Source organism: Sturnira hondurensis, unplaced genomic scaffold, assembly GCF_014824575.4.
Source record: "Sturnira hondurensis isolate 20B ecotype Veracruz unplaced genomic scaffold, ASM1482457v3 Scaffold0004136, whole genome shotgun sequence".
Taxonomy (NCBI): Eukaryota; Metazoa; Chordata; class Mammalia; order Chiroptera; family Phyllostomidae; genus Sturnira; species Sturnira hondurensis.
The window spans coordinates 28,775,336-28,916,923 of NW_028076767.1; the positions used below are offsets into that span (position 1 = coordinate 28,775,336).

Genomic DNA, 141,588 nt, shown 5'->3' on the forward strand with positions numbered 1-141,588 from the left:
CCCTGGCTTCTCTCTGGGGCTCAGATCCTGGCCCCCTAGCAGCCAGCCTCCTCCAGTGGAGGAGGGGGAGCCCTGGGGTACTGCGCTCCCTCACCCTGTAGCCCCAGCCCTGAGCTGGGGGCTCCCTTCTCTGCTCTGTGGCGAGGGGCTGCAATCAGTGCTTCTCAGCCCGGGGCTAATTACTCAGTTCTGGGGAGGTGAGTTCGGCTGGGCTAGGCAGGTTCAGGCTGGCTTGCTCAGTGGGGCACTGGCCTAACACGCTTCCTCTTCCTTTCTGGGTCTGGGTTTCCCTGGCTACACGTAGGCGTGGATGAAGCAGTAGGTCTTTCACTCTGAGATGCAAGGGAAAGAGCCTGGCAGCGGATCTCAAAGAAAGCTAGGGTTTCTGCGGAGCCCCTGACCAGAGCGGTGAGCTCGGCCCAGCTGTCTGGTTTCACACCTGGCCGCGCTCTGAGCTGCTAGGGACAACTCGCACTTCTTCATTCACTAAATGGGGTTAAGGTTCAAGTGCTTAACATGATGGTTTCAAGGATTCCACGGGGCACTTGGAAGAACAGCTCCTGACACACTGTACATGCTCAATAAGTGGCCCCAGTGGCTAGGGAGCGGTTGGCTCGCCTTACCTCTTAATTCTCAGAACAGCTCAGTGAGGGAGGTGTTGTGACAGATGAGGAAACGGAGGCCCGGAGAGGAGGAGGAGCCCCTTGCTTTGTGGAGCTGGCATGCGTTCATTCTTAGCATTTACTGACTCACCATGCTCTGAGCCTACTGCTGAGACAGACAGACAGACAGACAGACAGCTCTCGCCCTTGGGGCTCGTGTTCCGGCAACAGGAATTTCCCCCTCCCTGGCTCTGTCTGGGAGGGGCCCCTCCCCACCCACTTATAGTAGCAAAGAGGAAATAAGAAGTCTCCTAATTAATGGATATCCTTGGGGTTTGGGTGCCTAATGATCCCCCTTCTCCTCATAAACATCTCATGTACATTTCTTTCATAATTACACCAAAAGCTATTTAACTATCTAATTTAATTTCTCTGCGAAAATAAATAGCTAACGTGGCCCTAGGTACTGGCATAAATACTTCATGCAGAACTGTTAGAATCACCACTTACACAGGCCTGACTGGTCGCAAAATACACTTAGTAAGTGCACATTTATTGAATGTGTGGGTGTCCCCCCCTCGGAAGAGGCGAGGGTTCTGCTGACTCAGCGGGGGGGAGCAGAAGTGTTGGGGGCCACAGTGGCAGTAGTGTGAGAAGGAGGGGGAGCCGAGGGAAAATATGCTGGGTGGTTCATTACCCTTCTTTGTACATCCATAACTTTTTATTAAACAAATATGCAAATGCTGTCTAACCCGCTGCCTCCGCCTAAGTCTACCTTGGGGACATTCATCTTTGGCTAAGCCCGTCGGGAGGAGACCTGTTGGCAAGATGGGCCAGGGCCAGGTTGGCCTCTCCTCTCTTGCCCCCTCATTTTGTCGGGCTCCCTGGTCCCCAGGGCCTCGCATCAGAACTCTGACTTGCTTACCTGACTGCTTTCCCCGCTCCCAGGGCCAAGCACCAGGCACACCCTCTCCTGTTCTGACTCTGTCTCCTTCTCCAGCCTCATTTTCTATCCTTCTTCCTCTTGGCTACTATGCCTCAGCTGTCCTGACCTCCAACCAAACCTGCCCTACCTCAGGACCTTTGCACTAGCTGTTTCTCGGCTTGGAATGTTCCCTTGGCCAGCTCTTGTCATTCAGGTTCAAGGTCAATGTGGCTACTGTGGTCACTTTTGCTTTTATGCTACTCTGCTTAATTATATTTTTTCATAGCACCAATCACTTCAATAGTTTCCTTTTACATTTATTAGTTTTATGTTTATTCCCTCCCCCCCACTAGAATGTGACTTCCAAGAGAGAACAGCCTTGTGTTACTCATTACTGTATCTCCAGACCCTAGAACAGCATGCAAAGTCAGCCTTTGCTGGATGTACGTAACCCGAATGAATTTAAAAAACAAAAAGGAAGGGCCTCTTGGCTCCTCCCTGTGTCCCCAGCCACCTGCCTCTATTTTCCACACCATTCAGGACAGCCTTTTAAAAACACAAATCTCATCTTGGACAACCTTCCATGGCCCCGTAGTTCTTGGGAATAATATGCAAGTTCCTTTACCTGCCCTTTTCAGACACGGCCTCTGTTTACCCCTCCATCTCCTGCTCCACCCGCTCAGCTCTCTTCCCCCCAGGCACACACTAGCCTTCACAGGAAGCACCAGTCTTCCACGTGAGCCCTGGCAAAGATGGTTCCAGCTACCAAGTTCTCTTCCACAACCCCACTGCTTGGCCAACTCCACCTTGTCATTTCCTGGAGGAGGCATCGCCTCCTCCAGGAAGGCTTCCTGCTTACTCTGCTGAACCTCCCTGTGCTGATGCACCTTTTACCTCACTTTTTTATTTTTCTCCTCTCTCTTTGGCTGGAGAGCTTCAGAAGGGCAGGGATGGTCTTTTATGTCTCGTCATTCAGGCTACAATTACGGAGCTGGGATACTAACCAGATTCCAGATTAAGGACATGGATTCTGGAGCCAGGCTTTCTGGCTTCATCCTCCACTGTTTACAGGCTGAGCTAGATCCCCGCTATGACGGCCCCTGCGCAGCGATGGTGTCCGCTGTTCCCGCCTTCGTGCGGTGCTTTCCTCTCGAGGATGGGCTGGACCTAGTGGCTTGCCTCTCACATTGGGTTGGCCAAAAGGTTTGTCTAGTTTTTTCCATAGACTAAAAGACACATTTTTCATTTTCACCAATAATTTCATTGGTTTTGATAGTCTGAATATGTCGGCTGGCTCCCTCGTGGCATGACATTTATTGTTCTCAGTTAAAGCCTCCGTTTGATCACCGTCAACTCCAACTGGTCTACCCGACTGTGGACTTCGGCCAGGGAGAAACCTCCAGCACAACTTTGCAAACTGCTCTGGGCACGTTCCATCAGTCCCAGAACCTTCTCCATACACTGCACAAATCTTTTTGTGTATTTCAGTTGTATTGTTACCGTTCTTGAAATAGTAAAGCATACTATGCAGAAGATGTTGCTTATTCTCTCCATCTTCGTTATTAAAATGGCTGCACGAAAATTCACCAATTTTGGTAAGTTTTTTTTAGTTTTCTAAATGCATGCCAATATGACAGCTGTCACAATACAATGTAACAAAATTGTTTTGAATGAAGTTAAAGACAACTAAGTGCTACTAGAGCCATCTTACGGAGGGGAAAAAAAACAAACAAACTTTTTGGCCAACCCTATAGATACAATACAGCAGGAGTGACGGGATGCCATTTCTGAGAGTAGTTATGCCAAGACAGAGGCATCTGTCATGGGCACCCCCTCTTGCTTGCTGTCTCAGAGGGAAGCTGGCTGTCACGCTGTGGCCTGCCCTGTGAGGGGTCCACATGGAACAAACTGTGACTTTCAGCCCCAAGCAGTGAGGACCTGGAGCACCAGGCTAAGCTGTGCCTGGCTTCCTGACTTAAGGAAACGGGAGCTAATAAGAGTTTATTGTTTTAAGCTGCTAAACTTGGGGCTAATTTGTTACACAGTGGTAGAAAAACCAAACACTGACTGGGTGATCATGGGCGAGCAATTTGTCCTTTCTGTGCCTCAGTTTCTATATCTGAAAATGGGGATAATTATTACATCTATCTTGCCCTGGCTGGTGTGGCTCAGCTGGTTGGAGTGTCGTCCCATAAACCAAAAGGTTGTGGGTTTGATTCCTGGTCAGGGCACATGACTTGGTTGTGGGTTCAGTCCACGGTTGGGGTGCTTAGGAGAGGCGACTAATTGATGTTTCTCTCCCTCTTTCTCTCCAGCCCTTCCCCTCTCTCTAAAATCAATAAGCATGTCCTCAGGTTGAAAGATGTCAGGATGCAAAAATAATTACACCTATCTTGTAGGGTTGTTTTGGGGATAAATACGTTAGTATGTAGAACAGTGCCTGGCATATAGTAAGTGCTGCGTAACTGTATCTATTATCGTGTTCTCGGCACCATGGGGATGCTTAACAGGCATCGAAGTGAAGTGCACATGGTAAGAATAATAGTTATTATTTATTGCTCTCTGAGTATGAAGTTCAGCTTCTCGCTGATCTGAAGTTCAGCTTAGGATCCCTCCAAATCCTACCAGCTTCAGGGCTTCGGTGCTGGCCACTGTGTTCAGCCCTCCACGTCTCGTCTCATTCTCCTAACACCACTGTGAGGTAGGGACGGGTTTTTTTAACAAATGTGGAGACCTGGGTTCAGAGAAGTTAAGTAACTTTCCCAAGAGCACACAGCAAGAACTGGATTAAACTGGGATCTGAACCCAGGAGTGCGCGGCTCCTGGTTTAGCTTATTTGCAGCCCTCAGTGCCTCCCTGGACCCGGCATGAAGCAGGATGTGGGTACGTGGTCCCTGAATAATTGCCCACCCGCCTGGATGGATATGCCTCTGCCCACACTCTCATTTTTCAGGTGAAAAACAACAACAACAACAACAACAACAAAAACTCACCCCTGCCAAGGGACTTTGGAGAGCAGTGCCTAACCCGGAGGACTGACTCACAAATCGGAGCCCAAGGCATCTGCCCAGTGGCCCTGCTCCGTGGCTGGCTTTAGTAGAGGAGGAGGAGGCAGCGGAAGCCAGCAGGGAGAGCTGCCCATTAGCCCTAATTAGCAGCCGGTCTGGAAAAGAGCTTGGGCTGAAATTAAGATGCTGTCAGTGGGTCCCAGCTGGGTCGTAGCAGAATGGCAGCTGCAACATTTTCAGAGCCTGAATTTGAAACACGCATTTGGGAGCCCATCTCTGCCTGACTCCACTTGGAACCCATGGCCCCTGGGAGGCGAGCAGACCATCTTCCAGCGACGCAATGATCACGGAGACCCCCCGCATACATCAGGGCTCTTGCAAAGTCCCTGCACCTTGGCAAACCCATGGGCCCTTCCTCCCTCCCTCAGTCTCGGGAGATGACCCTCTACATCCAATTTTGCAGAGGAAGAGGCAGGCTCCTTGACAGTTTCAGTGGCATGCCTAAGAATGCACAGTTAGGAAGTGGCAGAGTCCCAGGGCGGGGGCACTATTGAGCCAGTGACCTGGGCTGGAGCCTGAGGGTTTGAGAGGTCCAGAAAGATGCTGATTAGGGCTCGGGTTAGGGGAGACACCAGGAGGACAGGGGACAGTGCCTGGCTCCAAGTCACCATCTTATCCTCTCCTCCCACCCCCTGGGCTAAACAGAGATTCCAGTGCCCCCCCCCCTTTGTGGGAATAGACAAATTATGCAAAGTAGTAGAGGTGGGCTGGTTTGGGGGGAAGAGCAGGAAAATCAAGACTCAGGGAGGATCCAACCTGCCTCCAAATCTCCACTTCCTATTTTAAGGCACTAAGAATAAATCAGGATTGAAAGCCAAACTTAAAAAAAAATCGCGAAAACCCTAAAGCTGCCTTCTGAGAAATCAATGGCTGTGATTTGCGCAGCAGATGTGCTGTGGGGGAAGCCCGGCAAACAGGCAGACATCGGGCTGGGCCGCGTGGCGGGAGACGGGCCCAGAGGTGCCTGGGACCAGCGGTGCCCTGCCCTGAGTTGTCAGTGTCGTTCTTTATAATAATAAGTACTGTGCTGAGGGCTTGTTCTGTAATAAGTATTGAGTGCTTTGTAGAGATCAACTCTTTAATCCTTGCGATTAACTTCACAGGGATGGGCATAGATCAGTCCTTGTTGGTTTTTTTTTTTAATTTTAAGATTTTATTTATTTATTTTAGAGAGGGGAGGGAGGGAGAAGGAGAGGGAGAGAAACATCAATGTGTGACTGCCTCTCATGTGCCCCCTACCAGGAACCTACCACACCACAACCGACTGGTAATCGAACTGGCGACCCCTTAGCTTGGAGGCCAGCGCTCTATCCATTGAGCCACACCAGCCTGGTGCTAGTGAGCCTTAATAAGTATCTCTCGCATACTTAGTAATCTTCCTTTGAAAATGGTACAAGACTCAGGCTGAAGCCTTCAGCAGGCAAGGTTATCAGAACGTGCATTAATACATTTTTTCTTTTCTTTTTAAAAAAGATTTTATTTATTTATTTTTAGAGAGAGGGGTAGGGAGGGAGAAAGAGAAGCACTGATGTACAAGAGATGGCTCAATCTCCCCTAACCGGGGACCTGGCCCCTGACCTGGTCTGAAGCCCAGGCATGTGGCCTGACTGGGAATTGAGCCAGCGACCTGTTGGTTTGCATGAAATGCTCAATTCACTGCGCCCCACCAGTTAGGGCTACATTTTCTTTTTCCTGAGTGTGTTTCTACTCATGTCACCATCTATGTCCAGTGTTACCGTTTTTCCATTTAACGTGCCAATGTAAGTTTTGCTTTCAAAGTAGAATTAAGTATAAAGATGGGATTATCGGAAGAAAAATGTTCAGTAAATAATAGTCCAGGTTGTACTTGGGCACAGCAGGAGTCACAAATATGGTATTTAAATGGCTGACACTGGGAAAACCTGGGTTGGTTCAATAATATTTCTAGCCCTGAAGTCCCAAGGTTGTGTGATTGAAGAGCAGAATCACCTTAAACGAGGGTAGGGCTGCCATGCATGGTGGTGCAGGCTGGCCACGGCACGTGGTTGTCTGGCTCTCACCTGGAGGAAAACATCAGTTTTTAAAATGTTTTATTTTTAGAGAGAGGGGAAAGGAGGGAGAAAGAGATGGAGAGAAACATCAATGTGTGGTTGCCCCTCACGCGGCTCCCACTGGGGACCTGGTCTGCAACCCAGGCATGTGCCCTGACTGGGAATCGAACCAGCGACCCCTTGGTTCGCAGGCCTGTGCTCAGTCCACTGAGCTACACCATTTTTTTTTTAATCCTCACCTGAGGACAGTTTTTCATTACGTTGAGAGAGAGAGAAACATAGAGGAGAGACAGAAGCACTGATAGGTTGCCTCTCATCGGCGCCCAGGTCAGGGATCAAACCCGCAATCCAGCTCTGTGCCCTGATGGAGAATTGAACCTGCAACCTCTGTTACAGGATGACGCTCCAACCAACTGAGACACACAGGCCAGTGCGAAGGCCTCACTCTTTGTAACCCATTTGAAGGTGTGCTATGGGCGGGCAAGCTCCCCACATGTGTCCCAACGCCTTTTCCTGCTGACTTAAGATATAAATTCCGTGGGGCTGGGGCATCTTGGAGACAGCCAGGTGACTGGCAGAGGTCAGAGGTTAGACACTGTCGAGAGGGAGGATACTCCAGTTGCCATGTCAACATTCCAGGCTGCACTGAAGCTCTTCTCATCCCAAGCTGCTGTGTGGCAATGCTGACTGTGGTGGCTTTGGGTGACCTGGGTTTGGAGGTGGCCAACTGCCATCCGTGGGAGCCAGGCCCTGGAGTCAGATCGGCCTGGGTTTGGGTGCTGATTCTGCCACATCCCCACAATGTGACGTTAGGTAACGTCCCTTACCTCTCTGAGCCTCTGTTTCCCCGACCATAAAGAGGGGCTCTTCCCTGACGGACCTGACTCCCGGGTTGTGCTGAGGGCGAAGACGAGGTGGTTCAGGGGAGCGAGTAGCACACAGCTGGTGTGGAATGAATGGCAGGCAGACGGAGCACTCCCTGTGTCCTGGGCGGCCCTCTGGGAGGTAGGGGGGTCCGCTCTGCCAGAGGTCATGGCTGGGTCTGCAGACAGCTGACTCCCATAGCCCGTGCCCTTCTACCTTGGCCGGCCCACCCTGCTGCTGAGCTGAGTGGATGGCAGCTGGCTCCCCAAATGGCAGGCAGCTACTGACAGTTTTATGGGCAGATCACAGGGAATGAGCTTTCCCTCCAGGACCTGGGGACATTCTAGAAAATTGTATTTGTGTAGGAGAGTGGGAGTGGAAAAGCGGGGCCAGGAGGAGAGAGGCGCTCCCTGACTCTGCCCACCTCCAGCCCTGGCCCCATCTCCACTTCGCAGGAGAGAATCAGGTGGAGTCATCAGGCCCATGGGGGGGGGGGCGGGGGGGGGCCCAGAGCTGCAGGGAGGGGCCAGCTGACAGGCTTCTCTTGTTTCTCAGGATGATTACATTGTGCCGGACTCGGGACTTGGAGGCTGATTGCCTGGGATTACGAATGGCACAAACTGTGCCTCCAAAGTCATCCTTTCTTCCTTCCATATATTCATCATGCATGTACACACCCGCCCACCCATCCATCCATCCGTCCACCCACTTGCTCATCTACCCAACAGATAGTTACGGGCGCTCTCCTCAGCCAGGCACTGGGTAAAGACCTGACCGTAGGGTGGTAGGCTGGTGTATCCTTCTCATGAACGTTGGCCCAGTTATTCATCTACTCACAAGAAGTTTCCTGAGCTCCTTTTAAGTACCAGGCCCCATGGCTAGTGGGGATACAGTGATGACTGAAAAGGACACAGTCCCTGTGCTCACTGGGTGTCAATAAGGGTGCTGGCCCAGGGCACTGGGAGAGGACCCTGAGGCTATCCTGAGAATGTGGTGACGGACCTGCAAGGGCAGTGGGGATGAGCACGGGTGGTGGCCCCCAACTGATCATTGATGAGTACGGCTGCTGTCCTCAGGGTGCTGGTGCTAAGCATTGATGTGCTACCAGGGACATCAGTAATGGGCAGTGTAGGTGCTCCCAGGGCATGAAGGGTGGGCACAGGCGCTGAACAGCAGTGTTCAGCAGTGTTCAGCAGTGTTCGATGGCACCAGTGATGGTCACTGGGAGGGACTATTCTTTGCTTTTGCTGAAGATCTTAGTTCACTCTCCCCACTCAGTCTTCCTTTTCCCAATCAATTCAAACTCCTGCAGGCAGACAGATCCCGGGACACCCCTGCAGCCCAGAACACAATGTGGTGGAGGCTGTCCTGCCCACGGCCCCCCAACAGGGCTGGCTCCCCAGATGGAGGCCAATGGATCCCCTTGTCCAGGATTCTCTCTGTGGCTAGAATGTCATTTTCCACAAAACGCCTTCTTTTCTTTTTTCTTTTTCTCTGCAATTACTGGGAATTGAGAGAAAGAGAGACAGTTGATTGCCACCCTGAGAAACTCAGAAATCATTTAGAGTAGAATAACCTAGTCAGAATAACCTAATTTTCTTTTGCCTTTTGGGAAGTTGGACTCCCAGGTATTTAAGGAGATTAATTAGCTCATCAGAGAACCACTCGGTCTTCCTACTTCTATCACTTTTTGGATGAGCTGGGACCATGTCATTCCCACGCTGCTTTCAAAATATCTGTTTCCCTGTTTTTCCCACCATACTGCCTAGTTCAGATAAGCAAGGATCTCTAAGGGGCTCCTCTCTGGAGAATGGGTGGGCACATCTCTGGCTGCCATTAGTTTGCCTGGTTGGCTGTGTCGCCGAGATCCCAGTCTGGGCACAACCTCGGAGAGGGCCGGGCCACCCGGAGCAAGTCTCTCCCATCCAAGCCCAGGCTCTCTGCAGCTGTCACATAGGAAGGGTCCAGCCACTCCATTTGTCAAAAAGCAGGGGCTCCCAGAGGCTTTTCTGCGAGGCTTGCACGTTGATTCTGCAGATGTCGTCTTGCCCATCCACTCTGAGCTCCCAGGTGCAGCTCAGGCCTCCTCCTCCCTTCCAGGAAGCCGTCCCAGACTGTGCCATCATTCTGGGAACATTGGTTCTGCTCAGAGAGGCGGAGAGAAAGGAAGCCAGAGAGAGGAAGGGGAGGAGAAGGGAAAGAAGAGAAAGTCAAAGCCAGTGGGAGGCCTGGGGAGCGGCTTCAGCATCTGCCTGACTCCACCACACACCTTACAAGTTCACCACATGCAGGTGGGAAAAGGGCAGGTTCTGGAGCCAGACTGACTTGCGTTCAAATCTCAGCTTCAGCCTGTCCTGGCTGTGTGACCTTGGGCAAGTCACTTCACCTCTCTGAGCTTCGGGTCTCTCATCATTCAAATGGACCTGATAACCGTTCCTACCTCATAAAGTTGTTACCATTGCAAGTGAGGTCATGTATGCCACGTGCTTAAGACAGGGCCTGGTGCTTGGTAGGTGATCTGGTAGCAGGTGGCTATTGCCTGGGCCCAGACTTGATGAGGGGACTCCCGGCAGATCCTCTGTGAAGACTTGCTGTGTGGTCGGAACTTTGGGCCTTGGAGACTTCCGTTCCTCCTCCCCGTCTCCTGTGCCCAGGTAGATGCCACTCGGCAGCTAGTGCCCGGGGTCTCTGGGAGGAGGGGCCGGAGAGCTCAGCTCTAGTGGGGCTGGGCTGGGAGGCAGCTCCTTTTCAGAGCATTGCAGGCCCTCGCTGCCTTCTCTCTGCCATTTCTCTCCTCTTCCAGGAAAAAGTTTGAAGTTGAATGGGTCCCGAGGTGGAATATTTTCCAAATGTCAGTGCAATCTGCGGTACATTACAGCTAAACGCGATCATCTCGGTGCCAGGCTCTGAATGTCAGCGCACCGGCCATGATAGAGCTACAGGCAGGAGGTTGACAGGTGGGGCCTCGGCACTCCCTCTTCTGGGAGATCGCCCTAGCTGTCGAGGGAACGGGGCCATCTCTGGGTTCAGCAGGAGGGGTCCGTGGGCCTCTGTGGGGACGCACGGTGGGCCAGTGAGGGGTCCTGTGTGTTTTGTGTGTGCACTTGCTCACAGGGGTGCACCTGCTCTCAGGTTTCTGTGCCTGTAACCTCCTCATTGTCACAGTGTGCAGGTGTGCATCCCTCAGACACTCTGGAAGGGCACTCACTGAGCACAGGCTGAGATCTGTGTGTGGCAGGGTATGTGTCCTCCATCTCCACATGTCTGTGTGCTCACACACTTTGGTGGAACTCATGGAATGATGTGCATGCATTCGCAGTAACTGTGAGACTATGCACATCTGTGTAGGTACCGTGCCTTGTGTACTGTGTTCCTGTGCCTCTGAGTGTGGTTGTGTGCACACGTGCAATTGTGTGGGTTCTGTGTACATGTGATTGTGTGTGCATGTGCAGTCTCAGGACTTGAGCACGTGCATGTGTGTCTGTGTGTCTAGGTTTGTACGTCCCATCTCAACTACAAAAGTGGAAGAGGACACCAGAGTGGGAAGGTGGGGCTCTGCTTCGCTGCTCCCCTGGTGGGGAGGTTTTGATGGCTGCCTGTTCTGTGGAGCCTGTGATTGGCTGGGCGGGATGGGGATTAAATTGCCTCTAATTACCAGGGAGAGAATGGTGAGCTGTGAGGCCAGGGGGATGGTGTGCGCCTGCCAGGATCTGCCAACCACAACAGGATTGGAAGGCCCTGGGTCTGCAGAGGGCCCCTGTGCGTCCATCCCGGTGTGTGAGCACGTGAGTGCTTGTGCCCCGTGTTTTGTGTCTCTGTGTTGAGCGATAGGGGCCTATGGCAACGCACAGGAGTAGGTCTGCATCTCGTGTGGCGGTGGGATTATAGGTGTGTCTCTGTGTGCCCACTGACATGGTGGTCTTGGGGCCTGTGTGGGTGTGCCAGCATGTGCCTGTGCATCTGGGGGATGTGTGTGAGTTGCGGTCTGTGTCCGTGTGTGTCTCCATGGCTGTGAGCATGTGTGTGCATTCATGTGTCTTTGTGTGTGTGCCTTCCTGTATATGGCTGAGTCGCTGGGTTTTTCTCTGAATAAAGTGTGTGTGTGTTGTGTGTTTGTGAGGTTAACGGTGAGGGTCTGAGCGAATCAGTGGGCATGGAGGAGAAGGAAGAGAGGAAACTATGCCCATCCTCACCCCATCCCAACTGGGGACATGGGTCCCAAGGCCTTCTCCCTCAGATGTATAAGCTCCCACCCAAGGGTGGGAGGACTCATACCGCCCCAGTAAGGGAGTCCGGCGAGGGGTCTGTGGTGACAGCTGGTGCTGGGATGGAAACGGGGGATGTTATAGGCTGAACTGTCTCCTCCTGAACTTCATGCTGAAGCCTGAACCTGCAATACTTCAGAATGAGACCTTATCTGGAGATAGGGTTGTTGAGAATGTCAGCAGTTAAAATGAGGGCATACTGGAGTTGGGTGGGCCCCTAATCCACTGTGACTGGGTCCTAGACTGAGGAAATTTGGACAGAGAGACTGACAAACAGAGGGAAGACAGCCATCGACAAGTGAAAAGAGAGGTCTGGAGCAATCCTTCTCTCGCAGCCCCCAAAAGGAGCCAGCCCGTGGATGCCTGACTTTCAGAATTCTAGTCTCCGGGACCGCGAGCTAATAAATTTTCATTGCTCAAACCACCCAGCTCCTGGGGCTTCGTTACAGCAGTCCAAGCACCTGGCGCAGTGAGCAGGAGTGTTAGGATACTTCCAGCTCCTCCTGCTCTCAGAAGGCCCATTTCACGGATGCTTGGGCTGCGATCGGCAGGCTGCCTCGTGTTCGCTGTGAGGGGATTGGGGGGGCAGCGCAGCCAATCCGGCCCCTCTCCCGTCCCTGTATCCTCCTGGCAAGCCTGGGCTTTGTCACCATTTCGGGAATAAGCACATTTTCTCCAGTTTTTTTCCTCTCCCCATCTGACTGTGTTCTGCATACAGCGGGTGCCCACTAAAAGTCTCGGTGAAGGTCCCCAGGCTTGCAGCCTCTTCCTGGGCTTGGAGTGCGGAAGAGGACTCACCCCCACCCCTCCTTCTCCACTGCCAAGTCCCCGCCTCCATGACCTGACAGGTGTCACTTCCTTTGCTCTTACTCTGTGCAGGCTCTGAGTGACAAGCTAGTCTGGGTCACTTTGCCCGGCAAACAACCCCACTGAGGTAGGTACTATTTTTAGCCCCATTTTCAAAAGGGAAACTGAATCACAGGGAGGAGAAATAAGTGGTCTATGATCACACCTCGACATTCTTGAAAGTTAGATCAGGAAGAAACGTCAAGGATCAGTGAGGTTGACCCCCTCACCGGGCCCCATTGCACGGCTGCCGCAATGGAGGTCCCAGGGACTCTTTCCCTCCACCTGCTGCTGAAGCTTCCTCAGCCTTCATCCTTGACTCTCTGATCCCACCATTTTACCCCCATCCTCTGGCACCCCTTGCCCTTATGACTCTATCTACCCTGTTGATGCGGGTGACCAGCAAAGACTTTTTGGCCCCTAGTCCTGAATGTCCACATCTTGGGCACGTGGCTGGCAGGCCTCTCCAACTCACCATGGCCCAAATCAAACTGACTTCCCATGATCCCAGATTTGAGGTGTCTCCTGTTTCCTGGCTCATTACCAGCTTCACCGTCCTTGTCACTCAAGTCTGCAAGCCTTTGACATTCTCTACCTGCCATCTTCATATCCAGTCACTTGCTGACTCTTGCTAGGGCTTCCTCTTAAATATTTCTCAAATCCACTGTTGCTGGCCCGGGTTAAGCCTAACATCTCTCTCTCTGAGATCCCTGTGTCAGTTTCTCATATGAGTTTAGAATTAGGCATGACTGCTTGGGGTAGAAAACCAACATAACAGTAATTTCAACTGTTGGAAGTTTATTTCACTCTCCTGTAAACCAAGTGTGCATGTGGGCAGTTCAGGGCTGATGAGTTGGCTCCATGAGATTGAAAGGAACCACGTCTCTTTCCAGTTCAATGTTTGACCATCCATATGGGTACAGCCTTTGTCCTCATGGTCCAAGGTGGCTGCTTGAGCTCCAGCCGTCTCAGCTGTGTTCAACCAGCAGAAAGGAGAAAGGAGCAGGAAAAGAATCAAAAGGCATGGGCCAATGGTCTTTTAAGGAAGTGTCCAAGAAGCTGCCACATGATAATTCTGCTTAGATTGTATTGGATGGGACTTCATTCAAGTAGTATATAGTTGTGGTAGAGGTTGGAAGTGTGGTCTTTGTAATAGATGGTCATGTGCTCTGCTAAAATTTGGGGGTTTTCTGGTTACAAAAGAGGGTGAGAATCTGAACTACTTATCTCTTTGCTGGTGTCTCTCCCTCCTCTCACTCTCTAATCTACCCTAAGCGCAGCAGCTAGCGTGATCTTTCTAAAATGCAAATCCATACAGAAAGTTGCCAGATGTGACAAGGAAAAATACAGGATTCCCAGTTAAATGTGCATTTCAGATAAATAATGACTATGTATTTCAGTATAAGTATGTCTGGGCAATATTTAGGAGATACTAATGCTAAAACAATCATTCGTTATTTATCTGAAATTCAGATTTAACTGGGCCTGCTGTATTTTATCTGTCAGCCCTATTCACATACCTTCCACAGTTCCTTATTTCCTTGGGAAAAGGTCCAAGTTCTTTGGAAGGGTTTACTGGGCCCTTGAGAGCCTGTCTCCCAACTGACCCGTCCAGGGCCCGTGTTTCCTGGACAGGCCCTGCACTGCTACTGTGTCCTCGAGCCTTCAAGCCTTTGCTTAAGTTGTTCCAGCACCCTGCCATGCCCCTGTCTGTCTGGAAAGCCCCACGCCGTCAGGAGGGACTGTGGCCTCCGTATTCCTGTGACATGGTAGAGCGAGAGATCATCTGATGAATGAAATGACAAGTCCCAGGCTGCACAGCAAACAAGGGGCAAGGGTGGCATGGCCACTTGGACTCCTGACTCCCTCCTCAGTGCTCGCTACACCTGGGCGAGCTCGCATGGTCCCGCGCTGGGATCTGTCTCCCGGGGCTTCCTTCTCCACAGCCTGCGTCTGAGCGCGGTGTACCCAGCACACAGAGGGTTAAACCAGCCTTGGAGCGGGGAGCTGGAGCCCATGGAGTCCTTCCTGACAATAAAGCTAATGAATCTTCCTTGCCATTTTCTCTTGCACAATAACATTTAATCATCATTTGCACAGCAAATAAGAAGTTTGCAGCAGATGCAATTTTGCGTGAGTGGCGATTTCTGCGTGTGGGCACGATTCCTGCTGTCCCCAGCACACCTGACAGTCTGGGGCTGGGAGGGACTGCACCCTGGGGGCTGTGTGTGCGCCCCTGTGTTGGAGCTCTGACCGCGCACACACGTGGGAGATGAGCTTCAGGGGCACGTGTCTGTTGGAGTGCACGCTTGTGTGTGGAGTGAGGCACGTGTGACATGGCTGTGGGTGAACCATGGGGGGCCTGCCCGAAGATGCGTGTGGACAGAGGTGGTGAGGTATGGAAGTGGACGTACACACACAGATGGGCAGATGCATGGGATGTATGTCATTCATGTGTGTGCCAGATCTGAGTGCTTGTTGGAGATGCCTGCTTGTTCAGATCCTTCTAAGTCAGCATGTCTATTATGTCCAGACAGACCTCGCATGTGCTCACTGGTCAAAAACATCTATGGGCATCATGGACCTGAAATCAGAGTCTGTCACTGACTGTTCCTGAGGCTATACACGATTTCCTGGGCGTGCATGAGTATATGTGTGTGTTACAGATGTGTGCGTGGAGCTGTGAGTTCATGTGCACAAGCACATCTGAGTGGACACACACACATGTAGTGTGTGCCTGTTTGGGAGTGTCTGGAACATACATATACTCATAAGTGTGTGCCTGGATGGAGAATATGTTGGCTCATGGAAACATATTGGTGGACCCACAGGCACATGCATGTAAGAGAGCACGCCTGTGGAAGGCATGTGTATGCTTTGTGTACGAGTGAGAGCTGCCTCTGGTACAGGTGTGGTGCACAGGCATCATCTGTAGGCCTGCAGCGATGTGCCTGGGTGCACGGCCATGGACATGCCTGTGTCTGTGCCGCGCACGAGGCCGGAACGTGTCTGAGGGAACACGTGGGCATGCACTGAAGCGTGGCCCCTCTCGCCTCCCAGCAAGGGCTGACAGGGTTACATTTTCCAAAGGCTCAGCGGCCAGTTTCAGAGCCGGCCGAGAGCGCTTGCTGGCAGGAGGTGAGTGGCGCTGCTGATTCCTGACCTGGGGGTGGGCCGCAGTGACGGCTGGCTGATGGATGCAGGCCCTTGGCCGCCCCCTGTGACCGCAGCGGCTCTCTCAGCTGCGTGCAGCAGGAAGTGGGGGTCAGCTCTTGACCCGTGTGCTCCACACTGGCTGCCTACCCCCCTGCTGCAAGCCCACAGCCACGTGCAGACACACACATGTGGGGACATAGCAGACACGCAGACCCAGGCTCGGACGGGGGCCTGGGCCCCACCTCCCCCTTGCCCCTCAGCTCTGCCATCTGTCGGGAGTGCCTCCCTGTCTCACCAACTCAACTGCTTCTCTTTCCCCCCCACACTTGCGCAGAAACTCCACCCAGGAGCCGAGAGGTCCTGGTCCCGTGCTGCCTCATGCGGGCTGTCCTGGCCCTCACAAACCTGAGGCCAGTGAGGGAGTCCTCCTCATCTGTGAGCACCAGGTCCCTCGCTCACAAAATAGGGCTAGTGGTCTGCCCGCTTAAAGCAAACAAGGCAGCGTATACAAGGCACTAACCACAGTAAACACCAAGCCTACTCTCCACGGAGTTACCTACAGAGTGATAACTATGCGCGGTGCTTACCGCGCAGCGCCTGGCACCCAGCAAGTCCCGTGCCAGTGTGCTGTCCCCACCGTCACCTTACACGTTACCTTCACGCCATTGTCGTTAGCATCGCTGGTTCTAAACTTTTGGCCAATTTTACATTAATTCTTGCTCATGACCCTGAGTATTCTTTTATCCCGTGATGACGGTGATGGAAGTTTTTTCTTTTCATCGTCCCAGACACCTTGTAAGGAGGGCAGACACAGTTCAGTGGGAGGATCTGTGTCCTTGGAGCTCCTTGGTGGAGTTCAGTGTGTCCGGTGAGAACCGGGAGCAAGGGTGGCCATGCTTTTTGCATAGACTTGGCTCTTGAGGGGGAATTTGATGGGAACCAGCCAGACAGATGGCCAAAGGCTCTGCCTCCACAGACCCTCCTCTGGGACCCCAAACCATCAGGAAAGTAGACAGAGCTCTCAAAGTGCTTGGCATCAGTGGACAACTTGTGGAACCCAGTGAAGGGGTTGGTCTCACCGGATTTCACTGCCGGTTGGTGAGGGCGCAGCGGAGCCAGCCCCTGCAGGAGCTGGAAGGAAAGGGGTCAGAGGAAGCGATATCTTGCCCCCCAGGCCCTACTGTGGAATTAGCAGAAGACCTGGAGAGCCTTGAGGACTCCCACAGGCTGTGGGATATGGCAGTGAGTGGAGGAACAAGCTTTTGCAGGACACAGTGACACTGGCCGGACACACGCTCAGGCCACGTGTTCAGTGCTTACCGTGGGCCAGACACCGTGTGTGCTGCTGATGGTGTAGGTTCGCGGGGGGGGGGGGGGCGGAGCGCTCTGGTTAAATCTTGGCATCTCCACTTATTAGCTGTTCAATCTTGGGCAAGGTATTTAATCTCTGTGTGCCTCAGTTTCCTCACCTTTAAAATGAAGGTCCCCTCACTTGACTGGTGAAGGATTAAATGAGTACCTCGTGCGAAGTGCTTACGGGCACTGCCTGGCACACGGGAAATGCCCAGTAAGTGTCAGCGGTTATGACTGCACTTGATCCTCATCACAGCCCCACGGAGGTGTTCTGAATGCACGCGTTTTCATGGGTAAGGAGGCAAAGACAGAGAGAGGGTCCACAGCCGCTTGTCTAAAGCCCACAGCTGGTAAATGGAAGGGCCAGAGGCCCAGACGATGAATCTGGATGAACAATGTTCCCTGTTTCTGGCAAGATCTTTAATCCAGTGTGGCCTTGAGGTCATTGCCCGTGTTGGGATTTGGACAAGGTGTTCAAGTGTTCTGTGGCTCCACATTCATACGTCCCTCTGGATGCGGAACCTGCCTGTAGCCTCCTTTTTGGCATGGTCAGGATCTTTCAAGGAACAGGCATGTGTGGGAGGAACAGACTTGGAATCGGGGGTCCCAGCTTTGTCCCAGCTCTGCCCCATGGGTGCCAGTCGCTTTACTTCTGCAGGTCTCGATTTCTCCCTCTACAACGATCGTAACCACCCTCCACCTTGTGGCTGGGATTCTGTATGTGAGGGCTGGGCACACACGGGTGGGACAGGGAATCCTGTATCACGCTCCCAGTCCCCGAGTTGCCATACCCCCCACTTGTGGCGTGAGCTACGGGAACCGTGAGTTAAAGGTCCTACATGGGGTGAGGTCCTAATAACCCCCGACTTGAAGCTACCACACAAACCTCACGCCCCTACCATGAGCCCTCTGAGGACTTTACGAGACATGTTAAACTTGAACGAAGCACCAATTTTTTCTTGGCTTGGCCTTCCCAGCCTCACATCTCACCGTTCCTCCACCCAGTGACCCAGCCCCTGGAATTAATTGCCCACTGATCCTGAAGCCACCACATTCTTCTCGCCTGTCAGCCACCCCCAGCCTATGTGGACACGCTGCTCTCTGCTTGGCATGCTTTTGCTTGCTCGGCCATCTCATTCATCTCACACTCATTCTCTGAGATCCAGTTGGGGCCACCTCCTCTGGGAAGCACTCCAGGAACTATTTACTCTTTCTTCAGTGTTTCCAGGACCTTGTTCTGTTAATTCTGCTACTGCTCTTACCAGATGCACTATTATTGGCTACTTCTGCCTGCCGCCTCCTCACCCCGCCCAGGTGGGCCTCGAGTTACTGGAAGGCAGGAATGACTTCTGATCTATGTGACTTGGGTGGGTTACTACTTTCCGAGCCTCAGTTTCCTCGCCTGGGAACTGGGGCTGACAACATTTAATTCAGAGGAAATAATACAGGCAAGGCGCCGAGGACATAATGACGGTCTCTGGATCTGTCACAGTGCACCCAAGCAAATGTGGAGGGAATGAATGGATGTTGCCTGGAAGGTTGAAAAATAAGGCTCATGAGTACTTAGTGATCACTTTCAAGGTGTCAAGAAGGCACTGAGATTAGAGCTTAACATTCATGGTCTCCTTTGAGCCTCCCCACAATTCCTTATGGGAGGACTGTCATCAGCCTCATCCTACAGATGGAGAAACTGAGGCTGCAGTAGCCGAGGGCCTTGATGGAGGATCCCCAGCTAGCAGGAGCTGGGATTCACTGCACATCAATGTGGAAAGAATGAATCATTCGGGCGTGGGGTGGGGAGACAAATAACCTATAGCTTATAATCAAATGGTTTTAGGGTTGGAGGCTTAGAAATGATTAAGCTCCTGGGGCTCTTAACTTGGGGTCCCTGAGTGGGGAGGCTGATGGGTTCCAGGACCAGACAGATGGGGTCCTCACGGCGCTCAGTGGCTTCACGTCTCCCCATTTTCTGCCAACCCTCCCACCTGACCCAAGTCCTGGGGTATCCAGCTTGTCTCTCTCGGCGCTCCTGCCACGTGTCTTATCCCAGTGTTGCCGGAGACTCCAGAAGGCTCCGCGGTCCCTGGGAACGTCCCTAGTCCTCGGTCAGGGCAGGAGCAGGGCTGGCAGTTGAGGCCATTTCTTTGTCCCTTGGAAACGTTGGGGAAAGGGTGGGGGCAAGGGGTCAAGGCAGAGTTTAGACCTGGGGGGCACACACAAGCCTTCCAATAATGACAAAGGAAGTAATAGTATCAAAGGCTAACATTTATTGAACACCTACTATGTGCCAGGCACTGTCTTAACCCCTTGAACTGTGAACCCTTTTTATCCTCACAACTCTTCCAGGTAGTTTCTGTTATTACCTTCATTTGACAGCTGAGGAAACTGAGGTCCACAGAAGTGAGGTCACTGACCGGGTGTCCTTGGACAGGTCACAGCCACCTCTGTGGGTGGCTTTCTCCATCTGTTATCTGGAGATAACAGATGGGCCCCACCCCATGGTTTCTGTGAGGACTAAGATTGTCTCTCTACTGTATCCCAGCACACAGTAGGCGCTTAGTAAATGAACAGCGCTTCTCCCCTTTTAACTCTGCTGAGGAAACTCTGGGGTGGGACATCGCAGCGCCCCCCCGCAGGGTTTTCCCCTTCTCCACCCAGCAACGACACCAAATTTCCCTTTCTAACCCCCGATCCACGCAGTACCTGGTCTCGCTGCTGTTTTAATGACGTTGGTCATCATTCCTGCACCTCTGGGTGGAAAGCTGCACCCCCGCCTTGGGGAGCTTTGGGGAGTTCTCCCCAGCAACTCCCCCTCCCTTCGGGTTGCCCTGGGAAGGTAGGAGGGTTGGGGAAGAGGATGAGCAGGGGAGCTTCTTCGTCCTTGGGCCCAGTAGGGTCTTGAATGGGGCGAGCGGCCTTCCCGCCGGCAGAGCGTGGGGCTAGGAGGCCTGCGCCTCGTCGTCTGCGCGGTGGCCGGCGTAGAGCGCGGCCAGGGGCCGGAAGCGCGGGCCCCAGCTGCTGAGATAAGCGAAATCCTGCTCGGAGCACGAGGAACCGCTGTGCAGCGAGCTGAGCGAGGCAGCCGGCGAGTCCGCGCCCTCGAAGGCGTAGGTCTGGAAGGCGTCATAGGGCGGCACCGACAGGTCCCTGTCCGCCAACGCCACCTTGCGGCTGATGAAGTCCCTGAACACAGAGAAGTCAGGCTCGGGGCTCGATGGGCCCTGGGGGAGCGGGTGGCGTTCGGAGGGCAGGCGGGACGGCGTGGGGCTGCCCACACCCCCGCCGGGGCCTCCGCCGCCGCCCCCTTCACCCCCCTTGAGCTCGCCAAAGTCGTAGAGGCTCCGCAAGGCTGACATGTCATAGGCCTCGGTGTCCTGCTCGCCACCACCTTCGTCGTTGTATTTGATGACATTGTCCCGCATGTCCTCATCCTCGTCGGAGCTCAGGTGGCTCTTGTGGTGACGCCTGAGGGTGAGGATCAGCAGCACCAGCACTGCGAGGGGGAGATAATGGCGCAAGTGAGGGCCAAGCATACCCTGTCCCCCCAACTCCAGGAGCAGTGGAGCCCACCCAGCCTAAAATGGCTATCTGGAGGTAGTGAGCTCTCCACCTTGGAAGGTGTGCAAATTGGGGCCAGATCATCACCGTCAGTGGGGGCGCAAAGGGCAGTGTTCAGAGATTTCATGGGTGGTGAGGGCTGAACCCAGTCTCTGAGGTCTTCATCCTTACCCTGATAAAGAGGTAGACCCCTGAGCCCTGTAGGTACTGGGAGCTTGAAGGGAGCAGCTGAGGGCTGGAGGAGTGAGATATGACCCTGACATTCTCGCCACCCTCCCCTCCTCTGGCCACCCCAGCAGGAGTTCTTCTGGAAGAGCTCCAGGCCAGGATCAGCGCCATCCCCTCCCAGCGCCCTTGGGGAGGGGTTCCTCTGTCTACCAGCCTGGCTCTCAAACCCCTGTCGCTGGACCAGCTGCATGAAGCATCTCCTGGGAACTTGTCAGAAATGTGAATTCTCAGGTCCCATCCCACAGGTTGGAGGGCCACTGGTCCATCACACCTCAGACCCTGCTGTGTGAACATGCTGGTCCCCTCCGCCCCGTAGCACACACTCTCCACTACCCTCAAGGACCTGGGGAGTGGTCCCCAGCTTGGCGCCTGGTGTGCGGTAAGCATGGGAAGCATGCTGAATGGAGAGTCGGACGGAAGCCTGGGAGAGCGCAAGGATGAGTGAATGAATGAATCATCCCTTCTTGGCGCTCTTCCCTTGCCTTCCAGCACGCCACATTCTCTGCCTCCTCCCACCTCCCCGATCACTGGTTCACCTACGCAGGCTTCTCCTCTTCTTTCCAGTCCTTAACATCAGACGTCCCAGGTCTCAGTCCTTGAACCTTCATCCACTATTCCTCGCCTGGTGCTCTCCTTCATTCTCATAGCTTTGAGCTCCATGTAGAGGCTGACAGCTCCCCTATAGCATCCTTCAGCCTGGACGTCTCCCCTGAAATCTAGATTGTTCATGCACTTTCCTATTCAACAAGTCCTCTGGGTTGACCAAGAGGGTCTCATGTTCATCATGTCCAAATTGGAGCTAATAATCTTTCCCCCTTACCACCCCCGAGTCTGCTCCATCTCAGCTACGGCAACCCCGACTTGCCAAGTACTCAGGACTTTTAGTCTCTTTCGTCCACTGATGAGTCTAGGGCCTAGAACAGCTTAGTGAAAAGGGGGGACTCACTGGATAGATAAATAAGGAACTGATGAATGAAGGGGAGAAATAAGTGGATAGGTGGGCGGATGAATGGGCAGATGTGTTGGGTACTATGCCAGCTGGGTGCTGTGCCAGGCCCTGGATCCTTCCGGCAGGGCCAGTGGCCAGAGCCAGCTGCTGGGACCACGGGGCAGGGTGCTGGCTCTCAGCCTAACAAGGTGGCTCACGACAGGGAAGGGGTGGGGGCCAGGGTTAGGTCCAGAGGGAGGAAAGGTGTCAGGAGAGAAGTGGGGGAGATGGATGAATGGCTTTGGGAGCTGGAGGTAGGGCGCTGCGGAGGGGATGCCCGTGAGAGCAGATGGTAGGGAGCGCAGGCGGTAGGCGACAGATGTGCCAGGCCTGATCAGCGATTCCGCCCATCACCTTTCGCGCACTGATGTGCACTTTCTTCGTTTGTGGGCAATTAGGCAGAAATTTGTTTGCACTGCCTCGGAAAATGAAACCGCTGTAAAGTGCACCCTCTGGAAAAAGGGTTTCTGAGCCTCGGGCTGGGAGGGAGAAAGGAGGGGCAGGGCCTCCCAGCAGGGAGGAGTCTGCCCAGGGCCTCTGCAGGTCCCTGGGGGGCTGGGCAGTGACAGGCAATGAGGGCGGGGGTGCTAACATCTCCCAGGGAACCGAGTGAAGCCAGTACTGGGACATGGCCCTCCTCTGAGTCCCTCTAGTTCTGGCTGTTCGGTGAAGTCTAGTAGTCGAGACCAAGATAAAGCCCGTGTGCCACCAGGGTGAGGGGTGGCATTACGGCCACTTGAATTCAGTTTTGCTCCTGGAACCTGACTTCTTCACTGGGAACACGTTGGGGGGTTAATTGGCTGCTGGTGGACCCCACATTCTTAAGATTTTGCCCCAGCTGCTTCGAGGATCTGCCCCCTGTGTAGACTCAGCAGGCAAGGTAGAGCAGGGAACCCAGGGTGTGAGGACCGGATTTCGGGTCCTTCTGCAAGCCGCTTGGCCTCTCCGAGCCTCAGCTTCCCCATCTGAAGAATGGGGACGGCACACCTGGCTGAGGTTGTGAGGTTGACAAGAGCCCTTTACAAGTCCAATGTGGAGGATGAGACAGGACGATAGGCATGGGAGAATTTTTAAAAATATGCCTAGTTTTAAAAAATTAGGGAGTCCGGGCTCTGCAAGGGGTGGGGCAGCATGACTTCGTCTCAAGTGGGGGTTGGCATTGTCTGGAGTTGGTGGGGGTTGGCATTGTCTGGGGTTACTTAGGAGACTCTGCATGGGACCTGCACGTTAGGGCTGGGAGATCATTCAGGCCAGCCCTTCCTTGTACGGGGAGGGACACTGAGGCCCCGTGCAGACTGCGAGGGAAGGAAATCTAGGGCCTTGGGATGGGGGCCAATCAAGGAGGGGCTGGCTCTCAGTGGACTCACCAACCAGAATGAGGACACAGACCAAGAGGGCGATGAGGGCGCCAGGGCTGAGGGAGGCGGCCATGACAAAGGCCGTGGTGTTGCAGGACTGGATGGCCCCGGAGCTGTCGCAGCCGCAGATGCGGATGGTCAGGGTGCCCGTGCTGCTCAGCGTGGGCGGCCCGCTGTCCACCACCAGGATGGGCAGGAAGAACACGTCCTGCTCCTGCCGGTTGAAGCCCAGGTGCTGTGTGTGCACCGCCGCTGTGTTGTCTGCTCCAGAGAAAGGGAGGGGCGTGTGATTTGGGTCCGGGGCCCCCTTCCCCTGTCCCAGCCACCTCCTGTGTCCACCTTGGGATTTGCATCCCTGTGCCCCAAACCACAGCCTCCCAGCTGACCTGTTCCCGGATCTCCCAAAACTCAGCTGCTGTCTCCGGCTTCTGCCAACGGCTGCCTGATTCTAGCCACGCAGCCCACAATTCTGTCCGTGGCTGTCCCAGGATATTCCCTGCTGTCTCAAGATTCTATTTTCTTATTCAAGCTCTTCTGTGGTTCCATCCCCAGCTGGGCCAAGGTCCTGTCCCTGGCTATGTCTTTTTCTTTTTCTATTTGTTTCGACAACCTCTTTTCGTTGCAGATTCCACCCCAGCTGCCTAGTGCATCCGACCCCGGGGACCGGTGGCCCTTAGATCGAGGCCTGCTGAGCCTCCATAAGTCCTGGGTCATCAGAGAAGACTGGGGACGCTGGCCCAGCACCTGCCTTTGGCCGAAGAAGCTTTTCACCAGGAGTCTGAAAGACTAAGCCTGGAGGGCTGGGGCATGGCCCCTGGGCCCTGACGAGGGGACCCCATCACGCCCAGGTTTCCTCACCCACCTCTTTCCTTTTTAAAAACACATGTGGCCAGAAAGCGTGGTGAACTAACACCCACACTCATCGTCCGGCTGTAGCCTGTGGTTAGGATGCCAGGTAAGACTCGGGGGCTGGGTGTCTGATCTTGGAACAAGGGCTTATGCGGCAAGTGGTGCCCACTTGCCCTGGCCTTGCTGCCTCCTCTGTGCCTCTCTTGTATGGGTCGGGCCATCCCTGAGCCCCGATTGTTTTGATGGCTACCAACATGGTAGCAGAGAAGTACTCAGGGCCCAGCCAGCCCCTGTGCCCACCCTTCATAGCCAACTGCACAAGATGGGGCCCTGCCTTCCGGAGCCCTTCTCCCTGCCCTTGAGGTCTTGCAGCTGGTCTCGCTGACCTCTGAACTGGGCAGCCGGGGACCCTTTCTCAGCTTTGTGGTGCCAGTTAATCCAGCCTCTTCTCTGCAGCCCCCAGTTCAGGGCCCTAGTCCTGGCCTTCCCCCAAAAGGGCACACTGCAAGCAAAAGAGCCCTGGGAGAGCTGTCTGTGACCCTGAGCACATCTAGGAAGTGGATGAGAGGCCCAGTGAAAACACCATCGGTCACGGGTGGAAGCTCACGTGAGAAATGCACGAGGGTTCATAATGTCATTCTATCCACTTTGACACCCATTTGCAAATTCCCATAAAAACATTAAAAATAATGCCAAGTCGACAATTTACTAGCTTGGGAAACTCAGCTTCTCTGGACATCAGTTTCCTAATCTGTAACTGAGGAAAATAGAATCACGTAGGTGTGAGGATTAAATGGTAAAATTCATGCATAACCCTCAGAATAGTTCTCCCAGCACATAAAAATTCACAGTAAGTGCCGCTTGTTCTTTTTTGCACGCCCCGCGCCGATGTCCCGGCGCTGCACCGCACACCCGCCCGCTCTCCAGCTAGGCTGCTCTGTCCTTAACTCACGGAGTTCCTGCTATCAAGAACACCTTTTCCACTTCCTTGCCTGGGCAAATTCCTCATCTGTCACGCTCTAGCTAAATGTCACCTCCTTTCTGTGGCCTCCTTTCTCCATTTCCCCGAGAAGGGAGGATTTATGGCTCCCTTCTCCCTGCTCTATGCGGGTGTCACGCACACTTCTGTCCCAGCTCTTGTCACACTGCGTTGCGTTAGCGTGAGCCTGTCTCTTCCCTGACAAGGAGCCAGACCTGAGGAACGATGCTTGAATGAACCACACCTTTGGGGGCAACTCATGTGGTCCTTGGTTGGCTCCTCGAGCTCTGGCTTGAACTCCAGCCCTCCCGGCAAAGGCTGAGTCAACCCCAGCTGTGAAAACATCCGCCTTCCCCTGGGGAAGAAAGAAGGCTCAAGAGCGAGACAGGGAAAAGAAGGAATGGCATGGGACTCCTTTGCATGTACCGCATGCTTTCTATGCACCAAGGACTGTGTGGATCCCTTAAACATACAGTCATGCTTCAGCCTCACAACCAAGAGTTGTGACGTTATCCCTGCTTTATATATGTGGAAGTTGGTGACTTACGTGAATTTGTTCAGTGAATTGTTGGCATAGCTACCTTTTCCATCCACCCCAAATCATCCATTCATCTATCCATCTACCCATCCACCCATCCATCCTCTAGCCACCCACCTACATCCATCCATCCATCATCACCCAATACATCTTTATTGAGTAGCTACTACAAGGGAGGGACCCCCGAACCCCAGGATTTATTTATAAAAGATTATGTATTTATTCTTACATTGTTTAAACTTCAGTCACCTTCAAAGTACTCTCCATTTGATGCAAAACATCTATCAAGACTTTTTCCACCGCTCAAAACGGTTTTGAACTCATTGGTTTTGATGCCTTTTAGCGCTTCTGCCGGTTTTGTTTCACCTCTTCCAGGAGGGCAAAAACAATTCCCTTTGAGGACTTTTTCATCCAAAGAAACAAAAGAACATTGCTCGGGCTGAGGTTGGGTGAATAGGGAGGGTGGGGCATGGAGGTCATGCTGTTTTTGGTCAAAAACTGCTGAACACTCAGCGTGGTGTAGGTAGATGCACTTATAAATCACCCACCAAGACATGGGCAAATGTGTTGAATCTTCGGAAAAAAAATTCACTGAAGCAGAACGCAGCCTCTCACAACAATGCCAGCTGGTATACTGTTCTTAGAACACTCACCTAGCAGGGGGAAGCCTGTAGTACTAGGGGGCCTACCCTCCAGGAGATAATTCTGTTTTTCTGGGGTCCCCCCTCATATGTGCTAGGCACTGTGTTAGTCACTGGGGGGAAAACAATGAGAGCCAAACCAATAATGCTGGATCTGAGTTTATATTCTAATATGAGAGACGAGCATTAACAAATAGCCCCCAACTTTAGCTTGTAATTTCAAGCCATGGTGGGGGCTAAAGAGGGAAAGTATAGGAAGAGCACCTAACAGAGGACACTACCCGGTCTGGGAGGTCAGGGGATCTTCTTGGAAGATCCTGGAAGCAGCAATATTATTGCTGAGCTCCGAATAAAGAGTTAAAGGAGAGGAAAGAGCCCACGCACAGGCTCTGAGGTTGGACACATTACACTCAGGGAGCCAAAAGCACTTCTTTGTGGCTGGAGGGATGCGGGCGATGGCCAAAGTGAGTCAAGATGACGCTGGAGGGGGCGTCAGGGGCCCATCAGGGAAAGTATTAGAGGGCACGGTAAGGACTTGGAGCATTTACTTAAAAGCAATGGGAGGCCACGGATCGGTGGGTTTTAAGCAAAGAAGTGGCCTAGTGACATGGCATTTCTTCACCGGTCAGCGGGTGCTAACTGAGCACCCTCTACGTGTCAGGACTATTCCAGCCCCTGAGGACACAGTGATGAATGAGACAGACACAGTCCCTGCCCTTGCTGCGCGTATGTTCCAGACAAAGGGAGCTTCTCGTGCAAAATACCAGAGTGGGTGCAGAAGCCTGGCTGGGAAGCTACTGTGTGTTTTAGGTGTGAAATAATAGTGGTAGAGGAGGGACAGAGAATTAGACTTGAAAAAATGAGTGTCTAGATCAGGCTCAGCCTCAAATTTCCAAGCAAGCACAGAGGAGAGGAACGTTTGTTCCCAGGGTTCCGTCTTTGGCCAGGCAGCCATATGTTTGGAGAGCGTTGGTCCCCTCCACTCCTTCGCCCTGCAAGAGGGAATCCCTGGGCGTCACCCCTGAACCCGTCCCCTGGGCTGCCCTCCCGGGCAGTGTTCAGTGTCAGTGGGGCACGGCCATTGGCCAGCCCAGACCCTTCTGCCACCTTCTGGGCGGGATCTGCGCCCAGCGCCGCACACTTCCATCTGGCCCGGCACACATCAGTGTCAATCCCTGGCTGCAAAAGCAATATTTATAAATCACATTTCTAAACTGGCTACACATTTGTGTAAAGAAACAGATGGGTTGGGCTAGCCGTTTGTCTCCGCAGATGGGGGCTACATGGTGAGGAGGAAGGGCTTGGCACACCTTGGGTGGGGCTTGGGGACAGGGGGAGGAGACCTTTCGTGGCTGCTGCCACCCTTGCTCCCAGGGCTCATACTCTGTGGGCCCACCAGATGGAGGCTCTGGTGGCCTCTGGGCGAAGAGAGGCATCTGGGGCTGAAGCTCAGGCCCCTTGGGTGGAAACGATTCATGCATTTGGAAAGGTCAAGCCAGGGCTATTTTTGTCTCTGGAGGTCAGCTCCAGATACCACTGTACAGTGGAATAATGAGATGGCCAGGCTATCCTGGTTGTTAAAATATTGAAATACTCCCCAAAAGATTTGAAGAGCCACAACTCTGAGCCCTTCCCAAGTCCTTCCCTGCTGCCTCAGCCTTTCCCCCAGGCACCCCTACCTTTAGTGACATAGTCAGGCCCCTAAGAGGTGAAAGCCTGGCCCGGCAGGGGCTCTAGGGTCCTGCTCTGGGTTATTTAAGGTCAGTGTCCTTTGTGAGGTGCACTGGGTGCTAAACATTTTTAATACGACTGGAACTACAGATGGGTCTGGCTTAGGCCACTGAGGTCTCTCTCCCTTTGGAGGGAAGGGGTGTAAAGGTGTTGGGGTGATCCCAGACCTATACAGGGTCAGGACATCTCCTGGTCCTGTCACTCTCTAACCATGCAGGTGGCATGCGCCCACCTTGGGAATTGGCACTTGCTGTTTCGTCCACCTGCATCATTCTCTGTCCAGCCACCTGCATGGCTTGCTTCCTCATTTCCTTCAAATCCCTACCCACTACTGATCCCTCAGGGGGCCTTCTCAGGCCATTGTATTTACATCAGCTTCTACTCTTACCCAGCTTTACTGTCCCTTGTTTTGTTAATATATTTTATTGAACACCTACTATGGGCCAGGCATTGCTGGAGGCACCTGGGGTCTAGCACTGATTAAAACAAAGCCCAGGCCCTGTGGTTGTCACATTATTCCTCCCACCCCCATGGCCACTCACAGTCCCCAACATATTATTTATCGGATTCCTTTCTCCTCACTAGAATGTAAACTTCAGAGGGGAGGGATTTTATCTTGTTTGCTGCTGTATTTTCAGGGCCTAGAACAGTGCCTGACACAACTGCTGAAGTGAGGAAACAAGACAGCTAGCTGGGTAGCCCCCATCTCCCTGGGGCCCCCTAGCGACCTAGGTGGCAGGTGTTTTCAGCCCCATTTTACAGATAGTGAACACTGAGGCTTGGAGATGTGCTAACCTTCCCAGCGTTGTATTACAGGCACCCACTGAGCCTGGACAGGGACCCAGGTCCCTCACCCCCAGTCCATTGACCACCCCATGCCCCCAGGCTATTCCTCAAAGGTTCAAACTTCAAGCTCTTTTGGAGCTTGCTGGGACACATGTCACAATGAGATCAGCTAGGATGGGTGGGGCCGCATCCTTTCAAGGTCAGAAGNTCATTCTCTGTCCAGCCACCTGCATGGCTTGCTTCCTCATTTCCTTCAAATCCCTACCCACTACTGATCCCTCAGGGGGCCTTCTCAGGCCATTGTATTTACATCAGCTTCTACTCTTACCCAGCTTTACTGTCCCTTGTTTTGTTAATATATTTTATTGAACACCTACTATGGGCCAGGCATTGCTGGAGGCACCTGGGGTCTAGCACTGATTAAAACAAAGCCCAGGCCCTGTGGTTGTCACATTATTCCTCCCACCCCCATGGCCACTCACGGTCCCCAACATATTATTTATCGGATTCCTTTCTCCTCACTAGAATGTAAACTTCAGAGGGGAGGGATTTTATCTTGTTTGCTGCTGTATTTTCAGGGCCTAGAACAGTGCCTGGCACAACTGCTGAAGTGAGGAAACAATACAGTTAGCTGGGTAGCCCCCCCAGGCTATCCTGGTTGTTAAAATATTGAAATACTCCCCAAAAGATATCCTGGGGATATCCTGGGGCCCCCTAGCGACCTAGGTGGCAGGTGTTTTGAGCTCCATTTTACAGATGGTGAACACTGAGGCTTGGAGATGTGCTAACCTTCCCAGTGTTGTATTACAGGCACCCACTGAGCCTGGACGGGGACCCAGGTCCCTCACCCCTAGTCCACTGACCACCCCATGCCCCCAGGCTATTCCTCAAAGGTTCAAGTTCTTTCGGAGCTTGCTGGGCCACAATGAGATCAGCTTAGGATGGGTGGGGCTGCATCCTTTCAAGGTCAGAAGTACCCTGGACCTGAAACAGGCATGGGTGTGAATCCCAGCCTCACCACTGACTTCCTAAAGGCTGCTGGGTGGGTCCTTTATCCTGTTATTTCATCACCTGGAAAATTGGGGGTGGGGTAGAAAACCACACCCCAGGGTGGCCCTGAGGATGCAAAGAGCAACTGAGATAAAGCATCTTTTCAACTGAAGGGTGGAGGGTGTGCAAATGGCTTATTTCAACCCTCGCTTAGATCAGGGGGTTCTTTCTGCCCTGGCACCCGGCCCACCCAATCCTCAGGGACTGCCCCTCCGTATCCTTCTACCCTTCCCTACCCAGTGAGGTGCCCCACAATGCCCCCTGTGCCGTTCTTCAGAGTTCTCCAAGCTGGGTAACTGTTCCAGCTTGGCCTGGACTCTCTGAGAGATTTCAGACCCAACACTAGCTCTCGGGGTGTCTCGGTCTCTCCAGCAATGTTGCGGGAAGAGGAAGGCAGTTAGGCTGGCTCCCCACTCCATGCACCCTAGGATTTGGGGGCCCAGAGGTAACTCACCTTGAATGTCGAGCAGAGAGAAATGAGGGTTGCTGGGAGCTTCAGGCACCAGGCGGAAATAGAAGCGGTGCCCACCCTGGGGCTCGTCTCTGTCCACCACACTGATGGTCTGGATGAGCTGAAGGGTAAGGAGGGGGCAGGGGCGGATGTGAGGCCTGAGAGGAGCCCCTGGCCAGTCCTGGCAGCTCAACCGGTCCCCAGCCCCTGGGTGATACCTGGCCTGGCTTGGCGTCCTCGCACACAGCTGCCTCATAGGGTGTGGCCAGCTCTGGGGGATTGTCGTTCACATCCAGGATTCGGATCCTTAGGGACGCCCGGGACAGCTGGGCGTGATTGTCTGCGACAAGATCACAGGAGGAGGCTGAGAGGCATCAAATGTGAGACCCAGAGAACTGCTCGCCTGCTGCTGGACGAGATCAGGCAGCGTGGTCACGCTGAGACATGTGCGGGTTTGTTCAGCTGACCAGGACTGAGGACAGCTGGCACACATGGGTCACCGTCACCACCACTGCCACTCCGCCCACTGCTATCACCATCCCAGTGTTAGATGATCGCCATAGCCATGACCATGACCGTCACCGTCGCCATCACCACCCCCGCCATCAGCACGGGCACCACTGGCATCGTCACCACCACAATCACCAGTACCACCGTCGCCATCACCAACACCATCACCATCTCCACCATTACCACTGCCATTGTCACTGTTTCCCCAGGAAACCACTACCACCACCACCAGCATTAGCATTGCCCCCTCTGCCGCCATAACTGTCTGTTGCCATCATTGCCCTTCTTGCTAGGACCACCCACAACGCCGTCACTGTACCCGTTCCCTTCGCTATGCGATTGTCACCATCATAGTCACGGCCACCACCACCGCCTTCATCATTGTTACCATCCGCACAGACTTGACGACCGGCACGATCACGCCCTCACCCCACCACTGTCGCCCGCCGTGTCATGTCGCCGCCCCCACTCCCCCAGCCAACAGCAGCATCGCTGTGGCCAGCTCCACCCATCACCACAGAGTGCTGAGCACGCACCTGGGGCGGTCACGCCCATCCTTTCGGGCATCCTGGGAGGATCGGGTACAATTTATATCCCCATATTGCAGAAGAGAAATGAAAACACGGAAAAGGTGAAAGACTGGGTCAGCTGGCAACTGGACTCCCAAATTTCTGCTCTCTCAAGACGTGATCCTGAGAGGGCGGGACAAGTCCGCTGGGTCCTGGCCTGGGTCCCTCAGCCAAACCACGAAGTCCCCGCTCCTCCGGCTGGATGTGTTTGGGGTCAAGGCCCCTGCTGTACAACATTACTCCCCGGTCCTCAGTATTGTGGGACATGGCACAAGCAAAGGTTCGAATTCACTTGTTGCACAAACGAATGAAGCCAGGAAGGATTTGGATGGAATCCCAGGCGGGGCTCTGTCTCTGACCCAGTGTCTGATCTTGGGGAAGCCCTTTCCCTCTCTGACGTCAGCTTCCTCACCTGGAAAATGGACGGAGCGTAGTGACTGAGATCTACAACCCTGCAACCAAGTGGCTCTGGTCCCAGCCCCTCGCTCTCAGCTGCGTGACCCACGCCAAGTCCCTTGTCTTCTCTCTGCCTCCGTTTTCTCACCAGCGAAGGGCGCAGCAGTGATGGACAGGTGAAGACGCCAGACTGAGATAGTACCCGGAAAGCCCTTGAAACGGTGTATACGACACACAGCAAGTGCTACAGAAGGATTTGCTGAATAAATAAACACTCTCCAAGAAGCTGTTCAGCAGTGACATCAAGTGACGAGGATGTTGGGACACCTTACCTCAGCCTCTCCTCTCTGAGCAACTCCTAGACGGCAGGCCCTTTCTAGCTGTACCCCCAGACCCTCCGAGAGAGACTGCCCCCTCCTCAGCAGTGGTTCTCTGGCTGCGTCTCTGGCCTGGCTGGCAGGCAGCTATTCTGGGGGTGACCTGGGAGCTTCCAGGCAGCCAGGAGTCCGTGAGGTTTGGGGCAGGGGGAGTGGGACTGGTCGGCTGCCTCCTCCTCTGAACATAAGGCATCAGCTGCTTGTCAATTGATGGACAGGAGCCGAGACTGGGAGGCAGATGCAGCTGCCTCCTGGGGCATCCAGGAAAGGAGCAGCGGGTGGGGGGGAGTCTTCAATTAACGCAGACCCGACCCCTCTCTGGAGCTCCCCTTAGCCAGGGGCACCTTATCTTCCCAGCTCACCCAGATCTGCCGCCTCAGCGATTAGAGGGGCTTTCCCGGGGCTGGGGGCGGGGGGGCGGAGATGGGAGTCGTGGCTGGGAATGCTGGGTGAGCTGTTATTTTTAAGAGCGTGGTGCTGGAAGAACAACCAACCGACAGACAGACAGACAGAGAGACAGACAGTGGGTGCTTCCTGGTGGTGGGGAGGGCGAGGCCCGCTGCCAGAGACAGGCACCTCTCTCCTCGCTGAGGCAGAGGGAGGGTCGGGGGCAGCCAGGGCCCAAATGCCCTTCCTGGGGAACCCCCTGCAGTGGGGCGATGCAGGGACCAGACGAAGAGGCGAGTGCTGTGGGCAGGCAGCAAGGAGACCGCAGGACAAGTTCCTCCCTCAGCGGGCAGCCACCCTGCTGCGGGGCTGGGACCGCAGCTGGAGAGATCCCCATCCTTAGCACCATTTCTTTGGGTTCTGCTGGGCATCTCCTACCTCTTCTTCTAAAAACATAATTCTCGCTTTACTGGGAAACGTTTGTCAGAGAACACGGTCTGAGTTTAAGGTGAACCCAATGTGTGACGATTTGATCCACGTATACATTGTGAAATGTTTACACAATACGGGGAGTTAACACACCCTTCATCCCACTCAATTACCATCTTGTGGTTCTGCCTTCTTGGACATGCCTCAGGTCACCTGTTGGGAAAGCCCTGAGCCCCTGCAGTGAGTAAGGGTCTCAGATCTTAGAGTGGGGGCAGCTGAGGAAGCCCAAAGAGGTGAGCCTCTACACTGCCACAGCCGCCACCTGCAAAGCTTATCCCAGGGACCCCTGAACCGGGGGCTGGCCCGGACCCCTCCGAGCTTGTGGGCCAGCCCAAGTCAGGATCCAGTGGCCTTGATGTGGCAGCGGTCCCCAGCCTCGCTGCATATTGCAGTCCTCTGGGAAGCCTTGGAAACTCACGGTGCCCAAGGCCTGGTCACTGATTTCCCCCCCACAGCTCCAGGAATCAATGCCCTGGGCGAGCGGCAGGTGGGGGAGTCCAACCCGATGTCTCACCTCTGACCAACTTCCGCCACACCCATCCTGATCAAGGGTAGCATCATTTGTAAGGCCTGTTCATCATAATCCACACTTTTACCACCTTAAAAGTTCCTGGTATGAAACAAGAAATCCATCCATTAAGTAATCTTCAGCTCTGTGAAGGACTTCCCAATTTATAACAAACTTGCTGATCTGTGACCTCGTTTCGTCCATCAAACAACCCGTGAAGGAGGTCTCGTTAAACCCATCACACAGATGAGAACACTGAGGCCCAGAGAGGCGCAGGACTGTGGCCAGAGCTCCAGGCAAGTCAACGGCGGAGCCAAGCTGTGTTCTAGGTTTCCTAACTCCAAGTCTAGTGCTCGGTCTGGCTGCCTGCGTATTTGTTCATCCTGCAGCCGCTACTGCTGGGACCCAGGCCCACGATGACTTCACTCAGTGCCCAGCAGCAGGTGCTCTCTCCAGGGGCCAGATCCCCGGTGATGGTTCCAGCCCCCACCCCCATCGGCATCTCAGTTCAGCTGACTGACATGCAAATTAGTTTAATTATTTCTTCTTCTAAAATAAATTATATTTTGCGGTAGCTGCAATATGTTGTGTCAGGCAAAATTACATTCAATATTTTTAAACTAATTGATGCAGCCTTGAGGAAGGCTGATTGACAGGCCAGAGCCGAGCAGGCCCGTAGCCTTAGCGATTCCTAAATTAAAATTAAACATGCTTCGGCCTGGTGCTTCTTCCCTGTGCTGGCTCACCGTTAATCTGGGAGGTGGCAGGTGATGCCCTGGGGGGCTGGGGGGCTGAGGGGCTGAGCAGTTCAGTGGGTGCCCCAGGAAGAGACCAGAATTGGGGCAGAGAATGGCTACGCAGTGTGGGTGGGTCTCTTCCACTTTGGGCCCCAGAGTTCCTTATGCATAACAGATGGAGGATCGGACTGAGCCATTTGGAGCGGAGACTTCTGGTTTCTACTGACAATTATGGATTGAGAACCTTCTCTGTACCAAGGACACAACAGTGAACAAGACCCACATGGTCTCTCAGTCTAGCGTCAGACAGTCGTCACTGCAGACTATGAAACAGGTGAGAGGGAGAAGTCCGGGGGCTGTGAGAGCATGGAGCAGGGGGCCCCACCCTGGTGGGGGGCAGGGGTGTTTTCTCCGGAGTAAATGACCTTGAAGCTGAGATCCAACTAGGCTGTGACACCCACTGTTAAACCAATCAGGTGAAGGGAATGGGAGGGAGGGTGCCCCAGGGAGTGGAAACAGCACGTGCAAAGGCCCTGTGGTGGAGGAGGTTATAGGTAATGGTTCTGGATGCTTCCCAAGAAAGAACCCACCCCCCTGGCAGTTGCTCACCTAGTATCTGAACCAAACTGACCTTGAAGGGCCGGGGGCCTCTGGGGAGGGAAGAAGAGATGGGACCTGGCCTGGCGACTTTGCTGGAGCACTCCCAGGAATGTGCTCCTTCCCAGAAGAACCCAAGCAAAGAGCGACCGAGCAGCCGCCATGGTCTAGGGCCTGTGCTTCTCATTGCATCCTGCCAACAATTGTGCCAGTAGAGACTGGCATTTCTGCTGTTTTCCTGACGAGAAGACCAGCTCAGAGAGGGAAAGAACTTGCTCAAAGTCTCATAAGGAACAATCCACGGAGTCAGGATCTGAACCTGGGCCTGGCTCCAAAGGGGGCGTTTACCACCTTCAGCCGTAAGAGCCCCACTTGCCTTCCAGGACCCACACATGTGTCCCTGCCTCCTCCTGGAAGCTCTCCTTGACTGCCCCTGTCCTGGGCAGAGTGTAAGTCCAGTCTTACATGCCCACGAGGCCCCAGTGGGATCTTCCGGTCACCACCTCCCTGGCCTTCAACCTTCTCTCTCTGTAGCTCTGCTCCTAGTTCGCCCCTTTTTCTCCTTCAGTTCATTGCTCAGATGTCTTCTCAGAGAGACCTGTCCCGATGACCGAATTTAAATGTGCCCCTCGCCCCCACACTAGACACTCTTCCCTGCTGTACTTGCTCATCACCCACCTCCCCGGCCAGAAGGTCAGCAGAACTTTTGCCTATTTTGTTTACTGCTGTATTGCCAGCCCCCACGGGCCTGGCACACAGTAGGGGGTTCATAAAGATGGAAAGGACAGATGTCCTAGTCCCTGACCACACTGGGATGCTGGGGAGGTGACAGGGAGAGGGACCAAGATCTTGGATGGATTAACTCTGAGGGGTTGTGTCCCCTTTGGGGTCCCCTCTGTCGAGGATGCAGTCTGCCTGTGTGACCCTGCTCCTGCCCCTCTCTCTGGACACAGGTTTGCTCACCAGTGAAGCAAATGGAGTTGGATTTGAAAGTTCTCCTTGGCTGTCAGAGAAAGAGAAGCCAAGAGAGAAAGAGAGATGTGAGGCTGCGAGGGTGGGGGTGGGGAAGTGGGGAGAGGGAGGGAGGGGGCGGCTCCAAGGTACCTCCTTCTAGCTCACTTGCTGGGGTGGGGGTAGGAGGGAGCCCCGACCCTCTTCTCCATCATCTCCCTCCCCCCTCCTTCTCCCAAAGGAATTAAACTGCCTGGGAACACCAGGCTCTGATTAGAGCTGGCCAGCTGGGCAGGAAGATTTATCATCCCAATTACCAGCCGACCAAGACAAGCAGGCAGGACGCCGAGGGGGGGGGCTGGGTGAGCAGGTGGGGGTGCTCCAGGGGAGGGGGTGTCACGAGTGGACTCCTTGCACTCCCTGTCCTGTCCCCACTCACGTCCAGTGGAAGCAAGAGGTTCAGGTGCCCTTCTCTGTCTCTTGGGGACTTTAATTATGTTTGGTTTCCCCAAGGAGATCGGAGGCTTTGACCTTGTTGTGGGGGCAGTTTTGTCCTCGAAAGGATGGGGGAGGATGTCTGGGTGAAGTGGGGCCCTGGAATCTGGGGTGTGGGGGAAGGTTGTCCACCCTAGGGCTGAGCTGTTCCTCATGTTCTGGCTGTCCCAGGGAGAGTCTATGGGTATCACATAAGCTCTGTTCCTCTTGCCATCTGCTAGGCCGGTGATGTGGCAGAGGACCCCGGAAGTTACCCAGTCCAAGAGGAGCCCAGGCCTGATTTACACACCTCTGGTGACGGGGAGCTCACTGCCTCCCAGAGTGGCCCTTCCATGCAGCGCTGTGACAAACCCGTCTCCCACACTCAGCCTCCCTTGCGCTTCTTTCACTTGCCTTGGCCCGGCCCGGCCCACCCAACACCCGTCTAAGCGTGGGTCTCCCTGGCAGCCTCCCATATGTTCTCGGGCTCTAGGTTCACCTCCACGGACAGGAGTGAATGGTGAGGACCGCACATCTGCCTATGTCACTCTTCCGCTCATAGACCTGCACTGGTCTCCAGGACACGGCCAGCTGCTCACCGGACAGCCAGCGAGCTTCTGCATGCTTCCCTTCTTGCCTGCCCCAGCCGTCCTCCAGCCCCAGCCTCTGGCCACGCCCCGTCTGTCCGTCCTCAGAATGGGCAGTGGACGGCCCAGGCCTCCAGGCCTTTGCACCCAGGGACCTTTCTGTTGGGAGTCTCCAAACCCCCTTTCTGCTCAGAATGGCTTCTTCTGCTTCAGAGACCCAGCGCAGGTGGCCCCTGCTCTGGGAGAGCTTTCCTGCTTCTCCCCCTCTGGCTGCTCCTCCCAGGGGCCCGCTGCCCCCCTTCCTTCCACTCACTGTTGGCTTGTCCATCCCCTGCCCGCCTGTGGGCTCCCAAGGCCAGGGGCCCTGTCACCACCAGACCTCAGTGCCCAGCCCAGGCTGGGTACAGGGACAGGGACCCTCAGAAAACACTGGCTGAAGGTAGGCATGGGTGGGGGGTTGTCCCTGGCAGAAAAAGTACTTTGTACCCCTCAAACCCACTGCAAGCCCTCACCCTTTCCCCGGTCCTTCCTAAGGAACAGCAGACTAGGAATCAGGAAACCACCTCATTAGTGGATTTGGGCAAGTTGCTTCCCTTCCCTGGGCTCAGTCTCCCAGCTATGAAACGGGGTGGGGGTGGGGAGGCTGGAGGGTATCATCTCCACTGTCCCCTCTCCCTTCAGACTCGCTGCCCACGCATTGTCCCTACTGTGCGTCAGGAACAGCGCTGGCACCTTATGTGCGTGATTTCTAATGCACACGACGGGAGATGTTTCATACAAGGTGCTCGGCAGGATGGAAAGCATTTAACGTGATGTCTGGCGTACTGGAAGCTCCAAATAAATAGAAACTGCCATCAGCAATACTTATTATTCTTACTGCCATCCGGGGCGGCACCACTCTATAGATGATTAAGCAAAGGCAACATGAGGGGCCAGACTTGCCCCGACTCAGAGAGCCGGAACCAGGCAGCTGGAACCGCAGCCTGTCCACCGTGTGCCCTCCGTCCTGTCTGGTGGGCGAGCACGTGAAACCGTTCACTCGGTAAATACACGTGCCTCCTGTGTGCCTGGCCCGGTGTGAATGCCCTCACGGAAGATGTAGTTTCCCGGGGAAGAGAGACTTACTGAATATCCCCACAAATACATACCGAAGTTATAAAATACGCTCCGTGGAATGAAGGGAAAATCAGGGTGTGGGAAGAGGTGGCTCAGCCTGGGGTGACTCAGGTGGGGAAGCTTTTGGCTAATCCGGTTCAGGCTTGGCCTTTTGGGGCATGGATACCACCCCCCCAGACCAGCCTGCCCACCCTGGAGGAGGGAGCGGAGGCAGCCCCTGGCACCCCCAACCCCAGCGCGGTCCCCCCACCCCCGGTCTCCCTGAAGACTGTCCCTTACAACTGCCCTTTCTGCCGCAGGCTTCAGACACAAATTGTACTTTAAATTCAATATCGGTCATTAATATTTCATGATTACAAAACGTTAAAGATAATGTCAGGGAAGGAGCGTCTGGACCGGCTGGACGGAGCGGGGGGACGGCATACTAAGTGGTGTGGGAGCCATGAGGCAATCTGCGGTGACAGGCAGTGCCCTGCCTAAGCACGGCAGTCTCCTCGGGACCCGCACGGCCTCGCCACTGCGTATAAATATCTTCCCTCTGGTTCTTGTCACTGTGTGTTTGCTACACCTGGAGCAAGAGCAGGCAGGGCTGTGGTGACCCCCTGGGTATCCCCTGCTCTGCAGGAGTCAACGGGATGCTTCAGCCGAGGGTGCAGGAGGGTGGACCCACCGGCTTTGCACTTGAGGCTCAGGCTGACTGCGGGGAGGTGGGAGGTGGAGGGTGGAGCCCTGGCCCTGCATGGACTTGCTCTGTGACCCCGGGGCCCCCGCTGTTCCCCCTTGAATCTCTGTTTCCTCATCTGTAGCACAGATATGGGTAATGATGTTGTCCTCGTCTCTCGGAGTGGGTGGGGAGCCGGAACGTGCGCATTCTTCGTGACACGGCTCGGTGCCCGGCTCCGAGGAATTAGGAGTGGAGGGGCATCAGGGGGCAGCGGGGCTCTGGAGTCGGACAGGCTGGGGATGGACACTTGGACAACTGACTTCGCCTCTCTGAGTCTCAGCTTCCTCACCCACTCGGTGGGGACAACAAGAGTGGGCACATCTTCGGTGGGGAGATTCGGTGAGCACATTACCATAAAGTGCCTGGCACGGAGTTGGCGCTGAAGTTAAGTGCAGGGTCAAGACCAACAGACACCAGGAACTGAGCACTTACTAAGTTCTAGGCTAAGTTCTTCCCAGGCACGTTCCTATTACACGCAGAATCCTCTCGCCAGCACCGAGAAGTGGGAGCCATTTATTTTCTCATTGATTAACATCCCAGCGAGAGCTGGTTGGGGTCCGTGGATGCAGCTCAGAGGCAGGGGGCGTCTCTAGCCCAGTGAGTGGCCTTCCTCTTCCCCAAGGCCACTTGTTGGGTGGGTGGGGCAGGGGTGGGGCTCAGAGCGGCGAGTACCAGGAAAAGGACGCCCCCAAGCAGGGCAGACCCAAACCCCAGCTCTGCCAGTGCACATCCTCGGGCAGGTCCCCTAACTCTCTGAGTCTTGACTTTTCCCAACAGTAAAATGGGTGCTGGTCTGCTACTGAATATGATTTCGTAAAAGTATGTGCTAGAAAGCGACTAGCCCAGACGACGTATTAAGTAAACACTGTACAGTGTTTGTCGGGGAGAGGCCCCCGTGTTCTTTACCCTGTGAAACGGTGGCATTGCAGACTTTGTATGCTGCTCCAGCCGCTTCCTGAAAGAGACCCACTGGGCAGAAGTGCAATGCTGAACCTGAGAAAGGATGCTGGCGGAGGACGTGAGGCCACGCAACAGGCTGCTAGAGGGGATCACGTATCTGTGGGGAGGGAGAGGAGCCATCCCTCCCCGCCTGCCCCGGGAGCGGGTTCAGGGAGGCAAGGACAGGGAGAGCTCTTCCCTGGTCCAGCCACTTCCTCTCCAGCCACCTTTGTTATCTCCCTTTCATGCGGTGGCAGAGTGGATTCAAAGGCTTGGGAGCAGCAGGCACTGAGGTTTGAGGCCGCTTTGTATTTTCTTTTAAACTGAAGTTGAAAGAGACAAGGAACTTCAGCTTAGGGACTTCCTCGGCCCCAGCCCCGGGATGGGCTGGTGGGGCCCGCAAAGTGGAAGGGCGAGGTGGGGTGGGGCTGTGGAGGAGAAGGAAGGCCGGCCGGCAGGATGGCTCCCAGGGGCAGGAGAGGCTCGGGGGCCTAGGTGGGCAGAAGGGAGTTTGAAAATCGCCCGCCTGAGGCTCAGAGACAGAGTGTTCCTACTGGATGCTCTGCGGACTCTGTGAGCTTGAGGGTGGCCAGGGTGTGCGAGCTTGGAGAGCAGGTTCGGCTGCCCTGCCGTGGCGGTTCCCCAGGAGGCTGGAGCTGCCCTCTTCCCTGCCCTGGCGCTCCGGGGGTCCCTGTGCTCTCTGCTTGTCCCTCTACAGCCTTACTTATCTGCACCCCATGTCTCAGGCCTCGCCCTCTTACTCTCCCAGTTCACATTTCTCCCCAGCTGCACCAAAATGTGTGGCACACACGTGTGCACACACACGCTCGTCACTCTTCCAGAAACTCAGGCCAGGCACTTGGAGTCCTCCTGGACCCCTCTGCACGACGTCATCCGGTCAGCAGGACCTGCCGGCTCTCTCTCTCCTCACCTGCCCCTCAAAGCCCACTTCTCCCTCCACCCTGGCTGCTGCGCTGAGCCAGGCCACGCCCCATCCCCCCAGCACCATCCTTGGGCTATTGGCTGAGCCCCTGCCCAGTATACTGTCAGGCATCCTCCCTCCTCCGCTCAACCCCCACCCTAGCAGGCGACTTCCACCTCATTTGGAGTAAAGGCCCAAGACCCTACATGGCTGACTGTGCTGCCCCTCTCTACACACTGGCCTCCCGCGGCTCCTCCAACAGGCCTGGGGAACCGTGGCCTCTGAGCCTTTGCACTGGCTGTTCCCTCTGCCTGGACACTCTTCCCTCAGACGCGGGTGTGACTTCCTCAGTTTACTGAGGTGTCTGTTGGAATGTCTCCTTCTCAGAGAGGCCTTCTTCTAAGAGAAACACCCTCTTCCTCTCCACCCTCTTCCCCTGCCTTCTTCTTGCCCCTTACGTGAAGCATTCCCTTTCTCTCTGTTTGTTGAGGGGCTAGCTTTCCCCCAGGAAGACAGAACCTTTTCTGTCCTGCTCAGGGCTGTATCCCCAGCCTCTAAAACAGGGCGTGGCAATGGAAGCAGGCATAAGTAAACCAAAGTGTTTCATAACTTCAACAACAAAACAAAACAGGTTTCGGTATGCAGTGGGTGCTCAATAAATGCTGAGGGAAGAAACCCAGCCTCAAGACTGGCCCTGCTCTTTTGATCTGGGGTCCTTCCCAGATCTCTACTCCCACCCACTGGCTTTAGCCTCCCACCCGCCCTGCCATCTTTGCCCTGTCCCTCCCCCAGCTTACCTGCCTCCATGGCCAGCACCGTGATGTTGTGCCAGCCGGCAGTCTCTCGGTCCAATCCCTTGCCCGTCACGATGGCACCCGTGTCAGCATCGATATCAAAGATCTGGTCCAAATCTGAATCTCGGTCAATGGCGTACCTGAAGGAGGCAGGGTGGGGCTGATTGAAGGTGCCCTAGCACTGGCTGGACCCCGTGCCCCTGTCTCCCAACCCCACCCCACCCTAGCCCCACGAAGGGACCACTCGCCTGAGAGACACAAGGAGCAGATACCCTGTGCAACAGAGGAGGCGTGGAAAGGGGCCTGGGTTTGCCTCTCAGCCGCATGGGCAGCCTCACCCTTTCTGGGTAATGGAGCTACTAATTTGCACCCCGGCTGGCGTTGCAAGGGCAGAGTGGCTGACACGGAGTTAGCATCCTCTGGATGGTCAATTCTTATCTCTCTGTGAGCAGTGACCCTGGCATTGGGCCTGAGAAGGGGGTGGGGCTCTTGGTAGGGGAAGAGACCGTGCAAAGGCGGCCAGTGAGAATTATTCAGGAAATGAAAAATGGTGCAAAAAAATGGTTCGAATTGGGACGTGGGGGAGAGATAGGCACCAGAGCAGGCAGGGCACAGGACGCAGGGTTTTGATGTGTGGGGATGAAGGGGTGGGGGGGGAGGGGTACGGGGGGGGGAATTTTGAGCAGAAGGAAAGTGGGGGGCGGCTCTGGCATCCTGAGGCTCTCTCTGGCTGCCTGGGAGTGGAGGTCCCAGACCAGGGACACCGGCTGAGTGATGCTATTTCTAGGAGGTCTGGGGGAGTGGCCGCCAACCCCCCACCCCCTGGCAACCCCGCCTTCCAGCGTGCACCACACACAGGAACTAATCTTCGGCGTTTCAGCTGCCCTGTGAAAAAGCCCTTTGTTCCGCCTTCTTCCCTGGCCTTTGTGCGGTGGCTCCGGGCCTGAAAAGCCCGTGTCCAACACATGTCTCTGACGGCAGCCCGGAGAGGCCCCACCAGCACTGGCCACGGCTTCCTGCACTGATAACGCAGGCAGGGGTGCCGCTAGGCTGCGTGGCCCACAAAGGCCCCGAATGCCAAGCAAGGGCTCTTTGGGCAGTGGCACAAAGCAGCTGGGTGGGCGGGGCTTAGTCCCAGGCACTGGCCCCTCCCCCAGGCAGGAGCAAAGCCACCCTTTCCCCATCTCCCAGAGTGGGAAACTGGCTCAGGGAGGCAAGGACACCAGAAGCATCCCTGCTGGGAACCCAGACCCCTGACATGACCCTTCAGTGGGGCCTTGGCTGCATTACCAAACTTCCATGGGCCTCAGTTTCCCCATCTGTTGAATGGGGATAATGACATCCCATGGGACTGCACAGGTCTGAGAGAAGTCTATGGCTACTTCTGCTACCCGTGTGACCTCCGACAAGGCCCTGGACCTCCTTGGCCACTGTGTGCTCATCTGGAAGAGGGGGCGGCTCATACTCACCTCCCACTGGTGTGGGTTGGAGGAGGGGACCTGTGGATCTGGACAAAGGCAACAGCCCTTACTCCTACGTTTACTGTGGCAGTGGAGGTGGAAGCTTGTGGCCAACTGGCAAGGGCTGTGCATACGGCCACAGCGGGCAGCACAGCCAGTCTCTGAGTCCTCGGTCCTATCCCTCAGCGGCTAAGCCCACATCCTGCCCCCCCACCCCCCACCTCCGCCCCACGACCAGCCTGGATGACACTGTGTGGGAAGGTTCCGGCCATGGTGATAATTCTTGCCACTAGTAAGCACCTGACAGTGTCACGCTGGCTCTCCCTTTAGCCATCCCTCCTCTGGTTCCTTTCTGCCTAAGCAGTCACCGAGCACCTTCTCTGTGCTGCTCTGGGCTGGGCCCCTGGGGAGAAGGGGGCACGTGAGACTCATGAGGTCCCTGCCTAGCACCCCCTGAGACTGGGATGATCTCTCCGCTTTGCAGACCGAGACACCAAGGCTCAGACAGGAAGCCGGTCAGGGTGAGGACGGCCAGGTGTGGCTGTGCAGGCTATGTCCTGCTCAAAGGTGCCAGGCTGAGGGGTGAGTCCAGCCAGTGCCCTGCTTGCCCAGTCACATGTCCTCACCCAGGAGTATCTTCCTAAAGGGGGACTTCTTCTTATTTACTAGCCCAGGGCCTAGAGACGATCCTGTCCAAGGTTGCACAGGGACTGTCGTAGAATTGGAACTTGTGCCTGAATCTGGGGACTCTATACCCAGAGTTCTTTCTAGCTTGTTGACCCATCCAAAGTTGCAGTGCATGAAACTGCCTCAGGAGGTCCCCTGGGTGCTCAGCTGGCCCAGGCAGATGTTCAAGTCCCGCAAAGGCAGATGGGGCTCTGTCTGAGTGCCGGCTCAGCCGGAAGGAACTGCGTAGCCCTCCTCCTGATTTTTGGGCAGGAGAGCAGAGTCCAGGAGAGGCCTGGGGGCACAGCCCGGCCTGGGGCTCCAATGGCGGGGTCAGGGCGGCCGTGAGATGCCAAGTGCCTCCTTCACGCTTGCTTCTCCCCTGCCCCTGCAGTTCAGCCTCTTTTCTCCCTCCTCCACCCAGCTTTCTCTTTTGTTCCCTCCCAGAGGGGAAGGGGGTGGGGGTTGGAATCTAAGTGGAGGCAGCTGTTCCCAAGGCCAAGAAGGAGGGGCTGCCATTAACCAGCTAAAGACTTGAGGCCGCAGGTCAGTGTGGCTGGCTGAGCCCAGGTGGTGGGGTTCCAGCTCAGGGAGCCAGCAAGGAGGGGGCGGCGGGGGGCGGGGGCTGCCTGTATGCTTCACGTGTAGGTGCATGAGTTGTGTGTCTGTCTGGGCTGCATTGTGGGTGGAAAGTGTGTGTGTGTGTGTGTGTGCACGCCTGATACTGCGGTGCAGTCAGAAGAACAAAGGCTTAAGAGGCAGCTGCTCAGCCCTGAGTGTGGCTCCAGGTCCAGGGTGACCCGGGTAAGTTACTGCCATCTTTTCAGTCTAATTTTCAGCAAAACGAAGATGATAATCCTACCTTGCCAGTTGTTGGGAGGATTAAATGCCCAGCGGGGGGATGAGGTACCTCACTGAGTTCCAGGAAAATCACTTCATGAGTGAGAACTATTGTTACTCTAATTATTATTCAGAAGTGTCTGGCAAAGGGTGTCCAGAAGTCCCTCCAACCAGCGGGTGGTCGGCATGCCTGGGGGTGGCAGGCGCCACTACAGATGTGGGAGTATTGCCAAGTGGCCTGAGAAGGACAGGAAGCACAGAAGGGACTAGAAGTTTCTACTCAAATCTTCGTGCAGCCAGGCCTGGAGGGCAAGAAGGGAACCAGAGCAGGTGTGGGCAGAAGAGCGCAGTGAGAGAGTGTGGTGTGTGTCAGTGTGTGTGTGTGCATGTGTGCAAGGGAGGCTGGGAGTAGTGGTCAGAAGAGCCAATCTGGTGCCCATCTGCCTGGGTTTGAAACCTAGTTGTGTGACCTTGGGTAGGTCATTTACCTCTCTTTTCTTCAGTTTCCTCCTCTTAAAAATGGAGATGATGGTGATGGTGATGATACCAGCTTCACAGGGTGGTCGTGAAATTACCAAGTGACAACCAGTAAAACACGTAACAGCACTGGGCACCTGGCACATGACATACAAACCAGCTCTTACTTTTCCTTGCCAAGCAAGACTGTGCCAGGCTGTTGTCACGCTTTTATGTGCTTAGGCTCCTCAACTCCTTCCAGGTCCTGTCACCACCCCCATTTTACAGATGAGGAAACTGAGGCTCAGAGAAGCCAGGTGCCTAACCTTGGGGCAAAAGGGCTGCTTAGGGGCAGAGCCAAGTTCTCAGGCCACATGTGTCCAGAGCCCCAGGTCTAAGAGTGCCCTCCTGGGGGCCCCACCAGGTGCCCTACCAGCTCCCGCATGGTACACACGAAACGTGCTGGAGCCCAGGTGAGGGTGGGGCACGTGGGGGGGACACTGCTTCCCAGCTTGGGTGCACACGCAGGTGGGGCTACCACAGACACACGCACATAGGCAGTGTACAGGGATGTAACAATCACGAAAGTCTGCAGCCCTCCCGGTGCTCCTGTGTGTGGGCTCACGGATGTATACACGCAGCAGGCAGAGCAATGCAGACCCCACCCGAGTGGAGGGGAGCTCTTTAGATATGAAAGGGCTGCCCCCCCATTAAACGACTCCTTTCTGCTCACTCCACCCCATCTGCAATGCTTTCCCCGTTACCCCCATCCCCTTAAAGTGCACACTCAAAGTCCAGACTCAATGCCTAAAAATCTGTATGTGGTTATACTGGTTGCAGAATGAAGGGGAGAGATGGTCATGTCCAAACACAATCCTCGCTCCAGCCCTGGCAGCGGCAGTGAGCACAGACCCTGGTACACAGTACATGTTTAATCCCCATTTTTTTTTAAAAGAATGAGGCAGGTACTATCATAATCCCATTTTACAGATGGGAAAACTGAGGCTTTGGGATGGGTGCAGTGGTTTTCCCACAATTCTACAACTGAACTGGGATTCGAACCCAGGTCTTTTCTGATTCCCAAACCCACAGACATTCTGCTGCACCCCCTGTGGAGTGCAGGGAGCCCATTTGATCTCCCCCTCTGGGACAGTGTGGGCTTTCCTGTTTTCGATGTTAAAGAGGACTCATGTGGTTTGGCTGCCTGTTCCAGAGATGGGCCCAGCCCCTCACCATCACCTCAACCCTTTTGTTTCCGCAGGGCTGCCTGAGGGAAGCCCATGTTCATGTGCCTCCCTGGTCCAGGAGTACTCGCCTCTCCTTTGGGCTCCTCAGTCCTCAAGCCCCTGCCTCGGCCCAAGCCCACTCAGGTCCGTCACCGGATTCGCTCACAGGGCGGTCCCCGTCTGACTCATCTCTGTGCTTCGTGCACAGGGGAGGGCACAGCCCAAGCTGGGGCACTACGCTGACCACAAAGAGTGACAGGCAGGGGCGGATAGCAGGGGGGCTAGACTCAAGAAGCGGGCCATCACAGGTCAAAGCCCGTTCCTCTCCCTTGCACGGCGAGTGACATTGGGCGAGTCACTTCTCCTCTCCCACCCTCAGTGTCTCCCTCTGTAAAGTGAGTGAAACAGCCCCTGAGGCACAAATGCGACACTGTGGCATCTTCCCCTCTCCCCAGTGCGGAGACTCAGAAAAATCACTCTGCACATCTGCATCCATTTCCCGGGCGCCCGCCAGGCCAGGCACAACCTCGCACAACCTCCCAGGACACCGCTTTACGGCTTCGGTTCCCGGAACACGCCAAGTCCATTCCTGCCTCAGGACCCCTGCCCTTGCCCTCCCCCACAGTTTTGCATGGCTGGCTCGCTCTCCATCACTATGATCTCAGCTCGTCTGTCAACTCCCTGACCACTCGACCCAAAGTAGCCCCCTGCGCCTCAACCCTTATGCTGCCACTCTGTTTATTTTCATTATAGCTCTTATGAACAGTGACCCTGCTTAACCACTCACTGACCGTCTCTCTTTGAGGAGAAGGCCAGGTCCACGTGGGCAGGTTGTCACCACCGTTCCCGCAGTTCCTGGATTAGTGCAGGACATGACTAGCTTCGCAGGTGCTCGCTGAGTCCCTGACCTTTAGAACCTGGGAGCTGGGAGAGGAGCCAGGCCCCTGGGTGGCCCATGGGGAGCCCTCTCTGTGTCCCCCAGCCTCTGACTGGCGCCCCTTATCCTGTCTGTCTCCACGGACTGGACACTCCTCTCCAGCTCTGCCCTTGGCTGAGTCATCTCAGCGGTGTCCCCAGGCCTGGCTCAGGGCCTGGCGAGGAGGAGGAGGAGCTGGGTAAATGTTTGTGGTGTTAAATTGGACCCGTCTTGGGCTCCTCACCACCTCCACATCTGAGGAGCCCCAGGGAAGGGCCAGCGAAGAGAGATGAAAGAAGGTTTCAAAGTTGGCCCTTTCAGTGCAGATAAAAGCAGGAGGGACGGGAGGGGGAGGTAGGGAGGCCGAGAGGGGACTGAGACTGAGACTGGAGAGGAGGCGAGCAGGTGGACAGAGTGCTGACTGGAGAGGCAGGGGTGGGCTCCCGCTCCTGCCTCTTAACTCACCCTGAGAGCCCAGGAAGCCGCCTCCCCTCTGGGGGCCTCAGGTTCCTGGCACACAGTGGGGATGATGCCCACTCCACACCCCCGCCCCCAGAGCTCTGGGGCCCAGCCAGAGGCTGAGGAGGAGGTGGAAAGACTGTACCAACAGCCTGGGGTGGGGGTGGGGAGGGCGGCGGAGGCGTTCAAAGGCAGGCCGGTGTGGGCAGTGAGAAAGGCACAGCCAGCTCATGGGCAGAGCCGGAGCTCCCCAGCCTGCCCTGGAGGCCCATCAGACTTCCCCTATGCTGCTCCCGCCTCCTGCACCAAAGCTATCCCAGCCCACTCCTCCCCAGGCTCACCTACCACTCCTCTAGGTCCACACATCTGCACGAGCTGTTCCCTGGCTGGAAATGCTCCTCCCTTCCTATTTTCACCTGACCACACCCAGGCACTCAGCTCAGCTCAATTCCGGCCCCCTCTAGGGCGGCTCTCCTGCCCCCTGAGGGCACCCCCAGTCTGGGAGGTGGCCTCTGCATGACCTCCCTAGGGCCGCCATATAAGGTTGCATGGGTTGTGCGCTGCATAGCTCCACCGATCACTAGTCACACGGATGACGATAATGATGATGATGATGGAATGTCATCCCTCTGGAATTGTGTAATTCGGAGATCCTCAGACTAACTTCCCTTCCCGCTGTCCCCAGTGCTCAGGGAGAAAGCTGCAGGCTCCAGGGACTCCTTCCCGTCCGCCCAATAGTAGCCGTCCACCCCCCCCCCCTTACAATCCTCCTTTTCTATTCCATCTGACCTTCTAACTGAAGCCACAGTTGGGGGGGCGGTGTCCCCAACCCCTGCAGCCCCCAAACCCTTCCAGACCCCAGCGTTGCTGGGGCATTCCCTGCTCTCTGCCCTCCTCCGGCCCTGCTCTGCCCCTCTCTACCCAAGCCTGTCTCTACATCGCCAGGCAGGGCTCTGTCTCTCAGTTACCGTCCTCCTCTTTCTTCCAGCTTCTGCTCTCAGATCTCCTCCTCTCAGTGCTGGCCTCGCCACATCTCCACAATGTGCCTGTCTCATCTCTCTCTCTTTCTTTTTTAAAGATTTTATTTATTTATCTTTAGAGGGGAAGGGAAGGAGAGAGGGAGAGGAATATCAATGTGTGGTTGCCTCTCGTGAGTCCCCTGCTGGGAACTGGCCTGCGACCCAGGCATGTGCCCTGACTGGGAATCGAACCGCGATTGTCTGGTTCACAGGCCCACGCTCAATCCACTGAGCTACACCAGCCAGGGCCTGTCTCATCTCTTTTCTCAGCCTTTCTGTTTTTACATTTCATGGTCTCACCCTGTGCGTAGTGAGCGTCTCCTGAGGGTCAGGCATTGGGCAAGACCCTGAGAATACAGCGGTGGACACACAGACATAAATCCTTACCCGCATGGCGCTTATCTTTCTGTGGCCAAGGCAAACAAAGTAATTGGAAAACAGGTAGTGAGTTAGATGGTGAGTGAGGCTAGTGAGGACCAAGGAAAACGAGGAAGGGGGATGTGAAGGTTGGGGCTGGGGGTTGGGGGTTGCAATTTTCCAAAGGGTGGCCAGGGGAGGCCTCACTCTGGAGCAAAGACCTGGAGGAAGTGAGAGAACTAGCCATGGCCATATTCAGGGGAAGAGAACCTTCTGGGCAGAGATCAGCAGTTGGAAAGGCCCTGAGGCAGCGGAGAGCTGGGTGTGTTTGTGGAGCCGAGAGGAGGCCCCTGTGGCTGAGCAGAGGGAAGCAGGGCAAGGATAGTGGTGGGCTGGGATGGGGTGCGGGGGTCCAAGAGGTTTAGTCAGGCCACATCACACAGGGCCTAGGGGTCATCCCCAGAGCTTGCTCTTTTCTTCTGAGCCTGAGAGGTGACTTCAGAGGGCTTTGGGCAGAGGGGGGCCATGCTCTGAGGTATATTTGGGCATTCTCAATCTGGCTCCAGGGTGGGTTCTAGATTACAACGGTGTGGGGTGAGGGCAGGAGCAGGGAGCCCAGGGCTGGTGGTGATAATCCTGGCCCCGGCCCAGGGAGTGCTGTGGAGGGGGTGAGGGGCAGTCAGATTCTAGATCTATTTTTAAAGTGGAGATGACAATTTGCTGATGGCTTGGAGGGAGGTGTGAAAGACTGGATTTGCCAACATGTTTGATGGAACAACTGGAAGAATGTGGTGGGTTTTTTGTTTTTGTTTGTTTGTTTTGTGGAGCGACTAGGAGTCAGTTCTGAACATGATTTTGTGGCGTCCAGCAGCGATCCACGGGCAGGGCAGGTGGGGCAAGACAGTGGAACCGGGGAGTCACGGGCACGTGACGCGTGGGCTGAGAGCGCGGGAAAACGCGGAGAGCACGGGGAAGCGCGGTGGACAGAAAGGGGGACCCAGCCCCAACCCAGTTCACTCTGTGGTGTCTGTTACGTTAGTTTCTCTCTCCTTGTCCTGAGTCCCGTGTCTCTCTGTGACTGGTCTCACATCTGCTTCCTTTGTCTCAGAACTCCAGCTGTGTCCATCTCTCACTCTCCCCTCCCCCCAATACCAACTTCTCCTTGCCTCCCTGCCCGGCCCCCTCCCCCTCTCCCCGTCTGTGCGCGGGTGGTGGCGGGAGAGCAGGCAGCAGGCGTCGGCCCCGGGCGGGGGTCTCACCGGACGGGCCGGTTGGCGGCGTCGGGGTCCCGCGCAGTCACCACGCCGACCAGGGAGCCCACCTGCGCGTCCTCCTGCACCTCCAGGAGGCCGGAGGGCGGCTGGAACTCGGGGGGCTCATCCACGTCGGTCACCGCCACGCGCACGATCGCCTGGTCGCGGAACGTGCCCAGGTCAGCGAAGCGGGGGTCCACGAACTTGTTCAGGGCCTCCAGGACCACGGTGTGTACGGGTTGCGACTCGAAGTCCAGGCGCTGCGGGAGGAAGCCGAAGGCTGGTGAGTGGGCGGGGGACTGCTAGGACCCCGACAGATCCGGAGGCTGGGAGGTGGACCCAGAGAGGGCGGGGCTGGCCCAAGGTCACGTGTAGACTCAGACCCACCCTCTCTGGTTGCCGGTGGGGAAGGTGAGAGCTTGCCTAGGGTCACCCAACTCCTCAGGGCTAAAGGGTACGGACACCCTGACTTCCGCTACTCAGCAGAGTATGTTGGGGCATTTCATTAACTTACTAATTTACAAAGCACTTACGATGTGCTGGCGCTTTACATATGTTAACTTATCCAATTTAAAACACCCCTACCTAAGAGGCTTGTATAAGCTCATTTTATATAGGAGGAAACTGAGGTCCAGAAGTCTGTAACTTGCCCAAGGTCACTTAGCAGGTGGTCCCTGGCAGAGGCCGGATTGAAACCCACCTGGCGGCGCTCCCAAGCTCTCCTGGCCCCTCCCCCACAAGAGGACAGGGCACGGTGCTGTTGCTGACCAGCGGTGCTTTGGCGGGCAATCCCTTTCCTCTCTCTGGGCCTCAGCTGGGAGGAGGAAATCCGGTATTCCTCGGTGCACAGGCGGCAGCAGCTAATGAGAATTGAGCCTCATAAGCGGGGCTGCCTTAGAGCTTTCCTGGAGATCTGGTTAAATCCACGCTGAGTCTTGCTTCCCATCAGGGAGAGCTAATGGGTGACCCTCTGACAGATGAGCTCCCTGGCCCTGGGTTGGCTCTGGCCTTCCAAAGACAATGGCTTAGAGCAGCGATTTTCAACAGGCGCGCCGCAAGAATTTTTTAAAACATACAATACCTGACTATTGAGTCAGGGGCACTGACCTCTTTTCCCTTCGATTGTCAAGAGAGAAAAAAAATGACAACAGCCAACACAACAACAGGGGTCCGGTGTGAATGAATCAAAATTATACCTATATTTTTGTCAGCTCGGCAAAAAATATAATGTATTTTTTGGTGTGCCGAAGAATTTTTGTAATTAGTTTCTGTGTGCCACAAGATGGAAAAGGTTGAGAATCGCCGCCTTACAGCAGAGAGAAATCACCGCGGTGGGGCTGTGGGCACCAAGGGTGCTGGGTGGGGGAGCTCCCTGAGTATCAGGGTGACCTTTCCCGTGTGCAGGGACTCTCCCTCCCTCTCAGAACCTCCCACCCCCACCTTCTGCAGCAGCAAAAACTGCGCCCCCTCCCCTCCAGTCCTGTTGCCGGGGAAATCTGGATGAAAGGAGGCAGGCCTTGGCCCCGCCAGGGAGTGAGCCATGGGCTCTGGAGCCAGGTCATCCATCAGGCAGGGTTCTGCTCCCTGAGCCAGGGCTGGCTCCACAGAGACACCTTAGGCGCCAGTGCTGGAGCCTGTGGGGTGGGGGCCGGGGTGGGGGGAGGAAGAGGAGGAGAGGGGCCTCCATCCCCAGAAGTCCCAAGGCTGGGGATGGAGCCTGATTCTACTGCTCTGTGATGCTGTGCCTCTCTGGGCCTCCCGTTTGCCATCTGTGAAGTGGGCTCATCTTACAGTGAGGATGCTCACCGTACAGGGAGATCAGAAGACTGAAAGCCACCTAATGCCTGAAAGGGTGGATTCTGGGGCCTGACTGCCTCGGGCCACGACTCGACTCTTCTCTGCAAGATGCCTGACCTGGATGCCAATTACTGAACTTCTCGGGGCCTGTGAAATGGACAGCGATAGCACCTCAGGGAGTTGTCGTAGGGATGGAATGAGTTAATGCAGGGAAAGCAGCTGAAGGGCGCCTGGCACATTGTAAACACTTTATTATAAGTATCAGTTATCATATTATTGTCCTCTGGGAAGTAGTGGAAGAAACTGGCAGTTGTCTCCATCCTCACACCCTCAAGGCCCGGCAGGTAGAGAGAGTGGGCCTAATGTACTTTTTGAGCGAATGAAGGGTCGTCACGGGCAGATGCTTCTGTGGGTCCCCAGGGCAGAGCCCAGGCTGATAGGAACAGAATTATCGAGACAGGTTCTTGCTAAAGGGGAGGAGGAGGAGCTGGACAGTGGCGGGGAGTGAGCGTCCTGTCCCTGAAGGTGTATAAAAGTCTACAACCCTCCAAGGGCCAGTGCAGGGGACTTAGACCTCCCATGGGGCAGTCTCAGAGGCCACACTGCCCCGAGTCACCCAACCCATGACCAAGTGCTGGAAAGTGGATTTTGCCTCTTTATTTGAATTCCATCTTCATCTAGGAATAACTGAGTCTGCACTTTTGGCTTCTAGTTTCTGGACAAGCCAGTGGGTAAAGGCTGTTAGACTCGGGAAACAGAGAGCTTGGAGTCATGAGATCTGAGTTCAAATCCTGACTCTACCCCTTGTGGGTATGACTGTGGCCTTGGGTGAGCCCCTTTCCCTCTCAGAGCCTGTCTTTCCTTGTGAAGATGAGCATTGTGATGTCTCCGTTAGAGGGAAGGCTGAGAATGAGAGGGAGCGATGCGGGGAGAGGTCCTGGTGCAGACCTGAAGCAGTGGCACATCGTAGTGATTAAAAGCATTGATTCAAATCTGGATTGAATCCTGGCTCTGACACCTAGCTGTGCCACCTTGGACATGTCACTCAACCTCACTGTGCCTCATTTTCTCATTTGTAAAACGGGAGGGAAAACACCAGCATTTTCCCAGGTTGGTCCTGGGTCTCTGGAAAGACCTAATCCCTGGAGTGGAGTAGATTGGAGTGGAGTGGGGTGGGAGTACGTGGCTGTCCGAGGCTCTCTGACTCCACCCCCTAGGGCCTACTTCCCCCAGCCTTCCTGGGGCCGCCTTACCTTCTGCAACACAATGATGGCCTCCTGAGTGTCGCTGTCCGTGGTAACCTTGAACACATGGCCACCAGTGCCGCTCTCCTCCTTGAGGTGGTAAGTCATGTCTGTGTTCTCGCCCACATCTGAGTCCTCAGCCTTCACACGTCCCACGGCTGTGCCAATGGGGGCCGACTCCTGAATGCTGAACTGGTACATCTCTGTAGGGGATATGGCTGTGAGCAGGGATGGGGCCAGCCCATGCCCCAGCTTCCTCCAGCTCTAGGGGGGAGGAGAGGGGGGCCCAGAGGGGCTCTAGGGAGGTTAGTGTCTGCAAGGGGCTTGCAGCTTAGCCAGGAAGGTGCTGGGAGAGGCGTATCCTCTGCAGAAACTGAGAGGCAATGCAAAGAGGAGGGTCCTAGGGCCGTCCCCGGGCTTACTTGCTGATTAATTTGGGAACATGTCTGCAATGCTTTGGGCCTTGGCTTCCCCATCTGCCCAGTGAGGGTGAGAGAGGAGAACCGTGGTCAAGGCTAAAGTCCTGGAGTCAGTCCTAGCTGCGTAATCCTGAGCCTTGAATCCCTCATCTGTGTGTAGAACGGGAATAAGAATAGTGTCTTCCTAACCGCATTGTTACCCCGATTAACTGACATGACAACACCCGGAAAATGCTGAGGACAGTGCCTGGCACACGGTAACTACTCCATAAAATGGAACAAGTTGTATTAGAATGGTGGGGCTTTGTGTTGATTTTTCTGTTTGACACGGATTCCTTCATTGGTACTTATTCATTGAGCAGCTTTCATGGCCCAGATGCAGTTCCAGGCCCTCATTACAGCAACAAGCACAACAGACCCAAGTCCCGGTTCTCACGGTCCTTTCCCCTTAATGGAAGGAGAGAGGCACTAGACGATCACAGCAGGAAGACACGCAGCATGTCAGATGCTGATGGGCACTTCGGAGAAAAATGAAGCAGCAGATAGGGATGGGGTTGCTGAGGAAGGTGTGTTGATCTGGAAGGGCCCCTGATGAACAGAATAAACCAACAAGCAAAACAGAACCAGAGACGTGGAAACAGGGGAACAGACTGACAGCTGCCAGAGGAACGAGGGGAGGGGGAAATGGTGGGAATAAGGGGGAGGGACTAGTCAAAGAACATGGATGAATGATCCATGGACATGGCCAATGGGGTGGGGATTGACTGTGGGAGCAGGGGGTGGACTAGGTGGAGGAGGGCAAAAGGGGAAAAATTGGGACAACTGTAATGGAATAAATAAGAATTAAAAAAGAAAGAAAGATGAGAAAGAAAGGCCTCTCCGAGAAGATGACATTTGTGCGAAAGACTGAGTCAAAGAGATATTTGGCAAAGAGCATTCCAGACAGAGGAAACAGCAGGTGCAAAGGCCCTGAGGTGGGCGTGATGGCTGGCATGTTTGCACACGGGCAAGATGACCATTGTGGCTACAGGGGCGAAGCAGATGGAAAACCAGAAGGAATGAGGTCAGATGGAACGAGATGGCACCCTGCCCTCGCCCCAGAGCTGAGGTTGAGGAGAAGGTGATTTGTAGATGAAGCAGGGGCTGTGGAGGTGGGAATTATCCCGTGGAATCCCGGCACAGGTCTGCTACCCCTTGGGGGGGCAGGGTGCCTCTGATTCATCCTCACACAGTCTCACACAGCGGGGGGAGGGGCTTCTCTCTCTGAAACACAAACTGATCATGCCCCCGCCCTTTTGTAACCCCTTGCCTAGCTCCCCATTGCCCTTGGGATGGAATTGTCTAAGCCCCTTGGCCGGCCCTACTAGGAGCTTGCTGCCTGGCTCCTGCTGACAGCTGCACCCTCATCCCTCCCCAGCCCCCATCTGCCTCACCCCAACTGTGGCTTCAGTGGGACTGAAGTCCCTGTGATTCCTTAAAAATGACCTGCTCTGCCTCACTGCAGGCATTCCCCCTCTGTGTTCTCCTCGCTGCCTTTGCCTCCTCATCCCCTCTGTCCCTTTAGTCTCACAGAATGTATCCTCTTCCAGGGAACCTTCCCAGACCTCCAGGCTCCACTCCTGTGTGCCCAGGGCCTCCGGATTACCCCAGTGTGTGAATTACTGCAGTTCCCTGTTACCTTTTACTCTCTGTTTCCATCCATCCATTCTCATCACTCCCTCTCTCTCCCTCTCTCTCCTGGAAGGCAGGGACCCCATCTCTTATTCATCAGGCATTCTCAGTGCCAGGCAGAACACCAGACTGTCACAGAAATGAAACGTGCAAGGGACCAGTGCGGGAGTGAATGAGAAGTAGTATACACTCACCTGATGAACACAAATGAAAGAACCTGACAATACCAAGTGCTAGCGAGGATGTGGTACAGCAGACACAAGCATGTCTTTACAAGGGAGACAGTCTGGCTTCATTTAGTGAAGCTGAAGCTATCTCGTGAGCCAGCTGTTCTGCCCCACTGTATACAGCCTGAGAAATGTGTGCAAAACAGCACAAGGAGATGTGCGACAATGTTCCCAAGCAGCATCCTACGTTAAAGCCTCAAGCGGGCAGCATCCCAAATGCCCATCAACAGTGGAATAGTGAAATCATGGACTACTATACAGCAATGAAAATGAATGAGTTACAGCTACAAGCAGCAGTGTAGGGTTTCACAAACAAAACTGAGAGGCAAAAAAAGCAAGACAAATACTTCATATAGTATGAATCCACTTATATAAGGTTAAAAACAGGTGAAATGGAACTCTGCTGTTGGGTGATGCAGACACAGGTGCGTGGACCCTGAGGAAAAGTGAGGAGGTAAAGACTGCAAGAGCGGATTCTGGTTAATTCTGGAGGAGGAGTGGGGGGAGGTTATGACCAGGAGAGGGCATGTGGGCCACTTCTGGGTCCCAATTGGTGGTTAAAGGAGGGCTTGCTTTATACTGATCTTCTACACCTGTCTATGTGCTATATTTTACAATAAAGAAATGCTAAAAATAAATAAAGAATGAGCAAACAAGAGTCTGCCTAGGGCCCTGGTGTTTTTTCTCATCTGCCCCACCGCTCCCAGCTCAGAGCCTGGCACAGCCGGGCAGAAGACTGGGTACTCCCTCCCCTTTACCCGGTACTTTGAAGCTTCCCCAGTAGGCTGGGGAGGGGGAGAGGGCGGAGGGCTGACTTCCCCGTGCCAGGCGCCTTGGTGCTGTGGGGCTGGCTCTGCCCACCCGGCTCCTTGTCTGGGCTGAGGCGCTAGGCTGCGCTCTCAGCTAGGGGATTGGATTCCCTTATCTCCAGGGGGTCGGTCCCCTGTGGCAGGGCCTAATGTGAGAGCAGCGGACCTTGAGTAATGACTCACCCGATAGGAATCAGCCCCGGCTCCCCACAGCATTTAGTCTCTGCCAGCCTTGGCGGCTGCCCCTGCCTCCCCTGCACAGCTCTCAGCCTGAGCCTGGGACAGAGGGGCTGGCTGGGTCCATGGGGAGGTGGGGGACTGGGCCTGGTAACCCCCATCCACTGCTGTGCTGGGAGAGGCAGAGAGTAGAAAGACCTCGTAATTCAGAAGCACAGAATCCTGCCCTCCAGGCTCGGAGGAGGGAATGACCTGCAGCTCCAGACCTCAGCTTCACCAGGCGCAGTGGTGGCTGGGGAATGGCTGCAGCCTCTTTCTGACACATCCCTAGGTCTGCACCCCACCCCTTTGCAAGCTTGAGCCAGTGGCACATCATTGGGGTGCGTGCAAGGGCCGTGAGGGGCTGGGCTGGGTGGGTGGACAGATGGTGACTCACTGTCGGCAGGAAGCAAGGTGACGGGTGGGAAGGTAGCCATGTTACTTGGATGTATGGGAAATCAGACAATTTTGGTACCTTCTCTGCAAGACGCATGATTGGAAGGGATCTGGGGTAAGTGGCTGGCTTGGGTGGGTAGACAGATGCCTGTCCCTCTTTCAATGGGGTCAGTGGGCGGCTTGGATGGGCTCACGGACAGACACACAGGTGCTGCCTCCTGGGAAGGCCTTACTCACTCTGCGGGAAGCGGGGTGGGTTGTCATTGACATCGGTGACCACGATGGTGACGGTAGTGGAGCCTGAGAGGCCACCCAGCTGGCCCGCCATGTCTGTGGCCTGGATCACCACTTCATAGCGCTCCTGGCTCTCGCGGTCAAGGTCAGGTACAGCTGTCCGGATCACACCTGTGGGTGAGGGGTGGTAAGGCCCAAGATGCCCACATCAGGTGCCCGCTGACACGAGACCCCCGCACAGACAGAGGCTAGGTCATTCAAGTTCAGGGGGGCAGTGCAGATGACACAGTCAGGGCCTCAGTACCAGTGTGGGGTGCTCAGCAGCCACCACATACACATACTCACACCCGTGTGCATACAGACATGCTCATAGGCTCACTCAGTACTACACACACTCACACACAATACTCTATCACACACACACAACCACCAAATTCATACACACTTTCAAATACATACTCACACATGATAAATACAGATATGCTAGCACACCCCTACTTTTAAACACACACTTTCAAAACCACACTCACATGTACACACTCATACATATACACACATACACACACATGACACAAAAGCAACAGAACAGACCATTTGGTTTACTAAAAAGAGGTGTAGGGACTGGAACCTGCCCCTGGGTGACCCGTCCCACTTTTGAGGCCTCAGTTTCCCCAGGTAAGGGTGAACCCTGATATTCCCTGCAGGAGCCTGGCCCCTGTCTGTCCGATCGCCCCTCTATCCGTGGCACTCAGCCCCGAGCCTGGCTCAGAGCAGCAGCTTGGTGAGTGTCTAACAAAGTGAATGGGACTCACCCCCACACTCAGGTACACTCGCTATGGAGTCACACTCAGCTACACACACACACTAGGTATGTCTCATACACTTGCGTGCCACGTACATAAGCACACATATGTGCTCACGTACACTTGTGCACACTAACACACATCCTTCCAGGATTACATCATCCTCCGGCCCGAGGAGCCGCAGCCCCTGGCCCCCCAGCCCCCAGCCTGGCCACAGATTCTCTGTCCAGGCACCAGCTAATGGTGGAACAGACAATCCTTCAAGCTGTTAATGGAGGTGGGGGTGGAGGGGCCACAGGAACGGGGTGACTGCAAGATGAATTCTGCTGAGGGGAAGGCTGCGTTTCTTGTGTCTCTGCCAGGGGGAGACGAAAGAGGAGCGGGGAGTTGATGAGGCATTCAGAGCCTCCCCCCATGACTCACTCCAACCTGCCGAGCACCAGGTGGTGACAGGTGGTACCCAGGGCCTGAGCACCAGGTGGAGTCACGCACCAGCAGCCCCACGATGCGCCCCATAAAACCCAATCTCTGAGTCCTGATGTCCCCAAGCAGCCTCCAGACTCCAATAAAGGCAATGGGATGGGAGAAGAGGCTGCAGCGTGCTCGTTTGCATGTGTAGCTGGGGGAGCCGGGTGGGGGGCACCTAGGGGGTGGCCATGCTTGTGTGGGACCACATGGAGAAGTGGCCTGTGTACTCGTCCTAGCACGGGTCACGCAGATCAGTGAGTGGCCTCCAAGATTTCTCAGCAGGCCCCCTGCTGACCCCTCCACTGCCGGAACTGGTCTCCCCAAGGAGAGGGGAGTCTTGGTAGCAGATTACCTTGGGATCAATCCCAGATCTGCCATTTCGGGGCCATGTGACTTGAGCCTCTTGACCTCTCTGAAACTCGGTTTGCTCGTCTGTAAAATGGGACGACCACAATACTTCCCCAAGGAGCAGGATTCCTCTGCCTCAGTGCTCTGGGTGTTTGGCAGGATGATTCTGCCTACTAGGCCTTGCAGCAGCACCCCACCCACCACCCCCAGGTCCAAAAATGCCTCCGACATTGTCAAATGGCCTGGGGGCAAAATGGGCACTGGTGTCAAGTTTCACGTCATGAGCACGTGACAATGACAGTCGCCAACACTGATGTGCCTGTACTGTCTCTGTACCTGCCACTGTACTAGGCACCTAAGTGAACAGTCTCATTCAATCCTCTCACCACCACCCCCCCTCCCCGTGACAAAGGTGCCGTGATTATCCCCACTTTACGGATGGGGACACGGAGGCACAGAAAGGCTAAGTACTCGCCCAAATCTCACATGTAGGAAGCACCTGGCCAGGATCCAAGCAGGCACTGCAGGGCCTGAGTCACACTGAGCAGCTGGCATGCTGTGAGGAAGGGGAGTCCCCACCTAGCCTGACTGTGTCCCCTGCCCCACCCAACACCTGGTACGAGGGCAGAGCCCGGGCCTCTGACAGCAGGATGCCATTTGTGTGGTCCTGTCTCAGCCTCCGGAACAGTCTCCTTGCTCTTCTCGGTCCTAATCAGGCAAAGCACCGTTTCGGCCATGCAGCAGGTCCTGTGTGACCTACCCCCCACTTCCTGTGCCTCAACACTGTGATCATGAGGGGCGCCCTTCTGGGGGCAGGGCAGGGCCCAGGTCTGTTAGCTGCTGAGTCTTTGCAGCTGGTCTGTTAGTGGCTGCAGCCCTGGACAGCGGGGACTGTCCTGGGAAGGAGGGTCTGGTGTGTCCCCTGCCTCCGTGCGGGGGTGGGGGAGGGGGGGCATGTGGAAGGACGGAAAAGAGCGGAAGGGACAAAAGAGGAGAAGATAAAAGATGAAGGTGAGAGAGGGAAGGAGAGAGAGAGGAAAAGGGAAACTGAGGAAGAGACAGACGGAAACCTAGCGAGAGGAGGGAAAGAGATGAGAGGAGAGAGACACGCATGTGGGGAAAGGGGCAGTGAGGGACAAGGAGGGAGGGAGACCTGGGGAGACAGACAAAGAGAGAAGGGATGAAGGGAGCAGGAAGGCTGGAGAGAAATCTATGCCCAGGAGGAGAGAGAAAGAGAGACAGATCAGCGGAGACATGGAGTGGCCTGGAGAGACGAACAGAAACAGTGAAACGGACATTCTCGCAGACAACGGAGAGGCAGAGGGACAGGGAGGGGATGAAAAAGCGGGGGAGCGAGGAAAGGAGAGGGCAGACAGACAGACAGACAGACAGGGGAGTGGCTTCCAGCCAGGCACAGGGGGCCCTCAGTGAACCAGGTGGGAAGGCAGGGAGCACAGCTGACTCGCCGATCACTTGCCACGTGCTGAGCTCTGTGCATGTCACTTTACCTCGGGACCCCACGAAATGCAGAGGTTGACAGGGGGATCTGGGGCCTCCGTGCAGCCCCAGCTCTGAGTGGGGCTTCAAGCAGGGGCTGGCTGACGTCCACCCCGGCGGGTGCGGAACCATGGGCAAGAGCCTGGCCTGCGGGCTGGCCCTGCCACTGCCAGCTCCGGAGGGACTGGGGACAGCGAACTCTTCTCTTTTGGAAACTGGTGCTAAAGCCTTGGATGCATGACCAGGTGCCACGTCTGGGTGACTGGGAGGCGGGTCCCCAGAGGCCATGGTGCATCTGGGCCCTGCCTCAGGGTTACTCTCCGTGGTAGGTTGCTATGGTAACAGCTCCCAAGGAACCACATCTCCCAGAATCCAGGCCATGGGTCTCCTCCCACACTGATGCTGGCTTGGGCCAGCCTACTTGCTTTGGCCAATGGCACCTCAGCAAGTGTGACAAAGGTGAGGCTTGCTAGGCCCTTGTGTGCTGGGGACCTGTCCTCATGGAACCCTGAGACCATCACACTGTGAAGAAACCCATGACGAGAGGCTATGGAGGGACAGGGCCAGCCATGCCCGCTGTCCTAGCTGACTTGCCAGCTGACTGCCGCCATGTGCTGACCCCAGAAAGCCCACAAAATTATGACAAATGAGAAATTATTGCTGTGTGAAGCCACCACACTTTGGCTTTGTTAGACCGCAGTAGATAGCTGACAGAGAGATGGAGTTCCTGGCCTGCTCTTCTCCTGGGCACGCTTGCGCAGCTGCATTTAGCAGGCGGGGCAGCGGCTGGAAGGCCCGAGGTGGCCTGATGCACATGTCTGGCAGCTGACCCTGGCTGTCATGGGGCCTTCTCTCCTCCCCCAGCAGGCTGAGCTGGCTTCCTTACACGGCAGTCCCAGGACCATGTTCCAGGAGAGAGCGTGGAAGCTTCAAGGTCTCTTAAGGCCCAAGCCGAGAATTTCTAGAGCGACACTTCCGCTACATTCTATTGGCTAGAGCAGCCACAAGGCTGGCCTGGATTTACGGGGTGGGAGGCATGGCAAAGTTACTCTACTCTGAGGCCAGTTTGGGGGTGAGCAGAGTCGGCGGCCTATTATTCTACCTGCTCCCCACTCTGCCCCCTGAGGCCAGGAGAAGCGTCCTGGAGGCTGGTGTACTTCTGGGGCCCTGGGGTAGAATTCCCAAATCAGCCTATGAAATTGTTCTTGAAACCTCTGGCTTCGCAAATTCATTCACTTACTTACTAGTCCCTTGACGAGGGCCTACTAGGTACAGGGGCTACAGAATCAAATCTGAGGCAGTGCAAAAAGGGGGGACTTTGGAGTGGGACAGATATTCAAGACTTCTTTCCACCTTTTACATGCTCTCAGACCTTTGGGCAAGTTCTGGAGCCCCCCTGAGCCTCAGTTTTCTATTCTGTAAAATGGGGATACCCAGCTGGTAGGGCTGTTGGGAGGGTAAAATGAGACGAAGCTTCCAGGAACAGGTCTCACAATTTGGGGGTGGCTCGCTGACTCCCCCTCAACTCCTGGGCTGGGTGCCCATAAGTAAGTGCCATAGGCAGAGATCCACATTGGCCTCATCTTATCTATAGGGCCTGGCACATAGTAGCTGTTCAATAAGCATTTTTGAGCACCTGACTTACCCCCACAGCCTCTCTGTCCCTCCTCCCATTTAGAAGATGCTCAGCAAAGGTCAGTGTCATTCTCTCCCACGGAAAAGGGCATCTCTGGGCCAGGTGGGAATTTTCAGTGGATGTCTTGCGGTCTCTGCGTGGGTCTTTTTATTCTTGCTGGGGTGGCAGTGGGTGGGGCTGCGGGTCATCAGAACCTGGCCTTGGTGATCCCCCGCCGCTTTCCCCTCACCCATCACCCTCTGCTCCAGCTGTTGTCCTCATCACCTCCGCTGTCCCCTCCAAGTGCTGCACAAGGGGCCCTGGAGTCTAAGTGATGCCTCATTAGTCCACAAATGCCATCCCTGTCGCCCCTGTGGGGGGCTTGCTGGCAGGCCTGGCCTTTAAAACACGCACGTTAATTCCTCCTCTGGCACTTGGCCTCGCAGCCCCCGCTCCAATCCCTCACACCTTCCTCTCAGGCCCTGTCCGGCTCAGCTCCCTGCTATCTGCACAGCGAGAACAGACTGTACCTCGCAGTAGCTGCTAAATATAGCCCCACATCAGCGGAATATTCCTGGCTGGGGAAATGGAGCTGGGGCTGGGAAAGGCACCAGCGGCTCCTGCAGTGGGGGCTAAAGGCACGGGGAGGGGAAGAGTGGTCCTTCCTAGGAAGTCTCCACTAAGGCCCTTTCAGACTAAGAGAATGGAGGGACCTAGAACAAGGACCCCACTGACACCTTTGCCTGCCTTGCCTGGTGCTCACTGTCTGGCTTCTTGGGAGCTAACTCTCTGCCCTTCCAGGCTCCTTGGCTCCCCACTTGCCCCTCCCTCCAGGCCCTCTGCAGTGTGGGGTGCTCTTCCTGGGAACCCGGCTGTCCTCCTCACTCTCTCGGAGGCTCATTCTTTATCTGTCCACTCCTACCACCTCCCAGACTCGGTTCTGGGCCCTCCCTTATTACTATGTTGTGTCTCCGGAGCCGGGCACATAGTAGGTGCTCAACAAAGAGTTGCTGAATGAATGAATGAGCTCTCCCATTGCATCCTCACAACAGTCTCGTGAGATGGGTATTATTAGTCTTTTCGTGCACCTGTCGAAACCAAAGTTTACAGAGCCCCTCCCGTTCTCAGAGCTTCAAGCCCATATTTCAGATGGACTGCTGGATGTTCTAGATGTTTCTTCACATTTCTCCTTCTGTTTCTGCAGATGGTGTCCCTTCCCATCCCAGGCCCCAAAGTTAGGGACCCCTGGATTCCTCCCCCAATCTGGTCCCTTGTATTCATTTAGGCCCCCAAGGTTTGTCCTTCTCAGGATCTTGCTCTAGGCCCTCAGACTCTCTCCTCAGCATCCCAACTAATCCTCACACCCAGTCTTACATTATCTCTCCCTCCACCCCCCCGCAACTAGATGAAGCAGCCTAAAGAGACTGGGTGGATGCCAAGGAGTGCAGGCTTTGGGTTTTGTCCCTCAGGACTCTCTACTGGGCACCCCAGATGCCTGGGTCTCCCTGAATTCAACCCCTGCCTCTGAGCCATGCAATACAGCAGCAGCCTGAGGGATCTTGTTAAAATGAAAACCTGAGCATGTCACTTCCCTGTTTCAAAGTCATCAATGAACCCAACGTGCTGGCGGGGAGGAGGGGCACCCAGCACCCTGGTGTGTGGCTCTCGGGAGAGCAAGCTGGTACAGGCTGGCATTATCTATCTAGATCCCAAGTAAATGCACGTGGTCTTCGATCCAGCCTCTCTACTTCCTGAAAATAGTCTTGCAGAAATACTCCCACATGTACACCAAATGATATATGTGTGAGGTTATTCACTGTAGCATTGTTCGTTGTAGCAAAAGATTGGAAAGAGCATAAGTGTCCATCAACAGGGGACTGGTGAAACAAATTTTTGTGTATCCACCACAGCTGTTGAATAAAAGAATGGAAAAGCTCTGTTTGTACTGATATGAAATCATCTTCAAGATGTATTGGTAAGCAAAAAAGGCAAGCAGTGTGTATGGTGTGTTATAGCTACCATTTGTGTGAAAAAAAATAAAACAAATCCATATACTTCTTTTCTTGTACATGCATAGAATGGCTCTGGAAAGATACATGGGAAAATTACCCTGGTTGCCTTGGAGACACAGACTGGGTGAGTGGGGGCGCTGGAAGGGGTAAAGAATTTCCCCTAAATACCTGTTTGGACTTTTTGAATTTTGAACTTTGAAATGCATTTTCTATTTTAAAAAATAAGTTAGTTTTCAGATGAGTGAGTCCAACATCTTGTAGGCTATATATACCGAGAGGCTATCTTTGGGGCTGCAATTACTGGGGGCGGAGGTAGGAAGCATTTTCTTTCTTTCTTTCTCTTTTGAATGTTTCTTTAATGTTTGAATGTTCTCCAAAATGTATTAGTTTGGCAATGAGGAAAAAGTAAAAATATTGTATGTAAGAAAATACAATTATAACTGTGCTCATAAACTGGAATTCTGAGCCCCTCTCCAAACAAAACAAACCCACAAACAAAAACCCAAAATGCAACTCCATCAAACACTCCTCCATCCTCTACTGCCCTGGAAATAAAGTCCAAGCTCTCCAACCCCGCTTACACTGGGCGCGCCAGGCCCTCGCCAACCTCTCCACACGCCCGCTTTTCCCGTCCTGAATTGCTTACAATTCCCCTCATGCCTCAGGATGTTCTCCTCCTCCGAGTCGTGCCCGCACCGTGCCCTCTGCCTGGAACGCCCTCCTCCGTCTGGCCAAGACCTTCTCATCCTTTGGAGGATGAGAAGAACCTCCGAGAACCTTGCGTCTTAAATCTTAATTGCCCGCGCATAAGACTGCCCCCTCTGCCGCCCCACCCCCCCGACTGTGAGCCCTGTTATAGCACTTGTCCCCTCCTCTCCCGGGGACCACGAGAGCGCCAACCCCGGAGCTGGCAGCCACTTCACTTCCTTGGGCTCCTCCTTCCGTCCTCCCCGCCACTCTGGCAGGGCCCTCCGAGACTAGCCAGGTTCTAACCTCAGAGCGCAGTGGGGCCCGGTGGGTGGGGGTGCCGCACCGTCGTTTGGTGGCGTTGCGGGGGAGGGCAAATAAGCAAAGAACCTTCCTCCCCTCACAGTCTATGTTCCTGTCTTTCCGTCGGAATTGGAGCGGAGCCCTCACAGCTGCTGAGCAGGTGCCCTTCACCAGCCGACCTCCCCCCAACTACACTTATATGACCCGCCCGCCTCCGTTTAGGTCCAAGGACAGGGGGCTGCTTCGTCCAGACCTCCCAAGTCCTTCCAGAGCGCCCGCGGTGGCCGCCTCCTGCCTTTGTTTTTCTGCCAGTCTTGCAGGGGCCGCCACCGCATTCTTTTCTGTTCCTCAGTCCTCCCCTCTTCCGTCTGGCTCGACCCTTGGGTCTCCCGGAGCGAGTAAAATGCTTCCGTGTGCTCTGCCCTACCCTCGGCGCCACGTGGTTGGAAGGCTGAGAGCAGAGCTCTGGTTACCGTCCTGGGTCCACCGCCTGCCCGCTCGGGCGCCGCCCCTGGTGCCACGCCTCTGTTTTCCCCAGGCCCCGCCCTGCAGCCCCGCCCTGACCACGCCCCTTGTGGCCCCCGCCCCTTACCGGTCTTGGAGTCCACCGTGAAGTGGTTCTCTCCATCCAGCACGCTGTAAACCAATCGAGCGCTGCTGCCGTATGTCGGGTCATCCGCATCCGAGGCCATCACCTGCATCACCGAAGTGCCTAGGCCCGGGGGACCAAGCAACACAGGGGTCACCTGAGGCCGCTGAGCTCATCCTTCCCACCCCTCCCTACCCCTGAGGGAGCTGGCTGAGGAGGCCCAGGCTGGAGGTCCCAGAAGCCAGTCCCTTCACAGTCCCCATGCCCACACTGACTCCCACGCACCCTGCTTCCTAACCAGAGGCCTTCCTAGTGACTGGCACAAGGATGAACCTGCATTCAAGTCTCCCTTCCGTGGTTCCCCGCCCAGGACTCAATGGAAGGTGGCCTTTCTGAATCCGTTTCCTCTTCAGCAAAATGGGGAAGACTCTAGTTCTGGATTCACGAGGGGATGCATTCTGAACTCTCAGTCAGATCGGGCTCAGGCAGTCTCTCAGTGGGTGGTGGTCATGGTCATGTTCACCAGTTAAGGTCACAACAGTCAGCATTAGAGCAGTTAGAGCCAGGACTGGCAACCAGACCCCTGATTCCCCAAAGAGGGGTCTTCCACCCACCCCAGCCCCTCTGGCTTTCTCAAGGGAATTCTACCTCCTTCCTCCACACATCCCTCACCTCCCCACTTCCCTCATCCCCACCTCCATCCTGCCACAGGATGGGGGAGCGGGGGCTGAGGAGGCAGCCCAGAAGGATAACCAAGTTCACTGGGGCTCAGAGGCCAGTGTCTCTTGGACCCTGGGGAAGGAGTGTGGCAGTGACCAACTTCCCCTTTGGGAAGCAGCCGGCTGTGGGCCTGGTGCTCTCCTCGCCTGTCCCCACCCCCTGTCCAGACGGGCCCTGCCCCCAGGCACACACTTCTCCTCATGCTCTGCACGTAGGCTGCTGGGGAGAGTATAAATTGGATAAAAGTCCATCAAAGAGCGGCAATTAAGTTATTGATTTTCGACGCTGCCTCATTAAACTGGGAGCTTCTTTCGGCCTGTCCCAGAGATGGCTCTAATTTGACATCATGTTCAATTTGACAAAAGCAGGGCCTGGGACGTGAGGCTGGACAGGACGGGTGTGAGGGTGAGGGTGGGGGAGGGGCTAAGGGGGGGGGGCAGGAAAGCCATGTGGTCCAGCTGAACCTTTCCAGAAAGTAGGGGCCAAGGTGAAAGGGCCAAGAGAGAGCCTTGGGGGCTCAGGATATGACCCAAGGGGGAAAGGACTCAGACCTCACTTGAAGGAGATGCTCTCTTCTGAGTGCCCTGCAGGTGAGGGGGTGGGGCCCCGGGCATGCTGAGGTTTGGAGGGAGCCCTCTGGGGGTTGGTTGGGCTCTCCAGGTCAGCGGGGCAGTGAGCACGGAGGGGAGACCAGCTCACTGCCTGGCTAATGAGCGAGGCTCTGGAAATGCTACTGCAGCAATTCTGCTAAGCCGGCCTGCCGCCCGCCCCTCCCGCCTCCAGCCTGGGGCCCTCGATCATTCCAGACAGACACATGTATTTATTTTTCACTCTTTTGCATTTCTCATTTCCCTCTGGTGTCCTCCCTCCCATCACGAGCCTCTTAAACCTGCCCTGCAATGCGCCTCTCTCTTTGGTGGCACCAGCTCCATGTCAACCAGAGTTTCCAGGAGAAGGTGAGGAAGAGGTTTGGGCAAGCCCCCTCCCTCTTAATGCTTGGTGACCAAGGGTCCCCTGTTTAGGGCCAAGGGAATGATCCCAGGTGTCTCCACCCCCTTATACAAAGAGAAGAGAAAGGAATAAACTATTGAATGCCTCGCTTCACCAGGCACTTACATTCATCATCTCCGATTCTTACAGCATCCCTGAGAAGCAGAATGGGTCCCTTCTAATTACAGGGGAGGAAACAGGTAAAAGGGCAGAAGTGGCTGAGTGAGGACACAGACTGAGGAAGTGGTGGGATTTGAACTCAGGACTCCCTGAGGCCAAAGTCCTTCTGGGTGCCAGAGTCAGTACAGGTACAGTGATTCTGGGGGTGGTGGCCTGATGTACCGAATCACATTCAGTGTGACTCTGCCACTTCTTCCCAGTTTGACCTTGGGCATATCACAAGCCTCCTTGTTCCTCAATTTTTTCACTTGTGAAATTAGGGTGATAGTTCTACCAAACTCTCGGGATCCGTTTGAGAACTCAAACAGATTTCCATGTTCAGCGCTGAGGACAGTGTCTAAACCTTGCTAAGGACACAATAAATGCGGCTTGTTGTCAAATCAGGAGGTGCTGCCAGCCAGCACACAAGGGCACAATCATGCCCCCCTCACAGATACGCTGAATTGGGAGAAGGATTCGTAAAGCATTAGGCTCACAGTGGGTGCTCAGTAAACAGTGGCTGTTGTAACTGCTATGAGAGAGGGTCTCCCTGTCACTCCCCTCTGTCTGTTTCCCCCCACCTCACTCTGGGCAATGCACACTACCAGGCTGAGTGACTCCTCAGGGATAGGCTGCTCTCTCTCTCTCCCTCTCTCCCCCTCCTTCCCTCCCTCCCTCCCTCCCTCCCTCCGTCCCTAGGGGATGATGGAGTCATTTCCCAATCTGGGCTTCTTTACTGCAGCCATTACAGTTAATGCCAAGATGTGGGGATGGTGAAGGGTCAGCGATTCACAACTGGTTCCCCAGGACCCACACCCACTTTCCTCACAAGCCAGCAGCTCCCCAGAATGGACAGCAGGGTGCCAGGCTTGTGGTTGCTGGGGGACCACCTCGAGGTCACCCCCCTAGGCTCAGCAGTCTGCATTTCACGATGCACCGTCACATCCATTCTCCCCTTCAGTCCTCGTGTCATCTCTGCGATGCGACGCAGGGGTGTGCTGGCACAGGCTTAGCCATCAGCCCCAGGAGCTGGAGCAGCAAGGAGGAATGCCCAGCTTTGCAGTGTTTGCTGAATTCCACGGTGTAAAAGCTCCCACCATGGCCAACTTCAAGCTACCAATGTGATATCAAGAGACGCACAAAGTTCCTGAAAATCAGTACTTGGCTCTTGTGAGCCGATATAAGATGATTCCAGTACAATCCCTCATTACTCCCATTTTACAGATGAAGAAACTGTTATGCATAGTGAAAAGTGAAAATGTGAGTTAATGACGAGTAATAATGAAACCCATCATTGTATGTCATTATTTAATGATAATGATAGATGGCGTTTATCAATGATGACTTTGTGCTGGATATTGATAAGCCCCTTATAGATATCTTATGGAATTTATATAATAAAGCCTTGAAGTAAACTCTATTAAGATTTCCACTTTACATATGAGAAAATGGAGGATGAGCAAAGGAATGAAATATTTTGCGCCTTAATTTCCTCCTTTATGAAATGAAGGTGATGGTACCACCAAACTCTCAGGACAATTTCGAGAAAAATAGATTTCCACATTCAGAACCAAGGACAGAGCCTGACTAAATTCTCCTGACAAGGAAACTGGAAGGGCAAGATTCAAACCCAAGTGAATCTGATATCAAAACCCACGTGTAAAAAGCGGGTCAAAGGGCAAGAAGTATACAGAAAGCAAGAGAGGGAAGATTCGGAGGAAGGAGAGGGAGGGGAAAGGCAAGGAGCTGTATTGAGCTTTCTCCCTCCCCAACAGCTTGTTCAAGCCCAGACTTCCAGAAGTGGGGATGCGCTGTTTGCTGTCCATGGTGCTGCAAGCCAGCCCTTCTGCTACCTGAGGTTAAGAGCCAAAGTCCAGGCTAGCATGGTTGCCCACGTGATCTCGGACGAACAGGATCTCAGAGCCCAGGGCTCCATGTGGAATGTTAGATATGGAAAGGCTGGTCCTGGGAGAGCACAGAAACCGGTGGTTCTCAGCCTGGCTGCACATTAGAATCTCTTAGGAGCTATAAAATAAAACTGATGCTGAGCCCCATCCCAGACCAATTCAACAGGGCTCTCTTGGGGTGGAGCACAGGCAGGGGTATTTACAATTCTAAAGTGGTTCTAAAATGCATCCCAGGCTAAGAACTGATGCCCTAGACACACCCCTGATTGGACTTGGTGAGGAAACTGAGTCACAGAGGCTGAATGACTTTCCCAAGGTTACATCATTAGTACGTGGCAGGAAAAGATTTGAACCCAGGTCTGCGTAGCCAGCCTGTCACCCACCAGGATGCACTGTCCCTGTGCTGAGGCTGACATCCAGAAAGAAGCACTGAGTACGATGCAGTGTTCCTCCCAGGCAAAACAGGCAGGAGAAGTCGGACATCCTGAGAGGAGGTGACCCTCATACGTCCATGGAGACTATGTGGCCTTTGACATCAGAGACTTGGGTTCAAATCACACCACTTCTTCACTCTGCGCCTTGGCCGAGCCTTTCCTCCGGTCGGACATATTTCCTCTTCTGAAACTTAGGGGGGTCCATTCTGCCCCTCAGAGATGCTATGAGGGTTCAAGTTGATGGATTTAAGAAGACAGACATCTACTAGGTGCTCCATCAGAGTTATTCCTTCCTCCTCTCTCTGGATGGTCAGAAGGTCTCTGAGCCCAGGTTCCTGGCCTTGAATAGAAGATCCCTGGGCAACAGTATCACAAGGGAGGGGCTTGCCCACCCCTCCTCTCTGGTTTATCTGGGTGGTGCTGACATGCCTCCTCATGCAGCCGGAATCGGAACCCGTCTTGGCTCGCAGGCCAGAATTCTTTCCTTTCTTCTCCCTTAACACTTGCTATGTGTGGGGTCCAACAGAGACCTGAAGTTGGGCTCCAGGACCCTCAGGAGAAGCCCCCGCTGGCTCAGGGAGGAGGTGGTGCTATGAGGATTGGAGACATAAATTCTCATTCCAGCCTTGTCCTCGGCTGTGGGAAAACTGTCTGACCTGACTGGGCCTCAGTTCCCCTTCTGTGAAATGGAGATAAGGCTTTATCTCTCCCGCCTCATTGGGCGAGGGAGACGTCTTAATGAGATGAAAGAGATGAAACACTTTGGAAAAGAACAGAGTCCTCAACCGAGGTGACCAAGTGTCATTATTATGAAGATGTTTGTAATTACGACTATCCTGCCTCTTCCCTGCTCCCTGCGCTGCCCTGCTGGGCCTGGGAAACCCTCGGCTCACATTTAGCTTCTCAAACATTTATAAAAAATGAGTCCTGCCCCCTGCTGCTGCCAGAACTGCTTGGAATGCTTTCTATTAAAAATTAAAAACCACTTGTCGAGTCCCTGGGAATGCTCAGATTACGCAGGAAACAAGCCCCTTCGCCAGCTCCCCCCCTCACCGCCCCCACCGACTCCCTGTTTGATCATCACTTATAATGGGCTCGCCGGGCCGGCCTCCACCCGACTTCCGCTGCCCAGCCAGGGCAGCCTAATGTGGATGGATGATGCACCGGAGATGCAGGCAAGCGGCTGCACCGGAGGGGAGGTCGCAGGGTGGAGCGGGAGGAGGCAGGCCCAGCGACAAGTGACAGAGAAAGAGGCACAGAGGAATGGGCCAAGAAAGTGGGCCACAGACAGACAGACAAGGGACAGAGATTCAGAGAGATGGACAGAGCGACAGTAGGAAGACAGAGATGCCCAGACGAAAAGGGAGAAATTAGGGCAGAGACAGAGAGATGAGGGTTGGAGAGGAAGGGTTACATGGAGACAGAAGAAAAGTGGGGCAGAGAGGATGCGACAGAGAGAGATAGAAACACAGAGATGAAGTTGGGAAGTAGAGTTATAAGGAGACAGAGACAGACGGAGACACATGAAAAGCAGGAGGAGAGTGGGAGAGAGTGGGAGGGGACAAGGAGAAGAAAGGCGATTTTGGCTTGATGGGGTCAGGGCCCCTCTCTGTCACAAACACTTCTCCCAAGTCTCCAGGGAACTCCAGACTCACTCTTCCTCTGCTCGTGGGTCCCAGCCACGGACTCGGCCACGCAGGCAGCTGTTGAGTGTGTGTGTGTGTGTGTGTGTGTCCAGTCTGCCCCCTGCCATTCCAAACGGAGACCCATACGTCTTCCGTTCTCTCTACATTTAAACAGGGTGCTCTGGCCCTGGCTGGTGTGGGTCAGTATTGAGCGCCAGTCCGCAAACCAAAGGGTCGTTGTTTCGATTCCCAGTCAGGGCCCATGTTTGGGTTGCGGGCCAGGTCCCCAGTAGGGGACGCTTGAAAGGCAACTACACATTAATGTTTCTCTCCCTCTCTTTCTCCCTCCCTAAAAACAAATAAATAAACATTTTTTTAAAAGTCACCAAACAGGATGCTCTGGTAAGTTGTCTGGCCACCTTGTTTATCTGGGCCAGTGACATTCTAAGTATCTGCAAGAGTGTCTCTCTGCCAGTTGCAGAAAGCAAAAAAATTTTTGCTTTTAATTCCGTTCCACTCAGTCACCCAATATCTACAGAGCACCCTCTATGTGCTAGACCCTTGAGAGCAGGGCTTCAAGACCCTTTGTCACCTTTGTACCCCCTGCCACAGTGGGCTCAGGGACTGGCACAGAGAGTGTGCTCACGTGTGTTGAGTGATTTGTTGATGGGCAAGACAAAGAAAAATGCAGGCGCACTCCTTCCTGTTCAGATCCCCCGGGCCGCAGGGTACTCCTGGAGGCCAGGGCCGCTGCTCCTATCTGCCACCAGATGGAACCTCCTGTCCCGTCCCCCATCCCCACCCAGGGAGGGGAGAGGCAGTGCCGTTGCTAGGCAAGGAGATATTGTACATATAGATCTTCCTGGACTTTAATTAAAAACATCTTTAGAAGTTGTCTCTGCAGAGGCCAGAGATTGATTCCTGGCTTGGGCCCGAAGGCTGCTGAGCTACACTCTCTCTGGCTGCAGGTGGGACAATCAGAGGCTCCCAGCCTGCCGCTGCTCTGCTCAAATGGGACCCTTGGGGACACACTGCCTCCAGCCTGCCTCCTTTCCTCTCTGCCCCCGGTGCCCCAGCACTGGATTTAGCAATCAGCATGCTATCCCAATTGTATCTCTCCTTCCCTCTTGAACCTCAGTTTCCCCGGCTGTAAAATGGGGGTGTCAACACTTAACCCAAGAGAGTTCCTGGGGTGATGAGATGAGGTAAGGGATGTGAAAGAGCTTTGCAAGCTGTGCAGTCTTGCGCCAGCTAAAGACAGGGTGGCGACTATTTGCCATCCGTGCCGAGGCACGTAGCTCAGATTCCGGTTTCAGGTTCTGGGTCTGGTTCTGGCTCTGTCTTACTCTGGAACTTCAGGCAAGTCACTTTCTCTCTCTCTGAATTTATTTCCTCCTTGGTAAAATGAGGACAGTAATATCTTCTCTGATTATTTTCCAGGATGGTTAGAACAAAGGGAAATAGCTCCATGAAGGCAGTGTGGGCTGATGGCTATTACAATGCAAACTACCATAAAACAGTCTTTTCCCATCTATGCAAGATGCTNCTGGCTTGGGCCCGAAGGCTGCTGAGCTACACTCTCTCTGGCTGCAGGTGGGACAATCAGAGGCTCCCAGCCTGCTGCTGCTCTGCTCAAATGGGACCCTTGGGGACACACTGCCTCCGGCCTGCCTCCTTTCCTCTCTGCCCCCGGTGCCCCAGCACTGGATTTAGCAATCAGCATGCTATCCCAATTGGGATAGCTTGTATCTCTCCTTCCCTCTTGAACCTCAGTTTCCCCGGCTGTAAAATGGGGGTGTCAACACTTAACCCAAGAGAGTTCCTGGGGTGATGAGATGAGGTAAGGGATGTGAAAGAGCTTTGCAAGCTGTGCAGTCTTGCGCCATCTAAAGACAGGGTGGCGACTATTTGCCATCCGTGCCGAGGCACGTAGCTCGGATTCCAGTTTCAGGTTCTGGGTCTGGTTCTGGCTCTGTCTTACTCTGGAACTTCAGACAAGTCACTTTCTCTGTCTCTGAATTTATTTCCTCCTTGGTAAAATGAGGACAGTAATATCTTCTCTGATTATTTTCCAGTATGGTTAGAACAAAGGGAAATAGCTCCATGAAGGCAGTGTGAGCTGATGGCTATTACAATGCAAACTCTACCATAAAACAGTCTTTTCCCATCTATTCAAGATGCTACAATAGAGCACATGGGAAAGTGGCTGTGGCTGAGTCTCTGCCCATCCCAGGCTATTGAACCACAATTCCATGGTCCAGCAACGCCAATCCTACGGTAGATAAGCTACCACATTCTCCTGCCTTTGCTCAAGCAGACATCACTAAGCAAATGTGGCTTTCTCATCTGTTGAGCCTCAATGAAACCTCAGACTCCTTAATACAGCCCTAAAGTCACTACCAATTAGAGCTGACACCAGAAATAAAACTGATCTGCCACCCCTCTGAGGTCAGGAGGCATATCTTGCTAACCTTTGCACCCCCACATAGTAGGCACGAATCTGTGTTTACCAAATTGAAAGCAAATACTTATTTTTTATCCCCTTGGGGCGATATATCAAGTAGGTGCCAATAAATGTTGGCTAAGTTGGGTGACTCATCTTTGCAACCCCTACGGGGCCAAGTACGCGGGAGGCCTTGTAGATAATGGGTGCTAATAAACATTTCTGGATTTAATTCAATTACTTATCTTTACATCCCTGCAATGCCCAGAATAAAGTAGTGGCTAATAGATGAGTGTTGGATCGAAATTCTCATTTCTGGATCCTCCACAGTGCCAAGTATATTGTCTCATACAGAACCGGCACTAATAAGCAGGCGGAGTTGAACTGGGCACAGGAGCCCTATGAGAGCCTCTCGCTGTGCATTGGTCAGGCTTCACACCCTAGGGAAGGGGTCTGGCTCCCCCACGTCAAGGGGTTACCTAGCCCAACTCTTCTCCAGCAAAAATTACTCCCTTGTTGATTTCATCCAGCCCCAAGCCTCAGATTTCCTCTGTTGGCGGATGACTTCCAAAACTGTATCTCTAGCCCTGATCTCAATCCTGACCTTCAGACTCAGAGATCCAACTGTCCCCCTGACAATTCCACTCAGACTTCTAGCAGACATCTCAGTCTCAACCTGGCCAATCGTGAATTCTGGATTTTGCACGGCAAACTCACTCCTCCTGGAGTATTCCCAATCGCAGCAAAGCAGCCGCATCCACCCAGTTGCTCAGGCCAAACACTTCAGCGTCACCCTCATCTCCTCTCTCACGTCCCACATCCAATCCCTCCCACACGCTGTTGGCTCCACCTTCAACATACGCCCCTAACCCGATACCTTCTCACCACCTAGACTGGTCCGAGTCACTGTCACTTCTTGTCCACACAGTGGAAGTTGCCCTCTCACGAATCTCCCTACTTCCAACCTTGCCCCCGACAGTCTGTTTTCCACCTGGTGGCCAACAGGCATCCTTTACAAATACAAGTTGCATCGCGTCTTATCTCACTCAGAGTACAACCGAAAATGTTTCAGTGGCTACAGAGTCTTAAGTGGTCCTGCCCCCGGTACCTCCTGCGACCTCATGGGACACTCTCCCCCTCACTAACTCCTCTCTTCACCGCCACTGACCTTGCTGTTCCTCAGACATGACAAACACACTATGCCTCAGGACCTTTGCACTTGCTGTCCCCTCTGCCTGGAACATTTCCTCCAGCACAGTGGTTGTCCAAGTGTGCTCCCTAGACCAGTGGCATCAGCATCACCTTGGAATTTGTTAAAAATGCAAACATTTCCAGTAGCCTAGACCCACTGATTCGGAAACCCTGGCGGGGAGCAGGCAGGGGAGAAGGGAGCCATCTGTGTTACAACGAGCCCGTCGGTGATGTGGGTGCACAATGAAGTGTTAAAGCCACTGTACCACATGGTCCCTTGGCTCATTCCCTGGCTTCAGATCTTTGCTCAAGTGTCATCTTATATAAAGAAAGGTCTTCCCTGTCCCTACCCGTGTGGCTCAGGTCCATTCCCAGGCAGGGCACATGCCTGGCTTGCAGGTTCGGTCCCTAGTTTGGCACACAAATGGCTGGGGCTTGTACAAGAGGGAAGAGAGGCAACCGATCAGTGTTTCTCTCTCTCTCTTTTCCTTCCTCTCCCTTCCGCTCCCTCTCAAAAGAAATAAATAACCTTAAAAAATAGCACTCCCCCAATACCGGGTGGGGAAAAACTGGGTTTGTAGCTGCGAGTATGGGAAACAGAGTTCATTCTTGTATTATTATTTATTAATCATTGTATTATTTTCCATACAAACAATTACAAATCCACTTTTACCCCACCCTGTATAATTCCCAATTCCCTATTCTTCACAGCATTTATGCCCCTGGGTGTACAGTAGAGTGGTTTATTTATTTCTTTCCTGTCTCTCCACATGTTCTGCACATAGGCTTCCTAATAATCCCCAATACCTGGAACAGTGCGTGGCGCACAGTAGGCACTCATTAAATGTCTGTTGCATGCCTTGACTGGTGTGGTTCAGTGGGTTGGATGTCGTCCCACAAACCAAAAGGTCACCGGTATGATTCCTGGTCAGGGCACATAGGTTTGATATTTCCCTCATTCTCTTCCTCCATCCCTTCCCCTCTCCCTAAAAATACGTAAATAAAATCTTTAAAAAATATCTGTTGCATGAATGAAACGCCCCTCAATGCTCAGAAGGGAACTTGGGGCCCAGAGAGAGGCAGGGACTTGGTCAAGGTCGTGAGGGGAGCCAGGCCTGCTGACAGTCAGCTGCAGGTCGTGCTGGGCAGTCAGTGCCCCTCCTTAAAAGACCGGTGTGCTGGAGGCCCCTGGCACGCTTCCGTTCCCTTTTAAGCCATGAGTGGTTTAATTTGCGAGTGCTGTTGCCTTTCATGTCCCAAGCTGCGTCCCTGCTCCCTCTGATCTCCAAAGCCGCCCAGAACCAGGTGCCCGCTTGTCGGCCCCGCCCCCCTCAGCGTGGATCAGGAGGCCTGGTAATTGTGACTGATGTTCAAAGCCGCCTGGAGTCTCCGCAAGCACCCCGGTGTCGAATTTGCTTCCCTTTCAAAAAGTTGCTCAAATTGAAATAAACTAATTTAATTTCTGCTTCCTCCCTCCCCCTCCTGGGTTGCCTGGCTTGTCTAAGCTGAGTCCGCCTGCCTGACTTTTTCCTGAGTGGAATGTCAGAGTGAGTGGGCTGGGAGGGAGAGGTGAGGCGGAGGTGAGACTCCTCAGGCTAGTGTTTGTGGAGCTGGGGGCTGGCCCTGCCTCCTACTTGCTGGGTGACCTTGAATGAGCCTTGCCCTTCCCTTGGTCTCAGTTTCCCCACCTGTGACACAGAACCCTTGCCACTCCAACAGCCTGGGAGCCAAGCTCAGCAACTTGCCCTGGCACTGACTTGCTGTGTGACTGAGAGCACATTTTCTCCTCTCTGAGCCTTGGTGTTCCCACCTGTTCAATGGGGATGCTACCGTCAGGCCTGCCACCCCTCAGAGTTGAAGCATGAGGGGACCGATGTTGGATGAGTCTCCCAGGTGGATAAGGGGCCGGGCCTCCCTCTGGAGCGCCCACCCGCCCATCCCTGTCCACTCCGTTCTCTATTCAGCAGCAGGGGGCGCTGTCTCAAATGCAAGTCTGCCCGCATCACTTCCTTGCTAAAGCCCTCCCAGGTTCCAGGCTTCCCTCAGGTGCTTGTGGGATATGGCTCCCGCTTCCTTCTGCAGCCTCCTTTCTGGTCTTTTCCATGTAGAAACAGGCAGGTTGGTTTGGGGTGAAGAGAGGGAGGGCCACATTTCTTGGGCCCGAGTTTGAGTTTAGGAGCAGGGCCTAGTGGGCTTGGGAAGTCAGGGGCTTGGGCTACCTCTGACTTGCTGTGTGAGCTTGGACACATCACTGCCCCTCTGAGCCTCAGTTTCCCCCATATGCAAAATTGATTTCTAAGGACTCATTGGGCTCTGACAGTCCAGGCAGTCTTTGCTACTCTCAACTTCCAAGTTCATGTCTCCAGCTCAGACCTGTCCACTGAGCCTGTATACTGAACTGCCTTTTTCAGATCTCCACTTGGCTGGCTTACCAGCGCTTCCCACTTTGCATGTCTGAAACCAAACCCCCGATTTACCTCCATCCTCGAAATCTGTTCGCCCATCACAGCAAATGGAAATCCCATCGCTTTAATTGTCCAGGTCAAAATCTTCGTAGTCATCCTTGAATTTCCTTCCTCTCACGCCTCACATCCAATCCATTAGCAAATGCTTTCAGCTCTACTTTAGAAATCTATCCATGAGTCGACCTCTTTCCAATACCCTCACTGGTCCCACCCTGTTCCACGCCACTATGATTTCCTGCCTAGGTAATTGCAATATTCTCCCCGATGGGCACCCCCACCTAATCGTCAGAGAACAGCCAAGGGATCCTGTTAAAACTAAGTCGGATCATGTCACTCTTCTGGACAAGCTCATCCGCCGACTTCCCAGCTTGCTCAGCATGAAGGGCAAAGCCCTGACTGTGGTCGGCCTGACTGTAAGATCTGGCTGCTTCTCCTCTCCCCTCAGGGACTTGGCATGTACTGTTCCCTCTGCCTGAAATGCTCGTTCCCCAAGGCCCTTGCCTTCACAGCCCTTGGGTCTCTGCTTCAATGTCATCTCAGAGGAGCCTTCCCCAATGAGAGATCTGTTTGTTTACTTGCCTACTGAGCACAGGGAGGCTTGTCTGCCTTTTCATCGCCGTGTCCCCAGTGCCTAGCACATAGTAAGTCTGCATACATATTTTTTTCTTTTAAATGTATCATTTTTAATTTCTTTTAAAACTTTTTGTTTATTTATTTTTAGACAGAGGGGAAGGGAAGGACAAAGAGAGGGAGAGAAATATCAACGTGTGGTTGCCTCTTGCGTGCCTGCTACAAGGGACCTGGCCCACAACCCAGGCATGTGCCCTGACTGGGAATTGAACCAGCGACCCTTTGGTTCGCAGGCTGGCACTCAATCCACTGAGTGCCAACCAGGCACTCAACCAGGGCTGCATACATATTTCTTCAGTGAATGAATGAATGAATGCACTCAAACAGACACATGGCATGTCACATGGGCACATGGGCCTTAAGGTGCCATTTGACCAGCCATGGATGTGCTCACCAGGCACACACGCAGACCTGTGTGTGTGCATGATCCAGTGGCACCCACACTTACACCCTCACAGCCCCCCTGTTCACCCACCATCCCTGGGTGCCCACCATTTTCTCTGGCCCACTTCCTCCTCTTCAGTTCCTAGCAGCCTGCTCATTACCCACCAATCTGCCAGTTCAGCTGAATCTGGGAAAGCTGGGGCTGACGGCACTTCTCCCCAAGCACCCAAATGCCCCTGGCATCTGCCACGTAGCCATAGAGCTGTAAGGCCCAGAGAGAAGTGGCACTGAGCCCTTGGCCACAGCACATCAGCGATGGCACCTGCTCCCTGTCCAACCTGGCTTGTAGGTGCTCAGGTTAACACGGTGGGGCAGCTACTGGCTATGACGGGAGCCCCAGTGCAAGTGGGGCCAGCTGGCTGTGTGAGGGCCCCATGGAGGAAGAGGGCAGGCTCATTCAGCTGTTAGCTTCAGGGTTCCCTGCTGGGCGAACCTGAGTTTCTGAGTGTGGCCACGCCGCAGGTGTTCTGCAGATGGGACTTTCGATGTGTGTGCTCGTTTTCCACACGCACCCAGTGCCCCTGGGTGTGTGTTTGCAGCCTGCCTGGGTGTGTGCACCTGAGTCTGTGTCTGGGTACTCAGCCGTCCCTGTGAACCTGTGTCCCCAGGCAGCTGGACCTGGGTGCCTGGGGCTTCCTGAGGGCCGTGAATGGAGCTGTCTGAATGTTGTTGCACCTGCTTGTGCATGGGCCTGTCTATGGCCACACTCTGGTGGGGCCCGGCTCCAGGATGGTGGCGTTTGGTGTGGCTGTTCCTTGTGTTTGTGTAGGTGACTGTGCGTTCACTCCGTCTATGTAAGGGGCTGTTTCTTGGGCCGGGTTGTAGGTGGCTAGGTTGGGTGTGAGGCTGTGTCTGGTTGTGGGTTTGGGTCTGTGCCCCGAGCTAGTTGTCTTTGGTTGTAGGTGTAGCCGTGCCCAGCTGTGCCTGATCTGTGTGGGGATTATGGTCACAGTGCAATTGAACTCTGGCAAAGGGCTGTGCACAGGCAGACAGCTGAGCTGGTTTGCACTAGCCCATGGGGCTGGGTTTGTGTGTGTGAGACTGTGTGTGGGTGTAAGACCATGTCCAAGTGTTTCTCTGTGTCCACATGTAGACCCATGTTCATTGGGGGACTGTGTCCATGTGTGTGCCTGAGGTCGAGTGCATGCCTCTGTCCATGTGTGTGGCTGTGACTGTGTCCAGGACTAGCCTGGAGCCTGTGTGGGCACCTGGGCTCACACCTGTACCTCTGCCCTAGGGGGGCGGCTCCCATCTCCCCGACCCTACCCCAAAGCATCATCAGCCAGGCACCCACAGCAGACCCACCCCATCCCCCCAGGACCCCTCAGCCTACCTGTGGGCGAGAGCTCAGCCACGCTGCCAATGTAGGGGCCATGCAGGAAGCGGGGCTCGCTGTCATTAATGTCCTGCACCTTGATAATGAACTCCGACTCGGGCTCCAGAAGGCGGTTGGTGGCGCGGTCCCGAGCCTGGGCCCGGAGCGTGTAGAAGGTTTTCTGCTCTCGGTCCAATCTCTCCATGGCGTGGATGTCACCGGTCAGCTCATCGATCAGGAAAATGGTGCCTGCGCCTTCACCGGAGATGGTGTACTTGATGGCCCCATCACCCTCGTCTGAGTCTGAGTGGATCTGGAGAGGCAGGGAGGAAGGTGGGGTGGACGGTGGGAGGAAGCTCCTCTCGGCTTCCCTGCCTTGAGTACCACTGGGGGCCTGCTCCTAAGCGTGTCTCTTCTTCCACATCCCCATCACTCCACACAAACACGGAGGCTGGGGGGCCAGGCTGCACCCCCGTCTGGGCCTCACTGTCGGGCCCAGAGAGTTCCTCCCACCAGCGGCTCTCCCGGCTCCAGCCCCACCCCTGCGATCTACCTTTCCCTCTGCAGCCGGAACTCTCGCCCTCAGAGGCAGATCTAAACACGTCCCCACCTGCCTGAGACTCTTTTATGGCTCCCCACTGCCTTTACTAGGAGGTCCAGAGCCGCCTCTCCTCCAACCGGCTCCTGCTGCAGGCCCCCCGCCCTGACTTCTCTGCCTGCCGAAGCCCTACTCATCCTGCAGGCTCTTCCCCAAAGCTCTTCTGGATCTCTGTTCCCCAGTCCCCTCCGAGATCCCCGTAGCATGTCAGGCCGTCATTATCGTGTTCTGCTTGTAGGATGGCTGTAGCCAGTGCTTCTCTCACTTCCTGTGCATGCCAATCACCCAAGGATCTTGTTATAACGCAGATTCCGACTCAGTAGGTCTGGGAATGGGGCCTCGGCGCGCATTTCTAACAAGGTTCCAAGCTGCCCTCCGGTATCCCTGAGCTCTGAACTCCCAGAGGTCAGGGCTGTACCTTACTCATCTCGATATTTGGATAGCCAGACTGGGGCTTGGCACAGGATGGGGACAGGGCACGGAGGGAGAGAGGAGAAAAGGGGGCGCACATGGAAGGAGCACTTACTATGTGCCGGGCACCATGCTGCGCGATTTACGTGTGTATCTAGTTCAGTGTTCTTTATTTAAAAGAAAGTACCGGAGTGGGCTTTGTCTCTGATTTCATAGACTTACTTTCTATGTTCTCCCGAGGATTAGGGAAGTGGGATGATTTGCTCAGTGGAGGAACTGGCCTGGTCTGCAGCCCGGACTTCTCGCCCCATCCTCCAACCTCCCAAGAGGAGCCCAGAGGGAGGGAGAGGCACCGCAGCCTGGCCGGGGCAGCAGCAGCATCTCCCTGGGTGATTGCTGTGTCTCTCTGAGCCTCGGTCCCCTCCTCTGTAACACGTGGGTCATAGCAGCACCTTTCTCCTAGGCGCTGGGGGATCATTGAGTTGAAATCACTCAAGGCCCTCAGCACCTGCCTGGCACCACGTGACAAACTATTTAACAGCCAGCAGAGCAGGGGCACTGTCCATGGAATAGGGACAGGCAGGAACCTTGCAGTTGCTACATCACAGAGAAGTCCAAGGGGCTGAGGGAGTTGGGCAAGGGAGTGAAGAGAAACTATTTACTGCAGACTTTTTCACTATCTCATTAACTGGCGCAGCCATGCTGATGTGCATGAGCCGAAAATCAGCCCTGCCTGAGACATAGTAAGTGTCCAACAAATGGCAGCTACCATACTGTTATATTCTTGCTAAATGTTGGCGACACATGCCTGGGATTGGATTGAGGCACTCACAGGCTACAGGTCCCGGGCTGTTGTCAATGCCCAGAGATCTCTTGGGCGAGGAACCAGCCCGCGGACCATTCTTCCAAACAGACGCCTAAGCCCTTACCCTCCAATGCTCAAATCTCCGAGGCAGCTCTGAGGAGAGGAAAATGCATCCCATGAAGCTGGTGACCCTTGGGTCCCCACTCCCTTCTAAGCTCCCAGAGAGATGGGGTGTGAATGAGAGAATCCCCAAGTCCCCTTTTCAGCCAGGATGCTGTGTCCCCTAGCCCACGCAGCAGGATAACAGGTGCCAATAAAGTTGTCACAAACGGGGACGAAAGCCCACCCCTTGCCAAGCAGAAGGAGCTGGGGAATAAATTCTGCTGGTGGGACTTTGTGTCTGAAAGGTGGATTATAGAAGTGCCATTTGGAAGATTGAATGGCCCATAAACATTTTCATATTTCATTAGCCGATTAATGGGCATCTCTCTCTTTTTGGCGAGTCTGCTGATTCTCAGCAGAAATTGCGGGGAGTAAATGGAGGCGTCTGGCGGAACCTTTCTGGGTCCCCGTCCTATTATAGATTGCCCCAATTAATGCCTGTCCTGGGCTCCACCAAGAAGCCTTCTTCCTGTCCAGTTACTGTTAATAGATTTCTCATAAGTGGCTGGATTGTAAAAACCTCATAACTCAGTTTAATGCCCCCAATAAAATTATCTCAGAACGGCGGCCCTGAATCACTGCCAGTGAGGGGAGATGAGACCTGTCTCTCCTGTTTGCTGTTTACGCTTTTCCGCCACGTCTGCCCAGGGGACGTGGCGATGGGAGAGGGTGGCCCTGTTCCCTCCTAGAGTGCCTGAGCCTGCTTTCCAATCAGACCTGCCATCTGCTAGCTTCATAGGCACACACTTCTGAGCAGTGTGCGGAACACGTGCATACCTCGGAGACCTGGCGGGTTGGTTCCAGACACCGCAACACTGTATCACAATAGAGCAAGTCACAGTCCTTTTTGATGGTGGAGGGCCTTGCCATCGATTTGGGAAAAAAGACTCAACATCGCTGGAGCACAGTAAAGCCAAGAGCAATAAAACAAGGTGTGCCTCGAGTTACCATTGGGGGGATGCTTAACAGCTATAACATTGGTCTTCATTGCGGCCACATGGAGCACTGTTATTCTTCCCTTTCTCAGATGGGAAAGCGGAGGCCCAGAGAGGGGAAGCCATTTGCTTGGCCACACAGATATGTGGGGGAAGCCAGCTCCCGACACCACGACTCACAAAAGTTGTGACCATGGGCTGGTCCATTTTACCTTTCTGGGCTCATTCTCCCACCTGAGGAATCAGATCAAGCCTTACCTGGTGCAGGTGTGGTGAGGATTACATGACAAAATATAACATCCTAAATGCTCTATAAATGGGTGTTTCCTTCTTTTTCCTCCTCCTGGGCCTTGCTCCTGTCCCTGCAGCCCGCGACATTTTAACTCAGACCCTGGACAGGGGTCACTTACGAGTGAGGAGTGGGGAGGAAGGACAGGAACCCAGAGGTGAAGTCATCAATCTTTTTCCATGAAGAAGGACACAAAGGTCACTCTGGGGCCCAGTGGCTGCCCACTGGGGATTGTAGGGACAGGCCGGGCTGGTCAGCCTGGGCAGGAGCCGGGAGTTGAAGATTTGGGTGGGGCTGGGACTGCCAGCCCTGCTTGCCTGGGTCTAGCCTCCCAAGTAGAGAGGGAGTGCACGTGGCCCTATCTTGGGAGCACATTTCTCGACAGCACATTACAATGAGTGGAGGCTGGAGGAGGGTGCTCTCATTCACCGGTCACCTGGCACAGGGGTGTCCAACCTGCGGCCCACGCATCTCGGGACGGCTATGAATGTGGCTCAACACAAAATCGTAAATTTACTTAAAACCTTATAAGATTTATTTTGTGATTACACATCAAGATGTATTTAATGTGTGGCCCAAGACAACCCTTCTTCTTCCTGTGTGGCCCTAGATGCTGAAAAGTTGGACACCCCTGTGTATCACACGCGCGTCGCAGGCCTTGGCAGAAATCTGATCTAATTTTACCCGCACACGTGTCCCCGTCTTCCAGGCGAAGGGATGAGATGGGCCCTCACCTGCTTGAGTCCTGTGCACGGGTGGCCCCTCTACAGCCCCTGGGGATTAGATTAGTCCACTTACAGTGTTTCAGGCCACAAGGGACCGAGGAGGAGGGGCTGGACCGAGAGGCAGTCACAGGGCTGCACAGCTTGGGGAGAGGCCCGCACACCAGTCAGCGGCAGCCTCTTCAATCTGAGCCTCTATTTCATCATTTGGAAAAGGACTTCAAGTCACAAATCAGAAAAGGTGACAGGCTTTGGCTTCAGCAAGGGCTGGGTGCCAGCTTCAGCTGTCACTGACCTGTGGTATAGCCCACAGTAAGGTCACCCTTCTCTGAGCCTCAGTTTTCCTCTCTGTAGATCTGACATTTTCCAATACGTGTTAAAGATTCATCAGATCATATGTGGAAGCTCTCGGCACGTAGTAGGTGCCCAATGCACTTCCTCTCCCTTTCCCACCTGAGTCTCAGGGGAGTTTGGGGGCCACTCAAATCCTGACCCATTGGAGACAGAGGGACCATCGTCCAATATCTGTGTGGAGTCTTTTAAACTCAGCATGCTTCCTCCTTCAGGAAGCCCTCTTGGTTGCCCTCCCATCTGGCTGAAAGACCTTCGCCCTACTCTGTCGCCCTGCCCCACGCACACTCCCTGGTAACACCTCAATGCTGCACATCTGTCGCCCCAGCTGTCCTGGGCCTCAGGGGCCTGGGCGAACTGTGGTGTGACTCTTTGGTCCGAACTCCCCCAGCGAGGCACACCCTGGTGCCCTGACAACGCCTGCAGAGAAAGGACGGAGGAGTGGGGACGCTGAACGCGTGTGTGTGGGTGTGCGTGCACATGAGAGTGGGAGACAACAAGCTCCTGGAGGGTCAAGCACGTGGCTTTGTTTCCGTGTCGCCGGCATCCAGCATGGGGCACAGCACTACGCACGTTGTGCAAATGAACAGTGGAACACGCAGCGGTCATTAGAATCCCTGACATCTACTGGGGTTTCTGGAAGATCCCGTCACTCTGTTAAGTCCCAGGGACACGTGCGTGCAGAGGGGAGGGAGTCACTGGGCATCTTTCCGGCCTCTTCGCCGTGACCTCATTGATACCTCAGGGTGACCTGGGGAATCAGAGGTTATTCTCTTCCTGTCATACAGGTTGGGTACAGGTTGGCGAACTGAAGCTCAGAGAGGTCCTCATCCTGCCTTAAGTCACACAGTGAACAAGAGGCGGCCCCAAGGCCTGTGTGACTTCACATCCTGGGTTCTCCCCACTTCGTCACGCGTGGGCGGCCCTGGAGGAGGTGGCCTCTTCCCAACTCCAGCCCTAGACGGTAAACAACATGCAAAACACAGGAGTGGGCCTTTCCCCCGGGGGCGGGGGGCTGAAAAACAGGATTTATGAGGCCGTTAATTACTTCCTCCTAATTAAATCAAAATTAAACGGGAACAGAGGTACGTTTTCCTTATTAAAGACAATTAAACGGACAGTGCGGCAATGCAAATAAAACGAGTCCAGGATTTGAACGGAAGGCAAATCAAATAAAAAGCCTCTCCCAGAATAAGGGGTCTGTTCATGCCCGTGCTACTCGTAAACCAGGAGTTCATCAATTTTCTTTAAATATTAGCAACTTAATTAAATCTGCTCTCCTCCCCACTTTAATCCTGCTGTGTATCTAAAATAGATCTCACTGCCCACAGGGGCTGGTCATGAGTGCTGACCCCGTATAATTCTAGCTTTAAAAAAAAAAGAATTAAAAATCCTACAAAATCCACAACCAGCTGACAGAAACCTCCGGGGAAATTACAGTTCAGAAAAGGGGATTAGTCAATGTACCCAGATTGTATGGGAGGCTGCTCTAAGGGTGGGCCTTGTGAGGAGGTGAGGGGAAGAGGTGCGCCAGGCTGCGGAGGGGACAGGACAGCGAGGGGAGCTGCAGGTGTGGGGCCTGGGCGACAACCTCTGGGCCCAGTGGTTCCTGCGGGTGCTGACAGGAAGGAGCCTGGCGGTGAGTGATGGAGGCGGTGGCTGTAAAATAGGTTACCGTTGGGGCCGGGGTTCACTGGAGATGCTGCTGTTGCTAAGCTACCTTTGGAATTCGACAAGGACGGATGCTCCCTCCCAGCGGCTCCCTGGGGCAGGGGACCCAGAAGCAGTGAATTAACCGAAACCGTGGAGAAGTCCTTTCTCCCTGAAGAGCGAGAGAGCATAGTATGAGTGTGTGTGTGCGTGCGCGTGCACACACAAACCAGCGGCACAAAAAAGGGATTCGACTAGAAAGGGGACAAGTGGTTTTTGAAAGCTCAAGCTCATATTCCTAGAGTGAGGGGTGGGCTACGGACCACCTCCCCTGACACACACACACTTTGTGGTGGAAAACCAGGACATCGAGTTGCCAAGAGGCCTTTGGGGTCTAGAGCAGGGTTTGGTGCGTCCGTGTAGATGGTATTCTCACGGTGGCGGAAGTACCAGGTGAGACCTGTAACTCAAAACTGCTACTGAGGTGCTCTTCCAGGGCCCAGCATATGCTGACTCATTGGCTCCTCATCACAGCCCTTTGAGGAGGTGCCAGGAACAGTCTCCCTCAACAGATATGGAAACTGAGGCCTGGAGTCGTCCTACAACGAGCCCAGTGTCATGATAACAAGCAGCAGAGCTGAGATGTGGCCCTGGCTGTCTGGCTGCAGCTGGCCCCCCTGAGCCACACCCTACACCGCCTTTCATAAGAAAGTGTGCTCTACACAGATGCTTGCAGAGATGGAAACTTGACTTTCCTCCCTGCGAGGAGTGCTGGTCTGGACGTGGCCTTGAAGGCGGCGAGAGAGGAGGTGCACTGGGTGCAGACAACAAAGGGGGAGGCTGACACAATCGGGGCAGCAGCGGGGATGCTGGGAGAGGTCGCTGTGAGGAGGAAGACCCCCCCAGGCTGGGCGCCATGCTTGCGTCATAGCGGACACTCACGCAGAATCAACTGCACCGGCTGGGAGCTGGCGTCAGGAGATCCGGTCGATGTGTGGAATCTGTCACCATGTTACGAGGGCCTTGGCATGAGGTTCTCTGCCTCTGTCCCCAGTTTCCCCATCTCACAAGGGTTTTACGAGTCCCTGCCATCGCTGACAGACGGGGGTTCTAATAGATGGGTGGGGTTGGCTCGCACTGCTGTGATGATGACAGCCGGACACATGTGGACAACAGTGGAGAGTGAGCCGTTTCTCGGGTCTTTTCAGCATGTGAGTGGCTGGGGAGGCCTTCTCTGCGCCCCGGCTGCTGGGCAGACCCCAGGGCTGAGCTGCCTGAGACCACCACAGCCATTTAAGCAGAGGTGTCGGAGTCCTTCCCTGTCTCTCAGGGGTTTTCCAAAGTCCTTCTCCTGGGGCCGGGAGTTTCACAAAGGTTTGGAGAATCAGGCTGGGACTGACCTCCAACACACACAGGTTCAAGTCCGGGCCACGCCACTTGGCCCCTCTATGACTTTGCCCTCTCCGAACTTCGATTTCCTTATCTACAAAAGGGAACAATTGTTTCTATTTTGCACTTTAAGAGTTAAGGTCTTCGATAGGAATAACGAGAAAACAATAATAAACCAGCAACCAGCCACAGGCAGAATGCTTTATGTGCTCAGTTTCCTTCTTCAATCTTTCACCAGCCCTATGGAGCTATCTCTCTTAGCTCTGCTCCTACATATAAAGAGACTGAGGTCCACAGAGGGTAAGGGAGTGTGGCTCATGGGTTAGCAGAGCCAGGCCTCCAGGTCAGGGGTGTCTGGCCCCAAAGCATTCTCCACTACCTCACCATTAGCTGTTGTCTACCTGCATTGGTTCCTGTCTAGCTGACGGGAGGCACTGGTTCCTCCCTCCCGCCNTACAAAAGGGAACAATTGTTTCTATTTTGCACTTTAAGAGTTAAGGTCTTCGATAGGAATAACGAGAAAACAATAATAAACCAGCAACCAGCCACAGGCAGAATGCTTTATGTGCTCAGTTTCCTTCTTCAATCTTTCACCAGCCCTACGGAGCTACCTCTCTTAGCTCTGCTCCTACATATAAAGAGACTGAGGTCCACAGAGGGTAAGGTAGTGTGGCTCATGGGTTAGCAGAGCCAGGCCTCCAGGTCAGGGGTGTCTGGCCCCAAAGCATTCTCCACTACCTCACCATTAGCTGCTGTCTACCTGCATTGGTTCCTGTCTAGCTGACGGGAGGCACTGGTTCCTCCCTCCCGCCCCCTCACCCCATTCTGCTGGACCCACCGTCTCGCTGCCCTGGCTAGGAGTCGGCCATCTCAGGTTCCGCCACTGGTTTGCTTGAGCAAGGACATGAGCCTCTCTGAACTTGGTCTGTGAAATCCTCACTCTGCTCAGTTGCGGGGACTGACTTTAGCCACATGTATGGAGGGGAGAATAGCCAAGGACCAGGGATGACTGTGTCCAGAAGAGATAAGATCTGGGTTTCCTGATAGGAAAGCCACAAGGCTAAAGCCGAAACTCTCCTCCCGTCCTTGTCCAGGGTCCCTGCCCCTGATCCCTGAGCTCAGCAGCTTGGCCAGTCTTCCAATGCTCAGACTCAGATCTCAGCACCCAGGAAACTCCAGAGCTGGTCTCCCCCCAGCTCCACTGACCAAAACTTCCTGGAAAGCTACTTGGCCTTAGTGGAAGCCAGAGAACTCTCCCTGGGTACCACCCTGCTTCTCACTCCTACAAACACCCTCTACCTCAACACCTCAACTACTGACAGGTCTTCAAATAAACTGGGCTCCTCCAGAGCTCCTTCGCATAAGTTACGCCCTCTTTCCAATTAGGCTGATGAACTCCTACTCATACATCAAAACCCAGCTCAGGTGTTTTCTCCTCCATGAAGCCAGACAACAGATACCATTTATTAGATGCCTACTCAGTGCCATGTGCTGACCTGTGAAGTTTTTTGTGCACTAGGGTGTCTTTGCCACTCCGGGGAGCCCCCACATGTCAGAGGCCGGATCTTAATTGCTTCTCCCTCTCCAGCATCACATCTGTGAGACGCTCAGGGAATGAGTGGATGAACAAAAGGTCTCAGCTCCTTATACTCCTGAGGGCACAGGTCTTCAGCTTTCATTCATTCATTCGTTCATTCATTCATTCATTCGTTCGTTCATTCATTCAACAGTTTGTGAGCAATGCCTGCATTAGTCACTGGGGATTTATGGTGAGCAAAACACAGTCTAAGAGGAAAGACGCTCATTAAATGCATAATCAAACAAACGCATGCATAATTGTTATGAAAGAAAGACAGGGAGGCCCTGGCTGGTGTAGCTCAGTGGATTGAGCACAGGCTTGCGAACCAGAGGATCGAGGTTCGATTCCTAGTCAGGGCACATGCCTGGGTTGCAGGCAGGTTCCCAGCAGGCCAACTTCCAGCAGGGGACGTACAAAAGGCAACCATACATTGATGTTTCTCTCCCTCTCCCCTTTCCCTCTAAAGGTAAATAAATAAATAAAATCTTTAAAAAAAAAAAAGAAAGAAAGACAGGGCTCTACTAGCCTGGCATGGAAGGGCTAGCTTCTCCGACAAGTGGCAATGGAGGAGAGACCTGAGTGTGAGTATGGGGTAACCAGCAGGAACAGGATGGGGCAGCTGGGAGGTGTGGGACCACCTAGGCAAAGGGGCAGTGGCAGGAGTGCTTGGGGCTTGGGGGCAGTCAGAGGGCAGCAGGGCCCTGTGAAAACTCGAGGGCGGGGCTGGATCTTCCCGTTTGGAATGGGATGGAATTTGGGTTTGTCTCCGGATGCACAGGAAGCCATTGAAAAAATTTAAGCAGGGTGCAGAGAGTATGTGTAGGACACGCTCAGATTTGCAAATTGGTTTCTACATTCTGGATACCTCTAGCTACAAGGTGGACTGGGCTTACCTACTAACACTTAGAGAAGGGCGTGGGGCCGGAATGAAAGCCGAGTGCATGCCCCTGGTGTCTGTGGCAGTGGGGACCAGGCACTGGCACTTATCGGGGCTAAGGGAATTGGGGTCCTTTGCATCTACTAGTGGGAGTGTCCAGGGTTCTGGGCTCGGGAAAGTGAGTGCGGGGTCCCTCTTTACCTTGCCCACGTACAGGGGCTCGGTGCCCGTGTACTCCTCCACCACGAAGAACTGATTCCACACCCAGCCACGCTTCACGCGGCCCGTGCTCAGCGCGGCGTCCTGCAGAGCTCCAGGCGCCGCCAGCGCTGGCGTGCCCGCCGCCCACAGGCGTCCCAGCGGCACGGGCGGCGCTGGCAGAAGCAGCAGCAACAGTAGCAGCGCGGGCGACAGCGCGGCTCCCGCCAGCCCCCGACCGGCGGGCTGCGGCCTCATGCTTGGCCTGCGCAGGGGGGCCCAGGCGCATGGACGGGAGGCACCAGGGAGTCTCCGCTGGGGTGGCACCGCAGGGCGGCGCCACGTCACATGGTGGCCTCAGCGCAGCCACCGGGGCGCCGCTCCGGACGGAGCACCCGGACAGGCCCGCGCCCCTGAACGCCACCCAGCCGCGGGGGCGCCTGGCTGGAGGGGGAGGGGGCGCGGCCGCACCCCGGACATGGACGGCCCTGGGGTCCCCGCCCGCGCCCCCCCGCGAGCCTCCGCGGCCGGGTCACCAGGCAGTGCCTCCACAGCTCCCGAGTCCGGTGTGCGCCATGGTCCCCGAGCAAAGGGCGCTGGTTGGGGCCTGCAGATCCTTGGGTCCTTAGAGGTCTTGGGGCGGTTTGTTGCAGGAGCCTGCAAGAGAAACAAGAGAGGATCAGAGCAGGCTCCACGTGACGGCAGGGCAGGCTGAGCCTCTATGTAGACGGTTAAACCCTTACTGTGTGCCTGGCGCTGTGTGGGATGGGGCATACACAGCTCTGTGGTGAGCCCGTGATGGTCCCTGCCTTCTTGGGACCATAGCGAAGCAGTCCTGCCTCCTCCCGCCCCCCTCAAACCTTTCAACTCCCCTCACCACTTCTCCTCTCCTGCCCTCCCCCAGCTCCCTCATCCAGCTCCTTCTCAGGGGTCCTCCACCAGCCCCACGCCCACAGGAGCAGGGGCCCTAGGAGCTGCTTCCCCTGCCCCTGGTCTTGGTCTCTCCAGCCCAGCCCATCGCCTAGAAGGCCCTCATCCCAGAGAAGGAGCAGGCCCTCCTAGAAGGGCTCCTCAAGAGTTCCAAAGGGCCTTGCTTGGAGGTGCCCCCTGTGACCTGGGGCAGGTTCACCATACCTCGGACCTTGCCTTTGATGTCTCCACATTCCCCAGGAAAACCTGCCTTTCCCAGGGTCTGAGACACCCCTCCTCCCCCTTCCTGGACCAGCACACAGTTCCCAGATCAATCCATCTCTCTCCTTCCCCCTCCACACGATCCTGCTTTCGGCAAGAAAGGATCTGAGGGACTAACTCCTACTCAAGCAATAATGATGAATAATGGCTTGATGTGGGTGTTTACAGGGGACAGCGATTCAGGCACTGGGAACAGTGAATAGAGGTGAGGGGCTCCATCCCTGCTCCTCCCCCCAAGCCAGCTCAGCTCAGTTCAGCTCCTTTGAGTGTCCACTCTGTGCCAGCTTTGAGCAGGATGTCTGGGCCGAGACACAGAGGCTCGGTCTAGTGGGGCGGGAGACAAGACCCCCAGTAACAAATGCCAGGTGGCAAGTGACCAGGCCTATCAAAGTGGGTGCAACTTGAGACCTACAGGGTTTGGGGAAGGGAGTGGGCCCAGGTGCCTGGAAGGGGCAGGTGGGTAGGAGGGAATCAGGGCTACTTCTTGGAGGAGGGAGCATCTAATCAGGTGGGAAGACAGGTATGGGCATTCCAGCAGAGCTGTGTGCGGGCAGGCTGGGGGTGGTCCAGCCAATTTGGGGAGTTAGGTTGGGAATACGCAGTGTGTGGCTGGCTGGGCAGAGGAGGTGGGAAGGACTGACCTGGTCCCCAGCCATGTCCCCCTGTGGACAAGGGAAGTGGCTGGAATTTCGGGGGGGGGGCAGAAGGATCCTCCTCTGCCAGGGTGCCACAGTGGGCAATTCTCTTGCCTTTATTCTAACTCACCAGCTCATGGTGAATCACAAGTGGAAGTCAGTGTCTCATATCTATTTTGCTCGATTATTCAGTGCTCTTGCACAGTAGTGGCTCCAGAATTTCTTTATAGGAGGGGTGTGGGGAGGGGGTGAATCCTGCATCTCAGGGCAGCCGCAATGAGAAAACACCACGCGTCCACAGGGAAGAGTGAGGAGTCGAGCTCTGAGCATCCTGCCCCCTCCTTCCCTCCAGGCCCCTAAACTCATGGAAGTCCGGACCAGCGGTGACCCTACTGTGAGCTTCCCCAGGTCCCCGTCTCAGTCCCCTCACCTACTCTGTGGGGCCTGGGCATGATGGCGGAGCCAAGGGGTGTCAGCAGGCCCTCCCCCACCTTGGTGGCCCTGGTCGCAATCCCGGAGCTGTGCTGCTCCCTCTGGGGATCCGGCTTAGATTCTCCACATTATGGCCTGATCTGGTTGTAATGAGGCTGGAGTTATGGCTGAGGGGGAGGCACTGCTCCAGAGCCTTCATTTCCGGGAGCTTATGACTTCCCTTCGTGCCGCGGGAACTGTTCCCCTGACTCTATCAGGCAGTTCCAGGGCTCATCTCAGCCCTGCAGGGATGCGGAGGGGAGGGGCTGGCAGGAGGGGCTGCACAGAGGGTGGGAATAAGAGGACCCCCACCCCAATGTTTGCAGGTACCCACCGTTGCTCTCACTAAAAGTCAATCATTCATTCATTCATTCATCAAACATCATCGTCTTCTATAAGTGGGGAGAAATGCATTTCATTCATTCATTCAACATTCTTTAAAAATAATTTCTCCGTGTAAGACAGCAAGATGCAATAAGCTTTATATCAGGAGAGAGATGCATTTATTCGTTCACTCTTTCTCCAGATATTTACCAGCATCTCCCTGATGCCAGCCCCTGTGCTGGGCACTGGGGACAAAGCAAAATGAAGTTCTGGCCCTGGTGGAGCTGAGCTTCTGGTAATAAAGAAATGAAATCTACAGTATAATTTCAGGGAGTAATAAGTGTTAAGAAGCAACATAAAGTGGGGAAAAGGGAGGAAGAGGATGATGAAAGGGCTGCGGTGGGTGTGATGTTACAGATAGGGTATCCGGGAGGGCCTCTCAGAGGAGGTGACGTTTGGCAGATCTGGAAGGAAGAGAAGGAGCTGGACACTAAATGGCTCTACACACAGAGGGAACAGCATGGGCAAAGGTCCAGAGGCGGGAACAAGCTGAGGAATAGCGAGGAGGCCACTGTGGCCGGTAGAGAGCAAGGGGGTGGCCGCAGATGAGACAGGAGACAGGGGTCTGGGCCAGATCAGGGAGGGCATGGAGGAGGAAAAGCAGCTTCCATTTTACTCTGAGCGTTTAGAGAAGCCCTTGGAGGAATTTTATGCAATAAAAACCACAGGAGACTGAAATGGTGCGTGGCCGTGAGCGGCTTTCATGATGTGTGTCCTTACCTTCCGAGGCCCAAGCCCAGAGGCTTACAGAGTAGGGACGGCATCACAGAGGAGGTGGCACTTACAGGAGAGGCACAGGAAGAATTTGGATACGTGGAATTTGGGGTGCTGGGGAGCTCCCTTCCACAGAGGGAGCTCTCTGTGGAAGGGCTGCCTGGGGCAAAGCCTTGAAGTCAACTCCCATGCCCCTTAGAAAGGGGCAAAGTCTGCCCTGGCTGGTGTAGCTCAGTGGACTACGAACCAAAGGGTTGCTGGTTCGATTCCCAGTCAGGGCACATGCCTGGGCTGCAGGCCAGGTCCCAGTGGGGGGCATGCAAGAGGCAACCACACATTGATGTTTCTCTCCATTTCTTTCTCGCTCCCTTCCCCTGTCTAAAAATAAAATCATTTTAAAAAAAGAAGAAAGAAAAGAAAGAAAGGGGCAGAATCTGAAGGCTGCACAGCTTACTTGGTGATGGAGCGAAGCCTCAAGCCCAGGACTCGGGTTCCCCACAGTGCAGGGGCCCTTGGGGGCCTGGGAAATGACGCCTTTCTGGGAGAATTCGGCCTGGAGCCAGGGGACACTTGTGGCAGGATTAGGGTGGCTGCCTCTCAGCCCCCGCCCACCTTCTTGGCTGGGCACCCAGGTACAGGGCATGTTCCGCCCTCGCAGCCCCCAAATCTCTTTCCCACACAAGCTTTCATACCTCAGCCCATCAGGTTCTCCCTCAGGCGTGTTGGCCGGGTTCCCTGGCCCTTTGCCAGAACGTCGCCGCTCTGCACAGCTCTGCTGCAGACACACTGGCCTCCTCTCTCCCTCCCTTCCTTTCCTGCTCCAGCTGCTTTTCCCGAGTGGGTGTCGGTGACAGGACCCTGTCCTGGCATTCAGAGTCATTCAGGGGAGGCCGCTGTGGAGCCCTGGGGCTGCTTTGGGCTCTGCCTGGTCCTTCCCAGGAGATCTGGGCATGTTGGGGGCGTTCTCTGGGCCTCACTCAGGGCTCAACCTACCACACAGGTGTTCAATCCCAAATGGAATTAAAAACCAAGCTGCAGCTAAAGGCAATAAATGTCGGTTTTACCCTGCCCACTCTGCAGCCTCACCTCCTGTATTCCATGTGCCCTCGGGTCCACCTACATTCATGTGGTTCCTACGTGTGAGCTGGCCTGTGCCTGCAATCACAGATGTCAGCACGTGTGTGTGCACGTGTCTGGTGCATGTTCACTCACTCCACAGATATCTGTGAGGTTCCACTCTGTGCTGTTCTCAGCACAGTGAAAAGAATCAGGTAGCGTCCTTGACCTCGCAAGTCCAGAGGGGACACAGACAACAACCAAACAAATAAGTAACATGTCAGTAGATGCTGAGCTCTGGGAGAAAACAACTCGGGGTAGGGGCAGAGGGAAGCTGGGGCTGGGTGGAGGCTGGGGGTGATTTCAACAATTCAGGCGAGAAGTGATGGTGGCCTGGACTGAGTGGGACCATTGAAAGTGCTGAGAGGTGAGGCTGAACGGAAGGATGTGTCGACGGGTCAGCAATGACCATGCCCGCAGCCCGAGCAGCAGGAATTTTATCCAGCTGAAGACAGTTGCGGGCAGAGCAGATCGGAGAAGATCGGGGACCCGTTGGGTTGAGTTACAGTCAGGTTCTGGACACGATACATTCAAACGCCTGTTAGGCATCGGCCAGAGAAGTTGAGCGGACAGTCGGGAGCTCGACGGGGAGGTCCTGGCTGCAGAGGTGCACGTGGGGACTGGGATCATAGTTAGAGCTGAGACTGGATGAGCTCCCCGAGGAGTGAGCATAGATGGAGAGGAGGTGCAGCATTGCAACCGACAGAGACGGGGAGATGAGGGGCACCCGGGAAGGAGACCTAAGAAGGAGAGGAGTGGGGGGGGAGGGGAGAGGGCACATCCTGGAAGCCAGCAGCAGACAGGGCCGCAGGGCGGGGCCCTCAGCTGCACTGCGTGCTTTGTCAGGTGGGTGCCTGGAGTCCAGCTTTGCCTGTGGCAGTTCCGCTCTGCATCTGTTGTCCTCGCAGAACTATTAATAATGTCCCACCCCTCTTTTACTCCCAGTCCGGACGATACATTATATGGTCACCCCTGAGACACAAAGTCAGCTGTGGGCTCTGAGCTGACTGTTGGCTTTAGCCACATGGAGGCCATCAGTGGCCGTGAGGGGAGCTGCTTCGGTGGGCTTTGTGGGGGTTTGACTGCCAGGGGTCAAGAGAGACTGGGAGGAGAGTGGGTGGAGCCCTATGTGGGGGTGGGTGAGAGTCCCTCTAGGGATTTCCGAAGGTTGGTTTGCCTGCCTGCTTGGCCCCCACCGCTACTCAGCAGGGAGGGCTCAGGACAGAGGCTCAGGGCATGCACCCGTGTCCCAGGGATGCCGCCAGGGCCGCCTCAGCTGCATTTGATGAGGGAACAAGACCCCCTCCTCTGTGCCCCTTCCTCCACCCTCCTCACAGCTCCTGCCTTTGGGCTTGGCCAGACTCACCCACAGGTGCCTAGGCTGTGCCAGAGTGCCACCATCCACCAAGGACCACTGGCCCCTGAGTCCCCAAGCAGAACAGGTGCCGTTCTGTCTACCCAGGCTCCTGTGACTGACTCAGCCGAGCCTCTGCGTTGCTGCCTGAAGCTATGAGCGTTTCTAGTGGATCTGGGAGGAAGGGATCGGCACCCATCTGCATCCCACTCTCCTGCTCTGCAGCCCCCTCACAGCCCCAGGGGAGAGTTCCCTCCAGCATCGGGCTTCAGGAAGTCCTTGATGACCGGCCGTGCTCTGGGTCCCACGGAGGCTCTGTCGCTTTGGTGGGTACACAGAGTGGGCAGGGACACTGTGGGAAATGGCTAACAGCTCAGCATGGACACCAGCCCCCGTGGCTGCAGAAGCAGGTTTGACAGGACCCCTGCTGAGCCAGGCGTTACCCCTTTGGGTGCCGAGACATGGGGAGGACAAGGGGCCCCTGCGGCAGCAGCTAGGGAGGCCAGGGTCGGGTGGACTTTGGGGTGTTGGGGCAGCAGCTACTCAGCAGCTAGTGACGGAGCAGTGCCACGGGCAGGGCAGCTGTGCCTTGTGTAGGCTCCGCCCAACAGCGGGGGACGCAGGCCCTGTGCGCTGGATCCCTGCTCTCAGGTGCTCACGGCCCAGGGTTCAGACCTTCATTGACGCCTTTGTTCTTTCCACAGGCGTCCACTCTGGGCCAGACAAGGGGTGGCGAAGACATGAAGACATGATCCCTCCCTCTAGGAGCTCACCATCTCGAGTGGCAGCCTTCATTTAGGATTTACGGCACACCCGATGTGTGCCATCTACTCACTTATCTATCCAATGAACATTTATTGAGCTCCTACTGTGTGCCAAGCCCTGAGCTGGGCCCTGGGCAGGGTTGATATCTTAATAAGCCAAGGCCCCTGCCCTGTTCTGAACAGGCTTGTGGCCAAGTCACCAGACTCCAATGAGACAAATCTCTGCAGTCACTCATTTCTCCAGGGAACCAACATCCAGCGAAGACCTGCCGTGGGCTGGGCCTTGTGAATTAAATGCACACACCCGCAGGTGAATGGGAGAAGCCAATATGTAAAAACATACTAACATAAAGCATGAACCCATGGGAAATGTAGGAAAACCATGCACAGACATACAGGCTCAGAGGAGCTCACCTCTAGCTGGGTAACCATGGGGGGCTGCCTGGAGGAGGAGCATAGAAGGTGGTCCTTAAAGGTGAGGAGAATTTGGACATGGGGAGATGAGGCAGGGAATTATGTGAAGAAAGCAGAATGTGAGCAGAGGAAACCCCAGTGCTTGCACAGGAGACACTGGAGAGCACATGGCCTGACTGTGTCTCACAGCGTGTAAACGAGAGTGATGGGAAATATACCAGAGACCAAACAGCCAATTCCCTCCCCAGTTAGTCTTTCTTTCTTGTTGTGGTTCATCCACCTTAGCTTGGTCGTGCGCTCAGCCCCTCCCTTGTAAAGAGATTAGTCTAAACCAATAGGAGCCATCCCCCCTCTGTACCCCACTCCAGTGATAGAGGTGATGGCTGGAGCTACAGCAGCCATTTGGGGACAATGAGGGGAGCCACTCCAAGAGACCAAAGGAACCTACTGAGAAAAGATGGAACAATCTGTGTTCTTCATGATGCTGTTGAACAAGTGAAATTACCTGCTTGGGGCCTGGAGGACTCAGCTCCAGCCCTCACTCCTCAGACTCTTTTTTTTTTTAAAGATTTTATTTATTTATCTTTTAGAGAGGAAGGAAAGGAGAGAAGGAGAGAAATATCAATGTATGGTTGCCTCTCGTGAGTCCCCTGCTGGGAAATGGCCTGCAACACAGGCATGTGCCCTGACTGGGAATCGAACCGCAATCATATGGTTTGTAGGCCTGCGCTCAATCCACTGAGCTACACCAGTCAGGGCTCCCCAGACTCTTATTATCTTTCCTCTGAATGCCCTCAGCCCCAGCTGGGTCTCCCCCTGGAGTGAATCGTCTGGGAAGGCAAGCTTCTGGGGGACCGAGACCATGCCTATATCTTCTTCCATCTCTCCCTGCTCCTTCCCACAAATGCTGGGCAGAGGCCAGCACATATCTGGGGCTCGTGAGGGACTCAGGACCATCTGGCCTCAGACAGATCTGGGGAGCTGCTTGGGCAACACGGCTTTCCTTCTCACAGAGAAGCTGCCATCCTTGCTGATATGCTGTGACCCTGTCTATGCTCTGGGCATCACCGCCACTGCCCACACCGTGTCCTTCCAGAGTCTGGGCTGAATGGCCAGCATGTCCTTCCTTGATTTCTCAGCACCCTGGTGCCATTGCTGCCAAGGCTGTGTGACTGCCAACTCAGTGGCTCCAAGCCCTCCTATGTCATCTGGCTGTCTCCCTGGGGACAAAGGAAGGGCTTCTTATCCTCTCCATCCCACATTTGTTTTCCAGCCTCTCTCTCTGCCAAGACCAAGAAGAGTGGCAGGGCACAGGAACCACGGGGGAGGTTGAGGCAGGAGGGACTTCGTGGTGAGCCCGGGACGGCTCATCCCTGATGAGGTGCAAAGTCCCTGATAATCTCACCAGCCCGTGTCTCTGGGGCAGAATGTAACATGCAGGGAACCTAAGACCATGGGATGGGGTCCAAAGTCAGAACTGAGTCTGAGTCCAAGTTCATTGTTTGACTGTATGTGTGATCTTGGTAATTGGCTCCATTTCTCTGAATCTCAGTTTTCTCACCTGAAAAATGGGGAGAATAGTGCTCCCCCCCCAAGGGCCAATGCGAGGGAACTAACTAAAGGAGAGGATGCATGTGAAGGGGTCCTCAGTGTTTGGCAATCGATGTCAGCTATGGCAGTGATAATGACCATTGTTATTATTACTATTTCTGGTCACAGATAGTCCAGGGTACTATGCACAAAGTATTTGACCAGGTAAAAAGGGTTCACAGGTACTTGTCTCCTCACTAATCTATTCACACAAGCATTTATTTAACAACTGCCAGGAGATACCCTCGCCCCAGGAAGAGTGAAAGCTTGTACAGGGCTTGCCCTGTGGTTACCTCCTGCCCTGGAGTGAAGCTGGTACCCAGGGGGAGGGCGAGGCAGGAAGAGGCAGTTCAGTCTCTCATTCATTTGTTCATTCAGTCACTCCCTCCACCCTGCATGCTGGCTTGGCATGTACATGTCATGTGTCCATGCCCACCTGGCTCCCAGCTCTGCCAGTGGGAGTGGTGCCTGGCAGTCTGGCTCCCATCTGCCCCGTCTGGGTCCCAAGGGCACTGTGCCTGCTGGATCCCGAGCCCAGAGTTCTCTGCACTTGGCTGCTACCGCCTTCTCCCCGGGGGGTAATTATTTCTACAAGCCCAGAGTGGACCCCAGTGTAATAATGCAGGGGCTGATGAGGTGTGGCCGGAGGCTGGGCAGGGGCACCTGTTTCTGCCCACCTCTCACTGCCAGGCCCCTAGGTGGAAGGCACAAGAAAGCAGGCCAGTGATGGCCTCAGCATGCCTTGACATGCATGGGCAAGTGTGTGCCTGAGCATGTGTGTGTGCATTTGTATTACTAGTGATGTGTTTAGGGGAAGCACAGGTGTGGGCTGTATTCCAGCACCTAGAACAACTCCCTGCACGTAGTAGGTGCTCAGTAAGTGTAGAGTGAAAATCTGCTTGGGGGCCTGGCCCATATTGGCTTATGGGGTTTACAACTGTGGGTGGGGTCAGGACATATATGCCAAGGCTCTGGGTTTGGTAGCTGGACCACTAGCCAGGGGGGCAAAAACAGGAAGTCAGGGGAGAGGGGATGAGCAGAGCAGGGGCCATACACACCCCATATACACGATTACCCCATCTGCAAAGACTGGTCCAAGACTCACAGTCCTGCCCCCATCTACACGGAGCATGCTGCCAGGTGCACCTTCATGAAGCCGGCTCAATCTGGGATGCTCTCCCGTTTAAAATCTTCCCTAGCTCCCTTCCCCTTCAAGACAAAGTCCAGACTTGGGCCTGGCATTCATTAGCTGCCATTCAGAGCAGCACGGGGCGTTTCATGCTGTTTCAGACTCCCCACATAATCATTTGAGGTGGGCACTGTTATTTGCCCTCATTTTGTACATGAGGAAACTGAGGCACAATGAGTTCATGTGACTTGCCCAAGGTCACACAAACTAGTATGCTGTGGAGCTGGGATTTGAACTGTGGGCTGTGGTGTCCAAAGCCTGTGCTTTCAGCCACTGCCCACAGGGGTCCTCAAGTTTCTGAGAGGTGTGGACCTGCCCACTGCACGTTACTGCCACTGGGTCTCATCACGGACCCATCTCTCTGGGCAGATGAACCTCCCCCGCACCCACTGTTGACTGCATTTGTGCCTCTGGACCTTTGTTCCTGCTGGTCCTCTGCCAGGAGCGCCCTTCTCCCACGTTGCCCCACCTCCAACTCCCACCCTCCTCTCAGGGCCCAGGCCAGCTGCCCTCTCCTCTGTGTAGTCTCTCAGCCTCCTCCCCTGACCCCAGTGAGCTGACCCATCTGAGCCAGGGTCGGGAACTGGGCTCCTTTGGCCTGGTCTTGGTGCCCTGTCTGCAGGCTGTGAGCACCACCACGCCGCTCTCTGCCCCTGGGCTCACACATCTGTGCCGCGCTCGGGGCAGGCCCCACGGAACGTGTAAGTGACAGACGAAAGGGTGGACGGAGGAGCGAACAGAGGACAGGTGATGGAGTTGCCTGGCTACTGCCCCAGCACCTTCCCCTGGGACACCTTTCTGCGCTGTCGTTTCCTCCTGCTTGTTCCATTCATTGATTCATCAAATATTTATCGAGCCCCTACTGGATGCCGGCACTAGGCTGGAGGCTGCGGAGGTAGGAGTGGACACATCAAAGCCCCTGCCCCCGAGGCCTCCCATTCTGTGTGAGTGTGTGTGTGTGTAAGTGGGGAATACATTCATTAATCCAATAATATCACAAGTAAGTGAACGATCACCAGCAGGGTCAAGGTCCACCCAGAGAAAGCGCAGGGGGCCCAGATGTAGTACGAGACACAGCCTCACTGAGCATGGATGGCCGTGGTCAGTGGGGGGCAAGCTCCTGAGAAAAGGGTTTCTGAGCTGGAAGCAAACTGACGAGTGACACACTGGAGCACCGGTAACAGAAGGTGCAGAGCTACACCCGGGGGTGGGGCTGCAGGTTCAGGGGGGCCAGAGCACACAGAGTGTGACGGGGAGCGGCTGCTTACAAAGGGGCTTAAAGAGTTTAGATTTCGGCTCTAGTGCAATGGGAAGGCACCGGAGGGTTTTTAGCAAAGGAGATGGGATCAGATTTGCGTTTTTAAGATCACTGAGTTGGCCACTTAAAGATCAAACGGTGGTTATGCAGGACTGGAAGCAGGGGGCCCACACAGAGGACGGGGGCAGTGTCTGGTCCGGAGAGACTGGTGGTGGCTGAGACCAGGGAGGCCATCATGGGGTGGAGAAAGGGTGACAGATCTGATACATTTAGGAAGCAAACTGGACACGACTCAGTGATGAATCAGATGCAGGGGATGAGAGGGGGCGCCATTAGGAATGGCTCCCCAGTTTGGGTTTGGGTTTGGGTTTGAGCTGACATGGGTTGATCACCTACTAAGTGCCAGGCGCTGTACTGGCTCTCTGTGTGCATTACGTTGTTTATTCTTTACAGTCATAACCCAATCGGGTAAGTTATCATCAGCCCCTTCACAGTTTCGTTTCACTCAGGTAAGGGTGCTGAGGCGGTAGGACACCGTGGGGTGTGTCCCAAGCTTTGTTCCTTTGGGGAACTGCCTTGGTGGATGAAAGGGACAGAGGACAAGGAGAGCGAGGCAGGTTGCATACCCTGAGCCAACCCTGAGTCAGTGAGAGTAATGGTAACATTTGTAGTGCTTTTACTGTGTGCCAGGCGTGGTGCCATCCAATGAGCTAATAATAAGAGGTAACACTTAGTTCCATGTAGGGCACCTTGTATCAAGGATCTGATTGAATTCTCACAACAGTTCTTTTTCAAATGTGTATTACAGAAGAAGGGGCAGTGGCTCAGAGAGGTTGCAGGACTTGCCCAAGGTTACACAGCTAGTTAGCAGTGAATCTGCAATCCAAACAGGCTGTGGCAGGAGGAGGGAAATGAGGACAAGCAAAGGGGTGCTTAGTGGCTGCTGGGAAGGACGGAAAGGTCTGTACTTGACTGTGAACATGAACCATGTGCCTCCTGGAAACACCTCTTGACACTACTTACTCTCGGCCTGAGTCCCTACTCAAAGCCTGACCACCCATGCAAGTTATGAACGAGCACGTGTATGTGCATACTCACACACACACAATACACATCCGTTGGCTGCCACTGCTCACCTGCCTGGGGGTGGCCTGCCTGGAACCCTCCACCCCACGGCCCCCCCCCCCCACCGCCAGTACCTGTCTCCCTGCCCTGCCCCCACCACCCCGCCTGCCTGCCCGTGCCGCAGGCAGAGCCCGCTGTACATCATGTTGACAGTAGAAATTACATCCGGAGTTGCTGTTTTACACCGCGCCCTGTCAGAACTCACCGCAGCCCAGTGATCAGGACAAATTGAATACCATCCTGGCCGTGTCAATATTTATTCCATTTTACAAATGTGGCCGAAGGGGGGGCAGGGCCCGCAGTGTTGCCAGCCAAGCAGAGCCCCCGGGGGCTCTTCTTCCTCTCACTTCTTCCTCCCCTCCCCGTCCTCCTCTTTCTCAACTTTTTTGTAATCAGTTAAAATTGTGAAATTCAACATTCATAAGGAAAAGTGCGTAAATCATTAATGCACAGTTTAACAAAAAATTATAGAACGAAACCCATGGATGCACCCTTTGATCAAAACCCTGAAAATCACTCCTCCTTCAGAAGTGCCCCACTATGCCCCACCTTGACCATGACCTCCGTGCTTCCTTCCACGCTGGCTTTGATGACAACCCATGCCCTGCCTTTCCTTCTGGTTCACCACCTAATTATGATGTCTCCTAATGTCTTAGTTTAGTTTTGCTTGTTTTAGAGCTGATACAGCTGGACTCATACTGCACACACTCTGTTGCATCTTGCTGCATTATGATATTGATTCACATGCATTCCTTTTCGCTGCTGTATAGTACTCCATCACCTGACTATACTGCAATACATATGCCCATTGTATCCACTTTATTTTTTCCTCTTCTTTCCCTTTTTCTTCTGTTTTTCTTTCTAGTCAGTCTCTTTCTTCCCTTCCTTCTTCTTCTCCCTGTTCGGACTCCTTGGTTGTCTGTCTCCCATTGTTCTGTCTGCTACATCTGTTCACATATCACATACACACGCACACACACACACTCTAAATTCCAGCTCCTCCATCCCATCAGGGCCTTGGATGTCCTGTCTGAGTCTCTTCCTCCCCCATTCAGCTCCTGGAATACATAGTTTCGGCCAAAGGGATGATCCCCCAGACCTGAGTCTATGAAAGCTGATCTATGCAGAGGACACCTGGGGACAGAGATTGGGGGGTCATCAGCAGAGTCTTTGCCCCTGCGTATCCAGCTGTTACCCTGGCAACCCTGGGGAGGAGGCCTCACCTCTCACCCTTACCCAGATGGTAAAACACTCCTTCCTGGGCTGGGGTGAGAACTGAGTTGGCCCCAGGGGCCCTTCAGCTCCCTGTAGGATGTATGAATGAATAGGAAGGGGGCCGGGGGGCCGCCCTTCGCTCTTCCCAGAGTCTCATGGAGCACCCGCCCTGTGCCTAGCATCAGGTCTCTCCCGGGCCACAGCAGAGAACCCCAGCAGGCTGGCGGGGGTCCTTTTACGCTGGGGACCCTCCAAGGAGTCATTAGAGAGCTTGCTTGGATACCCCAGGAGCATGTGTGACACATTTCATCTGTCTCCCTTCGTCCCTCCTCTGTCTTGGAGCAGCATTGACGATCCCCATATTCAGGGTAGTTAATTTTTATTGCAACCTGAGCAGATGACATTAAGAAATCTGTCCCTTTGCGGTACAGGAGAAAGCTCTCTCGGCTGGAAGGCAAGGAGACGAGGCTGAAGTCTGGCTTTGATCCAGCCATGCTGGGTGACCTTGAGCAAGACCCCTCCCTCTCTGGGCTTCTGTACAACAGAAGGTCAAACTGGGGTTCCTGGGGATTGTCGGGGGACCAGGGTCACACTGGCAGCATAACAAGGGGCACTTATTCAAAACACATGTCCCCATGTCCCCAGAGCATCTGACTCAGTAGCAGTGGTCATACCAACAGGCAACATTTATAGGGCGCTTCCACGTGTCAGGACTTACGCACTTGACGAGCTTAAAATAAGAGGCTGTGTTTAGTAACCACGGCTCTTGCTGCTTCACACGAGTTACCTTGTTTCCCCCGTGTCACAGCCTGTTTTCCTATTCTGATTTTACAGATGAAGAAACGGGGGCACAGAGAGGCAAAGGAACTTGTCCAAGGTTACAGCCAGGGAGTGGGAACCCAGGACTTGAACTAGGAAAGTCTGTCTCTGGAGCCTCTCCCAAGTCAGGAATTGCTCCCTAGCAGATCCTCGGGCTGGCTGGGGAGCCCCTGGACCAGGCGGTCAGGAGGTTGCGTGACGGAGAGCAAACATTGGGCACCTACGGCAGGCAATCTGTGTTCACAGTCATTTGTCGGGATGCATGCGGAGCACTCTGGCCTACACACAGCCAGGGAGAGGTCTCGTCAGCAACCCCCACACCGTCCTCCTGAGATGGGCTTCGCCTCTCCAGTCACCGATGAAAACTGGGAACACCAAGAAGAGGTGGCTCACTCACGACCACGTGCCTGGGGTCCAACCCCAAAGCTTTGGGCTCTCACCCCAGCACACTGCCCCCATTACCCTACTCTGCCCTGCACCTTGTAATAGATGCTGGATCACACCCCCCAACTCTCTGTGCCTCCATCTTCCCATCTGTGAAATGGAGGAGTTGGACTAGTGGGCCGGCGTCTGGCATCCCAGCATCTGCCCCTCACACCAGGGGCTCTTGGATAAGTCTGTTCCCGCTCTGGGCCTCAGTGTCCCCAACCGGAGGTTGGCTCTGTGACCCTATCCCCACATGACACACAGATGCTGCTTTCAAAAAAGCCACCTGGTGGTAGAAGGCCTTAGGTCTGGTTCCCTGGGAACAGGCTCCAGGGCAGAGATTTGCCCACGGGAGGTTTATTGGGCAGAGTTCTGGGGAATGCTGTGCGAGGGATGGGGGGCGGGCAGGGCCGTGCTGGGGAGAGGTGGGGCCGCAACGCTGATGGGGCACTCGGGGCCTGGGATGCTCCAAGTTGAGGCAAGGGGCCTGGCCTTTGAGTCCTGTAACTACCAGACCCAACCAGGCTGTGCACCCAGCCACGGGGCGCGACCTTGAGTGAGGCAGCTCCCTTTGGCTGCGGGCAGTCCCTGAGAAGGGACGCAGCGGAGGGCTGTCAGCGGCCACTGTCAAAGCCATCATAGGTGGTATGTTCCACTACATAAAAATCTGCTGAAAATTCAGGGCCTGACCTCGGCTCCGGAGATGACAGCAGACAAGACGAGGCCTGAGCCCCGGGCTTAGCCAGCCAGGCCCTGGCCCTGCTCTGAGCCCTGTGCCCCTGTCTGCCACCCGCTGTGATCACAGCAGGATCAGCGCCCCGGATCTCACTTAAAGCCTGGCCACCACCGCTGGCCTCGTGGCTCATCTCCCGCAGTTCCCCGAGGTCCAAAGATGATGCCACTAAAAATTCCGTTTTCATGTTGTCAAGCTCGAGGTAAATTACAGGCCCAGGAAGGCGTGGGCCTCCTCCTTAAACAAGATTCAATTCCACTTAGCTGCCCTACTTCCCACCCCACACACGGGCTCTCTCCCTCCCGCCACCCCAGGCTCAGGATTTATGGACTCTCTTTGCAGGCAGCTGGTAACCATGGCAAGCTCCTTAGGGAGGCTCCTGGCTGGAGCCTTGTCAGCCCCAGACTCCAGTTGCAGCCCTTTCCTCCCAGGATGGGAGAGAGGAGAGGCCGAGAAGGTGGAAAGGGGTTTCCGGAGACCAAGGCGAGACAATAGTAACCGCAGCAATAGCCGGCACATCCATGACGTCACATCTATTCCTCACACTCACCATGATGCAGACACTGTCATCAGCCCCATTTTGTAGATGGCCAAACTGGGGCCAAGGTCATCCACCAAGGTCACACATGGAGGGAGCAGCTGACTTCAGGGCTGGAGCACTTCTACCTAAGCCACCGAGTCTTCTTCCTACTGTGGCATTTAAAGGGTTTTAGAGTCTCTCAGAGGGTTTTGGGCTCCTGAAGGCCTTGGCCTACCCATCTGATGTCTCAATTCTTTCTTAGGACTCAGCCTCCACTCGAACTTCTTCAGTGACGGGGAGATCACTGCCTCTCCAGAGGGCCCATTATCTCCCTAATGGCTGGACTCGGTCTAAATAATTGATTAAGCCCTGTCATCCCTCAGAAGCATTGTTTTGGCATTTAAGGTGCTGGATAACCCGGCTGTTAACTCCCTTCTCCAAACTGACCTTCTGTGGCTCTCCTACACTGCAGGCTGCTTGGGGGTCTCCTCCCTGCTCTGTGCTCAGAAGGTCTTTTCCTACGTCATTCCCCACCCTCTTCCCACTACCCATCCCCATTCACTCCTATCCCAGAATATCAGAGCTGGGAATCCACTTCCTCACTTCCCGATGGAGACAGACAGGCTCAGAGAGGGAATGCATTTTCCTAGTGCACAGGGGGAGCCGACAATGGGCCCAGAGCTTCTGCCAATTAAATTAATAAACAGTAATGAAACAGCTAACGCCTATTGAGTGCTGGATACCACCATTCTGAGCATTTAACACGTGTAATCCGCTTAATTTGCGAGCAACCCCAAGAAGGCAGGTCTTATTCCTGTGAACATCTGTGGAGGAGGTGAGGCACGGAGAGGTCAGGTGACCTGCCCGATGTCACACAGGCAGCCTGATGTCAAAGCCAGGCTTCCGACTCGGGGCTCCCCACCGCTCCCCGCTGCCTTGCTCCACTCCACGTGGCTGGTTTAGTCATGCAGACAGAAGACACCCAAGACAAGCTAACCTACCAGGGACAAGTGAGCGGGGCTGCTCCGCCAGGGACCCTGCCTGTCGTTTGTGTTCCTAGGTCTGGGGCCTGAGGCCAGCACTCACCCTGCCTCGAGCCTGCCCATCAGGAGTTGTCTCTCCCCCGTCCTCAGCAGCTTCCCACCCACATTCCCAGGGACCTCCAGCTTTTTCACATCTTCCTGCCAGATTGTAGTCCTGGACCTCTGGAGGTAGGGCCAGGATCCAATGCATCTCTATATCTTGGAGCCTAACCCAGGGACCAGCACGTAGTGGGTGCTCAACAGAAGCTTGATTTTCTCTGAGGGAGTCAAGTTGGGCTTCCTGTAGCGGGTGATGTTTAAACTGCTTCTTGAAGAAGAAGTAGGGGCTGACCACACAGACCGAGGGGAAAGGGAGTACCAGGCGGAGGGGGCTGTCTCAGCAGTTTTGGAGGAGGAATAGTCAGAGTGCAGGGGGAACGGGTGAGACGGGGTAAGGGAGACGGGGAAGAGGTAAAAAGTAAGGTGCGGCCGCGTTGAGCGCCTTGGTTAGGGGCTAGGTCTTAACTTGGAGGTGGGAACACGCATTGCGACCTACTTCCATCTGGAACAGATGGCATAATGGAGGGAGAGAATTTTCTCAGGGGTCTTACGTCCCTGGGTCAGAACTGCTGGGGCTGCAGGCTGCAAACCGTTTGGCCAAAGTGTCCCCCACCCCCGACTAGGAGCAGGTCCCCATCCGGGGTGACAGATAGGCAGCACTGCTGGCAGGCCTTTCTACTCTCTCCTGACAAAGTGATGGAGTTGGCAGGCCCCTTCTTCCCTAATCTCCTGTCTCAGGCTGGACCAGAAGGCAAGCACCTTGTTCAAAGCCTAATCCACCTCTTTCTGAATTCAAAACCATGGCTTCTAGTCTTGGATCCACCCCCCAACCCTCTTAGCCAGGGACACTGCAAATATCAATAAAAATGGGGTTCACATACAGGACTGCACTGTGGAGGTTGCACAGGGAGTGGGGGGCCCTAAATCTGTGTCCATCTTTAGGAGTAGGCAGGAGTTGGCTGGGGCAGGGAGTGGACTTGGGAGTGGGACCTGGAATGGAATTCTGATGCTCCTGCCACCGGCTGTGTGACCCTGGGCGAGTCTCTTGCCCTCTCTGAGCCTCAGTGTTCCAGTCCATAGAATGGGGGAAATAAATCTTCCCGGGTTTGTTGTGAAGCTTGGTAGATGGTGAATATAAAAGCAATCCTCCAGAAAGAGCCCAGTGCTATAAGCAGGTGAGGCTTGGTTATCATTATCCACCAGCAAGAGTGGATCGGAGTCCTGAGAATGATGGATAATAGCAGCTGCTGTTCACAGAGCTTTTACCATCTGTGATTATCATCCTGGGCTGAGCCCATCACAAGCATTTGTTCATCAAATCCCCACCCCAACCCGGAAACACGCACTATTATCACCCCCATTTTATAGATGAGAAAACACATCTGTGTCTGTCCTCGATCCTTGCCCTTTGCGACAGAAGGAATGTCCCTCCTCTTGTCTGAGGACCGGTCCCTGGTCAGGTCTCAGAAGCCCACTCACACCTTCCTGGCATGGAGAAAACTTAGGGCATCAATGGTTCCTTCTCCTGCGTTAATTTCACGTCTCTCTAATGAGCTCCTGCTCAGCACCTTTGCATGCGCTCAAGTAGACTGGATCTTTAAAAACGGAACAAGGCAGGAAAGAAGCACACACTTCCTGACACCGCTCAGCCCCCCCCCTTAACGGCAGAACTTCTCTGAGGACTGGCTGTACTCAGTATTCTCTTTATTCCACACGCACCCCCCTCAACTCTCTTCTCCACCCACCGCCATCTGACTTGCATCCCCAGCACTGTATCAGGATGGCTTACAGGGGTCACTGGTGACCTCCATCCTGCTACGCCAATGGATATTCTCCCCTCTTCCTTTTACTCGACCCCTCATCGGCATTTGAAACACAAAACTGGACAGCGGAGCCTGTCCCAACTCTCTAACAGCGCCTTCCGTAGCGCTGGCTCACCCTCCTCTAACCCACCTACAGACTCCTCACTTTTCCTGGGCAATCTCAGCCATGCCGAGGGCTCCGGTTACCGTCAATACTCGGGCAACTCCCACCCTTAGTCTCGCCCTCCCTGCTGGAGTCCGGGTGTTGCCCCCTCCACGCCTCCGCTTGCAGGCCTCTGGGGGACCTCGAGCCCAACATGTCCAAAGCCAAACATAGGCTCTTCTTCCTCAAAACTTGCGTTTCTCCAGGGTGCCCCGTCTCGGGGAAGGGCAGCCATATCTGTTGGGTGATTCAGCCAGAAGGCTGGAAGTCACGCTTGACAGCTCTCAGCCCCGTCCCCCCAATGACAAACTACTTTAAGTCTGGCTCGCTTTAATTCTTAAATAACTCTCTACATTGACCACTCTGCACCCTGTCCATCACGGCCATAATTCAAACCAGGCATTTGGGATGACTTTAGATTTTTGGCTTGACATTGGATGGTGTGGCAGTATGATGGAGTGAATTAGGGGAGGAGAGGTTGGGGGGAGGAAACGAGAGTATCTTTTCAGGTAAGTTATGCTGAAGACATTCACGAGACACGAAAGTGGAGATGTGTAGCAGGGTGCAGTTGCATGGTGTCGTCCGGAATTCTAAGGAGAGGGCATATAAATCTGAGGTTCATTAGCGTGTAGGTGATATTTAATGCCGAGGAAATGAATGAGATCACTCGGGGAGAGATAGAGGGCAGGCCCAGAAGTGATCCTTAGGGCACTCCAACATCAGAGATGAAATAGAGGAGGAGAAGGAAGCAGAGAGACTGAGGGGAAAATGCCAGGGAGGTTGGAGGCCGTCCGAGACTGTGGTGTCATGGAAACCAAAAGCAGAACTAGAGGTCAGCGTGTCATAAGCTGCTGAGAGGCAAAGTAAACTAAGGACAGAGAAGTGACTCTGCTGGTCAGTGCAGAGGTTCTTAGTGGCCTGGATAAGAGTTTTGATGTCTGTCTTCCCCGCTGGGCTGTAAGCCCCATGAGGCTAGGGATGTCATTTGTCTGCTTACAATGTACCTCCAGTGCTTAGCTCATTAGCATTGTTTTCGGGCATGTCTGGTTATCTTTGACTGTGTGTTGGCCATTGTTCCTGGAATTTTTTTTTTTTCTTTTTAGGAAGATGTTTTAGGAAGCATTTCAAGCTCAGGATTAAAGTATTTTCTTCTAACAAGGATTTGCATTTGGCTGTGGGGCTACTGTTCTGAGCTTACTTTGAACAAAATTCATGATTGAAGGTGGAAAAAGAAATTCAAGCCTGAGGTTCCCTGGCACACCCAAATGGTGCAGCTGAGGCTCCCAATCCATGATTCAAAGCTGAGTTACCTTCAGTGCGCCCTTACCCCAAGGGCGAAGCTCTCTGGAGTCCCAGCTTATTTCACTGAGGGTCTCCACTTGATGGCACACCTTTTTTTAAGCCAGGGACTTTGATTTCAATTCCCTTTATGCTGTGGGATCATCAAAAAAACAAATTCAAAATTTCCAAGATCAGCAAATGCCCTCAGGACAAAAGCCAATTCTATGTTCTCTAAATTCTCTGGGTTTCTGTTTTCCCTTTAGTTTTGACCTAATAATTCCTGGTAATTCCTCACAAAGAGCTTATTTGTCAGCTCTTTGATGCTTAAATAAGATGTTTTTTTCTATTTTGTCCAGCAGTCTTAGCTCTTTTCAGCTGAAGGTTTGGTCCAAAAAACCTAGCCTCCTATTTCTGAACAGAGAAATCACTAATCCCTAGGGCTTAGCAAATGCAAAGCACATTATAATGGCTCAATAAATATTTGTTGATTGAATGAATGAAGTGAACTCAGATCTCCAAAATTCCTCCTCTTTCTAATGCCTTGGACATCATAGTCCCAGGGCAAGATACTAACGGAGTACTGTGGTCAAATCTCAGTGAACTGTGCAAAGAGGCAGGGCTGTGAGCTCAGAGGACAGAAAGATCCCTATGAGATGGGGAGGGACTATGGCAGGGGACAGTGAAGAGGACCAGGGTGAGCACAAAGATGGACTTGCATCTTAGCAGAAGGACCCACTGGATTGGGAAAAGAGGGTTCACAGGAAGTCGCATTGTAAGTATGAGCCCAAAGTGAAGGCTGGAATGCATGAGGGATCCAAGAGCTGAGAGTGGGCAGAGAATCAAGGACTAGCCAGGGGAAAGTTTTTGAAGGCCAAGGGAGGCCCCTGGGCCCTCTGTGAATGCAGAAGCAGAACCCAGGCAGGGGCAGTTCCCTGCAGCCACCAAGGAGGAGGGAGGAGAAACTGCTTTTGTTGAAATGCACAGATGGTAATGGCTGAGAAGAGTATTTCCCCTGGTTTAAAAGGCTTTCTCCTCTGCATTTTCCCGGGTCTCGGTTTCAAAGGAACTTTAATTGCAAAGAAAATTTTGTCATCTCCCTGGGGGAAGAGGGCTCAGTAACTTCGAACAGTCGTGCTTGATATTGATTCTTCTCCAAACTGGGGATTGTCACGCTTTGGCTGCGTGGAAGCTATTTGGGGATTGGGCGCTGCGGAGGGTGGGGTGGAGGTGAGACAGGCCTCGGGAGCCTTTCGGGAGCTGGGAAGGCTGGGCTTGCAGGCGGGGGTTCCTCGGCCTGGGTTCTCCATGAAGGTCTTTCATGCCAGCCTGGCGACAGTCCTAACTCCTCTCTCCCCAAACCCACTGGGTTTAGTTAATTAATTATGCCCATGAAACAGCTGGTCTCTCAGTTTCCCTTCTTGCTCCACTGTAGCCCACTCTCTACATTTGGAAAACACTTTGGTAGTTTCTTTAAAAGTTAAACATAAATTTACCATATGATCCAACCATTCCACTCCCAGGTCTCTACCCAAGAGAAAGGAAAACATATGTCCGCAGAATGGAATACTATTAAGCAATAAAAAGGAACACCCTGCTGATATATGTGATGATCTGAACACATCTCAAAAACCATTACGCTCCATGAAAGAAGGCAGATGGAAATAAAACACATATTATATGACTTGGTTTATGTAAAACGTCCAGAAAAGGCAGATCTATATAGACAGAAAACAGATTAGTGGTTGGCTGGGGCTGGCAGGGGGATGGACGGACTGCAGATGGGCATGAAGGATCTTTCTGGGGTAAAATAAACATGAAAACTGGAGAGCGGTGGTGGCTGCACCACTCTGTAATTTACTAAAAATCATCGAACTGTATGCTTCCAACGAGTGAATTTCATAGTATGTAAATTATACCTCTGGAACGCTGTCAGGCTGGGGGGGGGGGGGGGGGGGGGAGGTGNGGGGGCGGGAAATGGCTCCCATTTCTCCGAGAATAAAAGCCAGAGTTTCTGTAAGGCCCTGCATGATCTGTGCCCATCCTGGCCTCTTTGACCTCACCCCCTCCCCACTCTTACTCTCCCCCTCCCTTGCTCTGCCCCCACCTGCTGACCTTCAGGATTTCCCCTGGACACAGCAGGCAAGCGCCCACCTGATCGTCTTTGCATTGGCCGTCCCCCTCTGCCTGGGATGTTCTTCCCCGAGGCGGCTGCAGGGCTCCCTCCCCGCCCATTTGAAGGTCTCTGTTCAAATAGAATCTTTTCCGTGGAAAGTAACCCGAGCACTCCGTCTAAAATTGCGGCCCCTCTCCAAGGCTCTGCCAGTTCCCTTTTCTCATCTCCTGATTTTCTACAGCGTTTATCACTTCCCAACATATGATTTGCTTATTTATGATGCTTATTGTTGGTCTCTCTCTCTCTCTTCACTAGCATATACGCTTCACTGGGATAGGAATTCATGTTGCTTTGATTCACTGATGTACCTGGCACAGAAAGGTGCTCGACAAATATTTGTTGAGTGGATGGCTTAATAAATGATTCAACAAATGTTTCCTGAATGCCCTCCTCTGTGCCAGGAGCTGAGCACACAGCAGTAAACTGGGGGCATAGATCTCACCCCCTGGATGGCTTACATTTTCGTGGTAGAGGAACCATAGGTAAGGGTGAATTTTAAACCAGTGTGGGAGAGAACACCCCAGGCCCATCATCAAGAAACCACGCATGCAATAAATGTTACAAAAAAAAATGTTACGAGAGCAGGATGCGGGGGGGGGGGGGGGGGGGGGGGGGNGGGGGGGGAGGGCGGGTCCTTTAGGAGATGCACCTGGTAGATAAGTAGGAACTGGCTCGGTGGGAAGGAGGGAAAGAGAGTTTCTGGCTCAGGAATAGTGTGTGTGAAGGCCCAGAAGTCAGAGAGAAAGTGTGACCCTGCTTGGAGACATGTAGGATATTGGCTACAGTTGAAACATGAACCATAAAGGGACCAAAGAGAGATGGGGTTGGTGAGGCAGCTGGTGGCAGGCTGCGCAGAACCTCGGGCCCATCAGAAATAGTATTGGCCAGTTCAGCAGGGCACCAGCCAATCAGAAGACACTGGTCATAAGCACCTGGTAGATTCCCACTGGGTCTCTGCTGTGTCCTCAGCAACAGGAGTGACCCTGGGTTTGACGGGCTGGGATCACTCAACAGGGGAATGGCAGCGTAGATTTAGGATCACTCCAGCTTGATTTAGGATCAAGAGCAGAAGAGATGGGAGGAGCCGGCGGTAACTAGGGGAGGCTGGGCAGGAGGTGTTAGGCCAGTTGGGCTGAGGAATGGACTGTTGCAGGCAACTGACTGGATGTGGGCGATTGGAGAAGGGAGGGGCCGTGGATAGTAACAGCAGCCATCGCCAGCATTTACTGAGCAGACACCGTGTGCCAGGGAAGGCTCTGACCACTGGGCAGGTACCGGGACTTTCACTTCACGCAACAGGAACACACCAGGGACCTGCATCACAGGAAGGCTGTGACCTAATCCCAGACTCAGACCCAGACTGCAGACGACAGCAGGCTTTCAGGGGTGGCCCTCTCTCAGCCTGCTGGCTGGGGGAGTGGTAGTGCCTTTTGGGGGAGGCGGAGACCACGGGAAGTAAGAGAAGGAGCCTTCCCCCTTAATACTTGTGATGGAAGATGCTGGACCCACAAAAAGCATGAGGCTCTGAGGCCCCCCAAGTGGAGATGCCGACTGGACATCCAGAGAAGAAGTGAAAATGGGCAAGAAGTGAGTGGGGCATGACACTCACAAAGACACTGCCTTGGCTGGAGACAAGAACGGGGAATGCAGAAGGGGTGTTGGTATGGTCCCTTCAGAGTAAGTAAGAACAACGTGAACACACGTGTGCTGGAGTAGGGAGCACATATTTTTCCAGAGGCAGTTACGAGAAACTGTGAACAAGGTCTGCCTCTGGAGTACAGCTGGCAGGGTGGGGGTCCTGGGGGCTCGGTGCACACAGCCCCCATGGGACACGTACCACATCTGTTCCTTGAAAAAATGTCAGTGGGGGAATAATTGGTTGGTGAGACTGAAATGAACATTTGTGTTCATTTTTCTCTCAATGTTTCTTTGTATTTTTTAAACTTAATAACGTGTTTTCAAACAAATTAAGGGGCAGGGTGATGGAGAAGGAGCAATTAGAGAGGCAAGAGACAGAGGGGATCACAGAGGTCAGAGGAGGGGGCTCTGGAGGATGGTATGGCCCCAGGGTTTCCAAGCATGGTGACCTGAGAGTGCAGGGATCAGAGATGAGGAACAGAAGCATCGTGATGCAGTGCAGTGCCAGGGGCCGTTGAGGGGTTGGGGGTAGACTGAGAGAGTTGTAATGGGGAGGGGGGTTGACACCAGATTGGAGTGGAGCTGAGGGGTGAGTGGGAGGGAGCGAAATGGAGACAACTTGATAAGGTGGGCTGAGAAGGGAAGGAGGGGAAGGGGGGTATAGCCCGAGAGGAATAGGGAGGGGGGGTGAGGGAGGGACTTTTTAAAGGAGAGAGTTGAGTGTGATCAGTGCTGATGGGAAGGACCCGGAGCTGCAGGAGAGGCTGACAAGCCGAAAGAAGGCTGAGGGCAGAAATAGTGGGCCGGGGTCTGGGGCCCCGGGCATAGAGGGACCAGGGTGGCTCTGCCGCCGTAACAGGTGGCGAGGACAAGGGGATGGGTGAAGCTGGGAGCAGAAGCCAGGCCTCAGCTCCCCAGAAACACCCCTTCCTGCTCTTTCCTGTTTGGTTGTGGCCTTCTGGGACAGCTCCTGGCTTTGCTTCTCCTGTTGGCCACTAGCCCTGCACCAGGCTTCCAGGTTCCTTCACTCAGTTGCTCAGGACACCGGACAGGGGCAAGGCAGCCTCCTGACCCTGCTCATCCTCCGGCTGACCACGTGGCCTCCAGTGAAGCACCCTCACCACGGGCTTCAGTTTCTCCTCATAGGTGGTCAAGCTCAGAATCCTGAGATCCCATGATTCAATGCAATGTCCCCCCAAGTCCCTGCCTCTGCCGCCTCAGCCCCTGATAGGAAAGGAAAGGAAGGAGTAAGGAAAACGCAAGAAGTGCAGGTGGTCCTCCCAGCTGACGGGATGAGTGTCCTGGCCTGGAGGTGACCTGGACACCTTTCATATTCCCGGAAGACACATGCCACTTGGAATTTTATGGGTTCTGGGCTCTGGGTCCAGAGTGGCCCAGTTAGTTTTTCCAGTTTTCTTGACCTAAACCCCCATGTGCGGAGGAAGATATCTCTGTTAGAGTAGCCGGTTTGCTGGACTGAGAAAAGCCAGGTCGAGACTCCGTCCAAGCCTGCTGTGTGGCTCTCAGTGAACCCTACATGTCTCTGGGCCTTAGCTCTCTCATCTGAACATGGCACCTGGTCAGGGCTCCCACGTGGTTTTACTGAGAGACTTAAATGAGATAATGCACGAGATACTCCCGGAACTCGCACCTAAAGCTCTGCACATGATAACTATTAACATGATTAATAAGCCCCGCCCTGCCCTATCACGTGACTCCCCACGATCCAGAAATCTCTGCTGGAGAAGCATCAGCCTGTGTCCCAGGAGACGTGTACACAGACACCCACCGCAACGCTGCTGGGAATGGGGGAGAGGGAGTGGACACACGGCAGTGTGTCCGTACGATGGAATGCAGCCACTTAAATGGAGCTATATATATCATGATGGTTTTCAAAACATTGTTGGAGAGAAAAAAGCAAGTTGCAGAGTGATGATACATCTAGTACGAATCCATTTACATGGAAAAAAACCCCCAATGCTGAGTGTTTTCAGTGGGCACATGTAATATATGCCCAAGTGCAAAAATGGCGTGCAATCATGCACACCAAAGCTCACCACCCAGCGACTTCCGAGGAAGTGGGCAAGAGACCAGATCGGAGGTGGTGCCAAAGGGGCTGAAGCTTCACTGACAAGTGTCCCATTAATTTCTTAAAAGAAACCAGCTTTAAAAAAAATTCCTGCCTGGCCTAGTTCACTGGTTGGGAGGACTGAATTATATGGCCCAGAGAATGTATAATTCATTTTCTAGTTGACAGAGCACTTTTACCCACGTGACCTTACTCCATCCTCTCAAGGAGACTTTGAGGGATGGATTCTAATTTCTCTTCTATTGAGGAAGAAGCCAGGGTGCAGAGGTGTTAAGCAATGTCCCAGGTCACACACGCGGTGTGTGGGCACGGAATGGGTGTCCACCTGGGCCTGTCTGGGTCAGGAGCCCAGGCCTCTCTTTGTACAGCTGCGGGCTCTTTAAACTCCGTTGTCGCTAGCACAGAGATGGCAGAGGAGACTGCCATCTCAGGAGGAGCGTCGGTCCCCCAGCAGATACCCCATGGCCCCACTCGAGCTGCCCTCTCTCGCGTCCCTTTCTGGGAGGTAGTGTGTTGCTAAGCATAAGCCTTGGATACCAGCTGGTGACCTTGAGCAAGTCACTTCCTTGTTCTGCAAAATGATACCTCGTTTCCAGGGTGCTGTGGGCAAGGCGCACGCAGTAAGCACTCCATGACCGTTGGTTCCTGCCCTTTCCTCCTCCGACAGCTTTTTGACTCTAAGCACGGGCCGGACTCACCCCGGAACCCTGTGCCAGACATGGCGCCCAGTATAAAGTAGGTGCCAGAAAAGTCCGTGGCTTGGCTTAAGTGATCAGTAGGGTTAAGCTATCTATAACAACAGGAAAAGTCACCACAATCTAATTGGGGTGGCAGACCCCATGCACAAGCCAGGGTCCTCCAGATCCCAACTGATTTCTGGGGTAAATTCCCTGGGGCCATCTTGAACTTGACCTTGAGGGCAGTGAGGAGCCATTGAAGGTTTAATCAAGAGAGTAATATAGTTGGATAGGTCCTGGAACATGTTGCATGAAAGGGCGGTAGGGACACCGGTGACGAGGCGGTGGTGAATAGTTCAGGTGACAGATGGGGCCCGATGCCCCTTCTTATCTAGTGAGACATATGGGAACCTGGAGGAAACCGGGGAAGAGTGGGATGGCTGGATGGCTTTGTGAAAGATGCGAGGATTTTACAAGAGATTGACATCGAACTCATGGGGCGTGCGTGTCATAAACCAACCAACCAACCAACAAAAGGAAATCACATACGCCCAGCGTGACACTCACCATCATCGTCCCAGGCATCCGACATCCCTGCCCCTTCGTGTGCAGGGAGCCTCGACACGGGTCCCCAGCTCATTCCCAGCTCACCTGAATCACTCGGCAGAAACAAGTTTCCCTGCCAACCCACAGACCGACCCGGGCGAGCCCTCCGACAAGCTCAGAGCATCACTGGGAAAGCAGGTTGCCTGCGAGGGGAAGGGCCATCTCTTCCTTTTCTTGTCTGTCACAGCTGTATCTGCTGGCCTACACCTGGCACTGAAGATCATCTCCTCTACGCCCCCAACTTCAGACTCCAGGGAGAAGCAGGGAGGGCAGGTGGGGATCTGGACAGCATGAGAGAGGGGGATTTTTATCACAAACATCACGGCTGCCGTTTTAGCACCCACCCAGACATGGGAATGGAGACCGAGGGAACCGGAGTAGCTTGTCCAAACTCACACAGCTGGTAAGCAGCAGAGCTGGGGTGTAGGGCTGGTCTAGTCCCGAGGTCCACTGTGACAACCTAGTCTCAGCACCAGACTTGACAAAGGCCAATCATTTCCTTTTTTGTCCCCCAAGACCCTGACATGTGATTTTAATGACACCTCACCACTTATTCATTCACAAAATAATTACTGAGTGCACACTCTGTGCTTGGCAAGGAGAAATGAGGGGGGAGGGGACGGGGATGTGCGGAGGGCGGGAGGCAGAGACATGTGTGCCCAGGAGACCCTGGACTTGGCAGGTGAGGCCCAGAGTCGATTCACCTGGTGGGTGGGGAGCAGTTCTGGAGAGTGAGGGGTCTATAAACAGTGGGTGGAGATGGGGGCGGGGCAGGAGTGCACCAGTGAGCCAAGACGGAGTCTTGCTTCCTTATTTATTACCTCCGGGCTCTCGAATGCAAGACTACCAGGCAGAAGTGACAAAGTAAAAGGGGAAAGGAAAAAATGCCAGCTACCGCCGGAATAAAATCAGGGCAAATAGAATAAAACCTGACAGCCAAGTATAAATAAATATCCGTAAAAGAGTTAAAGGACAGATTAAAATAAAAACACCAAATGCAATTCTTACCCCTTGACAAATGCAGTGCGAATTGGGTTCTTTTAATCAAATGTTTGGCAGGTGTATGAATTATTTATAATTCAATACTGGGTGGTTAAATGGAAAATGGAAGATGTTCCCTCCGTCTTTTCGGAGCTTATCTGCTTCCCCCAGTGAGGTTTCCCCGCCCCCAGAGGGGGTGGGTGACGGCCCCTCCCCCATACGGGTTTCCAGGCCTGGACTCTGGAGCCAGTAATCCTTGCCTGGCTCTGGGCGTCGCTGATCGTTGACTGGCTCCCAGGTCACAAACCTTCCCGTCTCCCAAGGCCTCGTTCAGGAGGAAGGCCCCTCTGTGTTGAGGACAGGCGAGGGCACAGCTGGCCAGGTGCAGGGGGGCTGGGCGGCCGGGTACCTGGGTCCTTGGACCCTGCTTCCAGACTCCGAGCATGTTCCGTGCAAGTCACCGCTCCCCCCCCACCCCACCCCCCGCGCCGCCCCCAGCCCCCCGACTCCACTCCTCCGGCACGCGCACTGGAGCTTCAGCGTCGCCACCCTCTCTCTGCCACCTCCCTTCCGATCACGTTTGGAGCGCGCTCACATCTGTGGGCCTCACCACACCCCTCTATGGCGGGAAGCACGACGATACCTGTCCCCAGTTTACAGAGGTGAAAACTGAGGCTTAGAGAGATGCCAGGATGCGCCCCGGTCACACCACGGGGGTGAGCTCGAACTGGGGTTGGAGCCTGGGGCACTAAGGGCAACAGCTACCCGCGGGGCTGGTGTCTGCGCAGTGCCCAGCAGTGCCCAGCGTCCACGAGAGCAGTAACAAGAACTTACTAGGAGAGATCACTCTGAACTTACCGACCAGGAAACTGAGACCCAAGGAGACAAAGGGACTTCCCCCGGGGACATTCCCGTCCCGGGAATGGGACAGTCCCGTCCCTGCTCTGACATTCGGAGTCAGAGCAGGGACCCTAGGTCCCTGGGAACTTGTCAGGACGGGTTGTCCGTGCCCCAGGGCAGTGCCCCAGCGGCCCAGGAACCGGGCCCTCCTGACTCTGAACTTGCTCCCTCCCCATAGGCATTCCGCTCTGGTCGCCCCCACACCGCCCCTCACTCTGTCGCGCGCGCGTGTGTGTGTGTGTGTGTGTGTGTGTCACACACCCCCTGTGAGTGGAAGCAGGAGCGGGAAACCCACCGCACGCAGCCCAGTAGCGGCGGACTTCCCTGAGCCGCAGATGAATGAGTCCTCTCAGCTAACGCTCGGCTGTCGGAAAGGTGGGAAAATGAAGGTAATTAGTCCCCTTAATGCCGATTTCAGACTAATCTTTCACACTTAAGGAAATTGTTCCAATGATTTTCTTATTTTCAGGGGAGCTCGTTAAGTAAGAATTAGAAAAATAGATATGGTAGGAGATAAAGAAAATAGATTTTGTAATGACAAGCTGCCTAAATACACCAAGAGGGGGCTGGGCTGAGCCAGGACAGAAAGACAGATCCGGGTCCTCCTGGGCTGGGTGACAGTTGGGTGTTTCAGGGCCCCTGGGTAGGACGAAGAGCCCGGAGGCAAGGGTCCGGGACCCTTCGCCTCCGATCGGGTCTCTGCCGAGCCGTCTCTCAATGCACGCTGGGTACAGTTGATGTATTGGGTTGGCCAAAAAGTCTGTAGAGTTTTCCGTAAAATAAAAGACACATTTTTCATTTTCACCAATAACTTTATTGATTTGGGTATTTTGAGTACGTCAGTTATCTCCTGCGTGGTATAATGTGGATTGTTCTCAATTAATTTCTCGATTTGATCACTGTCAACTTCAACTGGTTGACCTGACGATGGAGCGTCGTCCAGTGAGAAATCTCCAGCACAAAACTCCACAAACTCCTTTTGACACCTTCCATCAGCCATGCACTGAAATGTATTTCGCCATACACTGAACAAATCTTTTTTTTTGGCATTTCAGTTGTGTTTTTACCTCTCTTGAAATAATAAAGCATAATATGCCAAAAATGTTGCATGTTTTCTTCAATCTTCCATAATAAAATAGCTACACAGAAATTCACCAATTTTGATAAATTTTTAAATTATGCACGCAGATATGACAGCTGTCATCATACAATCTAATAAAATTGTTTCGAGGGAAGTTAAAGACAACTGGGCACAGCTAGAGCCATTGGACGGAAAACACCAGACGGACTTTCTGGCCAACCCTGTATTTGGGTCCTGTGTGCCTCTACCGGCCTCCTTGCTCCTGAGTCCTGGTCGGGGAAAGCTGGTCCTCAGACAGTTTTCCTCAGCCTCTGGAAAGGGAGAAGCCTTTTCGAAGTCCAGAACCCACTGCAGGGAATTCAGACCTCAGCACCTGCTCAATACTCTGGAAGTTAATGGACATTTACTGATTGCCTGCAGCTTGCAAGTTGAGGTGCTGGGTACTTTACCACCATTCCACCCCCGTGCCCCCACGGAGCGGATGTGACTGTGGCCATTTTTGTGGATGGGGGCTCAGAGGCAAGGCTGTGAGGCTTGGCCAGCCCCACTGGCTGTTTTGGGGAGTCCTTTTCTGGCTGGCCAGTGCCTGCGCTGTTCCTGTTGGGAGCAGTTTTGAATGGTGCCCTTGGTCATGTGACTTGGCCAAGGCCACAGGCTGTTAAGTTCCAATTTGCAGTGGGAGTCCACGGTGTCCCACACCAGAGCATACTCCATTTCTGCCCCTCAGGCCGCCTCTGTGTCATGAGTCTCCGTGGGAAGTGGGGGTAGAGGGAATGACTTGGAGCCAGAAGAAACTGTGCCCCCTGCGGAAAACAGGTGGCATCTCCAGGTGACATGTGGGAGGGAGGGCCTCTTGGAGAAGGTAGGCTGTCCTGGTGTCTACCTTCTGGAACAGGCATGGGCCATTTTTCTCCTCACTTCTCCCTACCCATCTTTGCCTTGGTGGCACCTGCCCCAGACCTGCCTATTGCTTTCTCTTTTCTTTCCAAATTATCCAGAGGGCCTCTGAAGGCCAGCCCTGACCACTCCTGGCCTTCGGCCCGCACAGCCTCAGATCTCTCTCCCTCACCGCTGAACCCAGTAGAGACCCAGGAGTCCCTGCTTTTAGCTGCAGTGCATTCTGGGAAGCTTACCCTTGCTTGTTCAGTGACCTTCCGTGGGCAGACGAGGTCAGCGTCATCAGCAGAAGCTGCCAGGTGATTGGTTCTGGCAAGGAGAAGAACTGCTCACCAAGGGGGGAAAGGTGACCTTGTGAAAATGTCAATGTGACATTTCTCCTTGGGTCACGGGCCAGGTCATGCTTTCAGGTCTCGTCTGCCCCCCTACCTCCAACCATGATGGAAACCTCTGCTCTGCAGAATCTTAGCGCTGTTGGGAGGGAGCTCCTGGAGCCGTGGTCTGCAGCCAGGGCAACTTTGCTCCCCGCACACTTGGCAACGTCTGACATTTTTTTGCTTGTGACAGTTGGGGGCATGCTATTGGCTTCTAGTGGGTGGAGACCAGGGACGCTGCTGAATATCCTATAGTACACAGGGCACCCCCTCACCCCAGCAGAGAATTATCCAACCCAAGACATCAAGGGTGCCACAGCTGAGAAACCCTCCCAAGAGGCATCTGATCCAGTCTCCCCGTTTAACCTAAGAGCAGGGGAAGGACCCAGCTCTTCTGACTGTGCCTGCCCTTGGGATTAAACGGTGGAAAGGGCAGTAGGCCTCCAAGTCAAAGTCTGGGTCCTGGCACTCCTTGTTTTTAGTTCAACAAACATGTATGGGGCTCCTGTTATGTGCCAGGCATTATGTGAAGTGCTGGGTATTGGGTAGTGGACAAAACAGATAAATCTCTGCCCATGTGGAATTCACAGGGTAATGGACTTGGAGCTTGGTCACCCTAGACTTGTCTTTCTCTCCAAGCCTCAGTTTTCTCATCTCTAAGATGGACTCAGTGCTATGTCTCTCCCTGCATTGCTGTGAGGCCTTCAAAAATGTCAACGTGAAATACATTTTGAGCCCTGGCTGGTGTGGCTCAGTGGACTGAGCACTGACCTGCAAACCAAAGGGTCACTGGTTCGATTCTCGGTCAGGGCCGGGTGTCTAGTTGGGGGCATGTAAAAGGCAACTGATTGATGTTTCTAACTCTCTCTTTCTCCTCCCCTTCTCCCCTCTCTAAAAACAAATAAATAAAATCTTTTCAAAAATAAACACAACTGCAGATCCTCAGTAACATCTGAGTGGCTTGGAGGCTTCTTTTTGGAGAGGGCTGGGGCAGGTGGTGGGAACCAGAAAGGGAGGAAACCAAGACATCAGTGGGCACCTACTGTATGCTTCTCAGGGACCTGCATGAACCCTGCCGGGCAGATGTGCTTGTCACTGAATGTGCAGGTGAGGAAACTGAGTGTCAGAGGGGAAAGAGTGACGCCTAAGATGGTCAAGGGGAGCTGCTGGGATTCGAACCCAGCTCCCCTGGCTCTTGCTGCTTTCTCCTTTTTGCCATCTCTAGGGCTTTTTAAAGGAGGTGAGGTCAGAGCCTGACCAGGCCTGGCCTTCAAGCCTTATTCCCCAGCATCCCCTGGGGTCTTGGTCTCACCCCATTAGCGCTATTTTAAAAAGTGCGGACCGACCTGGGCACATTATTGCCCACATAAATCAGCTGGCTCTGAGTACAGAACACCTTTAAACAAACAGCTGATGGGAGTGAAGTTCCAGGATCATTATTAATAGCTTTTCATTTCAGTGGCCGCTGTGCTGTGACATGCCTTCCCAGCAGAAGCCCGGCGAAGCCAGCCTCCGATCGGCTGATCCCCCGAGTCCACCAGTCAGAATGAATGACTGTACCTTTGTGTTAATTGTGGAGCCCAAGCCACATGCGGAATGCTAATAGGGCCAAGTGGGAGGGGGCAGGTGCCAGTCTTGCCTGGCTGCTGGGCAGGGAAGGACCCCACCTCTGGCCTCCTCCACAACAGCCAGCGGGGAGACCCACCTTCCTCTGCCCAAGAAAGCCCCACGCCTGTGGCCCAGAGCCAAGCCCCGGCTCACTTGGCTGCCATTCAGGACCCGTAATGTCTCATCCTCCCACTCCAGTCTCCTTGCTTGCATCCTTACAACCTCATTCATTCATTCATTCACTCATTCATTCTTTACTGAGCCCTCTGAAAGAGGCAGGGATGAAGCCGTGAACAAGACAGGCCTAGTCCCTGGTTCCGTGGGACTTAACATCAAGTAGACAGGACAGACGGGTATGGGCTCTGAGCCAGGCTGCCTGGGCCCACATTCGGGTTAGGCTCCTCATCTGTGTGACCCTGTGTGCAAGGTCTAACCTCTTCTGGACCTCAGTTTCCCCTTCTGTGGAATGGGTATCATAATAGTATCTATCTCATAGGGTTGTGTGAGGAATCAGATGGCTAGAAACAGATAAAAAACACAATAGATTATCACTTATTACTGAGCACAGAATACTCAATAACCATTAGCTATTATTGTCATTACCTCATGACTTCATTAAAAACGTACAATAATGGCCTTGAAAGAAAGGTCCAGGGAGCAAGGGGAGTATTAAACAGGGGGAGCTGGCCCAATCCGGGGCTCTGGGAAGGGTGCCCCAAGGAAGTCCTATTTTCTCAGACTAGAGGGGTGAGAGCGGTTAGCTAAAGCGGAGAAGCTTGTCTGTGGTGGGGGAGAGGGATGGCAAGTGGAGAGAATGGCCAGGGCAAAGGAAGGCCCTGAGGCTGGAGGGTGGCAGAGCTGAGAAACCTGGAAAGTAGCAGGAGGCCAGTGGTCAGAAGCTACGGGGAAGGACAACTGAGATGAGACTGGAGGAACGGGCAGCCGGCCGCACCACGCAGGGCCCTGCGGGCCTTGTGAAAGTTCGGAGTTCGTCCTGTGAGCAGTGAGAAGCTGTTGCAAGCTTCTGAAGCAGAGAAGTGGCGTGAGCCTCAGTTTACTTTTAAACTCACCGACGAGTGTGTGTGTGAAGTAGACGCATCTCCCTCATGGCTCCAGGGACCTGACAGGGGGGCTGAGAAAGAAACGGGTGGGAAAAGAGGCTGTTGCCCGGGTGATTGATCCCTGTGGCCTAGACCAGGGTGGGGGCCGGCGGCAGTGGGGGCGGACAGGAGAGAACTGTCCCTAGTGGTATGCAGAAGGCAGAGTCCTCAGGGCACAGCAGGCGTGCTGTGGGCAGGTGAGTCAGAGTGATAGCTGTGGGGGAGGATGCCCACACAGGTGGCCCCCTGGGTGATGTGGGGAACACAGTGGGAGAAACAGTTATGGAGGGTCGGGGACGCGAGCTCAAGTCTGCATGCCCTGGTGGTCGAAGGCCTCTGAGTCTTCGCATGTGCTGTTCCTTCCCCGTGGAATACCCTTCCTGATCTGGTAGGATGGGGAACTTGTTTTTTTTATGAATCACTCAAAGCCACGCTCCAATGTCACCTGCAGTATGTGAAGCCTGCCTTGGCTATTCCAGATTTGGCCCCTCTCCCTTCTTTGTATCAATTTCTCTGTATTAACTCATGACTTATTATAAAGCATGATAAAGACCTCAAACAAAGAAAACAAAAAAGATACAGGGTGCAAGGGGAACATCCAGTCCAGTGCCCCTCCCAGCACCCTGAACCTCACTGACCTCATGGCACCTTCGGTCTCCTTTGCTGTTCCCACCTCATCTCCTTCTGTATGTCGGAGAGTCCCTGAGCTTAGCCCTTAGGTCACTCCTCTCCTGTCTACACTCACTCCCTAGGTGACCACAAGCAATCCCATCCATTTGCTGGTGACGCCCCCGGGTGCAGATCCAACTCAGCTCTCACCCTACATCCCCAACTCCTGTATCTACTGGCCTGGTCAGCGTCTGCCCTTGGATGTCTGACATACAGTTCAAACTCATCACATCCGCAACTGAACTCCTGCCTTTTGCACCCCTCCCGACACCCACAATAATAATACAATAAATTTAGGATTGCTCTTCTTCCGGCTTTCCCCACCTCACTAAGTGGCTTTTCTGTGATCCCAGCTGCTCCAGCCAAAAGCCGTGGAGTCATCCTTGACTTCCCTCTATCTCACACCCGCATCAGATCCGCCAGCAAATCCCACCAGCTCCGACTCAAAACAGCCCCAGAATCCGACCATTCTCGCCTCCTTCACTGTTAACAGCCTGGTCCGAGCCAGCATCATCTCTCACCTGGGGATTGCAGCAGCCTCCTTACTGGTCTCCCTGCTCCTGCCTTTGCCCCCCGCAGAATGTTCTCACTTATGGTGTTAAAACATAAATCAGATCCTAACACGCTTCCTCGCAAAATTCTTCCAGCTCTTCACGTCTTACTCAGAGTAAAATGGCTCACAAGACCCAGCATGATTTGGCCTCTCGTTACCTCTCTGACCTCTTCCTCTTCCTCCCGCCCGGCCTCCTTCTAGCCACACTGAGCTTCTGGCTGTTCTCCACGGATAACAGGCATGTTCCCACTGCAGGGCCTTTGCATTGGCTGGTCCTCTTGCCCCTGATGTCTGCCTGGCTCCCCTCCTCCCTTTCTTCGGAGGTTGGCTCAAGGGGCTGAGCAGGGCTGGGGGGGGGCTCTCCCTGACAACCTGAGCTAGAACAGCTCTTCCATCCGCCAGGTTCTCCCCACCCATCCGCCCTCCCCCATAGAACTCGTCACTGTCCGACATACCAGGCGTGCGCTTATTTATCATCCCCCCCTGCCCTTCAGTGGAGGCACGATGTGCCGGAGCTTGACTTTTGTGTTCAGCGCTGTCTCATCTGCACTTAGAACGCTGCTTGGCATAGAACAGGCGCTCAGTGGCCATTTCTCAAGTGACTCCGAAATCATTGTTTTTAAGTATCTCTCTACTCGTCTATTTCTCTCTCTCCCCAGTAGACTGTAGGCAGCAATGGGGTCTGATTCTCATTTGCTTCTCTGGCGCCCATCTCAGAGCCTGCACAGAGTGGGTGCCCATTCAATGTTTGAATAAACAAATGAATAAATGATGGGGTTTCCAGATGGGTTGCCTGCGGTGGTGTGAGGGAGGAGCGATGAGACAGGCCCCGGTGGCCTGCAGGAGCCCTTCCTGTACCCCCCCCCAGGGGGGCCTGGGGCTACCCTGGAAGGGAGGGGCCAGAAAACCTGAGCCAAGGACTCTCCAGAGACCAGAAGGAACAGGGATGGAGATTAGGAGCTGGTGCCAGGAGGGTCTAGACAGGTAGGTTTCCTTTGGGGCTAATCCCTGGATTTAGAATTCTGTTTGAGGTCAAGGAACCTGAAACTTTGAAACAAGTCTAGGGTTTGGGGTTAGGATTTGAAGTAAGCCTTGGGGTTTGGGGAAGAGATTGACATTTGGGATTTAAGGGTAAGATTCAAGGTTTGGGGTTAGGCCCGATGCTCGGGGCCGACTGGTTTGGAGAGTGGGTCAGAGGGTTGGAACTCTCCTAAGAAAATGGGGTAAAGCAGAGGGTGGTGTCAGGGGCTCCAACCTGAGGGCATCTGTTAGGTTTTAGAAAGTCCTCTGCCAGGACACCATATGGCAGAAACTCACCTTGTACCGCAAAGTTCTAGAACTGCTTCTCTACCAGGAGCAATTTTGCCCCCAGGCGACACTTGGCAATGTCTGGACACTTTGGGGTGGTGCAACTGGAGGAGGGGGCACTCGGGATCTGGTGGGTAGAAGCCAGAGAGGCTGGTAAACATCCTGCAATGTGCAGAAGAGCCCTCCTCAGCGGAGAATTATGCGGTCCCAAATGTCAGCGGAGCTCAGGCTGAGCAGCCCCGTGCTGGAGAATTTATCTGCTCTCTGACGGGCAGGCCAAGGGCTAATCCGAGTGGGCCAGGGTTCAGGATATGAGTGTTTGCAGCTGAGAGCTGGGTGAGGGGCCTGCGTCACAGAGCAAGGTGCTCTCTCCAGCTCGGGGGGTGGGGGGCACCCGATGGGGGAGGAGGAGGGCAAGGGTGGAGAGGGAATACATGAGGGTTGGGAGGAGGGAGAAGCAGAGGGCCATAGAGAGATGACCTCAGGAGAGGCCAGTGTCCGAGGCACCCCCTGCGGCTTGTGTGAGTGCCTTGTTCAAGACAGAATCATCATCATCATGGCAGTGGTAGTAGCTAACATTTGCACAGCACGTATTTGGGGCTATTCTAAGCGCTTTATACCTGTTAACTCCTTTTACACCGCCCCACCGAGCCTGGGTGGTAGGTACATGAGAAATGGAGGTGCATTGAGGTTAAGTTCGTCCTCTAAGACTCCGCAGGTCTGAGTCGAGGAGCTGGCTCTGGAGTTCGAGCTTCATGGCTCAGATTTTGCAGACGGGCTCCTGGTGGGGGTCCCTGGATTCCCAGTGCCGCTGTCCTGCTCTCCGTCTGCATATGCAACACCGTACCACCTCCTCCCAAGCTCTCCTGAGATAGGTGTTATGATTATTGCCCTGTTCCAGCGATGAAGCAACCGAGGCTCCAAGAGGTGAAGTACCTCTCAACCCAGCCAGGTCTGCCCGACATCAAGGCCGCCCTGTTCTCTAGGTCACAGCTTCAGGGGGGCTGCCCCGCTGCACAGCCTTCATGTGATCTTCGCAAACAAGGCTCGGGCAGCCAGGCTTCTCCTCCTCGGCACCACTGACCTCTAGAACGGGGCAACTCTATGTGGGCGGCCTGTCCTGTACGTTGTAGAATGTTCAGCAGCATCCCTGGCCTCTCCCCACACCTGTCCCCCAATTATGACGACCCAAACTGTGTCAAGACACTGCCAAATGTCCCCCAGGGGCCCAAATCCTCCCCCCGCACCACCACTGAGAACAACTACTCCAGAGAGTAGGCAAGAAAGATCCTCTTATGTACTGACGATCGTGGAAACGAAGGCCAGAGGACAGTGTGTCTTGCCCAAGGTCACTCGGAGGAGGAGGGACGGACCGTGCGAGGGACTCAGGGCCACTCCAGCCAAGAGGGAGATCTTGCTGCCCAGCTTCCCTGCTGGAGCCGTGTTCCTCCAGTGCCAGCGTCGAGTGCCAACAGAGTGACAGGAAGCTGGCCCGGGCTGCCATCCCACCTCACGCACAGGTCCCACTGGCGCAGTCTGTCCCTGTCTAAGCCCTCTGCTGTCCAGGTCACCCCGTTCTCAGCTTTGGTGCCACGAAGAGAGCTTAGGTTTGATATCAGACCGGCCAGATTTCCAGTCCCGCTCCGTGACCTCCTTACTGTGGGGCCCCAGGCACAGCACTGACCCTCTCTGGCCCTTGGTTTCCCATCTGAAAAATGGGCAGTTTGGATGGGAAAGACATCTCTCTCATGAGAAGAAAAAAAAAACCTTTCTGATTTTACGACAAAGTTGGCTATGTTGTGTTCCAGTCTGGAGTCTGCCACCACCCAAGGTGGCATTTTGAGCAGGTTATTGCCCCTCTCCAGAACCTGGGCTCCTCAAAGGCAGTCACACACTGTTCTCTAACCATGGACCCTTCCCTGTCTTTGCTTACACTTCCCCCTCTCTTTGCCATTCTCCCCCATTATCCACCTAGAGAACTCCTATTCGTCCTTCAGGACTGAGCCCAAGCCATTTGTTCCTGGAGGCCTTATTTCTGCAAGCAGACACAATCACTCCCTCTCTGTGCTCCCTCTGCCCCTCCCGCCCTCTACCCCTCTGGAACACTGCTGGCCACTGCTGTGTGTATGTGTGCATGTTCCCCTCTAGACTGAAAAGTCCTTGAAGATAGAGACTGGGTCTCCCTCATCCTCACACCATCATGGCCCACGGAGTGCCTGGCAGCAAGTAAGTGCTCAATAAATGTTGAATAAATAAGAAGGAATGATGGGTGGGGAAGGGTACATGATTGCCTAGACCTTAGTGGTTCCAACACTCTAGAATCCAGGGAAGGAAGCCAACTGCTCGCTATCACAGAGTCTCACATTAAAAAGACTGCTCCCACCCCCAATCTCGGCAAGTGCCTGCCGTCGCCCCCCCCCCCCACACACACACAATCAGCGCACCCATGGAGCACCTTGGACAGCGACCAGGCACTTTGTAAAGACTGCTTTCACCCTCCTCAGAGCCACCACCCCAGGGAGGTGTCTGGCAGACCTGCATTTCCGCACGCACACGGAGTCATGTGCTCGCACACGGAGACATGTGCTGGTAGGCGAGGCCTTGCTTCTTCCGATTCCAATCCCTCTCAGGAGAAGGACTGAGCAGCGATCTGCGCCGTTCACAATTATGCTTCTGAAGATGCCGCCTCCGGCCCAGGCTAGGGGAGGATGGGACCAGTACTTTGGGATTCCTCCCTCTCTTGTCTCCTCCAGGAATCCTTCTTCCTCTTCCTGTAAGCCTCATGCCCCCAAACTGCCCTCACCCCCTCTTCCAGGAAGTCCTCCAAAGAAAGCAGGTCTCAGTTTCTGGATGGAGAAAAGGGGGTGCGAAGAGAGGAGAAGGTGGTCTCTGCACTTTGAGCTCCATCCACGCAGCAGGTATTTTCAGGGCAGTTGTAAAAACACATGTATTAGGCTTAACTTCTCGGGGCCTCGGTTTATTCACCTGTAAAATGGGGGTGGGGTGGGTAAGGATTCCTACCAGATCAAATCCTTAGGAGGCGGCTCTGTGGTTTTCTATCAACCCTTCAAGGTCACGCATCAACTCTAACTTCCACAGAAAAAGAACTGCCTGCCCTAGTTCAGTTCCTTCCTTCCAGTGTGACCCTGGCTAAGTCCCTTCCTTCTCTGCGCCTCTGGTTGCAAAAGGAGGGGGTTTCTAAGTTCTGGTTCAGCTCCGAGGGCCTGAGTTTCTAGGATTCTATAATTCAGATACCTCCTCTTCCCTCCCCAACCCAAGGAAGGGGCGAGCGCTGAGCTCAGAGAGGAAGTGGTCCACAGCTTCCTGCAAATGGGTATTCAGAGAGGGGGATGTGTCCTAGCCTGGACGTGAGAGACGAGTTAACAGCTCAATTGTTGTTTCAATTACACGGATTATTTGAAAACAATGTTATGAGTTTCATCACTGACAACTCCAGGAAATGGCTGCTATGGCAACCGGGGAAGAGAATGGGCATTACCAGCCAATCAAAAGTTCCAGCAGTGCCCCTAGTTTGTACAAAGTCTCTCTTCTCCATGGGGGCCCCTCCCCATCCTCTGCTTGGGGAGGAGACTTGGGAAGAGAAGGGAAAGAGAGGGGCAGGTGGAAGGACCACTCAGCCAAAAGGAAGAGGATGAATGAGGAAACCGGGGCCCAAAGACAAGAAAGACTCCAGGGATTGGCAGTTCCTCCCAAACTCCTCAATGGGAAGGACCATGGCCGATCCACTGTGCCCTCCTGGTGGCCTTGCACATGCCTGACACAGAGCAGACACTCGAGAACAGGGCGAGTTCCAGATTCCAGTGGGTTGAGGAAGGTGTTCTGGGACACCCCTCTCCGCTCCCTGACGAAGTGCCTTGGTCCCCCTTCATCAAGGGGACACAGCGATCTGCCTCACCTTTCGCTGACAGGGAGAGCACCATCAATGCTGGGAGCCTCCACCGAGCAGAGGATGGGTGGGCGAGACCTGCGGGGCTCAGGGGAGCCCCCGAGAACCCTGGGTCCTTGTCCCAGCCGCTCTCTGCAGAGGCCGCCTCTCTGGGCCATGTACCCGGTCCCTCCCTCTCCAAACGAGGCACCCTAGTGGCCTGCTGCAAAAGCATGTTTTCTCTTTGACAACATCCCATGCTCTCCTTATTCAGAACAGGGCAATTTGACAGGCAGCTGGCTACACTCTAGCTCTCTAAAAAACCCAGATCTGAAAGCCCATTTTCTCTCTTGCTCCAGCCCCCTGCTGTCCACTCCTATGTCCCTGAATCCCTCGTTGATTTTATTTGAGAAACCCTTTTATGGGGTTTACTAGTTGCCAGGCACTGTTGTAAAGCATTTCCCAAATCTTAGTCCACGTAATCATCACCCCAGCCCTGTGAGGCAGATACCGTGATGATCATCCCCATTGTACAGATGGGGAAACCGAGGTAGTGAAGCAATGGGTGTGAGGCCAGGTGACTTGGGAGGGGCAGCACGGGGACTGGGACCCAGGCAGTCTGGCTGGAGAATCTGAGCTCTTGGCCACTGTCCTAACCCCTCCTGACAGAAGTTCTGGCCCGATGGCCAGCAAACTCCTAAAGACCCAGCTTTTATTGCTGCCTCTGCTGACATCAGGAACCTCTCAGGAGCTGGCCCTGAGGCTCCTGTGTCCTCTTTTTGTATCGTATTAGTAGGGGAATGGTGGACAGACGGGTGTAGAGCAGGCAGGAGGAACGTTGCTGACAAATGACATTCATAGATGAATGCTGGCCCTCTCAGCCCAACATTCCCATCTGTGTGTGAACCGGGACGACACCTCATTGCCCTCAGACCTCCGAGCCTGACACTGCATGCCCATGACTTCATTCACTCCCCGCAATGACTCAGCAAGGGTGGTCTGGCCCTTCCATGTCATAGGTGAGGATGCTGGGCTCAGGAAGTCGAAGGGACTTGCCCAAGGCCACCTGGCCAAGATGCATCGGATGGGGGTGGCTGCCCAGATCTGTCTCTCTCTGTCTGCCATTAGCGGGAGGGACAGGTAACAGTAGCTCCTGAAGGGCTGAAAGGGGCCTCTCAGGCTGAGTGGGTGGAGGAGCTCAGCCCAGGTGAGCCCAAGTTCACAGGTCAGAACAGGCCCGGGAGCAATGGCTTAGCTGCACTGCAGCAGGTGTGTGTCAGGGCTCAGCGGGTGACCATGGCAAAGGATGGGGCCTGGAATGCCAAGCAGATGGTTTGAGTGGATGGGTGAGGCCATGGGGAGCCATTGCTGGCTTAGGAGCCTCTTTCCCTCCCTCCTGAGCCGACCTCCCTCTCATGCAGCAGAGCAATTTCCCAAAGCATTTTCTCTAATTTGTGACTGTTTTCCTAACCCAGAAGCAGCGAGTCTCCAGCTTTCCCCAGGCCACCTGCAGGGCTGAGCTGCCCAATATGCTGTGCCCACCCCCAAGTCCAGCCCTGTGAGTCAGCCCATCCCCAAGGCCCCCCAGGTGGCGAGCAGGCTGCCAGGGTGGGGGGGACTTAGGGGACAGAGTTGAGGTAGAGACCCAGCAGTGGCTTTAGAGCTGGAGCCACTAGCTGCTGGCTGATGGCACCTGAGGGACAGTGAGGGTGGCCCTTGGGCTGGGGGTGCCACGAGGGCCCTGAGCAGCACTCCAGGTGGGAGGAGAGCTCCATGAGGGGACGGGCTCAGCGAGGAGAAGAGGGAGCAGAGAGCAGACGGAATACTGTTAGGAACAGGGCCTCTGGAGGGAAAGTGCACTCCGAGTCGTCCCCAGGTGGGGTGGCTGCTCAGGAGGACAACTCGGGGGTTTGGGGGAGCAGGAGTTCTGCAGGGGCTAGGGCTCTTGTGAAGGGGAGCAAGAGCCCTGCTGGGGAGTCTGGGGGAGGGAGGCTCCCTGCTGTTGGAGGGGAGGACCACCACAAACAGGGAGGCAGCCCCAGGAAGAGGCATGGCCCTGTGACAGAGCGGGCACCATGGCCAGGGGCCCGGGTGGGGGCCTGAGGCTGGTGAGAAGGAAGGGGATTGGGAGGGCACCAAGCCTCAGAAGACAGAGCACGGGCTCAGCAGGAGATCAAGGCGAAACCAAGGGGGCAGAAGCTCTGCAGGGGTCAGGGCTCTGAAAGAAACGTTGCCTTATGGAGGGGTGGGGGCTGAGTGAGGACAAAGAACAGGCCCTCCTTCGAGGGGTTGTTTGGAGAATTAAGCGCAGCTCTTTCTTCCCAATCCATCAGCTGGGTGCCCCATTTAGCCCTGGCTCATTCTAGCCACAGGTTCCTTTCCTCGGCTGACACGGTCGTTTTTCCCCCATGAGGTCCCCTCACCTGGGTTGTCTCCTCCCCCGACTCCACACCCACACCCACACCCCCAGTCCTTCAAGACTAAGCCCCAAGTTCTCCACTAACCGCTCCACAAATGCCCTAGCCAGCACCCACTCCCTCGAAGCCACCCCTACAGACTTTGTGTCCCGCTGCAGCCCGAACACATGATCAGGTAGGTACTTCAGACACCAGAGATGATCCATAGGCAGGGAGCTCTCCCTCCGAGCTAATCTCAATCCCTCCAGCTGCACGTGCGGCCAATGTCCCCTGTTCCGTCCTGGGAATAGAATGCAGCGGATCTGCAGGCCACCTTCCGTGGGGCTTCCGTCCCAGCCTTAGAGATGCGGAGTCTCCTCTCTAATCTCTCTCTTCTAGGTGGAAGAATTCTGGTCCCTTCCATTGGCTTTTCAAATGACCATATTTATCATCAGGCATTCCAAATGCTTGCAGAAAGATTCCACCAGAACCGGGCACATTGTGGGCTCACAAGAAATGTATCTTGGATGGATATTAAGTTGGCGGATTGGTGCATGAAGGAGAGTAGGTTGATGCGCAGCAAGAGGACGAGAGGAAAGGCGGCCGTACATGGTGGTAGATGGCAGGTGGATGGATGGAGGGCTGGAGGTGGGTGAGGGGCGCAGACTGTGGCAGATGTCTGTTTATACGGAGGTGGGTGATGAGGAGGAGGATGGACTGGATGACGGATGAATAGGTGGTTAGATGGATAATGGGCGGTAAATGTATGTAGATGGGTGGATGGATGGATGGCTTAGGATGCCGCATGGGTGAACAATCTCAACTAGCATCTCAACTTTTCCCCCTATCTCTCAAGTTTAGAGTGCCCTAACTTGGTTTGTGGCACCCTAGCTGTCCCAGCCATCCAGGCTTGAGACCTGGACATATTCCCTTCTCCCTCGTCCTCCTCGCCCACAACCTGCAAGCTCTGAGTCCTTGTTGATCCTATTTCCTTGGTGCCCTTTCCCCCGGCCCCTCATTCAAGCTCCGACCCCACGTCTCTCCTGGAAGATTTCAGCTGCTCCACTCCCTGTTTCCTTTCCCTTTTCATCCAGTCAACCCTAAAACAGTGCCAGCAGCATGGTCTTCCTAAAGACCAGCTCCTGTCCACAACCTTCAATAGCTCCCTATTGCCTGCACCCCTCAGCCTGGAGTCTCACTTCTGAATCCTCTGACCCTCCCCTTTCTGGGCCTCTCTCATTCCTTCCCTTTCTATTCCCTGGGCTGGGTCAAACCAGGCAACTGGCTGCCACCCCGAACATTCATCAAGTGCCCTTGCTTTTGCTTATGCTGTCCCCACTGCCTGGAATGCCCTCTCTGTCACCTCCAACCACAACAATGGCATCCTAGACATCAACACACAACTCAGATGCTACCTCCCCAGTGAAACCTTCCCTAATCCCTTCAACTAGATATAATCAAGCGAGCCACTTGATTCCTCGAGATTCATTTATTGAGCACCTACTACATGCCCAACTGGCTACAGGGCCCTAATGGTGGGAGAGGGAGGATACAGGATGAGAAGGACACAGTTTTTGCCTTCAGAGGGACAGCTTGCTACACAGGTGTGAGTGAGCGTGCACATGCACACACACACACACACACACACACGTGTGGGGTTCAAAGGAAAAATAAGGGCAAACTAGTATACTATCGGTAGCTAACACTTACAGTGTTACTGTGGGCCAGGTACTGTTTTCAGCACTTTACTTCTATTAACTCATTTAACCCTTCTTATAAACCTATGAGATAGGTACCGAGGAGGACACTGAGGCATGGAGTTTAGCAACTTACCTAAAGTCCCTCCCCAGCTAAGGAAGAACCAGGACGGGGACCTGGCAGTCTTGCTCCAGGGCCTGTGCTTTCCACAGTACACGGCAGTGAGGCATAAACAGAATCGCGGGAGGGAGGTGGACAGAGGAATTTGCGACAAGGCTCCTCCAGAGGGCCCTGTCCCCTTCCCCCTGCCCCTGCTGTAATCTCCCAACCCAGTCCCCTCCCCTTCACAGGCAGGTGAGAGGCTCGTGTGAAAAAAGTGGAAATGAAAAGAGACTGCACTAGGAGCAAAGGACTCCCTCTGCGGCTGAGACACTGGAGGGTCCTAGACTCCTTCCCTTCGTCCCCTGAGCCTCAGCTCCTCATCCATTTATCTATCTGTATAAATATAGCTATTGATAGCTGGGCCTATCCACCCCCAAAGGCCCTTTCAACTCTAAAATGCATAATCCTCAACACAGCTGCTTGGATGATAGAAGACAGAAGCTCAGAGCCTCTTGGCCTCGGGGCCTGGCTGTACCTCCTAAGAGCTCCCTGTTGCCTGTGACTTCGCAATTTCAGCCCCTGGTTCCTGTGGGCCCCCCTGTGAGGCCCAGGCCTCTGTTTGTCTGGCCACCTGCATCTGTCGGGCTCATCACCGCCCATCATCTTGTCTGCCCACTGACCTGGATCCGCCTGCTGCAACTCCCCATCCATCAGTCTGCCCGGGCCCCTCCACCTTGAGTCCCCGCCTGTCTGGTGTCTGTCACTCTGCCCGTGACACACTGAGTTCCCATTCCTGGTCCCTTAGTTTGCAAGCACCACAGTGACACCAGAGAGACAGAGTGGGGCCTGCCCCTGTTTCAATGACAGAGTAATCCAGTCTTAACATCAGAACCGGCTTTGCAGGAGCCAAAATGAGTCTCCGCATCCAGCATCTTCTCCCTTCTCGGGGGGCCCCCCAGTCTCCTCACTGGGCCCAAGGGATTCTACTTGAGGAATCCAGTCAGGGTCGCATGCCTCCTGCTGAAAGTGTCCAAGTGGTCCCCGAGGAAATCATCGGACAAGAGCGTGGAGATGTGTGTACAAGGATGTTCATTGCAGAATTGTTTGTAATCACAAAGGGTTGGAAACAGCCCAAATGTCCAACAGTGGGGGCTGGTTAAATAAATTACAGTCCAGCTGCATGATGGAGAACCATGCGGCTCTTAAAAAATGATGATGTAGATGTATATTTATTGAAATGGCGAGGCATTCACAATATATTATCGAGTAAAAAAGCAGGTTACAAAGACATATATATATATATAAAGCAAGATGCCGTTTCTAGTTTTTAAAAACCTGTCTGTGTCAAGAAGGGCACACATTAAACGGGAGCCAAGCGGTAGGGAGATTATGGCTAATTAAAAATGCTCCCATATAGAAAAAGACACATACATGTACATGCAGACATATAAACTTACACACATGCACACACGGAGTCACTCTGGGTTGAACGTGTCCTACGGGCCCAGCTCCGGGCTAAGCCCTTCGTCTCCATAACCCCACTCACTCTTTCCCATAGTCTCACACGGTACGTCCATCAAAACCACTTAACGGGTGAGAGGACGGAGGCTCACTGGCCTGGTGAGTGGCAGAGTGGGGACTTCAACTTGGCCTCTCTCCGACCCCTGAGCCCACGCTCTTCATCAGTAGGCCGTCACATTTCTCACTTGGTTTATCTGTAACTTGCCTATTTTAAAATACAACATGGACTTGGGTAATAAAGAAGTGACAGAAGTTAACAAGACAAGGGAAAAAATGAGGTGGGTGAACGATACACAGCAACACCTCGTTGGCCTCTGGGGCGTCTGGTGGCTTTTCAGCAGGGTTTCCCCATTGGCCCATCCATCCCTCCATCGGCCCATCCTGGCTATTGGGCTGGGCCAGCCTGCTGGGGAGGCGCCGGGCACCCCTGGGAGGGCTGAGCATTAAGTATTACAGGCGTCAATGCCTTGTGGCCCGAGACCTGCTCCTCCAGCACACAGGTAATTCAGTGAGCACTTGCCTGGTGCCACAGGCTTTGCTGATCACTGGGGGCGGGGCGGGGGGGGTGCAAAACGAAGAAAAAGAAACAACACACCCAGGGCCCACCTTCGGGGTCTTCTCAGCTGGGGCTGGGTTGCTCCGCCTGCGCACTATCAGCGTCTTGGGCTGCAGGATTCCTTGTTTGGGGGCTCTCCTGCACCTTGGGCTTAACACCACCCCTGGCCTCTACCCGCTCGATGCCACAAGCAGTCTCCTTCCCAGTTGTGACAACCAAAACTGTCTCTAGACATTGCTCGGTGTCACTTAGGGGACAAAATTGCCCCTGGTTGAGATCATGGATCTAGTGAATGAGACAAAGCAGGGAGAAGGGGAAAAAAACAAAACCAAAAACCTAAACTAATTACTACGGGGCTGAGTGGAGATGTGAGTCACATGTGCCTGGATGGGGCGGGGGAGGCTTCCTGGGATGCACCTGCCCTTGAAATTCACCGGTCCCTCAACGTTCTTTTCGTTCTACAGACTTATCCTGGGTGATCTCATCCATCCTGTGGCTTCAAAGATCTACTCGCCTCAGACTCGGGGTGGGCGCAGCCATCGCTGTCCAAAGGGCATCTCCCATGCACCCCATCTGCAGCTGGTCCCCACCTCTCTTTGAAAGCCTTGCTCCTCACACAACCCACACAGCCTCCCCAGTCAGGAACAGAGACCCCCCCACCCCCTACCCACAGAGCCTCCCAGCTCTGCCAGCTCTATTCTGATCCTCACAAGTCTTCCTCTCAGCCACCAGCGGAGCTGAACCCCGCCGTCCCCGCCAATCCATTCCCCACCTAGCAGCAGAATGAAACTCTAATGGCAAGTTATGCTATGCCCCTCCCCTGCCAAAACTCCTCTGCCGGCTCCTGCTGCTCTGAGGACCAAGTCCAAGCTCCTCCCAGTAGCCTTCAAGACCCCCAGGACCAGCATTCACCCACCTTCCTGGCCTGGTTTCCTGTAACTCCCACAGTCATACCCCAGGCTCCATATACCCCACTTGTAGTTGCTCCAATATCCCCTCTCACCTTTGGGCCTTGGTACCCCACACCCCTTGGCCCAGAGCCCCCTTTCAATATTCTCAGCCTCCCTCCCCTGCTTCATTCCCTAGATAGCTGCTACTCAAACTGCAGGTCTCTGCTTAACATCACTTCCTCCCAGGAGCCTCTGCTGCCTGCCCCACCACTGGCTCTTATCATGCCTTATCAATTGTTCAATCGTCTCCTTCCCGGGACCACCAACCTCCTGTCGGCTTGAGATCCTGTCTTCTCATTGAGCACAATGCTTAGCACAGAGTAAACCCTTCATATGTATGTGGAAAGCTACACTTTAAACTGGGTAACAAAGAAAAGGATGATCAGACAGACAGGTAGAGGTGTGGGGGTCAGGAATAGGGACTCTTTGGGTTGGGTCTTTTTAATGCGTTGAAAGATCTTCAGGAGAAGGGTGTGCAGGTAGAAGGCAGGTGTGGCTGAAGGCGAGAGTGTGGGGTTGGAGGCACCGTGGGAGATAAAGGAGCACGCAGACGGATTACAAGGGCCTTGAATGTCACGGTGCGGAGCCTGGACTTAATTCAGTAGGCGATGGGGAGCCATGGAAGGGTTTTAATCAAGCAAGTGACATGATCCCACCTGCGTTAGAGAAAGATCACTCTGGCTGCAGCAGGGATTGCGGAGGGGAGGGCATCAGAGGCTGGAAGGCTGGGGAGGAGGCTGCCGCGAGGCTTTAGGCAAAGCCAGTGAGGTCTGAGCCAGAGCAGGGATCGCCGGGTGGGTGGGAGGGGACAGAAGGCAGAGACTAGGCTGAAGTGAACCCGTGCGAATCAGGGACGTGTGCCGGCCGCCTGGCTGCATGCAGGCACTGGGCAGTCCTTTGAAGGATCCTGAGGTCAGAGACAGGTCCTGGAGGCCCTGACTCAACGTCACCCTCCTGCAGGGGTGCAAGCAGCCAAGGTCACGTGCAAAACCAAACAGGAGCAGTGCTTTCAGCCCCGTGGGAAGCAAGGGACACAAACAGAGGGACAACCACCATAACCATCCCGCTTCAGTTACGCAGTGTCCGCCGTACCAGGCCCTGTACTGAACAAACGCCTCACACACTCACGCACGCCCAGCCCGCACAGCAACCGGTGAAGCAGGTATTACCTTCCTCCTCCGTTCCACGGAGGAGAAAGCGGTGCCGTAGCTTGCCCAGAGTCACACAGCCTTCAAGTCACAAACCCAGGCCGGTCTGACCCCAGTGCCCATACTCTTGGTCAGCTTTTTGTCTTACATGCCCAGAGGAGGGAGCTCATGGCGAGTGGGTGGCAGAGGGGGAAACAGGAAGTTCTCAGCCTAATAACCCCAGTGGCATCACAGGAGGAGACCTGCTGACGGGGACCCAGCAGAAACGGCGTTGTGGGCAGATCTTCCTCCTGGTCCCCACGCCCCAGGGGTTCAGACCCAGCCTTGCTTAGGCAGACAGGTGCGTCCCCACTGTATGAGAACTGAGCTAAGGAGTGAGCGGCGTGTAGCTCCTTCACCTTTGTGGGAATTAAAGAAAGATACTCCCCCGGGAACATGTAGCCCCACAGGCCCTTGGCTGGTGAGTCTACAAAGCCTTTTTTGGCAAATTAGAAACACGTGCCCCTTCCTCCCAGAGGACATAGTCTGCCTTTAGGGCACCTGATTTATTGAGAGGAGCTGAAAGTGGATCTCAGCCCCCCTCAGCCCCCCTCTCCTGCACGGAGTGCTCTCGTGCCGTCAGTCACCTGCCCCACGGTGCGTGCCAGCCCTGCCTCCAGCCCCCTGGTCAGTACCCCTGTTGCCCAGAAGCCATTCCGCCACATCCTCAGTGAGAAATAACATGCCCTCCGGCAGATACACAGAACTCAGACCATTGCACACACACACCATAGGTTTCTTGCTAGTCCTTGCTTCTGCCACGGGAGAGGAGACGAAATCCTGCTGTGCCCGTCGTTCTGACGAAAAAGTTGAGGTCAGCGCCCTTCCCGATGATGGGGGGAAATCTAGGCTTTCTCTAGAGAGGTCTGTGTCAAAATGAAAAGTTCCGGGAAGCAGAGGCCTGTAGTCAAGAGCTCCATCTTAAGGACACTCTGAGGAATTCAGGGGGCCGGAGGAGGGTACGCCCACCCTAGATGGGGACGATGGGGACCTGAGACTTCTCTCCCTGAGCCTGGCCTGAGGCCTGGGTCTCCTCTCAGCCCGCAGGCCGGACTCCCCTCCTTGTCCCCCTTGAGTTAGCTCAGGGGTGGGATGGGAAAGCCCCCAGCTCTCAGACCTCAGCCCAAGCCTCCTCCTTAGGGTCTGCTCTCCCTCAGAAGCCACTGACTCCATGCTCAGCTCCCACTACCTCCCAGACTGAGCTGTGTCGACTGCTGCTCGAGTTATATAAACAGGAATCATTCTCTCTCTCTCTCTCTCTCTCTCTCTCAGAATACCTGAGGCTGCATTTCCAAATGGAGCTTCCTGATGGAAGAAAAAAGCGGGGGAAAAAGAACAGAGAGAGGAGAGGAGATTTAATTGGCTGACTCCTGCAGCCCATGTGGTAAATAGCTGGCTGCTCCAAACTTTGCTCAGTCTGGAGGTGACTGGCCCTCCTGGGTCCCCTGCCCAGCGCCAGCCCAGCTCAGGTGTCCCCTAACGTGCTCACAGTCAGGAATAGGGGAGGGGGCCCTAGTCTCCAGGAGCCAGCTGAGAGAGCCACTCAGGAGGGGCAGCTGCCCCTTGGCTGAGAGAGACGTGGCTGGCTTTGTAAAGCACCTGCCCCAGAAATGCTGGCAGGGGTGGAAGGGCAAGCAGACACCCCAGGAAGCAGTGTTTAAAGGACAACAAGGGCCTTCCCTTCCAGAAGAATGGAAGAGGAGCTGCCTGGACACTGGGAAAGGCAGAGAAACGGGGGTGGGACGGGGTGGAGAAGTAGATGGGGCAGGGAGGCGGGTAGGGAAGAGGCGAATGCGGCGGAGGCAGACTGAAGCAGGCAGGATGGAAGATGGGTAGGGGAGGAAATGGTCCCAGGTGGGCAAGACCAACTGATGCCATTTTGGGTATAGGGGCCTAATCCCGAAAAGGGCTGTAGTTAGGGGTAGTTAAGGGTGACAGAGTGGGCATGGGCAGACAAGTACAGGGGAAACTAATGAGGGGCAGAAGGCGTGCTGGTTGGGGAGGCAGTGGTGGTGTTGAGATAGGGTAGCGGCGCAGACTCGCGCGGAGAGAAGACTGGAATCCAGAAACTACCCGCCTCCCCAGCTGAAGGGGTCCGCAGAGAGCTGGCGACAACCCAAGCCGTCCAATGAGCAGCTGGCTGTGCTGGGGGCACCTTGGCCAACCCCAGGGACCCGGAGACATCCTGTTTGTACAGAAAACAGAGCTGACCTGTGCAACCCCTGGTCAAGCCCCAGTAGCGGGTGAGGGTTCGCAGAAGCGCGAGGGTCAGAAGCCTTCGGCCGGCTTTAAGCGGAGGCTCCTCTACCCGCCACCAGGGGGTGCCCCTGCAGCTCGGGGAGGCGTCCAGGGACTCCCGGCGAGCTCCTCCCGCCTGCAGCCCCGCCTACTGGTCTCTAGCCACGCCCGGGTGGGGGCGGCCTGACCGAGCTAGAGCAGGGGGAGCGGGGAGGTCAGGTCCGCAGGCGCCCGTGAGACAGGTCCCTACTGCGCCCACCGCGCGCCTCCCAGCACTCGGCGCGTCCACACAATCCCTGCCTACCCCATTCAGTGCTCCGGCCCTAGAGGGTTGGTTCCAAGTGGCGCTCTCCCTTTGGACGTGAAGCCGTCGGGCCCTGTCCTCCTGTGGAGGAGCAGTGTTCCCGGAGCCAAATCCTTGGGAAGAGGGCAGGGCAGCCCCTCACTCAGTACCCGTCCACCAGCTGGCTCGACGGCGGGGGGTACAGCGGGGTCCTCGTAGGCCAGCTCCCCTCTTCCCCCCAGGTGGCCGCAG

The 141,588-nt window shown here is 54.5% G+C and overlaps 1 protein-coding gene across 1 annotated transcript; it reads right to left on the reverse strand.

Annotated features, from left to right (window-relative positions):
* Nucleotides 1-19,374: 19,374 nt before the first annotated feature.
* Nucleotides 19,375-90,272, reverse strand: CDH22 (cadherin 22). The gene is made up of 11 exons (XM_037044198.1): nucleotides 89,623-90,272; nucleotides 79,672-79,966; nucleotides 65,334-65,453; nucleotides 57,012-57,179; nucleotides 53,046-53,239; nucleotides 50,002-50,255; nucleotides 41,347-41,483; nucleotides 30,485-30,606; nucleotides 30,270-30,387; nucleotides 23,251-23,502; nucleotides 19,375-20,602 (listed from the first exon to the last, which is right to left on the reverse strand). Exons 1-11 carry the CDS (start codon nucleotides 89,875-89,877, stop codon nucleotides 20,049-20,051), a joined length of 2,469 nt encoding a protein of 822 aa, XP_036900093.1. The 5' UTR covers nucleotides 89,878-90,272; the 3' UTR covers nucleotides 19,375-20,048.
* Between the last annotated feature and the right edge of the window lie 51,316 nt (nucleotides 90,273-141,588).

What these genes read in the sequence shown, in the direction of transcription:
- CDH22 (XM_037044198.1), bottom strand. Translation starts at nt 89,877, where the DNA reads ATGAGGCCGCAGCCCGCCGGTCGGGGGCTGGCGGGAGCCGCGCTGTCG. An exon ending in GCCGCCAACCGGCCCGTCCG is followed by an intron (nt 41,484 to 50,001) that starts GTGAGACCCCCG and finishes TGCCTCCTTCAG; the next exon opens with GTACGCCATTGACCGAGATT. An exon ending in GGTGCTGGCCATGGAGGCAG is followed by an intron (nt 30,607 to 41,346) that starts GTAAGCTGGGGG and finishes ATCTTGTCGCAG; the next exon opens with ACAATCACGCCCAGCTGTCC.